This window comes from Neomonachus schauinslandi, chromosome 15 (genome assembly GCF_002201575.2).
Source record: "Neomonachus schauinslandi chromosome 15, ASM220157v2, whole genome shotgun sequence".
Classification (NCBI taxonomy): domain Eukaryota; kingdom Metazoa; phylum Chordata; class Mammalia; order Carnivora; family Phocidae; genus Neomonachus; species Neomonachus schauinslandi.
Window position 1 is genome coordinate 18,340,634 of NC_058417.1, and position 141,321 is coordinate 18,481,954.

The 141,321-nt window shown below is 51.7% G+C and overlaps 3 protein-coding genes across 8 annotated transcripts in view; 1 reads left to right on the forward strand and 2 right to left on the reverse strand.

Annotated features, from left to right (window-relative positions):
* The first annotated feature begins 29,713 nt into the window (after positions 1-29,713).
* Positions 29,714-66,040, forward strand: NOS2 (nitric oxide synthase 2). The gene is given in 27 exon segments (XM_021703959.2): positions 29,714-29,823; positions 37,051-37,135; positions 37,888-38,010; positions 39,281-39,429; positions 42,764-42,887; positions 42,889-42,927; positions 43,690-43,781; positions 44,738-44,879; positions 44,973-45,112; positions 46,671-46,845; positions 46,939-47,040; positions 50,452-50,646; positions 51,654-51,736; positions 52,122-52,266; positions 53,148-53,252; positions 54,178-54,227; positions 54,631-54,805; positions 55,835-55,967; positions 56,958-57,036; positions 57,821-58,002; positions 60,105-60,268; positions 61,193-61,400; positions 63,167-63,254; positions 63,684-63,805; positions 64,072-64,220; positions 65,132-65,326; positions 65,921-66,040. Coding segments are annotated over 27 exon segments (3,474 nt in total).
* Positions 66,041-70,094: 4,054 nt separating this feature from the next.
* LGALS9 (galectin 9) lies at positions 70,095-87,043 on the reverse strand. Of its 5 annotated transcripts, XM_044921570.1 has the most exons (13): positions 86,943-87,043; positions 82,277-82,368; positions 79,600-79,801; positions 78,434-78,544; positions 77,147-77,242; positions 76,719-76,725; positions 75,326-75,354; positions 73,927-73,977; positions 73,709-73,711; positions 73,298-73,339; positions 72,532-72,620; positions 72,250-72,412; positions 70,095-70,811 (listed from the first exon to the last, which is right to left on the reverse strand). In XM_044921570.1, exons 1-13 carry the CDS (start codon positions 86,979-86,981, stop codon positions 70,665-70,667), a joined length of 1,071 nt encoding a protein of 356 aa, XP_044777505.1. In that variant the 5' UTR covers positions 86,982-87,043; the 3' UTR covers positions 70,095-70,664. The 5 variants fall into 5 exon arrangements, with proteins under 5 accessions (XP_044777505.1, XP_044777504.1, XP_021559791.1 ...); XM_044921569.1 differs by lacking the exon at positions 73,709-73,711; XM_021704116.1 differs by lacking the exons at positions 73,709-73,711; positions 76,719-76,725 and having other exon boundaries at positions 75,326-75,361.
* Positions 87,044-99,346: 12,303 nt separating this feature from the next.
* The window catches only part of KSR1 (kinase suppressor of ras 1), a 147,249-nt gene continuing 105,274 nt past the window's right edge, over positions 99,347-141,321 (reverse strand). Inside the window, exons 4-21 of one of the 2 annotated variants that reach the window (XM_044921606.1) lie at positions 137,025-137,484; positions 134,596-134,600; positions 131,998-132,058; positions 129,877-129,960; positions 128,288-128,349; positions 128,081-128,187; positions 124,857-125,025; positions 122,865-122,906; positions 121,016-121,070; positions 120,124-120,172; positions 118,918-119,297; positions 116,644-116,740; positions 114,549-114,682; positions 113,728-113,859; positions 112,440-112,575; positions 106,972-107,105; positions 104,236-104,316; positions 99,347-102,310 (exon numbers count right to left, since the gene is read on the reverse strand). In XM_044921606.1, the coding sequence (XP_044777541.1) occupies positions 102,232-102,310; positions 104,236-104,316; positions 106,972-107,105; positions 112,440-112,575; positions 113,728-113,859; positions 114,549-114,682; positions 116,644-116,740; positions 118,918-119,297; positions 120,124-120,172; positions 121,016-121,070; positions 122,865-122,906; positions 124,857-125,025; positions 128,081-128,187; positions 128,288-128,349; positions 129,877-129,960; positions 131,998-132,058; positions 134,596-134,600; positions 137,025-137,484 (2,267 nt within the window). In that variant the 3' untranslated portion in view covers positions 99,347-102,231. The remainder of the gene's footprint in view (positions 102,311-104,235; positions 104,317-106,971; positions 107,106-112,439; positions 112,576-113,727; positions 113,860-114,548; positions 114,683-116,643; positions 116,741-118,917; positions 119,298-120,123; positions 120,173-121,015; positions 121,071-122,864; positions 122,907-124,856; positions 125,026-128,080; positions 128,188-128,287; positions 128,350-129,876; positions 129,961-131,997; positions 132,059-134,595; positions 134,601-137,024; positions 137,485-141,321) is intronic. The other variant, XM_021704229.2, reaches the window with a different exon arrangement.

Genomic DNA, 141,321 nt, shown 5'->3' on the forward strand with positions numbered 1-141,321 from the left:
CAATCCAGGTGTCCCTCAATGAGTTAAGGACCAAACAAACTGTGGTATATCCACACCGAGGAACACTACTCAGCAATAAAAAGGAATGAACTATGGATACACCCAACAACTGGAATATATCTCCAGAGAATAATTCTGAGTGAAAAAAGCCGATCCTAAAGGGTTAAATACAGTGTGATTCCATTCATACAGTCTCTTGACATGACAAAATTATAGAAATGGAGAACAGATGAATGGTTGTCAGGGGTTAAGGACAGGGGAATGGGGGTAGGAGGGAACATGAACATGGCTGATAAAAGGGTAACATGAAGATCGCTGTGGTGATTTAAATGTTCTATCTGATGTTGACTGTGTCAATGTCACTATCCTAGTTGTGGTATTGTACTATGGTTTTGTAAGATTTTTACCATGGGGTGAAACTGGTAGAGGGTACCTGGGATCTTTCTGTATTATTTCTGCCCGTGAATCTACAATGATCTCAAAATTAAAAATTCAATTAAAAATTGATGTACCTCCGGGCGCCTGGGTGGCTCAGTCGTTAAGCGTCTGCCTTCGGCTCAGGTCATGATCCCAGGGTCCTGGGATCGAGCCCCGCATCGGGCTCCCTGCTCAGCGGGAAGCCTGCTTCTCCCTCTCCCACTCCCCCTGCTTGTGTTCCTGCTCTCACTATCTCTCTCTCTGTGAAATAAATAAAATCTTAAAAAAAAAATTGATGTACCTCCTAATTTTTCCTGACCAATGAAATGTCCTTAAAAGTAGATATCCTCAAAGGAAGATATTTTATTAAATACAATATTCTTGGGAACCATAAAGCCCTTTCTTGTTTACTTCAGTGGTAATATCATCTATGGAGCAAAATCCATCTTCTTGTTGCTTTAGAAATACACAGATTTTTTTTTAACGATTTTATTTATTTATTTGACAGAGAGAGACACAGCGAGAGAGGGAACACAAGCAGGGGCAGAAGGAGAGGGGGAAGCAGGCTTCCTGCAGAGCAGGGAGCCCGATGTGGGGCGTGATCCCAGGACCCTGGGATCCTGACCTGAGCCGAAGGCAGACGCTTAATGACTGAGCCACACAGGGCCCCTAGAAATACACAGATTTATACAATTTTATTATGATGCTGGGTTTCTACTTCTAGACAAGATGAAGTAGACACACTTTTCCCTATTCCTCCCACTTTAAGTACACCTAAATATCCTGGACTTGATATATAAAATAAACATAACAAGACTCATAGAGGTAGAGAGAAGAAGGCTGACCAGCTAAGGACCTTGGGACTCTAGGATTTTCTTTTTGCCTACTATATCCCAGACTGTGTCCTGGGTTCAGCTGCCTAGAAACACCCACTGAGCATGGGGGGAAAAAAGGCCTAAGAAAAGTCTGCTCTCTCCAGCCAAAGTACAAGGAAAGGTACAACTTAGCAAAACAGAGAACTTTTAGAGAATAACTGCTCTACTCCAGGCAATACCACAGAAAGAACTGTGGCTCTACTTCTACCTCCATCTTCAAAGGCTGAATGGGGAGTCTAGAGCCCCACATTTGCTGTCTGTAGGGAGGATCCCTCCCCCCCTCTCCACTGAGGTAGTGTCAGAGGAAGCCTAGGGGAGAGTCAAAGCTTTCACTCCCACCTGGTGATAACAACACTTCCCCACCATGATGTCAGTGGAAACCACACAGTGAGCAGTAAAAGGCACTTTTATCTCTACCTCCCAGAGTGTCAGCGGAAGCTAAGTGAGGAAACTGGATTTTTACCCTCACCTGGAAGCAATGAGGCAGTGTCCTCTTTTTCCTGCTTGATGCTATCTCAGAGAAGACCTGCTAAAACAGATTTAAATAAAATTCAGAATTTCATAATATCCAAAATTCTGGAATTCAACGGTAACTCACTTATCACACCATGAACCAGGAATATCTCAACTTGAATGAGAAAAGATGGTTAACAGAGAGGTGCTTGGGTGGCTCAGTTGGTTAGGTGTCTGACTCTTGATTTCGGCTCAGGTCATGGCCTCAGAGTCATAAGGTTGAGCCCCATGTTGGGGCACCATGCTCAGCAGGGAGTCTCTTGAGATTCTCTACCCCCAGTTTGCATGCTCTCTTTCCCTCTCTAAAAAAAAAAAAAAAGACAGTTAACAGACACCAATCCAAGGTGACATGGATATTAGAATTACCTGACAAGGACTTTGGGGCAGCCATTATGAAAGTGCTTGAACAAGCAATGACAAACATGCTTGAAATAAATGAAAAAATATAAAATCTCGGCCAAGAAACAGAAGATCAAAGAAGAATAAAACACATTTTAGAACAGAAAAATACAATAACCAAAAATTTAAAACTCAGTTGATGGCCTTAACAGAAGAATAGAGGTTATGGAAGAAAGAATCAGTGAACTGGAAGTTAGAACAATAGAAATTCCCAAATCTGAGCAACAGAGAGAAATAGACTGAAGGAAAAACAAAACAAAACAACAGAGCCATAGGGACCTAGGAAACTATAACAAAAGACACATTTGTGTCATTGGACTCCCAGGAGAGGAGAGAGTGAAGCTTAAAATGAATTTGAAGAAATGACGGATAAAAATGTCCTAAATTTGGCAAAAGACATAGATTCAAGAAGCTGAAAAAAAAAAATCAAACAAGATAATCCTAAAGAAATCCATGCCAAGATACATTATAGTCACACTTCTAAAAAGTTAAGCCAGAGGAAAAAAATCTTGAAAGTAGCAAGAGAGAAATGACACCTTACCTATAGGAAGAAAGCACTTCGAATGACAGTGTATTTCTCAGCAACAGCCATGAAGGCCAAAAGAAAAGAATTGTCAACCCGGATTTCTATACCAGTGACATAGAAAATATCTCTCAGGAACGAACAATAAATCAAGACATTTGCAGAGGAAGAAAAACTAAGAGAATTTGCCTCCAGAATCTGTCTACCCTAAAAACCGGCTAAAGGAAGTTCTAGGGAAAAAAAAGGGAAATGGTAAAAGAAAGAATCTCAGAACATCAGAAGGGAAGAAAGAACAAGGGAAGGAATAAAACTATGGGTAAATACAATAGTTTCCTTCTCCTTTTGAGTTTTCCAAATTATGTTTGATGGTTGAATACAAAATTACTAAGTATGATGTGGTTCTCAATGTACATAGAGGAAATATTTAAGACAATTATAAATGGGAGAGAGTAAGAGACACTGAGAACACAGCAGCATGGCTGTGCTATTCTTGCCCAAAATAGCATGACCTCAATCTAATCATGAGAAAACATCAGACAAACTAAAATTGAAGAACTGACCAGTCTTCTTCCAAAGTATCAAGGTCATGAAAGACAGAAAAACTGTTTTGGATTGGAAGAGTCTCAAAGAGATATCACAACCGAATGTACCATGGGATCCTAAATTTCTAAAATGTCTCCTCCTTTTAAAAAATGCTGTTTTAAAAAAATTCATAATAATAGAGTGCATAAAGTACACTAATTTTAAGTGTACAGCATGATGATTTTTTTTATATAGACACAGCTATGTAGCCAACACCCAGATTAAGACATGGAATATTTCCACAAGGAATGACAAGACTTACCCATAGATTCCTTTGTGCCCTTTCCCTGTCTGTTCCCTCCTCCAGAGGTAACCACTATTCTGAGTTCTAACGTCACCAGTGAGTTTTGCCTGTTCTTGAGCTTCATATAAATGGAATCATATAGTATGTACTCTATTTCTTTCATCCAACATATCTGTGAGATTCATTTATGTTGTTTCGCAAACCCAAGCACCATGGGGCTCAAGCACCCATGGACATTTTTAAGGCATTTGATACATACTACCAAATTGCTCTCCAGGAAAGTTGTATGGTTTTACCTACCCACAAGTGGCATGTGAGAATGGCGCTTTTCTGCTGTCACTTACAATGGGTTCTGTAATATATTTTAAATAAATATCTGCCAATATAATAGATTAAAAATAGTATCACATTAAAAATTCTTATTGTGGGGTGCCCGGGTGGCTCAGTCAGTTAAGTGTCTGACGCTTGGTTTTGGCTCAGGTCATGATCTCAGGGTTGTGAGATCAAGCCCAGTGTGAGGCTCCATGCTGGTTGTGGAGCCTGCTTAGGATTCTCTCTCTCCCTCTCCCTCTGTCCCTCCCCTCTCCACTCATGCACACTGCCCCTCCTCTGAAAAAAATTTTTTTTTAATTTTTTAATTTAAATTAAATTTAATTAACACATACTGTATTATTAGTTTCAGAGGTAGAATTCAGTAATTCATCAGTTGCCTAAAAACTTTTTTATTGGGAGTTCAGTGATTCATCAGTTGCCTAAAAACTTTTTTATTGGGATAAAATGTACACAACATAAAATTTACCATTTTAGCCATTTTTAAGTATACAATTCAGTGGCATGAAGTATATTTTACTGTTGTGTAACCATCACCACTAACCCTCTCTAGAATTTTTTTCATCATCTCGGGGGTACCTGGGTGGCTCAGTCGTTAAGCGCCTGCCTTCTGCTCAGGTCATGATCCCAGGGTCCTGGGATTGAGCCCCCACATCAGGCTCCCTGCTCTGTGGGAAGCCTGCTTCTCCCTCTCCCACTCCCCCTGCTTGTGTTCCTGCTCTCGCTATCTCTCTGTGAAATAAATAAATAAAATCTTTAAAAATAAAAAAAAAATTTTTCACCATCTCAAACTGAAGCTCTGTACCCACTAAATAATAACTGCCCATCCCTCTCTTCTCCTTGCTTCTGATAATCACTATTCTACTATCTGTCTCTATGATTTTTTTTAATTTAAATTTTGTTTTTGAAATTATGGTAACCTATACATAACAAATTTACCATTTTAAAAACCATGACTAAGTGTACATTTCAGTGGCATTAAGTACATACACATTGCTGTGCAATCATCACCAACATACATCTTCAGAACTTTTCATTTTCCCAAACTGAAACTCTGTGCCCATTAAACAGCATCCTGATTCCTCCTCCCCCTTGCCCCAGCAACCACTACTCTACTATCTGTCTCTATGAATTTGACTACTCTAAGTACCCCATATAAGTGAAATCACACAATATTTGTCCCTTTGCTACTGGCTTATTGCAGTTAGCCTAATGTCTTCGAGGTTCATCCATGTTGTAAGCACGAGTCAGAATTTCCTTCCTTTTATTTTTTTTTTAAAGATTTTATTTATTTATTTGACAGAGAGAGACACAGCGAGAGAGGGAACACAAGCAGGGGGAGTGGGAGAGGTAGAAGCAGGCTTCCCACTGAGCAGGGAGCCCGATGTGGGGCTTGATCCCAGGACCCTGGGATCATGACTGGAGCCGAAGGCAGACGCTTAACGACTGAGCCACCCAGGCACCCCAGAATTTCCTTCCTTTTAAAGATTGAATAATAGTCCATTATAAGTATATGCCACATTTTATCTCTTCTTCGGTCCATATGTACTTGTAAATAAGTTCAACTCTGCTTTCAATGTTTTTGGGTATATACCCAGAAGTAGACTTGCTAGATCATCTGGGAATTCTTTTTTTTTTTTTTAAAGATTTATTTATTTATTTATTTATTTGACAGAGAGAGAGACAGCGAGAGAGGGAACACAAGCAGGGGGAGTGGGAGAGGGAGAAGTAGGCTTCCCGCTGAGCCGGGAGCCCAAATCGGGGATCGATCCCAGGACCCTGAGATCATGACCTGAGCCGAAGGCAGACGCTTAATGACTGAGCCACCCAGGTGCCCCATCTGGGAATTCTACGTTTAACTTTTTGAGACACTGTCATGTTCTTTTCCACAGTGGCTGCACTGTTCTACATTCCCACCAGCAATATGCAAAGGTTCTCATTTCTCCACATCCTCACCAACACTTACTATTTTCTGTTCGTTTGTTTGTAATACCCACCATCCTAACGGGTGTGTAATGGTATTTCTTTGTGGTTTTGATGTGCATTTCTCTAATGATTCATGATATTGAGCATATTTTCATGTGCTTATTGGCCATTGTATATCTTCTTTGGAGAAATGTAAATTCAAGTCCTTTGCTTTACAAGTGGGTTGTGTGGGGGCGCCTGGGCAGCTCAGTCGGTTGAGCTTCCAACTCTTGGTTTCAGCTCAGGTCATGATCTCAGGGCCGTGAGATTGAGTCCCGCCTTGGGCCCTGTGTTGGGCTCTGCGCTCAGCGGGGAGTCTGCTTGAGGATTCTCTCCCTCTCCCCCTGCTCCTGCTCTCTCTTTCTCTCTTTCTTCAAAATAAAATAAATAAATAAAGTCTTTAAAATTGGGTTGTGTGGGGGCGCCTAGGTGGCTCAGTTGGTTAAACATCTGCCTTCAGTTCAGGTCATGATCCCAAGGTCTGGGATCAAGCCCTGCATCAGGGTCCCTGCTCTGAGGGAGACCTGCTTCTCCCTCTCCCACTCCCCCTGCTTGTGTTCCTGCTCATGCTCTCTCTCTGTCTGTGTCAAATAAATAAATAAAATCTTTAAAAAAAACCCAAAAAACAAAACAAAAATTATTGTCAAAGGCAATGTCATGGAGCTATCCCCCTATCTTTTCTTCTAAGAATTTTATAGTTTCAGTTCTTTGGTCCATTTTTAGTCAATTTTTAAATATGGTGTAAAGTAAGAGCCCAACTTCAATTTTTTGCATAGGAATATTCAGTTTTACCAATACCATGTGTTGAAGAGACTATCCTTTCCCCATTGAATGGTCTTGGCATCCTTGTAGAAAATCATTTGACTATTTATGTCTTCCTGGGATGTCTTGATATCTCCGGGTACCTTTTCTACACAACAGGTCTTTAAATATTGTACATAGCCATCATGGTCCCCATAAGTATCCTTAGATTCATCAACCATCTTTTGATACAACTCTTCCATTTCACCCACAGTGCCTAGGAGGTTGAATTGATGAACTTATAAGTGAATAAATATGCATGGTATAAATCTTCCTCATGACCTTGGTCATTCTTCTTGCGACATGCCCAAGTGTCCCAATGTTCTTAAAAAAGGTGGTTTCCTGACCTGGACACAGGCTCCATATGAGGATGAGCCATCTGCAGACCGAAAGTTGTCACCTCTTATTTACAAGACACTCTGCTCTCTTCACGTAGCTGAGAGTTGTGTTAGTTTTTTTGGCAGACGTGTCTGTCTCACTGTTGACTCATCCTGGGCTTATGAGCCGCAAAAATATCCAAAGATCTGTTAAAAGAGTGTTTATTGCCATTTCCCCAACTTGATTATAAAAGAGAGAGATTTGGGGAAATGTAGAAAGGTAAAAAGAAAACAAATCAACCATTAAAATGTTTAGTGTTCAGTCTACCTTCTTTTTTTTATTATTTTATTTATTTATTTGAGAGAGAGAGAATGAGAGACAGAAAGCACGAGAGGGAAGAGGGTCAGAGGGAGAAGCAGACCCCCTGCTGAGCAGGGAGCCCGATGCGGGACTCGATCCCGGGACTCCAGGACCATGACCTGAGCCGAAGGCAGTCGCCTAACCAACTGAGCCACCCAGGCGCCCTTCAGTCTACCTTGTTGTCTATTTGTATATTTTAACTTTTTATTTTAGATTTTTATTTATTTGTTTATTTGACAGAGAGAGTGATAGAGAGAGAGGGAACACAAGCAGGGGGAGTGGGAGAGGGAGACGCAGGCTTCCCGAGGAGCAGGAAGCTCGATGAGGGGTTCAATCCCAGGACCCTGGGATCACGACCCGAGCCAAAGGCAGATGCTTAATGACGAAGCCACCCAGGTGCCCCTCTTTTGACCTTTTTAAAACAAAATTCAGTTTGGGGCACCTGGGTGACTCAATCAGTTAAGCAGCTGTCTTCAGCTTAGGTCATGATCCCAGCATCCTGGGATCGAGCCCCAAGTCGGGCTCCCTTTGGGACTCTGCTTCTCCCTCTCCGTCTGCTGCTTCTCCTGCTTGTGCTCTCTCTCTGTCAAATAAAGGAAATCTTTAAAAAACAAAACAAAACAAAATTCAGATGAAAAAATATATATATATATATTTTCTTTTAAGTAGGCTCCATGCCCAGCATAGAGCCCAATGTGGGGCTTAAATTCATGACTCTAAGATCAAGACCTGAGCTGAGATCAAGAGTCAGACACTTAGCCAGCTGAGCCACCCAGGTGTCCCCAGATCATATATTTTCTGACATTACATATTCTTCAAACCCTCACTTCATAAAGAGACTATATAGGATCATAATGGCTATATAAAATTCCTTCATTTAGAGTTTATTGTACCTTAATATTCCATTTTATGATTTATTGAACCATTTTGCTATTGTTGGACATTTCAGTTGTCTTCACTATCTGTTATAAATAATAGCATTAAGCACACTTTGGTGTATAACTCTCTTTTAATCTCTCTGAATCAAAGTTGGGCTTCACAATTTATCCACCAGATTGTACTTTTTCCAACATTCAACTTGTTTTTGGTTGGTTTTACTTGATTCTTTCATCCTTATCAAAGTCTCTATGAACCTCAATTTTCTTTCCTAACATATTAGACATTCTTCTCAGGTTTGGGTCAATATAAGCAGGTGTTATGTCTTTACTGGAGTCTTTACTAAAAATGTTGAAGAGGGCAAGGTCATACACAGAGCTGGGTAGTTTCCCATTAGAGAGAACTTTCTGTCTGTTGATGTTAACCACTTAGGGGGAAGAGAGGTTACATTTTATTACTATTATATTCTTGACACTTTAGAAACTGAAATTAAGAGAGATTATATCACACAAACTGGGTCTGACTGGAGCCAAAGTCCACTTTAGTCATACGCCACATTTAGCTTTATGGTTAGTAAGTTTTGATATCTGGTAAAGTCAGGTTCCAACTTTCTTTTCTTCTTCTTCATGATTGTCTTGGCCAGAGGTCAGCAAACTATGACTCACAGGACAAATTTGGCCCACTGCCTGTTTTTGTAAATAAATCTTTTTTTTTTTTTTTTAAGATTTTATTTATTTGACAGAGAGAGACACAGTGAGAGAGGAAACACAGGCAGGGGGAGTGGGAGAGGAGAAGCAAGCTTCCCCGCAGAACAGGGAGCCCAATGTGGGGCTCGATCCCAGGACTCTGGGATCATGAATGAGCCAAAGGCAGACGCTTAACGACTGAGCCACCCAGGCGCCCCTTTGTAAATAAATCTTTATTGGAACACAGCCATACCCATTTGTCTGTGTATTGTCTATGGTTGCTTTTGTGTTACAAACATAAAAATGAGTAGTTGTGACAAAGATTGAATGGTCTATAAGTCTGAAATATTTACTATCTGGCCCTTTACAGAGTTTCCCAACCCCCAGTCTTAGCTATTCTAAGTTCTTTGTATATCTGTATTTTAAAAATGATTTTAACTGATATTGTATTGAATTTTTAGGTCAATGCTATCTTGTAGTATTGAGTTTTCCAATGCATGAATATGGTATCTCTCTCCAGTTACTTATGTCTTCTTTAATTTCTCTCAGCAATGTTTTATGGTGTTAGTGTAGCTCTTGTGTGTCTTTTAATAGATTTATTCCTAGGTATCTGATGTTTTTGATACTATTGTAAATGCATTTTGAGACTTTTTATTTTAAAATCATTTCAGACCTAAAGAAATTTTGCAAAGTTAGCATAAAGAATCCTATGTACTCTTTTTCCAGCGTCCCTAAATGGTAACATTTTTATTACATTTGCTTTATCATTCCCCCTCCTCTCTCATATACACACACAGATATATGTATAGACACACACACACACATATTGTTGGTAAGTGATATTTTTAAAATCTTATTTTTCAATGCTGCTAATATACAGAAATAAAATTGATGTTTTATATTTACCTTGTAGCTGGCAACTTTGCTAAATTCACTTGTTAATTCCACTAATGGATTTTTTGGCTTGTCATACCTACTCATGCAATCTGCAAAAAATGAGAGCTTTACAGCTCTTTTTCCAATCTTCTTTTGTTTCTTTTTCTTGACTTATTGCATTGGCTAGCACTTCTGGTAAAGTGTTGAATATAAGTGGGGATAGCGGACATTTTTGTCTTGTTCTCAAGCTCAGAAGAAAAGTGTTCAATATTTTACCATTGAACTGGATATTAACAGTAAGTACTTTTGTTGATATTATAACAAAGAGTATCAACAAAATACCCACAAAACCCAAAATTCCATCAAATAAATTCACATAGCAATGAAAAAGAATGAATTATTGCTACATTCAACAATACAGTGAATCTCATAGATACAACAATGAACTAAGAAAGTCAGAAATGAAAGAATTCATTCCATATCATTCCACTTACATGAAGCTCAAGAACAGCAAAACTAATCAGAATAGTGGTTTCTGAAGCAGGAGATTGAAAAGAAAGGGGCATGAAGAAGCCTTGTGGGGAGCTGGAAGTATTATATCTTGATCTGAGCGATGGGCGCATAGGTTGGTATCAGTGACTCCACTGTCTAACCCTTATGAAATCTATTTGTCTAAATTTTGGTGTATCAGTGTTAACTAGGCCAATAATCTCTTCCTGCCTTATAGAGTACTATTAGAATTCAAATAAGATACAAGAGCCATAATAGCTAACATCTGCTGGGTGTTTGTTCTGTGCCAAGCATCACTTAAATACTATATACATCAATTCATTTAATTCTCACTATACCCTAGATGGTAGGTTCTGTCTTGTACATGTGAGAAATGATGCTTTGGAGAGTCTCAAAGTCTCTAAGTGGAAAAGCCAGGATTTGATCCCGGATAGCCTGGGTCTCCAGCTGTAAACACTGCTCCATCCTGCCTCTGGGCTCTTCCTCTCTGACAGTGACCAGGAGGCCCTTTTACAGCCCTTAGTGTGTTTGCCGAGCTTCTGTTCCTTCTGCTCTCCAGCCTTCCTGCTTCTGCCTTCGAGTCCCCTGAGCTGCTACACTGTGCTGGAGGAGCTGCTGGAAATTCCATGTTGGCACAGCACGGTGTTTCCACCCAGGGTGTGGGCACGACCTCAAGACAACTCGTTCTTACCACAGCCTGTGAGTGAAGCAGTGGAGGAGGCAGCCCCAAGGATGATGAACAGACTTGGCTTGTTGCCTGCGGGCATCATGGTGTAGCCAGCAGGAACCCTCTAGGGCCTGTGCTTGCTTCTTGCTCTGGGATAACTCTGAACTCTGGCTTTTCGAGAACCAATGTCTGCCTAGTAAAACACTGTTCTTTCCTCCCTTCCCTCCCTCTGTCTTTCTTCCTTCTTTCCTTTCTTAATTTCAAAATTTTTAATGAATAAAATTTATCCCGGGTTAAAAAAAAAAATCAAACTGTACCGAAGAGTCTAGAATAAAAATGGTCTCCCTCTCAACCTTGCTTGTCTCCCACACCAGGTAACCCTCCCAGGAGCAACTATTGTGCCAGTTTCCTGTAGTTCTTCCTGAGATATTTCATGCATAAAAGCATATACAGATGTATCACTCCCCAATTGGCTTCTCACAAGTCATGTGATACTATTACATCTTGCTTCTTACCCTTAAAAATCTACCTTGGAGGTTATTACATGTCAGTATATGAAGACCTGTTTAGTTCTCTGTAACAGCTACAGAGGACTTCCATCAGTTCATGTCATGTCCTCTATTTAATGCTGACTCTTCTGGCCATAGCATCTGGTCTTGCCCGTGACAGTCAGGTCGACTATCATACACGCCTGTGCAGACACCTACCTGATGTGGGGAGAAGCAGCTTTAATCCTGGACTTTATGAAGGAAACCAGAGAGTCTAACGAGAATGACTGACCCTAGTGCTGGAAGGAGGGTGATAAACATTTTCCTGTATGGTTATCAAACCTGATATGACTGACTCTCTGTGGACAGCCTCTTTTCTCATCCTGGAAAGGTGAGCTCAACACTTGAACACACATCACAGCATATTTATTACTAAGAAAGGGGCACTTTACACCACATTGGTGGAGAGATGGGGAAGAGGCTTTCCATTACACACCGCCATAGCCTAACTTCACAAAAACCCCCAGGCCTCCTTTCCCATGCTCACCGCCTCATCTCCCTGCTCCCTCAACCTCATTCACTGCCTCTTTGGCTACATCCTCCTTTCAGGCTCTCCTTCCCTGTCTCGGCCGGAGCCATTTAGCTCTCTTGCCTTCCCTTTCGCACCCTCTCATCCATCTCTTAGAGTGTGGTCTCTAGGTCTTCTGCATCGGATTCGCCAGCAGGGCTTGTTGACAATGCCTTGCAGGACCCAGAAGAACTAGAAATTGGGAGAGGAGCGGTCAGGAATCGGCATCACTAGCAAGCTCCCAGGTGATTCGTAGGTGTACTGAAATTTGAGGCCAGGTGTGGAGGCTGCCTTTGGGACCATCAGTTGGATCCAGGTATTTGGAGCCAGGTTGATGGGAGCAAGTTGTACTAAGCATGGCGGCCTGTGGGGAAAAATGCTCTCTTCTTGGCATGCCCCATTCAGAAAGGGGCCATGGTGTGGCCGCTCCATGGCCAACTCCTATCTCTGGGATGAAAGAAGAAATACCCCCACTGTGCTTTGCCCGTGGCAGATCCTATTTGGAGGCCAGCATTTCTTCCCTTTTAAAAATTGAGGTAGAGGGGCGCCTGGGTGGCTCAGTTGGTTGAGCCTCCGACTCATGATTTCAGCTCAGGTCATGATTTTGGGGTCCTAGAATAGAGCCAGCAGGGAGTCCGTTTCTCTCTCTCCCCCTACCCCTCCCCACTTCTTGTGTGCTCTCTCACGCTCTCTCTCTCTCTCAAATAAATAAATAAAATCTTAAAAAAAATCTCTCTCCCTCTGCCCCTCCCCCACCCCTACTCAAACACGTGCACTCTCTCTCTAAAAAAATAAAATAAAAATAAAAATTGAGGTAGAAGGTATACACAGTAAAGTGCACAAAATCTAATTGAGCAGCTCGATGGGTTTTTGCATAATTACACACCTGTGGAACACCACCCCCATCAAGAGATAGAGCATGGGCTCCCTCGTGCCCCCTTTCTCTTACCTCCCTGCCCAGAAGTAACCACTATTTTGACTTCCATCACCATAAATGAATTTTGCCTGTTTTTGAACTTTGCCTAAAATTGAATCATACAGGGTGTACTCTGTGTTTGGTTTCTTTTGCTCAGCATTTTGTCTGTGAGATTTCTCCATGTTTTTGTGTGTAGTAGAGATTCAGTCTTTTTCAGTGCTGTGTGCAAGGAGTCAGTAAACCGTTTCTGTAAAGGGCCAGATAAAAGATTTTCAGCTATGCAGACCATATGTTCTCTGCTGTAACTACTCAGCTCCGCCATTGTAGCTCAAACGCAGCCATGGGGGATACACATGCGCAAAATAGGGGGACAACGTGTGTTGACCCCAGCTGTGTAAAATTTCGTTATGTGAATATATCACAATATATTTAGTTATCCATCCTCCTGTTATGGGCACTTGGGTGATCCACTCTTGGATACAATGATTCGTGCAGCCACGTGTTTTGGTGAACACAGGGACTCATTCTGTGGCTTGGAAGGAGTGAATTGTTAGATCATAAGATCGGCATACGTATAGCTTTAGGAGATACTGCCAAACAGTATTCCAATGTGGTTGTACCAATTTGCACTCACCAGTAAAGTTTCTTCCCATCCTTGATAACACTTGGTATTGCCAGTTTTTTTAGTTACAGCCATTCGCATAGGTGTGTTGTGGATTTTAACTCGCATTTCCTTGATGACTCATGATGTTGAGCACCTTCTCAAATGCTTGTTGGCCACTTGGATATTTTCTTTTGTGAAGTAAAAATTGTCTACGATTCCTATAAATTGGATTGTTTGTCTTTTTCTTGTTGGTTTGTGGAAGTTCATTATATATTTTGAAGACAAGTCCTTTGTTAGATAGAAGCATGGGAGAAATCTTCTTTCAGTTTATGGCTTGCCCTTTTACTTTCTTAACAATGTCTTTTGATGAACAGAAGGTCTTAATTTTAATGAGGTCTAACTTATCAACTTTTTTTCTTTTCTGGTTAGTGCTTTTTTGTGTTATGTTTAAGCAATCTCTGCCTGCCCCAAGGTCATGAAGATATGCTCTTACCTTTTCTTCTAGAAACTTTGTTGCTTTTACCTTTCCCAGCTAGGTCTGTGATCCATTTTGGATTAATTTTTTTTGAGTTTGATGTGAGGCAGAGGTCAACATTCATAATATTCCATAAGGAAATCCACTTTTCCAGCACCATTTAGTGAAGACCATAGCAGGCCTCCTTTTAAGGTTGGGCTCTAGTCTTTAAAAGGGTTCTGGACACCTGTAGTGTGTTCAGAGCTGAGGAGGGGCTCTAGACTACACCCCAGGAGGAAGAGATGAAAGAGCGGGGGGGTTAGATGCTCTGGGCAACTCTAAGGTGGGTAAGGCATAAAGGCAAAGGAGGTTGCTTCTCTCTATGTGTGAAATTCCTTGTCTCCACAGTGCTTAGAAGGATGCCACACTAGGCCAATTTTCAGCTATTGCTGGAAAAGTGAGATTTCCAAGAAACTACCCTTGGAAAAAAAAGAACCCGGTTTTGCATGTTTAAATGTTTTCACTACTGTTCATATTGCCCGGGCCAAATTATTGCTTCTGGGAGAAAACAGGCTTCAAACTATGAACAACTAAGTAAGTTAGTACCGACAGCAGCAGTAATCAGGGAAATTCCTGAATATTTTGAGACCTCAAACTAATTATTTCTGTAAGTGAAAGAGAAAGAGTGTCCCAGGCTCAGGTTCTGCAGACATCAGACTGTGGACTCATACGTTCCGGACAGATGACTGCTGTCCAGATCTTTCCTGACCACTCCCCAGGACCTGCTCTTTGGCTTCGTGAACCCGGGCAGCAGTAAGGGACAAGAAAGCCACTTTTATTTGCTTATTTATTTAATTTTTAAAAAGATTTTATTTATTTGTTTACTTATTTGAGAGAAAGAGAGAGCACTAAGTGGGGCATGAGGAGGGGCAGAGAGCAAGGGAGAAGCAGGCTCCCTGCTGAACAGGGAGCCCCATGCGGGGCTCGATCCCAGGACTCCGAGATCACGACCTGAGCTGAACGCAGGTGCTTAACTGATTGAGCCACCCAGGCATCGCAAGAAAACCACTGTTATATACATTGCTTTGATACTCTAAGGATGGGGGAGAAGGGTGCTTGTTATTTCTCACCATTTCTGGAGTATGTGGCGTTTGGACTTGGCTGGTAGGCACGGAGCCGGGGAGTGGACACAGGGATGAGGGTCTGGCTTTTGAACTGATGCTAGAAGAGTATTTCATTCCCTGACTTGTGGTTTATTTCTGAGTACCGGGAGTCTGCAGGGGCAGCTGTGCCTGGGGATAAAGCACCTTCAGGTGCTCACTCACCCAGGACCATCCTTGAGGTCCATTCCTTGGAAAGTGGTAGTGGAAAGTGATAACAATTGCAATTAACAAATAATTTATTCTCTGCGTATTAATCAAAACATTCACTCAACAAATTTTTATTGAGGCAGGCCCTATGCTAGACAGTGGGTGTACATCCATGAACAAAAGAGACAATAATTCCTGCAGGATAAGAGGGATCAGGAGGGCCAGGGGAAGGAAGGGCTGTAATTTTAAGTAAGGGTGATAGGGTTGGCCTCAAAGACTTCAAGGAGGAGAAGAAATGAGTCATGGGGTTCTCTGGAGGAAAAGTTGTCCATGCAAGGCTTTAGCTTGCCCCTGGGTTAGGCAAATTCTAAATTCAAAGCTTCCTCCTTCCCTACCTCTTTTCCTCCATCGTTCCTCCCTTCCTTCCTTCTTCCCCAACTCCTATAGGTCTCCTCTCACTGAGAAACAAAGGATAGATGTGTTCAGCTTCTGAGAGCCCTCCAGATCTCTCAAAACAGGACTTGGGCATCTTCAGAAATGCCCCCAATATCACAGGACAGATGGGAATTTAGTGATGGATTGTCTCTCTAATAGAACCTTATAGATGCCCCCAGAATGAAATTAAATTTTAATATGTTCACTCCAACTATTTTTATTTCATCCCAACTAATCCCTATCTCCTGAAGCCTTTGATGGGCATTTTAATTAAATCATGAAGAGCCCTTTGTCTCCTGAGAAGGAGGGTTGAAACCTCCCCGTTTCTCCCCGTCCCTCCCCATCCCTCCGTCTCCCTCAACCTGCCCCCTGCCCTTAATGCTGAGTAATGCGCCCCATTCCCAGCAGGGTTCTGGGATAGCAGGACCCTGTTCTGGACGTGATATGGAAAAGAATAATGATATGGGAAGAGTGTTCATTCACATGTATTATTGTGAAGCAAAAACAAAAAGCATGTTACAAAACAGTATGTTTGCCATGATCTCATTTTTGTAAACAAATTATGTGTGTGGGTATGTGTTACCAAATATTAATAGTATAACTACCCTCTAGGTGGTAGGATTACAGAGGATTTTCATTGTGTTTTTGTTGCTCTATATTTTTCTACAGTAAATTCTATATAATTCTTACAGTAAAAGAAAAAGTTAACCAAAATCACAGTAAGTATTATCATATCATTTGGTCGTTCCTTTATAACTACATGATGAGGGGTTCACATTCCTCAGCAGAGCACCCAAGAGCCTTGTGATCTGGTTCCTTGCAAGGTCTAGTCACTCCTCCCCACCCCCTGCCCACCAAGCTCCTCTTCAGCAATACTGAACTTCTTAGAATTCCAGCCCCAGCCTGACTTTTCAGGCCTCTATATCTTTGCACATGCTATGCCCTTTGCCTTGAACTTCCTTTCTCCCCCTGTCAGCTCAATGAATATATTCTTCAAAACCCAGCTAAATGATCCATAAAAAACAAAACTGATTAAGTTAATCAAAACTGAGGGGCGCCTGGGTGGCTCAGTTGTTAAGTGTCTGCCTTCGGCTCAGGTCATGATCCCAGGGTCCTGGGATCGAGCCCTGCGTCGGGTTTCCTGCTCAGTGGGGAGTCTGCTTCTCCCTTTTCTCCTGCTCCTCCTCCCACTCATGGTCTCTTTCTCTCTCTTCTCTCAAATAAATAAATCAAAACTTAAAAAAAAAAATCTAACACTAAACAGTGTTAGTTAGCAGTAACATTAAAATCTGACACTTTGCAAGAGGCACTTTTAAAAGGCTGAAAAGACTGAGAGAACATACTTGCAAATCACATATCAGACAAAGGATTCATACCCAGGGCGTATAAAGAATCCACAAACTCAACAGTAAGAAAACAAATGACAAATTTAAAAAATGAGTCAAAGACTTGAACAGACACTTCACCAAAGATGTACAGATGGCAAATCAATGCATGGAAAGATACTCAGCATCATGAGTCAATAGGCGATATGCAAAACCACGATGAGATACCTCCACGCAGCTGTTAGAATGGCTAAACAAACAAAAACCTGACAATACCGAGTGCTAGCCAGTATGTGGAGTAACCACAGTGCTCACACGTTGTTGGTGGAAATGTGATATACTACACCCATTCTGGAAAACAGTTTAGAGGTTTCTCATATATTTATCATGTGACCTAGCAATTTTACTCCTAGCTATTCAACCCAGAGAAATTAAACTTATGTTCACCCAAAAACCTGCACACAAATGTTTAAAGCAGCCCTTCTCATAATTGTCAAAGACTGGAACCCACTCAAATGTCTTTCGGTGGGTGAATAGACTGTGATTCATCCACATAATGGATTACTCTTTAGCAACAAAACAGAACAAACTATCTATACCTAACAACACGGATGGTTCTCAAAGGCATTTTCCTGGGTGAAAGAAATCAGTCCCAAAATGTTACACAGAGCACGATTCCATTTATATGACAGTTTAGAAAAAGCAAAACTATAGGGACAGAGAACATATCATTGGTTACAGGGGGGTTATGGTGGTGATGCTTATGGGGATCTACACAAGCTTTAAAACTCATAGACCTGTACCCGCAAAGAAAAAGAAGGCAATGCTAATCTAAAAAGTAAAACAAAATCCAACCATTGTGGGGAATTACCTGCCTTGGGAATCCTGTCCCACCCTTCTGACACCCAGACTCATCACTCCGAGGGACCACAGACAGGAAGAGAGTTTTCACACAGCCTACCGTGCAGAAAATGGAGTGGAAGTGGAGAAAGTTGCTGACGCTTCCAGCAGGTCAGGTGCTAAATGCCCTGTAATTTCAAGGACATGTGACCTTTCCAACTGCAGGGGTGAGAAAGCTCGAGTCTCTGAGTTCCCCATGGGACAGATGGGTGCACCAGAAAACAGGCCGTTTGCTCCAGTCCCTGAGAGGCTGTGAAAGGTGGATTGCCTTTTCTTTTTCTTTCTTTTTTTTTTTTAATAAGCAAATGCTCACCTTAATCCTAATTCTAAATTACTTATTTTCACAGTAGCATAGATGTTTCTATAAACCAAGAAAAACTGAATAATATTATACGTTTTATTTGTTTATCTTTTCACATTTTTATTTAAATTCTAGGTAGTTAATGTATAGTGCAATTTTTTAAAAAAGATTCTTATTTATTCATTTGAGAGAGAGAGAGAGAAAGACCACAAGTTGGGGGGGGGGTGGCGCAGAGGGAGAGGCAGGCTCCCCGCCGAGCAAGGAGCCCGATGCGGGGCTCGATTCCAGGACCTGGAGATCATGACCTGAGCCGAAGGCAGACGCTTAACCGACTGAGCCACCCAGGCGTCCCCGTCCAGAGCAATATCGGTTTCAGGAGTACAATTCAGTGATTCATCACTTACATCCAACACCCAGTGCTCACGGCGGAGACAAGTGTCATCCTTAATCCCCATCCTTCAACAGGAATTTCCGCCGAGTTCTACTTCCTTGGCGCCCGGGGAAAATGCAGTGGCAGGGTACTTTCCACTGGGACACCTTATTGTAAGTCCAGCTCTCCTTCTTCCTTATTTGCAGGTGAAAGGGTTACCCTCGTTTTTACCACGGAGCAGGAGACTTCTTCAATAAAACAGCAGCAGTATCCCAGCGGGCTCTGTTGGGGACCCCGAAGAGGGCGAGCCCCTCCACAGGTTCCGGGAATAAGAGCTTACTGTAGAATGCTCTGGGCAATAAGGAAGCTGGGCAGCGGGACTGCACGGCCTGGTGACATGCAGCCTGGGGAGAATGCCACACCCCAAGCTTGGTCTGCCCCAGGCCTGGGCTCTCTCCGCACTGCCCGGCTGGGGCAATGCGCCCCCCACTCCCGCATACGGAGTGCTGCTCACTGTGGCTTTGGCCCTTGGCCCCCCTGCACTCTCTTCTCTCTTTGGGGTCTTTAGATAGTCCACCCTACTATCAACCACTGCTCCTCAGTCTCCTGTTCAAACCCTCTGAGGCGGAGGGCCCAGCACACTGCCTCCAGGGCCACCGGCTGCCCCAGGGAGAGGGGCCCACCGTGTCCAGCCAACTGGGCCGGGTCACATGATACCCAGCAGGGAGAACCAGGCCCAGAAAACCTCGCAGAAGTGGCCGTGCCAGGGCAGATATCCTGATGCTTCTAGAAGGGGTCTCTCCAGCTAGGAGTTAAGCACTCACGACAAAACAATTAATATGGAATTGTAGACAACACAAGGGCCCAGAACAAAGTGACAATCACAAAGTTGCCCATGTTTCTCTTCATTTTCTCCACCTCTCTCAATCCACCGCACGCTCCCATTTCCCTTCTGGTAAAACAGAGAGTGCGTGATCTCCCTCCACCCATTCCCACACCTTTCCCTTCATGAGGAGTGTCCCTGAGATCATCTGGCCACTTACACAGCAGCCTCTGCGGGGCCCTCCATAATTCTAGAGCTCCCAGGGGGCAGACAGAGCCATGGCTGCTACTCCGCCCAGAGTCGTTTCAACAATTTATTTTATCCTTCTCTTTCTCTCCTGACCTTTTAATTGCCCCAACCAACAAGTTACTTAGGTGACCCAGAAACCGTCCACAGAGAGTTGGCCTTAGAGTGGGCTACAACAGTAAATATAGGTCATTGCTCTTATAACGCCCCACTCCTGAGCCCCGAGGGGCTGCAGCTACGTTTTCCTTAAAATCCTCCACACTGCGGGGCTCTGAGTAGCCATTACTTGTCTATTAAGGTTGGGCCTGGAATCTGGAAAACTCTTCTGTGAGGTTTGCCCGTGGAGCCTCGGTTGAGTTCGATCCAGCATTTCTCAGGTGTTCCCCCCACCCCAGCCCATCTCCCCACTCCCCCCCGGGGAGGCCCTAAACAGGAGGCTCAGGGATCCGGCAAACAGGAGTGCTTGAGGTTACAAGTGGCTGGGAAGAAATCCCCTCCTGAGGCCAGTGCTAATCCTCCCAGAAATGTCTGCCCCTCCCACCCCCTCAGTGACCGGCTGGCCCCTGCTGCAGCTTCCGGCCCGAGGTGACCCTCTCAGCTGGCTTTCTCCCTCCCCCGCTTCCACTGCCCCCTCTTCTCCAGCTCTTTTCCAGTAGTTACTGAATGAAGCAACATCGATGCACATGTTGGACTGAACTCTGCAAAAACAGCCTGGAAAGAGGAAACACCCATCATGTGCTGCACCCTGTGCGGGCCATTTATGCGCATCCCCACCAGCCGGGCTCATTATTTCCACTTCACAGAAGAGGAAACTGAGGCCTAGAGGTGTGCCAGAGTTTGCCCCATCCAGAGCCAGTCCCTGGGCCTCAGGGAGTCCAAGCCCCCTGCATGCTTGGAACCACCCAGAACTGAGGTAGAGTGGATGTCTGGAACCACAGTGTAGGGCAGGCTGCGGATTGCTGTGTCTCTACTCAGTGCAGGCCCCAGTGACTGGGGAGCAGCCTCTCTTACCAGAACCAGAGCTCATGGCTCAGAGAATGGCATTCACTTCTACCTGTCCATCCATCCATCCATCCATCTGTCCATTTGTCCATCCAAAGGCCATTGGAAGCTATAATAAAAAAGACTGCACACCCACTTGGAAGCTGTAATAAAAAAGACAGGCAAAAACAAATGTTGGTGAGGATGTGGAGAAATCAGAACCCTCACACACTGCTGGTGGGAATATACAACGGAGGAGCTGCTTTGGAAAACAGTCTGGCAGGTCCTCAAAAAGTTAACTATTAAAAAAAAAAAAAAGCTAAACATAAACTTACCCTAGGACCCAGCAATCCCACTCCCAGGTATATGCCCAAGAGGATTGAAAACATCTGTTCCCACAAAAACCTGTATGCAAATGTTCATAGCAGCATTACTCATAATATCCACACGGTAGAAGTAACCCAAATGGCCATCAACTGATGAATGGATAAAAAAATTGGTATGTCCATACAATGGAATATACATCCTATAAAATGAATAAACCTTGACAACGTTAGGCTTAGTGAAATAAGCCGGACACAAAAGGCTGCATATTGCATGATTCCATTTATATGCAATGTCCAGAATAAGTGAATCCATTGAGACAAAAGGCAGATTAGTGGTTGCCTAGGGCTGGGGACAGGAGAAAATAGGCAGTGACTGCTAATGGCTTATGGGGTTTCTTTTTGGGGTGATGGAAATGTTCTGGAATGGGATAGTGGTGATGGTTGTACAACCCTGTGAATATACTAAAAACCACTGAATTGTACAATTTTAAAAGGTGACTTTTATGGCCTGTGAATTACATCTTAATAAAAGAATTTTATTGTGTACCTACTATATGCCAGGCACAGTGTATCAGTGTATTTTTTTCTCACAGTTTTTTTCCCCCGGTGCTTTTATTTGATGTGGTGATCATTGTGCACTATCATCTGATGTTTTTCTATCAATACCATAAGCATCATTCCTTGTCATAAAAAATTCTTAATATGCTTCATTTCTTTGACTATATTATTGTCCACCCTAAAGCTGGATGCTAAAGCTGGACCAGCATGCCTTTCTTCAATGATGACCATCTTATATGCAGTGATGCTCTGAACATGTTTGTGGCCAGAGTGTGGAGTGGGAGGTTATTGTCCTGCTTTTTGGTGGGCGCTGTGGTCAGGAAGGGGACTCTCCCAAGAGCACCAGAGACAAGAACTCCATGAAGTGGGGGAGACTCCAAAAGCCCAGCTATCAGAGCTGTAAAGGCTCCCAAGAATCACCACTGAAAAAAACAGAGGCCCAGAGGGCCCGCATGGCCCAACCAAAAAATGGACAGCTTTTCAGGGAAGGATCCAAGAAGGCTGTGTTTAGCTGGTTGGGAGGCATTTAGAATTTCTTCTTGGATAAGCATGCGACATCCTCAGAGGCTGAAGTTGGGGAGAAAGTGACCAGACACTTCTCTTCCTCCCCCATTTGGCCTAACCCTCCCCCACCTGCAGCACACAGCCTATGGTCTGCCCCGCATCTCTCATTCCAGGACACCCTGTGAATTCCAGCTGTCAGCATCTGCATCTCTGGGCCTAAGGGCTTTTCCAGAACCGAGGAAGGCTACTCTGCCCACAGCAGGCCTTGGGGAGTTAAATCCCCCCTGGGAGCAGGGATCCCTCCCTCAGGCAGTGATGCTCTGGAATTGCTGGGCAAAGAGCTAGCGGCCTGGCCCCTCAGGTGGGACTGCTCTGGGCTCTACGTTGCATCCTCTGTTTCCCTGTGGGGTTAAACTCCAGTTGCCCATGGTGGTAACTGGCATAATAGTGCGCGCTTGATGGCTGCCTGCCCTTCCCCATTTTTTTTTTTTAAGATTTTTATTTATTTATTTGACAGAGATAGAGAGCACAAGTAGGCAGAGAGGCAGGCAGAGGAAGAGGGAGAAGCAGGCTCCCTACCTAGCAGGGAGCCCGATGTGGAACTCGATCCCAGGACTCTGGGATCATGACCTGAGCCGAAGGCAGCCGCTTAACCGACTGAGCCACCCAGGCGCCCTGCCCTTCCCCATTTGACTACTGATGTCCCTTGCACCTTCCAAATATACTACTTTGCAACCAAATCCTTGCCTCTCAAAGTACCATACCTCAGAGGCTGCCTGGATGTCACTGTATGTATTAATCCTCAACCCAGGAAGCAGCATGGAAGGGCAGAGAAGAATGAATGTTTTGGGGAGCGTCAGCAAGGAATCTCTTAAAGAAAATTCCTGGCTGGAACACCCCTGCAAGCTGGTCAGGTCCTGACCCACTGTGCCAGCCCAGCCAGCCAGTATGAGTCACACTCCAGGGACTCAGCGAGCAAAGTCCTCCATCATCTGGGCCACGTTAGATCTGTCCACCCCAGGTGACCACCTGGGCATTCCCAACAAAAATCCCTCTGCTCTGTCACCTCCAAGTCAAGGTGGTGGTGGTACACAGCCACGGAGCCCTGGTCTACCCAGTGGCTGGAATTTGTGTGACTCACGCCCTCCAGTGGTCAGTCGACAAATGGCATGGGGCTCTGGGGCTGAGGGTCTGTTTGAGACTTGATGCCTTAGTGTATCAAGGTGAGGGGAGGGAAGCCTTGCTAGGACACGTGACTTGCCATGAGTCTATCCCGCTTGCGCACGCATGCGTGCAACACACACACACACACACACACAATTGCTGAGAAGTCAAACTTGCATGCCTTCTTGTGTATTTTCCTTGTAGTTGTATTCCACCTTCATCATTCTTGTCATACCTGCATACCACCTACACTATTCTTTGCTTAAATATTTTTTCTTAAAACAACTCCCTTTTTAACCTAAAAAAATATATTTCTAAAATAAATTTTTATCATATTCCACAAGTGAAAAACCAGTCAATGGTCGCAGACAGTAATCACATCAATAAAAACTGTTAACAGAAAAAAAGCGTTATTCCAGGTACCACCCCAAACATCCTCTGGATTGCCTTAGGTACCTTGACCACACTTTGGGACACCTGTCATTTGACCCTGGTTTACCCAGACGTGGACCTTGCCTTTAGCATCATCAGTAAGGACAGCTACTGAGCTCCTACTGTGTACAGAGTGCTGAAGGTTAAGACACTCAAGGGAGCCACGTCACCATCTGAAAGGAGCGTGGTACCAGCGAACCTGGGGAGGAGGAGGATGAGGAGGAGGGCCCAGAGGAGCACAAGGGAGGTTGGGGGCCTTCTGGACTGGAAGAAGGGGCGAGCCAGGACGAATAGCTGTGAGACTCGGGCATGAGATACTCATGGCCTCAGCTTCCCCATCTGCTAGGAAGGGAACTCCAAGTGTCTCTTGGGTGCCTGGCACTTTGAAGACAGGATCTCATTTAATCCTCAGGAAAACCACACAAAGAAGCTCTCGCTGCAGCCAAAGAACCTGAGGCTGGGGGCTTGGCCAAGTTCACCTGGCTGAGCTGGGAGTAGAACAGAGTCCAGTCTGGCCTCACAGCCACATGCGCACAGCACGGGGACCGGAAGCCTGGTTGTCGCAGGGCCCTGCAGAAAGGCCATCACCCGGCCATCAGCCACGACAGCACTTGCCTGAGACCGCCTGGCCCCGCTGAATCGTCCTGGCCACCGGGACAGCAGGCGACACGACCTCCCTTTCAAGCACTCTGCTCACCATGACAACCACATGCTGACACCCTGCTACTTGCTTTATTCCTACTGGTGTCCCAGTGACCTGGAGCTTCCTGGACATGGTGGGAATCCCATGGGTTCAGAGAGGTACAGCATCTCCACTGGGAGAACGGACATCATCGCTCTCACTTAGAAGCAATGGAAGTTGAGGCTTCTCCTCTGGCCTGGGACGCCCTCCTCTGTCCCCTCACCCCATCTCAGTCTTTCTGTCCTTCCAGGGCTCTCCTGCCTGAAGGATCACAGCCCTGTTGAGTCCCCACTGCTCCTGGAGGCCCCGTGCCCTCAGCATCTGAGCAGCACTGGGGTCAGCACAGTGTCCCCCAGGGGACGGCTCCCTGGCTTCAGCACAGGGAGGACCCAGGACTGCATTTCTGGCTATCCAGTTTGGTGGGGAGTCCCCTAGAGCACTGTCTGTCCTGGTTCTGCCCTTCACAGGGGCTGACAGTTGGAGGAGGTGCAGAGGTGCAGAGGGGGACCTCGGCCTGCGAGCTGGAACTCCAGGGTTTTAACCTCACCACTTGCCTAACTGTGTGATCACTCAACTTTGCTGAGCCTCAATTTGCCCATCTGTAAAATGGGGCAAGTCATAACAGCCACCTCACCGGCTGTGCTGTGGATTAAACGGTTGATGCATGTAAGTGCCTTGCTTAGGAAGTGTGCTCTCTGAACGTTATTTTTGTAGAAAGAGCTTCAAGGTGTCTGTCTCCCAAGGCCCAGCTGAAGCTGAGCCATCTCCATAACCTGGCGCAGGACCAGATTGACTTTAGTTGATGGGAACTCAGTCCCAAGATGATGAGGCTGAGACATTCCAGTGCTGCCTGCCGTCAGCTCGGTGCCCGAGATGTGCTGGTAATGAGGGGAGGCGGGAGTTTCTCCAGAGAGGCCTCAGGACTCCACCCCCACACTCCTCGGGGCCCACCTGGCCCCACCTGCCCTTCAGGTGCTCTTTGATTTCTCCTAGGCAGCGTTCACCTGCATCGTCCATCATCAGAAGAGGCCCAGGAATGCGGCCTGTTGGGTGAGTGGGGCCAAGTTCAGGCCCAGAAAGCCACCGGATATCAGAGAGGGAAATCCATGACACCTCCAGGATAGGGCCAGCCCTGGAACCCGCGTGCAGACGGGAGCTCTGGGGAGGGCATCCAGGGCCCACCCGGTGTTCTAGCTCAGAGGCTCCCCGCTGTGTGACCCTGGTGAATCTCTCAACCTCTCTGTGTGTCACCAACCTTACTGCTATTTTGACTCCCCTCCTCGCTGTTGGACTAAGAGAGTATGGGGATAGTGGTGATTGTGAATATACGAAGCATTATGAATATACTACACACCGCTGACATGTACACTTGAAAATAGTGGAAATGGTGATTTTTTCCCCCCCAGGGTGAGTTTTATCCCAATAAAAAAATAAATGAACGCAATGTTACAGAGAGAGAAAGAGTTGGGGATTTATGTGGGGGGTGGGTGCTGACCCTCCGAGGAAGGGCACTCCAGAGGAGAGCTCAGGTCACCGCTTGCTCTTTGTCAACAGGCAAATTGTTACTCTTCTGACCCACAGATTCTCGCTTGGCTGCCTTTTTTGCTCCATAGCACGAAACATTTTCTTGGTTCTCATCCCCTCACTTTAATCTTGGCCACCACTGGTGGCGTGAGAAGTCAGGCCTGGAGAGGGGAGGTGGCTTTTCTGGGGTCACACAGCCACTCAGTCGTGGCAGCCTCGACACTCAGGCTGGTAACGGGAGCAGAATGCAAAGGAACAGGGGGACAAATGGCTCCCACTCTCCCCCTGCCCCAGGCCCCTCCAGAGGCCCTTTGCTCAGCATCACTCAGGGCTCAGCTAGCGCTTCCTGAGTGCCCACTCCGCGCCGATCAGTAGGTGTTTGGGATAGTGGGTGATGAGGACAGCCTGGGCCCTACCCCCAAGGGCTCATGACTTCGTGGGGAGACAGGGGATCTGGGTTCCGTCCTGAATCTGCCACAGATGCCCCTGAGACTCCAGGTGCCTCAGTTTCCCTGCCTGTCCAGAGGGGAGGAATGGCAGGCAGCAACAGACACACATGGGTGGCTGGGCAGTTATAAGCACCACGCACTTCAGGGGGTCCCGTAAAGGGGGGCCTCTTGCATAGGCCAGCTGACAGCAAGACAATGAGGACACAGAGACACTCCCAGGAGCTGCATTTGGGAGGGGTCCTCTTCATCTGGGAATGAGAGCATCTGAGATGGAGCCAGGTCACCCCCCTCAAGTGAAGGGCAATGCACACACGTCCTGGGGGTTCTCGGCCCATGCATGCAAAGCCCAACTGTCAGATGCTTGACACATCGAATAGCTGAATAACTGCATTTCCTAACCAAAACCAACCAGCTGCTCTGATGCCAGCTCGATGGGATTCTAGAGGATTCCATGAATGGCAAATAATAGTACCCATCTCAAAAGATTGCTGGAGGAGTTAAAGGAATTGATATATGTATTTGCTGCAAGAATAGCCAGAATATGTGGAAATAGTTAGAGGGAATAGGAGTTAGAGTGAGGCAAACTCCTAATCATCCCTCAAAACCCTGCCCTGGTGTCCTCTCCCCTGCGAACCTTCTCTGAACAGTGTAGATTCAGCTACTTCAACCACGGCATCCCTCTATCACTGCAAGCATCACACTGTACCAGAATTTTCCATCATTCTTTTCTCTAAGCTTTGCACTCCTTGAGCCCAAGGACTCAGGGCTTTCCTCAAGTAGATTGGTTTCCCTGAACTGAACTGGCTAAAGCCTGAAAGAAGGATGGCTTTGATATGCTGAAACTCATTGCAGTCTACCCCTATTTTTCATTCATTCATTCATTCAACAAAGATCTCTGAGCTTCTCTTCATGTCTTTTTTGTGACTCAGTTTATCTTACACAAATTCAATCCATTATAATGCTGCATTTAATTTGGGATGGGCAGGAAGGAGATGGATGGATGGCGACAGTGATATGTTAGGATGGTGAGATCATGGTGAGCAATTCATACCACGCAGGAATACTGTATTTGAAGTACTATAATAAATGGAATCATAAGAAATGATAATTTTCCATAGAATAAGTTATAAAAGAATTTCTGTTATAAGACAGGAATTTTTTCCCCTGTAGAAAATAATTCTACCTGCCGTCCTACCCTAGCTTACTTAGAGCTGAAGGGTAAGACATCAGCGTCACCCACATCTGAGCGGTCTCCCTGTGCCCGCGGCTCTCCTTCCCCTCCCCAAACCGCAAGCTGAATATTTCAGTGACCCGTTTGGAACACTGGCATCATCTAACATCACCGGACTTCTGTAACCTGGGCATTTTCCAGCATGTTCCATGCTGTCAATACTCCCCAGCTTCCTGGACTCCCGCCACAGACTGGAAAACTAAGAGGCCGGACAGGAATTAACCAGAGAGCTCCCTGCTGAGGGAAAAAAGGACCCAGATGCTGAAAGCCAGACGAATGTGGCTTAGCTAAATAAAACCCAGCTCCACGATGACTCCTTTATCAGACCACACCCCCACCCCCCCCACCCCACCCCCACTGACAAGCTGCTGCCATGGACCTGGGACCAGGAAGCAGTGGGTTTACTGAGGATGCTCTGCACAGAGTGATGTAACAGCAGGGTCAGGTCACCCACAGGCCAGGAGCCCCAGTCATAAATTAGCTAACTATACACCCAGCCGGGGACACTCCCTTTGGAAACAACAAAAAAGACCTTTATGCAAAAAAGGCTCTCTGGATAACACAGGGTGGGTATAAATATATCTTAGCTGCCGGTGCGCTTATAACTTTGTGCAGTCAGTTGAACCTGAGACTCTCTGGCCCCAGAGAACTTGACGTCGCTGTTCTGGAACTCTCAGCCACCGTTGGCAAGAGCACTGGGTTAGAGGTGGTTCTGAAGGCGACAAGGTGCAAGTCTCCCTGTGTGTTTGTCCATCCTCTGCAGACGCAGGGCAACCAGCTGCGAGGTGAGTTGTCTTCATTTCTGGGGAAGCAACTGTTTCAAGAGGGTTTTGCTTCTTCCTGTCTGGGAAGGCCCTGAAAACTGTGGGAATTTTCTGCCTACAGAGATAAACTGGTGGAAAATCTAAGAAATGCCCACAGGAGGTTGGGCCATTTGAAAAGGGCATCTCGCTCAGATATTTTTCCTGCAAAATTTGCTACATTTCAAGGGAAACCATTTTTGGAAAATTCAGATTGGAGAGCGGGGAGGAATCCACTAAGAATTTTTACCCAGATTATCCTGTCCAGTCCTTATAAGGGGCACCTCTCTCCTGGAAGATGAATATTATTAAATCCATTTTACGGATGAAGAAATGAGTCTCGGGTAAATAAATTGATCCAGGTTATGTAACTAGTAGAGCCAGGACTTGAACCCAGGTTTGGGGGCCTCTAAGATTCTTCCATGGGCCACATCACACACTGCCTCCCAGGGCGGAGGGTTTTGCCATTGAGAAGGCATGCTGGGGGCAAGCCCAGACCCGACCTGGGCCTCTACTTTGCTGTCCCTTTTTTTTTTTTTTTTTGATAGAGACACAGTGAGAGAGGAAACACAAGCAGGGGGAGTGGGAGAGGGAGAAGCAGGCTTCCCGCCGAGCAGGGAGCCCGATGTGGGGCTTGATCCCAGGACCCTGGGATCATGACCTGAGCCGAAGGCAGACGCTTAACCAACTGAGCCACCCAGGTGCCCCAACTTTGCTGTCCCTTTTTCACCTTTTTTAAAGAAGGTGGTCTCAAATGTTGAGGGTTGAGTACATTTTTTCACAAACAATTCCACAAACAGTCTCACACAAATATCACTCCCTGCCCCCCATAAAAAAGGAGCAGACGGTAAGGTTGACAACAGTTGCAAAATCTTAAAGGCAGCTACAACTTGAGTGCGCTCTCCAATGACAGGTGTAACATGACAGTTGCTAATTAGACTGCTGGGAATGACCTTGCAGAACCAGGCATCCACGTTTCAACGAAAGTGGGCTCCTCCCCACCTTGCCCGAGGTTAGGGGGGCCAGCAGATCCCATTAAGGAGGTTCAAAGGGTACGTGCTTTGTCCTCGTTGAGCTATGCGGTTCAGTGTCTTTCCTTTAGATTGTTATGTGGCTTTGTCAAATTAAAACCCATGTCCATGGATTCCTAAATCCAATCTCAAAATAGGAACAGAGGTTGCAAGCAGGGATGAAGTGCGTGTTTAAGACTGTTTATGTCAGCTCTTGTACTGATTCTGTAATAAACTAACCATATCGAGGAGGCTCGGTTCTGCAAACTCTTCCTAACCTGACACCATCTCCTTCCCCTTCGTCAGCCCCACAGTGAAGAACCTTGGAGTTTAAATCCAGACAAGTGACCAGCTCTGCAAAGCCGTAGAGATGGCCTGTCCCTGGCAGTTCTTGTTCAAGGCCAGAGCCTACCGGTTCGACTTGACCAAGGAAACAGACATCAACAACAATGTGGGGAAAGCCAGCCAGGTCCCCTCCAGGTAAGCTTTGGCCTGCCGCCACCAACCGCTCGTCTCCCCCGGGCTCCCCTTCCCTGCTCTGCGCCGCCAGCTCAGAATTCCTCTCCCTGACTCTCGCTTCTCACTGGAGATCTGTTCTCGCCGGTAGCTTCTTGGATGTCCCTGTTGGAATTTAGCGCAGCCACTGTTTCGTGGACACCTCGTTGCGCCTGATACTATGTGAAGAAGGAAGGGACATGGCGGAGTCCTGCCCCTCGAGGATTCTGGAGTCTCTGGGGGAAGAAGACAGGAAGGGAATATGGAATATCTGACCTGAGAATGGGAGGCAGTGGGGGTCAGTGGTTAGAACCAGGGCAGCCTCCTGGCTGACGTTAGTTCGGATTCACTGGTGTGTATGCCTCATGAATAGTTTGATATTTTGAGTATCAACCTGGCGTAGAGTACCAGGATGTTAGGCAAGCCTTGTGCCAGGCTGCACGAGCTGGCCCTGGGCTGTCTCTCACCAGCTGTGTGACCTAGGGCAACTTAACCTCCCTGATGCTCAGACATAGTATGAGGACACCCAAGGGACCCGCCCCATAGTATGTTGAGGATGAAACGAGACTGTGCATAGAGAGGACTTGGCAGAGTTGCCCATACATAGCATAACTCAATTAATGTTAGGGTCATTATCATTGACCGGGCGCCCCGAGTTACTGAGTAACTCCGTGCCAAGATTATATGGGGCACTTCACCTGCATTGCCTCTCACCTGATCCCCACAGCGGCTCTGTGAAGTGTGAGTTATCGTCTCATTTTACAGATGAGGAAATAGAAGCCCTAAGAGGCGAGTGACTTCCCCCAGGTCACATGACTGGTCATTGATTTCCTCACGCACGCCCCCACCCGCCCCCAGTCAATCTGCAATAACATGATCCTATAAATCAGAACAAAGCCCCAGTCTGCACAGGACTGCCCTCGAGCCCCACAGCCCCAGAAAGCTTTCCCGTGGACTCCGGTGGGCAGCAGGGCCACCCTGACCGCACCTGCCAGAGGCTGCAGAAAAGCAGCAAGTTTAAGAGCAGGGGCTTGGAGATAAGCAGGTGGCTTTGCCACTTATTAGTCCTGTGGCCTTTGGCAAGTCCCCTAGCCGCCGAGCCTCGGTTTCCTCATCTGCAAGAAGGCGGCAGGAAGGCCTATTTCCTGGGGTCATGGTAAGAATTCAATGAGTTTTCATATGTAAACAACTTCACCCCGTGCCTGGCAGAGAGGAAATGCTCCATAAATGGCATCGGCAGCAGCTGTCACTGCTCTTGCTGAGGTCAGCGAGGACGAGGCTGAGCAATGTTAAACAGGTTCCCCTCTCAGGGCTTCCCAGAAGTGAGGTGGGCTCCGTGGGCCTGAAGAGAGGGTAGAATGTGGGGCAGAGGGATGAAGACAAGTAGCCAAGACATTCCAGGAAGGGGGCGGGGGGGGTGGCAAACCCTCAGAGACAGAAGCAAGCATGACTGTGCTTGGGGGGCCACCATAGGAGAGGCGAGGCAGGGAGCCACTGCAGATTCTTGAGCAAGGCAGTCCCCGTGTGGGTGTGGCTGGACCTGGAGGAGGGCGTTCTGGAAACCAGGCAGTCTGAGCTGTGGCGGCCACGAGACCGAGAGGTGAGAGCGCAGGGCTGGAGAGCCTCTAGGTGTCCTCCTGGTGCTTCAGGCGAATGGGGCAGACTTCCTTACTCCTCCCACGGTCTCAGGAGGTCACCAAATCATGCGTCCTTTCCTTCTCTTCACTTCCCAGCTGCAGCCCCTCACACTGGCTCTGACCTCTCTTACTCCACCTTGACTTCTAGCAAGCCATGCTCCTGCTCTAGAGTATGCAGTGGCTCCCCATGGCCTGTCACCACATTGAGACTTGACTGTGGCATTCTGTATGATCACCCCTCCCAGATGGGAAGGGGGGCATCCCACCTGCCCATTTCCCCAGAGCCCATACATAGCACGCGCCTCCCTCCACTCATCCAGAACCACTCGGCCCACCCCACCCCCCATCTTTTGAGATCACCCCGAATCCGCCTGGCCTACAGCCTTGAGCCCTGAGTCCCACACCTTCCACCAGCACTGACAGTTATTCCTGACCTGTGGTTTGGGACCATTCAGGAAACCTGAACTGTAGGTTGACTTGAGGCAAACTAGCTGACTCATCTTCTTAAGCTGGGGTGAGCTGGTGGGAGGACTCACACAGGTATTAGAGGCGCTGGAGAGAAAACATCGTGCCTTAATTCATTTATCCTCCTAACAATTCGTGAGGAAGGAGTTTTTGTTATTCTCTCACCATAGCATGAGGACACTGGAGCCTAGAAGATTTAAGTAATTTTTTTTTTTTTTTTGAAGATTTTATTTATTTTTATTTTGAGAGAGAGAGAGCACAAGAGGGGGGAGCGGGAGAGGGAGAAGCAGACTCCCCGCCGAGCAGGGAGCCCGATGCGGGACTCGATCCCGGGACTCCAGGATCACGACCTGAGCCGAAGGCAGCCGCTTAACCAACTGAGCCACCCAGGCGCCCCAGATTTAAGTAATTTTTAAGATCTCGCAGTTGGCAAAGTGACAGAGCCAGGAGCCAAACCCAGCAGTCTGGCTTATAACCACTACATCAAGCTGCCACTTCACGGTCCTGGGCATGTCCCGGCCCATGAACAATTATTCGCCGAGGGCTACTTACCTGGCATGGTGCTGGGGGTTTCAGAGATGGCCGTGAAGCCCTTCTGTCTAGCAATTAAACAAACAATAAGTTGAGTCATTTACTAGCTGCATACACAGCAGCTAAAAATAACAAGGCTTATAAAGTCCTTATTATGGTGTCAGTGTTGAGGCAGAGGAACTATTACTTCCCTTACTTTACAAGGTTGAGGGACTTACTTACTCAAGCTCGGCGCCTGGGAAGTGGTAGAGTTGAGGTTTGAACCAAGTCCAAAATAGTAACCTCTACACTCAGCGGGCTCTCCCTGAGGGCCTACTATGGGCTGAGAAAGGGACCAAGAAAAGAGACAGAATTCCTGCTGTCAGGGAGGGAATGGATGGGGGAAACGGTGCCTTCCTCTGCTTCGGTAGGCGTACAGGCAGAATGGGATGTTAAAAGAGCTTTCTATATGGCTGCAGAGGTGGGGCAGGCAGAGAGATAGACATGAGGTTAGAAGACAACGCGGGTGCACCAGAATCTCTTCTGCCGAGACCGCAGGGGGCCTGGCCTGGTGGTAGTGTGGGGAGCAGTGGAACGGGAGAAGGCCTTGGGGAGGAGGGAGGCCCAGCTGGACTGCTATCATACAGTGAGGAGGGTGGGGTGGGGAGGATGTTCCTGGAAAAGGAAGTAGCAGTACAAAGGGGATTTTAGCCTGAAGGCAATGGAGCCAATTAATATATTTTGATTTTAAAAAGGAATTTTCAAATCTGTTCAGATGTAATGAGACCAAGAACCTATTATATGTGACTCATGGTTCTCTATTTTATGTAAACAAATGATTAGAAAGTGAGCATGGGGTGTGTGCGTGTGTGCGTGCATGCGTGTGTGTGCGTGTGTGTTTTAGAGCAAAGGTAACTGTGGGAACACCCAGGTGAAGATACATGGCATTCTGAACAAGGTTGAGCTGCGTGTTGCTAGCCAGGCTGCAGTCGGCTCAGAATAAATAGGTACCCTCTTTCATTCCACTTTAATTCGGCTTTGGGATTAAATATAGTGGAGTACATGCAGGAGGGCCGCCTGTACTCTGAGGTTGAGGGCTACTGTTCTGTCCCTGCCTGGACCCTAGAGGTTATCCTGCTTCCAGTGTTGGGAGCAACTCAGATGGAGCAAAGTCGGGAGGCACCGTGCCTTTCAAGTAGCAAGGGCCAGGACCCCGGATCCCACCATGTCTCCCGCTAAACCTTACTCCAGCCCTGCGCTTCCTTTGGCTTCCTACCTGGCACCACACAGAAGATGCAGAAGAGAAATAGCACGCCTCGGGGCAGCCCTGTGAGATAAGAGAGCTTGAGATGTGGCCTGGGGGCTGCCGTGTGGTCTGGGGCAAGATCCTTAACTTCTCTGGGCCCCCAGCTGCCTTCTCAGTCACGAGGAAACAATACAGAACCGCCTTTTGGACTGGGTTTAGCAAGGGGTGGATGAAATAACAGGAAAGTTGGCTTTCTAAACTCGAAGTATAGTGGGAATCCTTATAAACCTTGCTGTTATTTCACAAGGATAAACAAAGCCGAGGCCGGCCGCGGAGGCCGGTGATCTTGGCCCGGAGATGGTCCAGGGGCGCGCCAAAGGCCGACATCCCTGCGGACGCCGAGGGGTGTAGAGGGCCAGGGGACGCAGCCCGGAAAGCGGAGGCGCGGGGCGACCGTCAGGCCCCGGGGCCAGGCGCAGGGTGAAGCCCGGGGTGGGGCCGCTCCCCCGGCTCGCTCCGCCCCGGGGCGGGGGCTGCGGGGTCCCGCGGCGATAAAGGGGCCGGGGCGGCCCGGGGAGGGGCGCCCTGGGAGCTGTGCCCGCGCCGGCGCCATGCGCGAGGGGCTGGGCGCTGCGTGCGAGGCCGTCCGGCCCCGGCTCTGCCGGCTCCTGCGCAGGATCCTGCGGCCGCAGCCCGTCTGCGGCCCCCGCCGAGCCAGGTACTCCCGCCGGGCCGGGTCCGCCTTGGGAGGGTGGCGGGCGGCTCGGCGCCGGGACCGGGCTCGAACCCCCGGGCGCGCGGCACTGACCCGCTGCGAGTCTCGGGTTTCCGTCAAAGTATGAGGGATGGAAGGATTCCGATGCGGATTTACTTAAATCAAGTGTTTTCCTCGTTTAGAACGCATCAGAGGTCTCAGTTCAGTAGGCACAAACGACCCAGGGAAAGCCCGCGTGCTCCCAGGAGAGGCGTCTATGCGGGCAGGAGTAGGAATCAGGGATGTTTCAGCATTTGGGAACTTTCTGGATGTTTCAGCACTGGGGCTGCTGCACCCTTTAGGACAGATAGGATTAAGAGAGCAGAGAGGTTCTTGTTTTACGAATTAGACCCATTTCCCAGAGCGCCCCCCTCCCCGTGTACGCAGTGGCGGTGGTCAGGAGTGGGAACTGCAAGGGAAGTCAGGACCCCCGTTACCACAAACAAGCCGCAGACCGCAGCTCCGACCTCAGCCATCCTCAGTCATCCGAGGCTTGTGGATAGTTCCTGGGTCTAAGCACCACACTCCAGCACTCTTTCTGATGGAAGGTTTTTAAGGGTCCACTGCTCCCACGAAGGACCACACAGGGCTGAGCATAGCTGTGGATTTAGCCAAATGGCAGTAATTGGGCGACAAGTATCCAGATCCTTAGTATGCTCACCTGGCTTCCAGCTCTCCCGTCTCTCAGCAGCTTGCCCAAAGAAATTAGCTACCTGGGGGAGAAGGGGACTGTGCATAGCTTTGTTTATTCGCTTTTCAAATTAAAAAAAAAAAAAAAGATTCCTGATTATGAAGGAATGCATGGTCATAGTTAAAGTTGGAAAATGCAGAAACCTATAAAGGAGAATTCAGATCGCCCATGCTGTCATCATTTAATGCTGGTCACTGTTAATATTTACTGGCATCTCCCCCAGGTGTTTTTCTATGCTTGCACATGCACGTGCACGCACACACACGGCATCAGACCATGTACACAGTTTGAGGCATTATTTATAATAGTGGAGAAACTGGACACAACCTAAATATGCAGCCATAGGCAATGGGTTCAGGCGGACTGTGGACCCTCTGTAGAGTGGATTTTCAGGTAGCTTTTTAATATTTGCGGGCAGTAGTTATGTGAAGTGTGCAGACAGTGTTTCTCCATCTAAACGTTACTGTGTACCAGTACGCTTCTCAAATTCTCCAGTCCTGTGGCCACAAGTAAGAAAAAGGAAGCAAGAACAAGCATTGTGGACGTGGGGGTGAGGGGTGAAGGCAAAAGATCAAGAGCAGCGAGGCATTGCCTCACTGAGGACCCCAGCCTCAAAGCATCTTCCGATTTAAGGAGCCCCGTGATGATCGCTCAGCTATGATGTACCTGTTCTGACTGTACAGATGACCCTATTTTGGCTTTTTTCTGGCGGGGCCCCCAGTTCGGACCAGCGGGGTGATGGCAGATGGTCACATGGAAGGTCCTTCACAAGGCTGTTGAATCACTCCATTCAGATAGACGTTGCTTTCTGATGCATACTTAGGTTCTCTTCAAGAGACACTATCTCTTTATAGTTATAAATCATGTAGTGCTATTAAAGTATGTAGTTAATTATATAATGTTAATTTAAATATGTAGTCATTACTTTTCCCAATAATTAAAGTAATACATGCTCATTCTTCACATTCTAACACATTACAAATATGTATAAAGTGGAAAATGAGAGGGTGCCCGGGTGGCTCAGTCAGTTAAGCATCTGCCTTCAGCTCAGGTCATGATCCCAGGGTCCTGGGATTGAGCCCTGCATCGGGCTCCCTGCTCGGCAGGGGGCCTGCTTCTCCCGCTCCCACTCCCCCCCCCCCCGCTCGTTCTCTCTCTCTGTCAAATAAATAAATAAAATATTTTTAAAATAAAATAAATATAAGCAACATATTTTTTAAAAGAGTCCTTGACTTCCAGATATCCTTACTGAGATATTTTTGAATGACATGATGTTTCAGATTTGCTTTGAAATGATAGCAGACGCTGGGAGAGTAGAGTTCAAATGAGATTGGCAATTGGGTGGGGTTGAATCTGAGTGAAGGGCCCATGGGGATTTATTACAGCATTCTTTCTACTTGTGTATGCTTAACATTTACTGTAAATAATAACAATTTAGAATAAATAAATAAACCAAGATAAATCAGGGGCTTTACATAAAAAGCCCAAGTCCCCCCAGACAAGTGGGTAGTGGGCAGTGCTGCTGGCCTGGGAGGGCAGGGTTGAAGGATCCATTCTCTGTGCACCTAGTCTCTTCCCACATTTGTACTTGGCTTTTGAGGGGGGCATCTTCCCAGAGCTTCTGTGGATCACCGTTTGGGCAGCTAGCTCTGGCTTAGCTCCCCGCTTTGTAGGGGGAAGGCAAGAGAAGAGGAGGAGGAAGGAGGGTGATGATGGTGGGGAGATTGGGTCTGACTGGCTGCGTCCCCCACCACATACACACATCCTCCTGACTAGCAGCTGAGAAATTCACTCCCACCCTCTGAGCCTCAGTTCCCCCACCCATCATATGGGGGCTTGGCAGGCGGGGCTCCAAGATCCCTCTCTGCCCTTAGATACTCTAACTCATGCTGGTTGTTTCCTTTTACAGTCTAGTGACACAGGATGACCCCAAGTATCATGGCCTCGGCAAGCACCGGAATGAGTCCCCCCAGTCCCTCACAGGGACGGTCAAGGTCAGTGAGTCACACGGGTGTGGGAAGCCCCTTCCTCCCTCGCCCAGGCAGATGTAGGCTGAGCAGCCTGGTGGGGACCCCCAGGGGCACAGGTAGGGGTGAGGAAGGGCCTTGGGAGAGTGGGATGATCCATGGTGAGCAGGAATAGTGGCCCCCGTGGTGCTATGGCCCCTGGATCGCTTGCCAGGGTGGGCCGGCCATTCATGGAGCCAGGGGTGGGACACCCCAACGTAATCCTGGACTCAGCAGCTAAGCCCCAGTCCCAGCCCCCAGCCTCTAGCCCCCAGGTTCCATCTTTCCTAAGAGCTTTGGACCTTAGCGTTCCAGAGAAGTGGACAGAGAAATGGGTGGGAGGTGGGATAGAAGATGGTTTCCATATTCTTCAATAACTCCAGGGAAAGCAGTGGTATCTTCTTCCTTGTCCTGATTTCTGTTCTCTGTAGTACTGGCTGTGACGATAGTCCGCCTTGAATCTAACCTCAGTCCCTCCTGTTGCAATTCTACTGAGGGAGCATTTGGCAGGGTCTTGGGTGAGGAGAGAAGCCTGGCCCGTGGCCCAGGCACCTGGAGCTCTTAGCAGGCACAGGCCCAGGTGTCCAGGCTGCCGGGAAAGGAGGAGGGACACAGAGCCACATCCTGACCTGGGTCCCTGCCCATAGCCCCCCACCCCAAGCCAAAATAGGGCCCAGGGGAGACCTGTGGGGCCCCAGGGTGGAGGCATTTGTAAATCCTTGGTGTTTTCCCCCTCTTAGACGTCTCCAGAATCCCTGATCAAACTGGATGCGCCCCCATCGGTCTGCCCGCGACATGTGAGGATCAAAAACTGGGGCAGTGGGATGACCTTCCAAGACACACTTCACCACAAGGCCAAAGGGGTGAGAAGTCTGTGGCTCAGGGAGAACCACCTTTGTCCCAAGCTGGGGAAGCCACTCAGGCCTTTAGTAGATCAAATGATGTCGCCCTGGGCAAACCAGACAGTAATCTGCTTGGGCACAGGGTGCTGGGAACAGAGGCCAGTGGTCCGCACAAATAACAGAAGGATGTAGATGATGTCAGCCCCCTAGTAGTCCCCTGATGGCTGCTGGATAGTCCAGGAGATGGGATAAAGGATCACAGGAAGAAATTCAGTCTTTTTTAGAGAGACCGCATAGTAACAGGGAGAATTTGTTTTTCTTTTTCTTTCTTTCTTCTTTTTTTTTTTTAAGATTTTATATATTTATTAGAGAGAGAGAGCATGCATGCACAAGCAGGGGGAGCAGCAGAGGGAGAGAGAGAAGTAGGCTCCCCACTGAGCAGGGAGCCCGATGCGGAGCTTGATCCCAGGACCCTGGGGTCATGACCTGAGCCGAAGGCAGATGCTTAACCGACTGAGCCACCCAGGCGCCCCCAGGGAGAATTTTCTAACAGAACTGCCCAAAGCTGGACTGAGCTACATCAGGAGATAGCGAACTCCCTGTCACTAGAAGGATTCAAGTGCTATTTGATAGGGAAATTGGAGAGGAGTTCAAGCAGCTAGTGAGTAGTTGGAGTTAGTGTCCTTCAAGGCTCCTTCTCCTAAGTGTCTTATTCTAACTATAGAAAGCGTTCTGATTGTAAAGTAGAAAGGAATTGAAAATTTCAAGACCTTGAAAGCGGAAGGATTTCCCATACTTTCTAAAAATTACCACAGTTAACATTTGGGTGTACTTCCTTCCAGCATTTTTTCTGTGCCATCCTCTGACTTTAGGATTTGTATCCTCTCCTTTCGGTTCATTTTGGCTGAATACCAAAAGTGTGTTCCCAGGAGCCACATCAGCCTCTTTAAATGAGAAGGTAGTTGAGATATTCCCAGAGATCAAGCTGTTGACTTGGCCCTGTGTCTGAGTCTGGTCGGGGAGCAGAGTCAGAGACTGAGCCCAAGGTGGTGGGAATAACCCTGGCTCATACCCACTTGGGTCAGCCAGTAGAGGAAAGGAGATGTGCATGGTGAGAAAGCTTGGTGGACCCCAAGGAGGAGGTGCCACAGGGGTGGAGAGGGGCAGCAGGGAGCTGGAACAGCTGGAGTGGAAGGAGGTGGCTAGGAGAGTTGGCCCAGAAGGAGGACCCCCATCAACACCTTCCTGAGGGGTCCAGCAGCCCCCTCACCTCCTGTCTCTCTCTTCCCAGTATCTTGCTTGCAAGTCCAAGTCTTGTCTGGGAGCCATCATGAACCCCAAAAGTTTGACCAGAGGACCCAGGGACAAGCCTACCCCCCCAGACGAGCTCCTACCTCAAGCTATTGAATTTGTCAACCACTATTACAGCTCCTTCAAAGAGTAAGTCTCACTTGGGCTGGATCGCTACGGCCCCCTTTCCCCAAGCTCTTCGGTGTCCCATCATTTCCCTCTGACCCCAGGCCCTTTCCCTTCCCAGATTCACAATGGAGCCAGGGCTCAAGTACAGTTTTCCGAGGGGAAAGACCAGAGTCAGTTCTCATAATCGTAAGAAAAAGAGGCATAGCAATAGTGGTTAAAAGTGTGGGCCAGGAGTGTAGCTGTTTGACTTTGAATCCTGGCTGCACCAGTAACCAGCTTTGTATCCTTGGGGAATCTGCTCACCCTCTCTGCACCTCAACTTCCTCATCTGTAAAAATGGAGTGAGAATAGAACCTGGCTTAGAACAGCATCTTAGCACTGAGTAACCTTGACAATGAGCTGATATGTACCCTTTCATTATGAAATGTTTGAAAGAGAAAGGACTTCGGGGACCACCTGGTCAAACCCTTCTCCATCAAGGGTGAACAGGGAAGCCCAGTCCCAGCTAGAATCCATGCCGTCTGACTTGGAGAGGGCAGGTCATGCTCTTTGCACTGAACTCTGTGGGGTTCTGTATTCCTGGGTTTCATAAAATATATGACTATTAACGGCATGGATGCCACTGATGTCAACCCTGGCTGTGCATAGAGTCACTTGAGGACTTTGCAAAATGCTGATGCCAGGGTACCCTGGACCAAGGGCATCAGGATCTCAAGAAGTGTGGAGGGGGCAGGGCTCTGTGTTCCCTAAAATCTCCTCTGGCGACTCTAATATAGAGCTGGGTTGAGTAACCTGTTGGGACTTGGCTGCCCTATTTGCTATGTAACCACAACCTCTATAGGAGTGCTTTGTGGCTAGGAGGTTCAAGATTCTTGGGCTGTCAGCTCTGTCAATGACTAATGAGCCTTTCAGGGTCTGGGAATTCTCCGGATGGGCCTCACTGGGCCACGGTATCAATACTGACATTCACTGGGCACTAAGTATGTTCCGGGCCCTGCATAAGTGCTTTGTGAGCAATGCTCACCACAACTCTATGAAAGGAGTATCATTAGGATCCTCCCCATTTTACAGACACCTGTAGGAACTCCCCCATTTTACAGGAACTGAAGCCCACGGATGAAGTAATTTGCTTGAAGTCAGAAGTTTGGGAGTCCCACAGCTGGGATTTGAACCCAGGCAGTTTGGCACCAGAGCCCCTGCTTTTAACCTGTGTTCTAGCATCCAGCTTTTTGACCTTGAAGGTTCCAACTTCAAGCTGGACCTGGGAGGTCCTGCTGGCATTTGGAAGGCACTGGGTGGGTGTTAGCCCGGGGAAGTCACCGGCTTGCTCTTGGTGGTGTTCAAACCCACTTGTTTCTCACAGATGGAAGGCCCGTTTCTCAGTCCCAAGTCCAAACCTTGAACCCATCAAGAGGTCCTGGGGGGTGTGAGTGACAAATGGCTGTCCATCCCCACGATCACACAGAGTTGCAGACGGCTCGCAGGTTCGGTCTTTAGCGAAAGAAGGAGTGTGTAGTTAGAAACTGTAACTTGCTGAATCTGTTCAGATCCGTTCACTGATGCCAAAAGCTACACTCTTTCTCCAGAACTCATAGGCATTATAGCATCTGTAGTGCCTCGGAAGTGCGACTCTATGAAAACAGTGGTAAAATATAAAACTCTAAAGGAAAATCGGGGGGGAAATGTGAAGAAGAACCTTTTCCTACATAGTCACATATTAACACCAGGGAGTGGGCTCAAGGTATCCGTGTTCTGGTGATTACTACGGTGTCCGTGCTTGGACTCAGACTGGGGAGTCTTGCTAGAAGTTTGTGGGGTGGGGGGAGGGCTCCCAGTGTGGCAACAGCAACCTCACCCAGCAGGTCCTTATGCCAGGAGTGTCCTTGCAGATAAAGAGCCCCAAATGTTTGGTCTCTGAGCTTTTTTCTTTTCTTTTCTTTTTTTTTTAAAGATTATCTATTTATTTATTTGACAGAGAGAGACAGCGAGAGAGGGAACACAAGCAGGGGGAGTGGGAGAGGGAGAAGCAGTCTTCCCGCGGAGCAGGTAGCCCGATGCGGGGCTCGATCCCAGGACCCCGGGATCATGATCTGAGCCAAAGGCAGACGCTTAACGACTGAGTCACCCACGCGCCCCTGAGCTTTTTTCTTTAATGAAGGAAGAGCCGTCAAGACACTCTTCGTCCATAGAAAGGCCATTCTGTTCGGAGTTGTCCACTCTCCTTAATCAGGAATTCAAACATAGTGTTGTTTGTTGCCATTTCAAATTGTCTTTGATGTTGATTGGAAATTTCAAGGTTGCTCTGTGTGTGTGTGTGTGTGTGTGTGTGTGTGTGTGTGTTTCAAAGCCTCTCTGACTGAATCCCTCCCTGGGGGATATTTTTGCAGCCTGGGAGGGGTGAGGAGGAAGAGTTTAGAAATCTCCCCTGGGAGTGCTGGCTGAGCAGGGCAGAGGTTGAGAAAAGGCACGCTCAAGAGGGGTCTGTGAGGTTGGACCATGCTGTGGAGGGCTCCTTCCTGAATAGGCCCTGGGGCCCTGCAGGCTGGGTCCTGAACGCCCATCCCAGTTCAGAGAGGCGTGGGCAGGCCCTCAACATCTCTGCGCTTGCAATCCCCCCTAGGGTGGAGGGTGGAAGGTTAAGAGCTGGGCTTGGCATCGGGGCACTGTGAATCTGAGTCCTACCTGCTCTTTATCACACTTATGTTCCTGGGCCGGTACTTAACCTACCAGAGCCTTCATACCCCAGACTATAAAATGGACACAAAAGCGCCGCCCTCACAGACTCAGTGAGACCCTGACTGTGAGTGGCGTCGCCCAGTACCTGGCTCAGAATGGGTACTCAGTACACGGGAGCTGGCATGGGAGGGACCGCTCATCTCTGGACCATGGGATGGTGGCCAGAAGGCAGCACGTGGCTGTGACTTGACTTGATGGGTCTTTCTCTAGTCTTTCAAGTGTCTGAGGATTGCACTCCTTGCAGATGCTTGCCAAGCTGAGATGAAAAGGATTGGAGAAAAAGCACCTGGAAACAAGGGTGCCAACACGATCAGGACCTGCTAGGTAACTGGCAGGAGTCAGTGGAGAGATGAAAATGTGGGCTCCCTGTTCAAAAATGATGAAGAATTTCAAGAATTTCAAGACAGGGACAAGAGAGCATTAAGCCAAGCCTGGAGCCCTTCTGAGCTTGGGGCTGGGGTACCACACCTGTGAAGCCGGCCCCAGAGGGGGATGGTTCTCTATCAGGGACATCTTGCCCTCCTGGTAGCGGAGCTCAGTTCCTGCTTCTGTGCATTGAATGAATCCCCATCTAAGGCCATCTCATTGTTGATCTTCCTGCTGTCTTCCTGTCCCCCAGGGCAAAAATAGAGGAACATCTGGCCAGGGTGGAAGCGGTAACAAAGGAGATAGAAACAACAGGAACCTATCTGCTGACGGCGGATGAGCTCATCTTTGCTACCAAGCAGGCCTGGCGCAACGCCCCCCCGCTGCATCGGGAGGATCCAGTGGTCCAACCTGCAGGTGGCCTTCCTTAGACCCGGGCAGGGAAGGAAACGGGGGGGCGGGCAGGCCCTGAGCAGGTGGCTCTGAGCAGTCGGGAGGGACTCCCCGGTTTTCTCTTCACGTTCGTGACCATGAGATGGGGATTCGTAGGGCTCCCCCGGGAAGTTTAGAATCTGATTTCAGCACAGGATTTCTAACAGGTCTTTTGTCTCACATTAAACACAGACATAAAACCGAACCTGTTGAGACCCTGGTGCCTCAAGAGAGGACTGTTTGAATCCTTGGCTCCTAGGAAACACTGTCTTTATCCTAGCCTTCTAGGCGGCTTTACCTTGGGGGATCATTCATTGCTGGATAATATGGAAATCGCTGGGACAGGGAAGTTGATGAGAAATGCCAGTGAAACCAACATGGGCTGAAAGAAAACGTGCCGGGAGCCTGGTGTAAAATGGGCTGATGTTGTAGAGACACTAGGTTAGGGCTGTGGGAATCCCCACTCACATGCTCGAAAGTCAGGTTTTCTTGGGATTTGGGTTTTGATAGGGCTTTCCAAGAGGGGTTGCCTGGGCTCCCGCAGGACAGCAGGAGAAAGGCTGGACGGGGGAGACCTGAGACGGGAGGTGTTGATGCAGAGAAGAGAACGCTCTCCTCTGCTCGGAGTTTGGGTGGTGGGCGACGTTCAGGCCACTCCCCCGGTCCCTCATAACGTAGCTTCTGATCAACCCTGGGACCTCTGTCCTCACGGTCCTTGATGGTCTGGGCTGGGTGGGCTGTGTGCAGGTCTTTGATGCCCGGAGCTGTTCCACTGCCAAGGAAATGTTCGAGCACATCTGCAGACACCTGCGTTATGCCACCAACAACGGCAACATCAGGTGAGTGCACCTTTCCCGGGGCTGCCGCTGGGGCCCACCCTGCCCCGGAGTCTGAGCCAAAGGATGCAGATGGGTTTAGGGGAGGCTTCCCCAGGAGAAGCCAGGGAGAAAGAGAAAGGAGAAAGAAACAAGCTTCTTCGGCAAGCCTCCATGAGCTTAGCCCCTCTTCCTAGCCCATGTCCTTGGTTTCCTTCTGACTTGGAACCATTTGGACGGGATGGGGGATCTTTAAGAAGCAACATCTTCATTGCTCAAGGTCAGGCTCCCCGCTTTTTAGAAGGGATGAGAGGTTAGTTTTGCAGCTCAAGGCTCCAATGTGTCATTTTTCTTAGAACTGGAGAGTCACTGCTCATCAGTACCCACCCCCGCCCCAAACCTTACCTTCTTCTACCCCCAACCAAAGAGGTCAAGGCTGATAGGACTGAACAACCCATTCTGTCATTCATTCATTTTTCTGTTCAGCAAACAGCGCCCATATAATGGGGACCCAACCCATGACTAGGCATGGCAGTGGGGTGGGGCCAATACAGAGGTGACTAAGACTTAGGACCCTGCTCCAGCCCACTGTGAACCTATGCCTGGCTCTAGACAAGCATCCCGCTAACTGGACTGCATGAGAGAAAGGTGCAGCAAGGGAAAAGGCTGGGACAGCTAACCCCGCCCAAGGGATGGGGAATGTTCCTGGAAGGGGTGGTCCCTGTATTGGTCTCAAAGGAAGAGGAGGCGCCAGAAGGAGAAGAAGGAGAGAGAGAGGGTATGTCAGGAAGGGAGGCAAGGTTACACTGAGGCCAGTGAGAGCCTGGCATGTTGTGTTGCTGTAGGAGTTTGGTTCAGTTAGGTCAGGTGCAGGGGGATGGGGAGCGGGAAGACAGGGGGCAGAGGGGGACCTGGGGAGGCTGGCTGGGAGCCCCTACTGAAGCCGAGGAGTAAATGGCACTGTCCTTGTCTTGGGGAAGGTCGGCCATCACTGTGTTCCCCCAGCGGAGCGATGGGAAGCATGACTTCCGGGTCTGGAATGCTCAGCTCATCCGGTATGCCGGCTACCAGATGCCGGACGGCACCATCCTGGGGGACCCCGCCAGCGTGGAGTTCACTCAGGTTCGGGATCCAGCCTTGGCGGCTGACAGAGTGGAGCCAGAGGGGTCAAGGGGCCTGGGTCAGTGGACTCATTTGGGCCCGTCTTGCCCGCAGCTGTGCATCGACCTGGGCTGGAAGCCCAAGTACGGCCGCTTCGATGTGGTGCCCCTGGTGCTACAGGCGGATGGCCAGGACCCTGAGTTCTTTGAAATTCCGCCTGACCTTGTGCTCGAGGTGCCCATGGAACATCCCAAGTAAGCAGGCGGGGGTGCTGGGCTGTGTGTCAACGTGCATGCTCCATCCCTTCCTTGGGGAGATCTCAGTCCTCAGGCCCCTCCTTGCCCGCAAAGCCCAGCCAGCAGCAGGCGGTGTGCAAAAGGGCTGGCTCTCAAGGCTTGCCTTGTCGACGCTTGCACAGCAACCCCGGACTTGGGTCTTGGGCCTCAGACTTAGGAGGATATGTTGATGATGAGGGGGAAGCAGAGGCTTAGACAGATGGGGCCCTAGGAACTTGGAAAGCAGTGACCTTGGGAGAGGAACCCTCAAAAGGCTCTATCATTCTCACACTGAGCAGCCCAGGCCTCTTGTCTTCCTGCCAGCTCTCTCAACTACCCCTCTTCGTACTGTGGTGAAACTATAGGGCCATAGTGACTTCTGGGGCTCATCTGGTTCAGCCTCTGCTCTGGGCAGCAATCATCATCACAAAAACTCCTTATATTCCTTATATTGAGACTCACTGTGTAGCAGGCACTGAGCTGGACTCTTCTTTTTGTCCCTTGCATACGCTGAACTCAATCCCACCTCAGGGCCTTTGCATTCGCTATTCCCTCTGCCTGACATGCCTTTTCCTCGGAAATTTAAAGGATTCATTTCTTCTTGACAATGAAGTATTTCCTGAATGTCACCCCCTCTGAGAAGCCTATCCTGAACACTCAATCTAGAGCAGATACTCTCACCTTCTGTCTACCACATCACCTTGCTATTATTTTTCTATTCATCTGTTCACTTGTTTATAGTCTAGACTCTAGTCTGTAAGCTCCTTGAGAATAGGGATCCTGCCTTTCTTTTTTTTTTTTTTTTTTAAAGATTTTATTTATTTATTTGAGACAGAGAGAATGAGATACAGAGAGCATGAGAGGGAGGAGGGTCAGAGGGAGAAGCAGACTCCCTGCCGAGCAGGGAGCCCGATGCGGGACTCGATCCAGGGACTCCAGGATCATGACCTGAGCCGAAGGCAGTCGCTTAACCAACTGAGCCACCCAGGCGCCCGGATCCTGCCTTTCTTGTTCAGTTATATATCCCTAACACCTGAAGGGTACCTGGCACATAGTAGGTGCTCGATTACAAATATTTCTGGAATAAATGAATTTACAAATGAGTGATACCATTATCTTTATAGTAAACCCATGAGTTTGGTGCTAGTATCTCTATTTTACTGGTGGGGTTACTGAGGCTCAGAGAGGCTAACTCACATCCCAAGGTCACACAGCTGATAAGCAGTAAAGAAGAACTTGAACCTGGGCTTTCTGACACTAGAGTCCTTAACCGCTGAGTTATGTTGGGTTCTCTGCATTTAGCATGGTGCCTGTCACATGCTTGTTGCTTAACATATCTTTGCATGAACGAGCGGGTAAATGAATGCATAATTAATGAATGATACCTACTGTGCCCTGTTCCCCTCTCCAGGTTGGAGTTGGGAAGGAGTTTTCTTGCTTGACTCTTTTTCTGAAGCCTTTTTTGTCGGTGGGGGTGGAGGGAGAGGGTGGGCAATAACGCAGGCCCCAGTGACCACTGGCTCTGCCTCCCTGCCAGGTATGAGTGGTTCCGTGAGCTGCAGCTGAAGTGGTACGCCCTGCCTGCAGTGGCCAACATGCTGCTCGAGGTGGGTGGCCTCGAGTTCCCAGGGTGCCCCTTCAACGGCTGGTACATGGGCACGGAGATCGGGGTCCGGGACTTCTGTGACGTTCAGCGCTACAACATTCTGGAGGTAACGGGGCCCGGTGGGCGGGGCCAGCTGCAGATGTGGGTCCGTCCAGGGGGTTCGTGAGGACCAACTCACCCCATCACTCTGCCTCTGCAGGAAGTGGGCAGAAGGATGGGCCTGGAAACGCACAAGCTGGCCTCACTCTGGAAGGACCGGGCTGTCATTGAGATCAATGTTGCTGTGCTCCACAGCTTCCAGGTACGTCGTGTTCTGTGAGTCTAGAGACTTTCTGGTCAGAAGGTTATCTGGTCCAACCGCTCATCTCATGCTTGGTTCTCCCCTGACAGCATTGTCCATTTTTTATATGCATCACACTAGTATTGAGCACCTAGTTTGTGCTAGGCGCTGGGGATGCAGACAGATAAGCCCTCCTACTCACACTGGGTCTTCTAGTGTAAACTTGAATGCTTCTAGCAACAGGCAACTCCTTACCTTTCAAGACTTGTCCATCCCCGAGCTTGAGCACTGAATCCTATTCCCTCTCCATTTCTCAAGGACTTTACTCCTAAAAATTCTGCCCCCCTTCTTCTGTCTCATCAGTGTCTTCCTCTCTGCTGGATCATTTTCAGCAGTGACCAATAGGCTGTAACAGGTCCCATCTCCAAGAAAGAAATGACCAGCTAACCAAATAAGTCCCCCAGCTACTACCTTGTTTTCCTGCTTCCTTTTACTGCTAACCCGCTGAAAGATCTCACTCCACATCCTCGTCCTCCAGCCACTCCAGTCAGACTTCTGTCCTCTACCGCTCTTCTGGTCACTCTGGAATTCTTGCTGTTTTCCAAACTCACCAAGATGGTTCCCACCTCAGGGCCTTTGCACTTGCTTTTCCCTCTGCCTAGAACACCCTTCCCACAGATCATCCCATGACCCCCTCCTTCCCTTCATCCAGGTCTCTATGGTCGCCTCCTTAGAGTTGCTCTTCCTGACCACACCATGGAAGACGGCACCCTTACCCCAGCTCCATCTCATCCCTCTCTCTTCTTCGACTCTGTCTTTATTTTTCTTCATAATTCTTAACTAGCTCCTGACATCACATAGTACATCTACTTCATGCCTTTCTTAGGGCTGGGCCTTGTCACTTTTATCCACTATTCTATCTCTAGAGCGTAGAAGAATGTCTGGCCATTGTAGATACGGGAAGAAATATGTATTGAATGAATGAGAGCCCGTGTCCACATGAGCAGGGGCTGCCCTTGTTCTGCTGAGCGACTGTACGCACCCCATGGGCCCACACACGGGTTAGTACTTGTGTGGGACTGAGCCTTCTGGTCTGTCTGCTGCTCTTACTCATATGAACGTTCCCCTTCCTTTTGGGAAGGAGGCAGAGGATGTGTGAAGATAGTACCGTAGAGGCTGAAACCATCTCCCCAAAGCTGGCAGATGCCCTGAAAGCCAGACCACTAGGAAGACAGTCCTTTATTCATTCTGCAAAACGTATTGAACATTTTGCATGTGCCGGGCACTAGGCTTGGCCAAGGATGTGAGTGGTGAACAAAATAGACAAAAACCCTTTCCTTGTGGAGTGGAGTAGGGAGTTGACATTAAACAAACATTGGTGAATATTTACAATTGCACAGCTTCCCAGGGCTGGTCACCCCATAGGCAGGTGAAGCTTGTGATTGATTGTTACGGGGGGCCTGAGGCAGAACAGGAAGAGCCCCCTGGGGATGGCCCAGCTCAGAAGGACCCTGCTGCCCGTGGACCACACATCCTGACTCCTGGGGGCTCTGTGCACCAGCCCTGTCACTGCAGGATGCAGATATGTCCCAGAAAATCTGCTGATCCTCAACTGTCTCCTGATCATTGCTGACCACATCCCTCCACTGCTAGAGAGTCTCCAGGACTTCCTCATCACCCTCTTTTAGGATAAGCTTCCTCATCTGTAAAAATGGAAATAAATAGTAGGACCTTCCTCACTAGGTTATTGTAAGAATTAAATGAAAATGTATGCACAACACTGAGCTGTGCTGCCTGGTCCCTAGCGAACACTCAGTAGGCCTTAGTCTTTTTTTTTTTTTTAAAGATTTTATTTATTTATTTATTTGAGAGAGAGAGAAACAGCATGAGAGGGGATAGGGTCAGAGGGAGAAGTAGGCTCCCCGCCGAGCCGGGAGCCCAATGCGGGACTCGATCCTAGGACTCCGGGATCATGACCTGAGCCGAAGGCAGTCGCTTAACCAACTGAGCCACCCAGGCGCCCAGTAGGCCTTAGTCTTATTGTTCTTATTATTTATTATTACTGTCATCAGCTTCTGAGCTTACAATTGGTCTGGCACCTGCTTGTAGATGTGTAAGATCGCGAAAGACCCGATGAGCCCTCCATCAGCAGGCTGCTCTTGGGCCTCCGCCTTGACTGGGGCAGTGTCCACCTCCAGGAATGCCCATGCCCTGCCTAACTCTGCCCATCTCTTAGGACTTACTTCTGCTTATGGGACGCCTGGGTGGCTCAGTCAGTTAAGCATCTGCCTTGGGCTCAGGTCATGATCTCGGGGTCCTGCGATCGAGCTCCATGTTGGGCTCCCTGCTCAGCGGGAGCCTGCTTCTTCCTCTCCCTCTGCCACTCCCCCTGCTTGTGTTCTCTCTCTCTCTCTCTGTGTCAAATAAATAAATAAAATCTTAAAAAAAAAAAAAAGACTTGCCTCCACTTAGAAGTAGCTTCTGGAATCCCCTCCTTCTCCCCCAGGCCTGTGTCTGAGCTCAACCCCCTCCATCCCCCAGCAGCACCTGCACTCTCCTCCGTTATATCTCATAGCAGACCACAGGGACAGCCAACTTCCACTGCCTCCCCTCCTTAGAATATAATCTAATGCGGAAAAGGGGCCTTGCGTTCACCTCTGTAATACCTGTGCCTGACGCACTGCCCTAGCAGACAGAAGTAAGGATGGCAGCTAACGCTTACTGCGCATGTCCTGTGCTTTCAAGGCTTAATGAGGTTCAGCAGCTAATAGCCAAGGTCATACGGCCAATAAGAGGCCACGGTTTGAATCATGACATTAAACAAATGTCTCTTGACTCGATGAGTTGCCCCAGACAGTGAGGGGTGTGGCTGCCTCTGTTAGATCATTCCAGGAAGGCTTAGACCCCTTGGCTTTTAATTTTAGGATGTGGGACATGGTGGTGATTTGTCTTCCGTACACACTATGGTTCCCCCCAACACTCAGTCCTCTCCAGAGATGTCTAGTTCCTTCTTGGCTGGGAGAGCCACATTCTCAGAGAAGTGACTCCTGCAACTCTCTACTAACAAGTGGCAAGAAGACTTCGTGGTTGTATTTATCAGCATCCAGAGGGAGCCATTTGTTGGGAGTTGGGGGAGACTTATAGGTGTGGCCTGAGAACTGACACTGTCCCTAGAGGGCCGGGGGGGGGCCACCATGTGACGTGTGGGCCCACCATGGCTATGGTGATTTCTGGGGCTCCTTAGGAGGCTCCGAAAGTGTCTTCCACTTGGGTATTTATTTTTAGCAGCAAGGAGGTAGCCAGGGGCAATGGCTGTCCCATTTTACTGAGTGCCCGGCCTTTCCATCTTGGGAACCCTGCAGCCGACCGACCGTGCTCCTGACTCCCCCATCCCTTGCCTCAACCCCCCCTCTTTGCCTCCTTCTAATTCAGAAGCAGAATGTGACCATCATGGACCACCACTCAGCTGCAGAGTCCTTCATGAAGTACATGCAGAACGAGTACCGCTCCCGAGGGGGCTGCCCGGCTGACTGGATTTGGCTGGTCCCCCCGATTTCTGGGAGCATCACTCCTGTGTTCCACCAGGAGATGTTAAACTATGTCCTGTCCCCTTTCTACTACTACCAGGTAAGGCAGGGCTTTCCTCTCCTGTCTGTCTTGGGAGCTAAGGGGTAGAGAGAGTGTGTCTGTAGGTGTGTGCGCGTGCATGAGCGTGCGTGTGCACAAATGCACGCATGTGTATGCTCACTCGTGCAGGACCCACGGGGAAGGGTCGGGGACACAGAGCCCTCTGCTTTTCAGGCTGTAGTCACGGATGCTGAGCAGCGTTTGTTCCCACAGAGAGTGGGACTTCAGGAAAGACCTTTTATTCTACCTTCAGGGGCCCATTGCTTTGCTGGGGCTTACACTTCTGAGGCTGACCACCATTACCCCCACCTGTAGAGAGTCAGAGCCCATCATGGTGAAGAGCTTGGCTCCCGGGTCAGAGACGCCTGTAGGCGACTCTGCCACTTCCTAGCTGTAGGATCTTGGGTGGGTCTTTTCACCCACGTGAGCCCTGCTGTTCTCATCTCTAAAAGCGATGAGCATTATTAGCTCCACGATAGGAGGATCCCACAAACTGGTGGATGCCCAACCTAGAACGTACTCTATCACCGTTACCTGTTGAAACCAGTTCATTTTTTGTCAAAAAAGGACTTTGGTTTGATTTGGGGAAGAGCTTCCTTACTTTAAGATGCTAAGTAGCAGATCAGGGTGACTGTTCGCTGGGGACAGTTTGTAGCTGCTGTGGTAGCACCTCCTTTTCCTCTCAAAGGAGGAACCCAGTTTGGACTCTACATCATATGACCTGCCTAGTAATTAGACACTAAAACTGGAAGCGAAGTGGGGACTCTTCCTTCTGGGGAGACACTAATGGAGAATAAGCCAGCAGACCCCCCGGTGTGGGCAGGCTCTAAGCTGGCCACTGGGGCTGTAGCTCCGAGGGAGACAGAGCCCCAGTCCTCCCCAGTGGGGCACTCAGGGAGCCCCGCCTCACAGAGGGCACGAAGGGTCCTCTATCTTCCTCGCATCCCCACACCAGAGCCGAGCCAGGGCCCACCTGCCCTCATATACGTGTGCCTTCCTGTCTGAAGGTGGAGGCCTGGAAAACCCACACCTGGCAGGACGAGAAGCGGAGACCCCGGAGAAGAAAGATTCCGTTCAAAGTCTTGGTTAAGTAAGTGGGAGCGGCTGGTGCTGAGGCCTGAACGTCAGCCCTTCCTTCCAGGCGCTGCCCTTCTCGGTCTCGACGGGCCGGGAACCAAGAGACATGGAGATCTTTATGGAGGATGGTTCACAGGGGTCCAGATGCCAAGGGGGATCACCTGCCGCCGTTGGCCCAACCTTCCCTGTCCTCCATTCTCCCCAGGGGCTGAGTGGTGGGTTGAGCGGGTGAAGGGAGGCGAAGGGCCACGGGTCAGGGTCAGTAGCTGGTAAGAAACGTGCATTCCTTTCCCTCATCCTGCCACACTTTAAACACTGTCCCTCTCCTGTTCTCCTGGGGCCCCCATGTTCCTCTGGAAGGCTGAGTCAGCACAGTGTCTGTCTGTCTGTCCACACAGAGCTGTGCTCTTCACCTCCATGCTGATGCGCAGGACCATGGCGTCCCGAGTCAGGGCCACAATCCTCTTTGCGACGGAGACAGGAAAGTCTGAAATGCTGGCCCGGGACCTGGGGGCCTTGTTCAGCTGTGCCTTCAACCCCAAGGTAGCCGGCTTAGCTGGACATGGGCCTTTTTTCTCTGCCTGCGTACAGACAAGTTGGCAAAAGTTAAAATGGTTGCTCTGCTCCTGAATGTCCCAGAGCCTTGGATGTGCTGATCGTACATTGTAAATTTGTGACAGAAGGATAGGTGTGTGTCCAGGGATTCCCAAATTTACATAGCACACAACTTTTCCATGGTGTTCCAGGGAACACAGTTTGAGAAATGCTCTCCTAACCCAAGTCGCAACATCCGTGAGCTCCTGTAGATGGATTTTATTCCTATTTACTCAACACCTTCCCTACAGGGCACAGTGCTAAACGTGAAGGGGGCAAAGGATGAATAGGAAATAAAACAGAACCCCAGAGGGTGACTCATTCATTCTGTCAGTGTTGGATTTTATCCTTCTTGGAGACCTCCCACGTCACGTGGGCGTGCGTCAAACAGGGAAGCGGTGACACGTGTCACCTGAGATTAGCTTCAGGCGAAGCATTCGGATCCCCGAGGCATTAAAGGATCGTCATTTTTGTAACGCGCTCATCTCATTTTTGTGGAAAACACGTCCACACACTTCAGAATTCAAAATAGCAGTGGGAGCGTTTTGACTGGGGGCCTGCAGGGTTTTGGAGGCGAGCCCTCCCCGGCTTGTGGATGTGCTGGTGGTGGGGCTTGTGTGGGGCCGGAGGATGGGGAGCGAGGTGTTCACGTGGGTTTATTTGACAGGGATTCGTGGAGCACCCACCTCTGTGCCACGCTTGTGCTGGGCGTGGGCAGGGCCTGGGGGAAACAGATGATGAGGGGGGCTTCTGGCCTGGGTGGGGAAAGGGAAGCACAGGGTGTCTGGGGACGGCATGGAGGGCTGATGTCCTCCTTTGGGGCCCTGCAGGTCCTCTGCATGGACGAGTACAAGCTGAGTCATCTGGAGGAGGAGCAGCTGCTTCTGGTGGTGACCAGCACGTTTGGGAATGGAGACTCGCCCGGCAATGGAGAGGTGGGTGGCCTGGGTCCCAGTGGTCGGGGGTGCCAGGGCCCGAGGGGGCCAAGGAAAGGATCTGGGTGATTCAGCATGTCCTACGGAGGACATTTGGAAGTGAGTGCTCAGATCACTCTGGGCTGCCCCAGCCCCAGCATTTGGCTGCCTTCTTTGTAATTATCACCATATGTATGTGACCCCTTTCCTAGGACATACTTTATATTTTTAAGTAAGTTGACCCACCTTTTTTAAACTCAAAAATTAATGTGTAAGGGAAACTTTGTATCATCCCCACAGATGGAAAGCCGACAAAAAATAAATCCAATGAAAGCCACAGTTCTTGAATTTTCGCTAGACACTGTTGCCTGAGCATGGCTTGCTTTGTTTTTTTAAAATGAGCAATGGCCGAGTATTAGAGGTCTTTGGGCTCCAGTAGCTCCAAGCTGAGACTCTCCCTAGTTTTCGTAAAGACGATAATAATGATAGAAACAGGAATAACTAAAAAAAAAATTACAAAAAAGAGAATACTGTCTTACCATATGATTTGACACTATTTCATATTTCACCTAAAATTATCTTGAGTTCCTTGGAAATCAGGGTTATCTTAGAGAGTACGGGACCAGTTGTCATTCTTACCAGGTTCCAAACAGGAAAAGAGGCTTATGCTCCATTAGGAGACCCCCTGGAGATGCCGGGCCCTCTCTCTACCAGAGCTGGATGGGGCTGGGCTATTCGGGGCTACAGGCCCATATGAGTTACTAAGGCTGAACTGGTCCTTGAGCCCCAGCCAGTTGGCCCCACACATAAACTGACTTCCGTTTGTGGATCCTGAACCTTCTTCTGACAGATGTGGCCAGTTTTGAAGTGGGCCACCAGAAGAAAAGTAAAAGCAGTGCTTTTATGAATCTTATCCTGAGAACTCAGTGGTTCTCTCTCTTTCTAGAAACTGAAAAAATCTCTCTTCATGCTGAAAGAGCTTACCAACAAGTTCAGGTAAGGCTTTTCCCCACTCGCACTTGTCCAAGCCCTGCCTTATGGACCTAAGGGTTCTGGGACCTGGGTTCCAGGGAGGGTACTGGTTGTGTGTAAGGGGGGGGGGGGTCTCGTCCAAGATGTCCAGGCACAATGAGAGCCTGTCCTCAGAGTGTGTCAAGGGTCAAACCGGGGAAACTAAGTCCCTCTCATAGGTCTGCAAGCTGAGCATGGGATTGGTCACGGGAGTTGGTGACAATTGTGGCTTGGGAGCTGGAGAGGACCTGAAGATGGCGTGCACTGACCGGTCCTGTGCCCAGCTGGAGTGGGGGTGTCTGAGGCTGGTTTACAGGCCGGTCGTGCTATGTGATGCTTGCAGGGGTGAGCTCACTCCAGTCTCCATGTGTGTGTCCTCCTCGGGCAGGTATGCTGTGTTCGGCCTCGGCTCCAGCATGTACCCTCAGTTCTGTGCCTTTGCTCATGACATCGACCAGAAGCTGTCCCATCTGGGGGCCTCTCAGCTCGCCCCAACAGGGGAGGGGGACGAGCTCAGTGGACAGGAGGAAGCCTTCCGCAGCTGGGCCGTGCAGACCTTCAAGGTCAGTTCTTAGCTGGAGCTGCCCCCTCAGCAGGGACAGGGAGGCCACAGCCCATCCCTGTCCAGGACTTCTGTGCCGGGCATCCTGGGTAGCCTGACCCCCGCCTGGTCCTACAGGCACAGTCCTAGGTGTAGCCTGAGGGCTCAGGTCACTGCTGCTCTCCCTCAGCTCCCCCAGAACTCCACTTGAAGCATGCATCCCTGGGTAGGAGAAGAGGGCTGAGACACCTCCCATCCTCCAGGAACTTTGGTTTAAGATCTTTCCCCCTCTGATTACTCAGGTCACCCCTCGATGACTTTGCCTTGTTTCAGTCTCCCAGCCACAGAGAGCCTGGGGACAGGGACCATGCAGTGGAGTCTCTGGACCTGTGTCAGAATCTCAGTAGGGCTTCGCTGCCTATAGCCTGACGCCCCTGATTTAAAGAACTCCTTATTGGGGCACCTGGGTCGCTCAGTCAGTTAAGTGTCCAACTCTGGATTTCAGCTCAGGTCATGATCTCGGGGTCATGGGATTGAGCCCCATTTCGGGCTCTGTGCTCAGCAGGGCATCTGCTTGGGATTCTTTCTCTCCCTCTGCCCCTCCCTGCACTCGCTCTCTCTCTCTCTCAAATAAATAAAATCTTAAAGAAAAACAAACAAACTCCTCGTGTAAGCAGAGTATTTCACCCAGCAGCGGTACTTAAAGCACCAGCTTGAGTCGGGGCAGACCTGGTTGCCAGGCCCACACCGCCTGCATGTGACTCCACACCAGGAGCATGGGAGTTATCCAACCTCAGGGGGTGGGCATGTGGGTAAAGTGAGATACTGTCAATATTAACATCCATGTGAATAGTAGTAGCAACCGTGTGCCGAGCCCGGCCACCTCTTTGAGTCCTCACAGTGGCCCAGTCTGACCCACGTGCTTAGTAATTATAGGAAGCACTTCACCTATTTGTAAGGACCTACAAAATGGTGGCCCCATTGATGGGGATGACATCGTTGAGGATGACAGTGACCGTGGTTAACACCGGTCTGCTCCCTCTTCTTCCAGGCAGCCTGTGAGATGTTCAATGTGCGAGGCAAACACAGCGTTCAGATCCCCAAGCTCTACACCTGCAATGTGACCTGGGACCCACAGCACTACAGGCTCGTGCAGGACTCGCGGCCTCTGGACCTCAACAAAGGTACCTTATGCGTCGCACTGCATGGGCCCTTCCTGCCGGGGTGGAGGTCTCTGCGCCCTGAGTCTGTGGTCGAGGAGACCACTAGGACCCTCTGAACAGAGGCAGCTGGCCTTGGGCTGCCAGGCTCTCTCTCTTGTTGGATCCGAGAGCCTGCTGGGGTGCGAGGCAGGAGAGCTTGCTTCATCTCTGAGGGAGGCTGTTTCAGGAGGAAGCCCCGGGCGGGTGGTAGAAGAAAGGGGAGCCAGCACCAACTGACGGCCTCCTGTGTGCCAGGCACTGGGCTGCGCTCCTCGCCCGCCCACTCTAAGCGAGCCCTGACATTCATCTTACAAGAAGGGCCCAAGGACCTGGGCGCCTGGCTGGCTCAGCTGGTGGGGGCATCCTACTCTTGATCTCCGGGTCGTGAGTTTGAGTCCCATGTTGGGTGCAAAGAATACTTAAAAAAAGGGGGGCACAAAGAAACGAAAGCTTGGGGAGGTGAAGCAGGTTGCTAGCAGGTGGCCAGGCTGGGATTTGAGCCCCAGCCGTCCAGCTCTGACAGCAGCCAAGTATTGTAAAAAACATCTTGTGGAGGCAATCCCAGGCTGCTCGACGGTGGCTTCTGGACGCTGGGCCTCCACGATTCCTCTTTTCTTGTACCATGAGTACAGGAGTTGTGTAGCTTTCTGCGTGTTTAGGGTACCCCCAAGTTCAACTATGCTCTCCCACAGATGCCAGGCCATGGGGATGGCCTAGAAATGCCCCTCTTTGGGCACCTAATGCATTCCCCCTCCCCACCTAGCAGCAGCACAAACACCCCTGTTAGACCAAGTGTCTTTATTTGTGATTTAGAAACATGGCAGGGAAACAGCAAAAGAAAACTCTATCCCACCATCACAGCGGGACACCCCAGGGGTAGTGTCCAGGCATAACTGACTCAGACTCGGGGAGGCTGACCCCCACCAATGCTTAAGAGCCACTCTGCCACTTCATCCTCTCTGTCCCCCACAGCCCTCAGCAGTATGCACGCCAAGAACGTGTTCACCCTGAGGCTCAAATCACAACGGAATCTACAGAGTCCCCAATCCAGGTAGGGGTGATGTCCCACAGGTTTGATATAATGAAGGGAAGACCAGAGCAAGTCAGTCTTTGAAAGGAGAGAAGTGTGCACTGGCATTAGCCATGATGTCATGGGTAGCACCGACTTGGCCGGTAACCCCTGTGACCTCTGGTGCCTTTAGGTCTGGTCTCCATTAACCGTGGGCCAGTTTTCCAGCTTAAGAACTAGGCACCTGCTTTACTACCCGTCCTTTGTCACTAAACCCTTTCACCAAAGGTGGAGGGCGGGCAAAGAGAAACTCAAACCATTTGGCTCTTTCTTAAGAACTTCCAAGAAAATTTTTGGCAGGGAAGGACATTTCCCCGTCAGGAGAAACAAGTGTTAGGAATTCCCTGTTGGTTTTGTTTGTCTGTGCTGTCCTCCCCCATTCATTAGGAAAACTGGGCTTTGTTCTAATAAGAGCCAGATTTGTGCTGGGGACAAGGAAGTGTTTGTTCTAATGCCCACAGATCTCCAAGGGGGATGCTCTCTTTAGGTGGAGGGTGTGGTCAAGCCCAGGTGGGCTCGGGAGTACTGCCCAGGGAGGGGGCTGCCCACCCTCTCCCCACAGAGAAACCTCAGGCCCAGTGGGCACCAGGCCCTCTTGAGCACCCTAGCTCCAGGGGATGCCAGCAACCCGACCCGACCCGTGCTCACCGAACTGAGAAGGAAAATGAAAAGAGGGCACATTTCCTGGGGAAGTCGGCCCGCCCATCAGGGAGCTCGGGAGGAAATCCTGGTGGCGTCACCAGAGGCTTCTTTTTCCCTTCTCCAGCCGCACCACCCTCCTGGTGGAGCTTTCCTGTGAGGACAGCTGCGGGCTGAGCTACATGCCCGGAGAGCACCTCGGGGTTTGCCCGGGCAACCAGCCAGCCCTGGTGCGAGGCATCTTGGAGCGAGTGGTAGATGGCCCTGCACCCCACCAGCCTGTGCACCTGGAGACGCTCAGTGAGAGTGGTAAGACCTCTGCACGGTGGCCCTAGCATCCCACCCCCCTCTCCCCACCCCGGCAGCCCCCCAACTCCGCTGATGGGCTGGTCCCATCCCTGTGCTGTGGGCTCCTAACCCTATCCTTCCTGCTGAGTGGGGGGACCACCCAAGCCCCCGCTGATGCGATTTGGCCAACAGAAGGGATGCTTCTTTGGGGCTCTCCCCAACCCCAGAGGCTGGGGAGTCTCTTTCCCTTCATTCTTTTGCTCACTCAGCCACTTTTTTGTTAAGGGATGGATTCATTTATTTTTGCATCAAAATTTTAACCAGTTGGTCGCATCTATATACTAGGCAGGCCCTGGGCTACAAAAATGAATGAGACTCAGTGTCCACACTCAGAAAGCTCACTACCTAGTACAGGAGGCAGATAGGCAAGAGTATTCTTCTTCTTCTTCATCATCATCATCATCATCATCATCATCATCACAGTAGCAGCTGGTATTCATTGGGTAATTACTAGATGCCAGCATTTTATAGGCTTTGTCTCTTCAGGCCCCACAATAAACATGTGTGTGCACTTTGCCTGATGACATAATGGAGAGATGTGGGAACAGTGTAAAAACGCTGAGCTTTGAAGGTTAGAGTCCCTGAGCCATCAGGGACTAGCATTACTAGCTGCGTGACCTTGGGCCTATAAGTCAGCCTCTCGAAGCTTTATTTCTTTGTCTCTAAAATGGAGATAAGAGAGCCTTCCTCATAAGGTTGTAGTAAAGACCAAATGAGTAGATGCACATGCAACCTTCACCACAATTCCTGGCACCAAATAAATGCAGGAATGGAGGAATGTCCATTTCCTACAGGCTAATGAACATTTGTCCAGAAGCTCAGAGAAGGGGGAGTCTCCTTGGATTCCAAAGTGCATGACCCCTTTGCATGTTCAAGGTATTCTAACCTCACCCACTGAGGGTCTTATTTATCCCCACCTCACTTGGCCTGTGGGCAGGGGCACACTGTGGGTGACCAGGAGAGTGAGACTCCTCCTGGCCATCCTCACCTGGGAAATACGCTGTCCTGGGGGGGCCTGGAGCACCCCCTTTCCGTGCTATGGTGAGGCCCAATCTATGTGGGGAGCACAGCACAGCGGCAATAGGTACTAGGAGAGACAAGCTAACGAAATCAACCATCATGAGCCTCCCAGCCCATAGGAATAGCTCTCTAGCCTTAGTGATAATCTTGCCTCCGAAGAATGTGTACCCCTAAAGAGAGTGGCCACATTAGGAAAGTGGGGGTCAGAGAAGCAGAGTGCAGCATTGTCTCCCACTGTCCAGGAGAAATGTGAGCGAGGAGACAGATGGCCTTGTGACTATAGGAAGACAGATGCGGCTCATTCAGGCCTTGGATCTGGATGAAATAACGTAACAGTAATATTTTTACCTAATGTTTATTGAGCATGTGTGTACCAGACACTGTACTATTATATATACACCATTCTGTTCAATGCTCATACAGACCCAGGGAGACAGGTTTTGTTATCACATCCGTTTTATAGAGATAGAACCCAAGGCTCAGAGGGTTTAATCACCTAGCTATTAAGTGAGGAACCAGAGTTCAAACCCTTGTCTGCTGGCTCCAGGGTCCACACTGTGACCACCCTGCATACTGACTCTTGGGACTCCCTGGGACTTGACATTTCGGGCTGATCTGCTGCTCACCCAGTACCTGTTGGTATAGCCCCAGGGGACTGTAGTCATGGGCTTTTCTCTAAATGAATAACTGGCCTCTGGGGTGTGTATCAGTCTTTGGTGAATTTAGTCACTGTGAGTCTGTAGTTCACCTATGGGTGTTTTGCTATAGTTCAGGTCTGAACCAGAGGGGGACTGAACTCTTGTGCATAGTTGATTTTCCAGGATCATGTCAACTTGGGTGCCCTTTGGAGGGCTGTTGATCGGCCCTCCCTGGCAGCCCTACCTCTGGGCACATGAACACTTCCACAGTTCCTGGAGCTAGAAAGTCAATGTCCTCCCCTGCAGCTGTAGGGTGGAGGGTGTCTTCCCCAGAGGCCTCATTACCCTTCAGGAAACTGAAATAGGGCCTTTTTGTCATTCTGACTCCTTTTTTTCCCTGTCCAGGAAGCTATTGGGTCAGAGACAAGCGGCTGCCCCCGTGCTCACTCAGCCAGGCCCTCACCTACTTCCTGGACATCACCACCCCCCCTACCCAGGTGCTGCTCCGAAGGCTGGCACACCTGGCCACGGAAGAGGCCGAGAGGCAGAGGCTGAAGACCCTGTGCCAGGTGAAGGTTGGGCCAGTGGGTGAAGGAAGGGCAAGGTCCCAGAGTCAGGGGGAGCCAGAACCCAGAGCTGGTCTTTAACCTCCAAGGGGGAATCCGACCCAGCTTCTCAAAGCGAGACTTGTCAAAGCTGGTGGGCAGTCAGTGTCCTCTCCCATACCATCTCTAGGACACAGTTGTGTTGAGTGAACTGAACTTTTCTGAGTGTCTGCAGGATGCTACCAAAGCATACTTTGTTAGAAATTACCTAGAAAAGGAGAGCCACTGTGTCTTGTCTTTCTGTATTCCCCAGACCTGGCATAAGCATGGAACTTAGGAAGTGCTGGAGGATGGATGGTGAGGATGAATGGAGACGTGGACACGAGAGGATGCATTAACGCACTGGCAACTTTCTAGGCCCATGCTTTTGCAAAAGGCACTGGATGGCATCATTGCCATCATCTTTCTCACTAATTAACTTGATTCCAGCCGTTATCCTGTGGCTGCAGTGTACTAACTCTGCACACATGCTCTCATTTCGTTCTCATGACGTTCCCATGAGGGAGGTGACGCTATCCTCACGTCACAAATTTTAAGGGATTGGGACAAGATCCCACAGCTAGTAAGGGCACCCAGTCAAGATTCGAACCCAGGTCTGTATAATTCCAAAGCCCTGTCCAAAATTAGATTATAATAAAGATTTGACTCCTGCCCACCAGTGGCTGACGGTGGAGTTCTGAGCACACGAATTAGATAAATGCTACTCACGGGCCTGAGTGCTTCCAGGAAAGGCACCCTTTTCTCTCCAGCACCCTGGACAGCACCTGGCTCTAGGACGTGTTGGTTGGAACCATCGTGTGAATGAATGAATGAATGCTGGATTGTGACAGCCTCCTGCCTCCGTGTGAGCACGTGCCTTGAGTCACTCACACTGCTCTTGGCTTTCAGCCCTCAGAATACAACAAGTGGAAGTTCACCAACAGCCCCACATTCCTGGAGGTGCTAGAGGAGTTCCCATCCCTGCGGGTGTCTGCTGGCTTCCTACTCTCCCAGCTCCCTATTCTGAAACCCCGGTACTACTCCATCAGCTCCTCCAGGGACCGCACACCCACGGAGGTCCACCTCACGGTGGCTGTGCTCACCTACCGCACCCGAGGTAAGGCTTGGCAGAGACTTTGGAGCAGAGTCCAACTCTGCTACTTACTGGGCAGCAGTTCAACATCTCTGAGCTGTGGTCTCCTTGTCAGTCAAAAACCCACCTCCCAGGGGCGCCCGGGTGGCTCAGTCATTAAGCGTCTGCCTTCCGCTCAGGTCATGATCCCAGGGTCCTGGGATCGAGCCCCTCGTCGGGCTCCCTGCTCCGCGGGAAGCCTGCTTCTCCCTCTCCCACTCCCCCTGCTTGCGCTCCCTCTCTCGCTGTGTCTCTCTCTGTCAAATAAATAAATAAATAAAGTCTTAAAAAAAAAAAAAAAAACCCCACCTCCCAGAGTGTTAATAGCAGTAGCAGGTGTGTGGCAGAGATTACTATGAACCAGGTTCCAAGCAAACCCTCTGTATATATGTATTAGCGGCAACCCCATGAGATGGGTACTGTTTGCATTTTACAGGTGAGGAAGCTAAGACACAAAGAGGTTAAGCCCCAGAGTTGCACCATGAGCAAGTAGAGACCTGGGATTCCAACCCACGCAGTCTGACTGCTGGGTCCATCCTGCTTCACTCTGTGGTCCTACTACCGCTGGGACAATGTAATGAGATCACATGGAGAAAGCACCTAATACTTAGTGGGAGCCCAGTGATTCTTAGTATACCTGATAGTCTAGCCTGGGTGCAGGGTTGATGAGGCCTTGATTGCTCACTCACTCAGCGATGGGTTTTTTCATATCTCTCTATGCTTGCCATGATGGTGGGCGTGGAAACACGGCACATGTAGCTTCTGACCTCGTGGAGCTTCCCGTTTAGAGGGGGTAGCGAAGAGAGACTCATCGAAATAGACAGTTGTCATGATGTGGGTGCTAAGAAGCACAGGGTGCTATGAGGGCAGAGGTTAGGGGATGGGCTAACACAGACTGGGAGGTCCAAAACCTTGTCTACTTGGACTTGGCTACTGCACTGAATGAACCGTGCCCTTGTCCTGCCCTCTGTAACTGAGCATTGCCTGGGTTGGCAAAGCTGGATGCACAGCATGGTCATGCAGTTTTTAGACGATGGGCAGACTCTGCCTGCTCTGCTGGAGAACATCTTCCCAGGTCAAGTCTCAGTGCTCAGACAGCGAGAGGGGAGGTGGGTACATCTTGTGAGAGCCAGATCCCATTCAGAGGGAAAAAGGGACTTCTCAGGTTGGTTGGGATAGCTTTAAATGCTGGGCTTTGGGAAGGGAATGTAACCTGGAGCAAGTTGGGGTTTCCACAGGCCCAGGAGGGGCCCCCAGGGAGGAAGGGTGTCAGAGCAGACCAGAGTGCTCAGGAGGCTGTCCATCACTCAGAGTTCCTACCAGCAAGGGCTTTACCTCATGAAGACGGTGGCGCACTGACTGCCATCGGAGCTGAGTGGTGGGCTGGGAGGGTCCCTGGGGAAACTCTTGGAAGGAGCATTAGAGTAGGAGTCAGGGAAGCTGAGCTGTCATCTGATTTTACTGCTACCTGAGTGACCTTGTACACATTCCTTCTCTGAGACTGTTTTTGGAGTGGCAGAAGGAGAAGCTGGCCCACTCTCGACGCACCTTGCAGCTTTCCCCAGCTCTGGCTGCATAGAGGGTGGACCGCAGAACAGGGAGAAGAATTGTGCCCTCCCTAAAGCCCACAGGGAGCCTGAGTGGACACTCCCAGGAGTCTCATTGGTCTGGGGGGAGCCTCTGGGACAATTCACCCTCTGGGATGGGGAGGGTGGGGGATGATGTTGGTCAAGTCTGTGTTGTCCTTGCAGATGGCCAAGGTCCCTTGCACCATGGTGTCTGTAGCACATGGCTCAGCAGCCTGAAGCCCCAAGACCCAGTACCCTGCTTCCTGAGAAGGTAAGCACCCTCTCCACTCTGTCCATTGTGGCACCACTGGCCCCTGGGAGTTCTGGTTTGAAAGGGAGGAATCTGGGCCCTTGAAGAAGGTGCTGGGATCACACTGGGCCTCTCCATTCTATCCCCTGGCAATAGAGCATGGCCAGGTCTCCAGTAAGGACAGAGAGGACAGCGGTGGGGGGGGCCCCAGAGTATAATGAGGTTCAGCCTTTTTCCAAAAGGAGCCCACGACGAGGTGAGGGTGTGCCTGGACAGGGGAAATGAAGCAGCCTCCAGGACTTGGGAAATCAAATTTGAGCTCGTTGTCTTCTCCACCCCCACCACACTACCCCCCCACCCCACTGCACCCCCAGCTCCCCAGCCCCTGTCCAGCGTGTGCATCCATCTCAGGGTGTCTGAGGCCTGAGCCTCTCCATCTGTCCCCTTCAGTGCCGGCAACTTCCAGCTCCCTGAGGACCCCTCCCATCCTTGCATCCTCATCGGACCTGGCACAGGCATTGCCCCCTTCCGTGGTTTCTGGCAGCAGCGGCTCCATGACACCAAGCACAAAGGTACAGTTAGGAGGTTCCCTGGCATCTCCCTGGGGCCTTCCTGGGGTTGTGCCACTGCCCACTCTCTCATTTGCCTCAGCCTGTGTGGACAAATGATCTGAATGCCCTGGGCCTCAGTTTCCTCATCTGTAAAGGGGAGGACAATACTAGATTTGCGGGCAGGAAATGAGAATTCAAGTCGGCTGTCTGTCGGGCAGGGCAGGCCTTGACCCATACCTTGCCCTCTGGTGGCCACCCTGGTAACTGCAGCCCGCTGGGTCTTGCAGGGCTCCAGGCCGGCCGCATGACCCTGGTGTTCGGGTGCCGCCGCCCAGATGAGGACCACCTGTATCAGGAGGAGATGTTGGAGATGGCCCAGAATGGAGTGCTGCATGAGGTGCACACAGCCTATTCTCGCCTGCCTGGCCAGCCCAAGGTAAATACGGCAGCTGCCTGTGCAGTGGGTGGAGCATTATAAGCCCAGACTGGTGGGCGCTCCCGCTCCCCACAAGCCCCTTGCTCTCCGAGCCTGCATCTGAGCTCTAAAACAGTTCCACACCCGTCACAGGAATGCATTCACTCTGCCAGGAGAAGAGACGGGCCCTGAGACATTGAGGACTAAACAGGGTCACACGGTGGGTTAGTCCCAGCGCCCAGCTGGCTGAAAGCCCTCGCCTGGGATACACACCTGCCTGGGACGACGTGGTCTGGGCATCACCACGCCCCGCTGATGCTCCCTGCTGCCCTCGGGGGCACTTAGCCCCATGAATGTGGGGAGTCAGGATAGACGCTCGCCTCAGGCCTTGGGAATTTGTTCTATCTGGGCTCCTCCCAGACCCAGTGTTTTGTGTCCAGTGCTGGGGTTGCTGGGCATCTTGTGGGGAACAAGAGCAGAGGCTCCTAGACTTCTGTGTAATTGGGGAGCCCAGCGCTCTGTGCCCTGCTCTGAATTACCCTGGGGGTTCCACGAACGGTCTGCACGGAGAGGCTCCAGTTCTGGGGTGTACGCAGGTGGGCCTCAGAGCCTGGGCAGGGGAAGTGAGTTGACAGATGCCTCTTTGAAGCATGATGAATTCGAAGTCAATGCAGGAGCCTCACTGAATGGTCAGCTTCCTGAGGGCGGGGCGGTGGCCAACGTTCATCTCTCGAGCCCCAGCCCGGCCCTGAGCTGGGCAGGATGCCAGCGCCCCTCATCCTGAGCCTGATCCCGGGAGAAGGTTCTGGCTGGGAGGTTCCTCGCCGGGCAGCCCATCGTGCCCCTCGCTGCCTCCTCCTGGCCAGCAGACCTGACTGCAGGCTTCACCCCCGGCAGCTGGGGCCTGGACCCACCATCTCCTCTGGTTTCAGGTCTATGTTCAAGACATCCTGCAGCAGCAGCTGGCCAGTGAGGTGCTCCGCGTGCTCCATGAGGAGCATGGCCACCTTTATGTCTGTGGGGATGTGCGTATGGCCCGGGATGTGGCCCATACCCTGAAGCTCCTGGTGGCTGCCAAGCTGAGCCTGAGTGAGGAGCAGGTGGAGGACTATTTTTTCCAGCTTAAGGTATGGCAGCTGGTGTGCGGGCTAGGGATGCGGCTCAAGGCCACGGGAGAGGGGGGGAGCCAGGACCAGGAAAGTCAGGCCTAGGGGAGTCAGGCTCAGGATAGGCCTGAACCTCAAGGGAAGCCTAGAGGTGGCCGGAGGTCCGAGCTAGATGGGCTCTTAGAAGGCCTGCCCATCTCTCCTGGTCTGGTTGTTCAGTTAAACAAAGGCAACACGTTGCTTGGTGACAAGACTCCTCAGAGCCTCTAACATGCTACCATGCATCGTGACTCCTCAAGACTAGGAGAAAGTATGCAGCATTTTCCAAACGTATTTATCTCAGAGCCCCCATTTCCTGGAGCATCTTGGGGGAAAGGTACGAGGCAGGCTTGGGGAGCTGTTCAGGCAGTTCACGGCAGCACAGGCGCTGATGGGAGTTAGTCTAGTGGGATTCAATTAAACTCTAAGCATGACAGTTGTGAAGGCAGATGGCTCATGAGTGTAGGTGGGATAAGGAAGCTGGGGGAGCCCCAGGGCTCGTCCTGGCCTGGACCTGATGAATGAGAGGTGGCTGGATCAGCAGAGCTGACACCCTGGTTCTGTTTTCCCTTAAAGAGCCAGAAGCGCTATCATGAGGATATCTTTGGCTCTGTGTTTCCCTATGTGGTGAAAAAAGATGGGGCAGCAAGGCAGCCCAGCGATCCCAGAGTTCCAGCAGCCCACGGGAGTAGTTAAAGTTGCTGCCACAGAACTTACTGATGGAGCCAACTCTCGATTATCTGAGGTCACAGGGCCTGGGGAGCTGGAAGGAAATTATATCCCCGAGCCTCATGTCTCCTTCCCCACCAAACCCGATACTTGACCTGCTACGAGTAGCAGCCTGGACTGAGTGGAACCTCTTGTCTCCCGTGAGCCCACCCTTCCCGGATAATGGAAAGTTGGGCCTTTCCAGGTCCCTTGAAGACTTAATCGGCAGTGCCAGGCCCAGCTGGTGGGTGAAAAGGATGGAACATTCTTCTGACTGCACCACTCTGAGTGACCAGGAGGAGGCGCTGTCGTGCTACCCTGTATTTAGCCGCCTTGTGTACAGTTATTTATAATAACTCTGTATTTAAAAAACAAACAAACCCCGGTCTTCTCTCAAGGGCCAATTGGGCCTTCCCCGTATGACTGCTTGATGGAGATATTTATATGAAATGCATTTTATTTTAACCACATTGTATGTGTGCAGGGATGTTTGTAGGGAAAGCAACTCCGTTCTACAGAGTTGGGGACTGGTGGGTGGTGCAACCTGGACCCAAATCCCCCACAGAGGGATATACTAGCTTGGCCACACGGGGATCATCTCACCCAGGGCGCTCCTCACACGGGCCTCACATCACAGGGGGCACACCTCACACTGAACGGACCACACAGGGGTTCACCTCACACGGGGCTCACCTCCGGAGGTGCACCTCACACGGGACTCACAGGGGTCTCACCTCAGCTAGGACTCACCTCACCTGGGGCACACCTCACAGGGGTTGCACCTCACACGGAGAGCACCTCACACGAGGCTCACCTCACACGGGACTCACCTCACAGGGGTCTCACCTCAGCCAGGGCTCACCTCACATGGGGCCCACCTCACCGGGGGCACACGTCACACAGGGCTCAGCTCACAGAGGGTGCACCTCACACAGGGCTCACTTAACAGGGGGCTCACCTCACGCGGGGCTCACCTCACCTGGGGGCACCTCACCCGGGGCTCACATCACATGGGGCTCACCTCATAGGGGCGCACCTCACACGGAGCTCACCTCACCTGGGGCACACCTCACACGGGGAGCACCTCACACGGGGTGGACCTCCGCTCAGGGCTCACATCACAGGGGGCTCACCTCGGACGGGGCACACCTCAGCCGGGGCGCACCTCACACAGGGCTCACCTCACAGGGGGCTCACCTCACAGGGGGCTCACCTCACATGGAACTCACCTCACTCAGGGCCCCCCTCACTGGGGGTACACCTCACAGGGGGGTCGCCTCACACAGGGCTCACCTCACCTGGGGCTCACCTAACGTGGGGCACACCTCACACAAGGCACACCTCACACGGGGCTCACCTCACGTGGGACTCATCTCACAGGGGGTACACCCCACGGGGGGCACACCTCACCTGGGGCTCACCAAACAGGGTGTGCACCTCACACTGAAAGGACCACACAGGCGTTGACCTCACACGGAGCTCACCTCACACGGGACCCACCTCACCGGGGGTACACCTCACGGGGGGCGCACCTCACACGGGGCTCAAATCACATGGAACTCACCTCACCCGGGGCGCACCTCACAGAAGGCTCACATCACAGGCGGTACACCTCATGGGGGCGCACCTCACAGGGGCCTCACCTCAAAGGGAGCTCACCTCACCTGGGGAGCACCTCACCCGGGGCTCACCTCACATGGGGCTCACCTCAAAGGGAGCTCACCTCACTGGGGGCACACCTCACATGGGGAGCACCTCACAAGATGCGCACCTCACACTGAACGGACCTAATAAGGGTTGACCTCACACGGGGCTCACCTAACACGGGGCTCACCTCACAGGGGGTGCACCTCCACACGGGGCTCATCTCACAGGGGGCTCACCTCGGACGGGGCACATTTCACATGGAGCGCACCTCACACAGGGCTCACCTCATATGGGGCTCACATCACAGGGGGCGCACCTCACACTGAGCACCTCTCAGGGGGTTCACCTCACACGGGGCTCACTTCACAGGGGGTGGACCTCACCCTGGGCTCACCTCACCTGGGGCGTTCCTCACATGGCGCTGACCTCACACGGGGCTCACCTCACACGGGGCTTACCTCACAGGGGGTACACCTCATGGGGGCGCACCTCACCTGGGGCGCACGTCACACAGGGCTCACTTCACAGAGGGCGCACCTCACACAGGGCTCACCTCACCTGGGGTACTCCTCACATGGGGCGCACCTCACCTGGGGCTCACCTCACACGGGGCTCACCTCATGGGGGCGCACCTCACACGGAGCTCACATCACTCAGGGCTCACTTCAAACGGAGCTCACCTCACCGGGGGTGGACCTCACATGGGGTGCACCTCACACAGGGCTCACCTCACAGGAGGCGCACCCCACACTAAGCGGACCTCACATGGGGCTCACTTCACAAGGGGCTCACCTCTGGGGGTGCACCTCACACGGGGCACACTTCACATGGGGCGCACCTCACAGGGGATTCACCTCACACGGGGCTCACCTCCGGGGATGCACCTCACACGGGGCTCACCTCACACGGGGCTCACTTCTCGGGGGGCACAGCTCACACGGGGCACACCTCACCCGGGGCTCATCTCATACAGGGCGCACCTCAAATGGGGCTCACCTCACAGGGGGCACACCTCACAAGGGGACACCCACAGGGGGCTCACCTCACAGGGGGCGCACCTCTCACGGGGCTCACCTCACACGGGGTGCACCTAACACAGCGGCACACCTCACTCGGGTCTCACCTCACACGAGGCTCACCTCACACGGGGCTCACTTCACCAGGGGCGCACCTCAAAGGGGGCACACCTCACACTGGGCTCGCCTCACACGGGGCGCAATTCATACTGCCTGGTATGCCAGCTCCTCAGGGAAGGCCTTGACCAACAATCCCCTTGTAGAAAGTTGCCATGTTTGGCTCTGGGACTGCCTGTTTCATGAGAGTTGGGCCAATAATAATTTGGCACCTGGGTGACAAAGCAGGTGGGGTTGGACTGTGTCCAAGACGTGGCAGTGAGTGAAGGACACATATCTTCCATGGGGAAGACTTTTAAGGGGCTGAGCCATGTTTCCTTCTCTTAGAGTAAGGAAGGAACGCAGCCAGGGGCTAAGTGGGGGTCTGAGAAAATCAGCCTCCCAGCTTGGGTTTGGCCTCTGTTTCATTGGCTCCCTGGCCCACTTCTCCCCTACGCAGATGGGGTAAGGGGGGCGAAAGAGGCATGCCGGTCGCCAGTGCCCGGCAATGCATCTGAACAATGTGCTCAAGAACACGGTCACCCAGGCCAGTGTCTCTCCCCTCTGAGATGCACACAAACCACCTGGGATCTTGTTACCAGGCAGACTGATTCTGGAGGCCTGCGGCAGGGCCCGGGATTCTGCCTTCCTGACAGGCTCCCAGGTGCTGCTGGTCCCAGGACGATGCTCGGATGTTCCGGAGGCACTGGATTCTTGGTGGAGGTAGCAGGACGGGTTGGCATCATGAGGACAGAACCGGCCTCCCTGCACTGCCCCAGTGGCTGGTAGAAGCCCACACGCTGAGTCACTCTCCTCACCACACCCTAACCCCAAACACCAGGACCCGCAGTGGAACAACACAGACAGGTGTCAGCTTGGAGTCAGCTTCTCCTGACACCACGCCTGCCACCTCCTCCTACTGGGACACAGGGTTCTGACAAGCCAGCCCTGCCATTTGGCCTTCTGGCCCAGCCCTCGGCCCGTCTCAGAAGTGTGAGGCTATTTGCTGGGTTCACCTGTTACCAAGCTTCGTGCATCACAGATGCCCGCCCAGGAGGCCCAAGCCCAACCTGCTTTCTCCCACCCATGTGGGGTTTGTGGGGAATCCCCTGGGAGCAGGTGTGGATGTCAGGACCCCCCCCCATCAAAGTGAGTCCATGCTCTCTGCCCCCCTGCCTTCACCCAGAACCTCCCCAGTTCCAGAGACTCCAAAATGTTCCAAACCCATTTGATAACCACAATGACCCCATACGTATGTGCCAACAAGCATTTGACTTTCTTTGAAAGAGCAAAGAGAAGAGCCACCTGTTGAGAAAGGTGCTGTTAGTTGGTGGAGACCAGTGGAGTATCAGGCTATCTTTCCTGGAGTGGGGAGGGTGGGACCCGGGTGTAAGGAAAGGTTGAAGGTAGGGCCCAGGAGGCTGCCTCCAGGGGCTGAGATGGAGAGGATTGGCAGGGGTGGGAATGTGGCTGAGAGGCAGACAGGGTGTAGGCCTGGTCTGGGAGCTTGGGAAGGCCCAGGACCCTCCCTTTCTGCCAAGGGGACTGGACATGGGGCTTAGCCCGCAGGGACCACCGGCCTCCCCTCAGATGGTAGGATTTGGGCAGCCGCAGCCCCGGGCACCACCCTGACTGAGGAAGGCAGCCTCCGCCAGGTGCCTCCTTGACGCCAGCCTGGCCGTAGCCCGAAGCAGAGGCAGACAAACACACTTTCTCTCCAGAAAAGCCCCAGCTCCTCAGCAGGCTGGGAAAGCCTGGGGCAGGGACAGGGAGAGGGACAGGGAAGAGTGAGGTGAGGAGCAGAGGCAGTAGGCAACAGGGCCCACCCTCATCCCCAGGGCCAGGGAGCCCAGCTAGGTCTGCACGTGGGTCAGTTGGACGTCGCCCCCCACTTCCAGGTTGTTGATGGCGGGCAGGTTCTTCAGGCGGTGGCAGTATTCCAGCAGGTGCTGACCATCCACGGCTACCTTGAAGCCGTAGCCTTCACACGTGATCCACACCTGAACAGAGACCACATCGTTTGTACTCCCCTCAGGAAGTCCTCCGACCTAAATGCAGGCTCGTGTCTCCCTCCACCTACCTGTCTTCCTCAAGCATGATTTAAGCAAGCCTCACGCCAACCTCTCCCTGACCAGCAAGCCTCCCCTGCCTTCCCCCCGCCCACCCTGAGCCCTCCTCGTCAGGTGCCCCCCACCCGATCCTCAGTCTCCCACCATGTCCCGAGCTTCTAGGGGCAGGAACACTGGCCTAGGCCATCCATGTCCCCAGTGGCCGGCACACAGCAGAGCTCCACGCCTGCATTCCCACAGGGCAGCCTCCTGACTTGAACTTCCCGCACCACACGCTCTCCGTGAGGCAAGGGGACCACGTCTGCTAAGACATCATCACTTACTGTGCCCCGGGCCCTGTCCTCAGCCTGTCACAGACATTATTTCATTTCATCCTTACACCTCGATGAGATGGAGATTCTTATTAGCCCCATTTTTCAGATGAGAAAACTGAGGCACAGAGCCATTAAGTCACTTGCTTAAAGTCACACAGCTCTCTGTGAATCAAAGTCTACTCCTCTCCGGCTTGAAACACACCAGCACACAGCACTGAAACCCAAACTTCTTTCCGTGGCTCTCAAGCCCTCCATCAGTCAGTGCTGGGTGAGGAGTATTAAGGCATATGTGAAAATACGGACGTTCGGGCACGGGTGGGGCCAGATATCGCCTTTTCTTTTTGAAGCTCCTCAGGTGATTTGCACGGGCAGTCAGGGTTGAGAAACCTGCTCTGTCGGGTCGGGCCTCCAGCCACACCACCCACACCTCTCTGTCCTACTCGGAAGCCCGGCCTCCCTGTCCCTAGACAGGCCCTGCCCGTGACTCTCTGCTTTCTCAATGATAGCTGCCCTCCCCGCTGCCCCCCAGGAATGCCCCCCTCAGGTCTTTGCGAGGCGGGCTGCTTCTGTCCGTTAGGTCTTGGCTGACGTTGTGGCCTCCTCTGACTGATGTCCCCATCTAAGGCAGCGTGGCCCCTGCCCCAGAGCTCACTCGATCCCATGATTCTGTTTTGCTTTCTGCACAGACCTGCTGTTATTTCCAGGGATCTGTCCACGATTGTTGAATGAATGAGTGAGTGAATAAATGAATGACAGCTCATGCTTGGGGCCCACCTGGCACTTATGGGCGGTGTGACCTCAGGCCGGTGACCTGCACTGGTGAGTTTGTCCCCTCATGTGCGAGCAGCGGGTGCCACCACCCACCTTATGTGGGACAGCGGGAGGACAAGGAGAGCAGCAATCTGGGGGGTACTTTCTCTTCTGAGCCCAGCCCTCGCCCCAGAGGCGTCAGCTCCTGTATGGTTCGAGGGGCCCCTGACGCCCTCCACCATCCCCGCCCACCCTGTTCTGTTTGCCCCTTGAACCCCTCTGAGCTCCAGGCCGAGGCCCCTTACCGAGAAGCTCTGGCCTCGGGCAAAAGGCATTTTTCGGGACAGGCTTCGCTCCTCAGATCCCCAAGAGCTGTTGATCTGTGTGTTGCGGACCACGACGTTCTCATCAAAACGGGGGTTCAGGTGGAAGGCAATGTCACTCCCGGAGCGCAGGTTGATGTGGAACCTGGGGGTGGGCAGTTCACATGGACCTCCTCTGCCCCCTGAGCTCTGAGTCCCTACTGTTCCCAGCCTGCCCAGAGCCAGGGGGTGACCAGAAGGACCTTCTTGAGAGCCGTGGCTTACCTCTGGGCAGTGGGCAGGATGGTGCCCGACACGAAGATGCTCTTGGAGGGGTACAGCCCACCCAGGATGGAGGTGAAGAAAGGCATCGGCTGTCGGTGGCGGCGGGGGGAGGTGGGGGAGGAGAGGGGCAGGTCAGCTGTGTGGGGTGGAGCTTTGTGCCAATTTCCATGAATTTGGACTGTCAACTGAGTTTGACAGCCATGCCTGTGAGTAATATATTTTCAAGAAACAGGGGTGCCCGGGTGACTCAGTGGGTTGAGCATCTGCCTTTGGCTCAGGTCAATCTCAGGATCCTGGGATCGAGCCCCATGTCAGGCTCTCTGCTCAGCGGGGAGCCTGCTTCTCCCGCTCCCTCTGCCTGCCGTTTTGCCTACTTGTGCACTGGCGCTCTCTCTCTCTATCAAATAAATAAATAAAATCTTAAAAGAAAAGAAAAGAAAGAACTCCATGATATCATTATTTGGCTCAGTAAATGCCAAAGGAAAACTTTCCAGCATTTCTCAAAGTAACAGGCTTCTGCTGTCATGAAAAGAACTTGGGCCGGATACAAAAGGATAATTGGGCTGAGAAGGAAGGCCCTCTAATAGGCTCATGGTGAAGGGACAATTTTAAAGGTGACAGCTTCCTTTAACAGCCTTTTGATTCCCTTGGATGTTTCCAGAACTTCGGCTTACTAAAGGACTGCCCTGATGTTGTAAGCTGCCCACCACCTCCCACTCGGCCCGACACAGACAAGCCCTCTGCCCCTCCCAGAGAAACCACTTACATAGGTTGTGGTGGGGTACACCATAGGTGGGGTGATAGGATTCTGTTGAAAGAGACCAGGAAGTTTAGTTTGGGAGTGCATACCCATGCGGACCCCTCCACATCCTAGAGGGGATGCCCCACTATGAGGCCCTTGGCTTCACCCCTTCACCTTCCTTCCCAAGTCAGCCTTGGTGGAACTTCTTGCCATGCTCCCTGACCTCATCATGGCCACCTGCCTGCCTTTCAACCCTTCCACAGGCAGCCTCCCTAACTCCAGTGCTCCCGTCTGATTCACAGTGGAAGCCTGTGACCAGCAGTGACATCCCAGGGCTTGTCCTCAGGACACAGGGCCTCATACCCAGATGCTGGAACCACTGCACTCCCCTTTCAGTAACAGAGAACCCATTTTCTTGCTGGTCCCTAAGGGGACCTGCTTCTTAAGCCACTGGGTAAATCCACCCTGACCTAGAATCTCTGTTGGCCCAAGAGGAATTTTACTCACATGTCTTTTGAGCAGAGGGCCCAACCCCAAACACCCCCATCCTCCTTGCTACACTGCTTTCTTCCTGTCTCTGGGACTACTGAGTTCAGTCCTTGGGGAACGGGGACGTGGTGAGGCTGTGACCCAACCAGAGCTTTCAGACTTACAGGGAACAGCTGTCCAGGGGTGCTCTGAACGGTGTGGATGACAGTTTGAGTCTGCAAGAAAGAAAACCCAGATTTGAACTGGTTCTCACCAGCGTGAAGACCACCACCTGCCACCAGAGGGCACCACTTAACACACACTTTGTGAGATGCAGCCATCTTTTTTTTTTTTTTTATTCTTATGTTAATCCCCATACATTACATCATTAGTTTTAGATGAAGTGTTCCATGATTCATTGTTTGTGCATAACACCCAGTGCTCCATGCAGAATGTGCCCTCCTCAATACCCACCACCAGGCTAACCCATCCTCCCACCCCCCTCCCCTCTAGAACCCTGTTTGTTTTTCAGAGTCCATAGTCTCTCATGGTTCGTCTACCCCTCCGATTTCCCCCGCTTCATTCTTCCCCTCCCGCTACCTTCTTCTTCTTCTTTTTTTTTTTCCTTAACATATATTGCATTATTTGTTTCAGAGGTACCGATCTGAGATTCAACAGTCTTGCACAATTCACAGCGCTTACCAGAGCACATACCCTCCCCAGTGTCTATCACCCAGTCACCCCATCCTTCCCACCCCACCCCCCACTCCAGCAACCCTCAGTTTGTTTCCTGAGATTAAGAATTCCTCATATCAGTGAGGTCATATGATACATGTCTTTCTCTGTTTGACTTATTTCACTCAACATAATATCCTCCAGTTCCATCCACGTCGTTGCAAATGGCAAGATCTCATTCCTTTTGATGGCTGCATAATATTCCATTGTATATATATACCACATCTTCTTTATCCATTCATCTGTCGATGGACATCTTGGCTCTTTCCACAGTTTGGCTATTGTGGACACTGCTGCTATAAACATCGGGGTGCACGTACCCCTTCGGATCCCTACTTTTGTATCTTTGGGGTAAATACCCAGTAGGAGATGCAGCCATCTTGAGCATGTAACAAGCCCAACCACTCCCCACCCACCAAGCCCCCCAAAACTGGCGGGTAGAGGTGTTTCTTCCCTCAAGGGGATGAGGTAGGGGCAAAGGTTTCTTCTACTTGGAGAAGAAATAGGGCTGCCCTTGTGGCCTGTGGCCCATCTATCTTCTCAGGGGATTTTGTCTAGCACAGCCTCATTTTCCAGGAGGAAGGAGTGAGTGTGGGGGCCTCCGTCTCCTGTAGCTGCTCACAGAAGGGCAGGGGGCTTGAGCAGAGAGCGGCAGTTCAGGCTGTTTCCCAATCCATGAGGGCCAGCCAACCTTCCAGCCCCACTTCCTCCCACCACCAGGCAGATGGCCAGGGTTGGCCTTGGCCTCATCCCCCATGGGAGAGGCCCGGTGCCCAGCCCTGCCTCCTCCTTCTAACCCACAGGAAGAAGCAAAATGAAGAAGATCCCAGGAGAACTCAAGAGACTTACAATGGGAGCCGAGTTGACTGGCCAAATGCCTGTAGACTGAAGGGGATGAGAAGATCAAAACAGCAGTTAACGTTAGTGTTACATGCAGGGGAGACACTGACAGAGGCTGTTGTAAGAAAGGCCTCCCCAGGGGCGCCTGGGTGGCTCAGTCGTTAAGTGTCTGCCTTCGGCTCAGGTCATGATCCCAGGGTCCTGGGATCAAGCCCCACATCGGGCTCCCTGCTCTGCAGGAAGCCTGCTTCTCCCTCTCCCACTCCCCCTGCTTGTGTTCCCTCTCGCTGTGTCTCTGTCAAATAAATAAAATCTAAAAAAAAAAAAAAAAAAGGCCTCCCCAGACTCATGCTTCCCTCCTTCCTGCCCCAAGCCTGTGGTGCCCAGATTATCGGCCCCACCCCCGTCCCAGGGACACACCAGGCTTGGGGGCAGGGTCACTGTCAGGGTTGGAGGAGCGGGGACTTCCTCATTGGCTCCTCCAGAGGGAGAGGCCATATAGCGCCCCTTAGCTCCCAGAGGCAAAACCATTACTTCGGTGCCATATTTCATTCGTAAGGTGAAGCATTCAGTGAAGGCCTACTGTGTGCCAGGCTCTGGCTTCCGAACATTTACAAGGGACGCATCCTCAGCTCCGGTTTCACTAGCGAGGCAACGAGGCTCAGAAAGGCTAATCAGCTTGCCCAAGCCCCTCCGGGTAGCAAGGGATAAAATCCAAAATGCTACCCGGTTCTGGCTGATTCTATCTACCATACCCTGTCCTCCCCAGGCCAGAGCCAAAGTCCGGCTGCCCTGCAAAGACTCCCTGGAGCTTGCCCGGTCCTGAAGTCAGCATGGCAGGAGGCACAGGCCCTGTCAGGGCCTCGAGAGACCACTGAAAGCCTGGGTAGAGAGGCACCACTTCCTTTAGCCCCCACTGCTCCAGTGGCCAAAGGGAGGGCCAGACCTGCTTCCCTTCCTGTCCTAGACCCTGTCCTCACGCCGCAGATTGCTCTTGCCCTGGCCGGTCTCCCATTCTGTTGGCTGTGCAAGCCACACTCCACATTCCTGGGGCCCCTACTGCTTGCTCAGGCACTGTGCAAAGTGCTGGGGATCCGCAAACAAACAAGCCACAATCCCTGTCCACGAGGGGCTTGTGGGTATAGGGCGGGGGGTGGGAGGGTGGAGTGACAAGGATAAACATGTAAGTACAGGAAGATGCTCCCAAAGAGTGACATTTAAGCAGAGCATTGAAGGGCTGGTAAAGGTCGGCTGTAGGGGGCGGGGGTGGCGCAGGGTGCTGTCAGCACTGGGCCTGCAGGTGCAAAAAGCATGGTGGCCCCAGAAAGCCTCAAGTGAGCAGTGGAGGCTGCCTGAGCATCCTGGATAGGGGGTGTGGCCAGGAGGTGGGCTGGGGCAAGACTGGGGGGCTGGGCAGGGTCCTACACCTCCTGCTGGGGAATCGGGGCTTTATTTAGAAGGACTTGGAACCTTCGGGATGTTTAAGCAGGGAGAGGATGCGATCAGATTTGGGTAAAGGAGGGTCACCCTCCTGTGGGTGGGGTAAGCGGGGAACTAGACCAGGTTTGTTGTAGTCAGGGGTCAGATGGCTTGGCCCAAAGAAGGCTGTGGCTTCGGGAGGAAGGAGTGTGGGAGCACTACAGGGAGACTAAGGAGGGGAAGGAAGAACCAAGGCAGACTCCCAGGTTCCCAGCTCGGGCCAGGTGGTGTGGTGGAGATAGGGAAGTTTTGGGTGGGCATGATGAGGCCTGCCTGCTGGAACCAGCCTCTTGGACCCTCTGTCCTTTCTGCTGAGATGCTCAACCTCCAAGACCTCCACATTGAACTCACTTTTGGCTTTCGCTCTTTGGGCTTGGGTGGGAAACAGGCAGTCTGGGAGAACTGCACCGTGGAGAAGGCAGGCTGGGTAAGGTTTACTCGAGTGTTCTGTTAAAACAAAAGGCACCAGGGCATGAAGAGAAGGGTTAATGAAGCCAAGGAAGCGCGGAAAGGCAGGGGCCTGAGCCAGAGGGAGGAAGCCAGTCAGGGAGGGGAGGGGAGGGTGTTCAGGATCACGTGGAGGGACAGAGGGGAGGATTATGCTCCAGTGAGGGACAGCAGGCCAGCGAGTTCTCTCCCCACCCACCCCCCCCACTCCCCTCCATCTCTGTCCCCTTCCCCACCCTCTCCTCTCCCCTGCCCCGCTCTCTCCCCCAGGCCCATAGGGGAGAAAGTTGGTCGGGAGGGAATATGAGAGATTAGGAGAAAAAAGAGAGGAGTATCAGTTGTGGGCCTACTGTGTGCTTTTCTCACCTCCGGGAGCACAAAGCCCGGAAGTGGTAACAGCAGCTCCAACCCAACCTCCTGGGGCCCTGTGGGAACGTGGGCCCTGCATACCCCTATCCTCCCAGTTTTCAAAAAAGCCAGAAATCCAGATTTCCATGTGATACCACCTGACCTTTTTTTTTTTAATTGTGGTAAAATACACCTAAGATTTACTATCTCAACCAATTTTCAGTGGACGGCTCAGATGCATGAGGTACATACACAACTGTTGCACAGTCAGCACCACCATCCATCTCCAGAATGCAAAACTTCTTCTCCTGACCTTTTAGATGCTGGCAACACATTCGAAAATGTTAAAACACAGAGAGGGCCAAATAGAGCCTAGCATGGGCCCGTGCAGGCCGTGTCGTGACCTCTGACATGTATTACCTCCTTGAATTCACACTATAACTCATGGGGCAGCAGTGACTATGCCCCTTTCTCAGATGGGGAAACTGAGGCCAGGGGAAGCAAAGTTGCTTGCCTAAGATCCCATAGCTGATGACAATGCACAGAGCTGAGCTAGATTCAGTTTGATTCCCAAGTTCTTTCTGGAGCCACATGGCTTCCTAAGCATGGTGGAAGTAGAGAGTGACAGAGAGGAGTGGCCTGGGAGTCCGGGAGACTGAGACAAGTGTTCTGGACAAAGACAGGAACACAGAAGGACAGGACAGGGGAGTTGGAGGGGTGTCGTCAGAGTCACCTGGGGAGGAGATTGGCTGCTACCATCGGGCCCACCCAATGGGGCCCAGGTGCAGCTAGACAGGGCCCTGCACTCAGCCCCTGAGACAGGTGCCAGGTGGACAATCTGACCTGGAAGCCGATGTAGGACAGCTGCACAGCCCCGGTGATGGAGAGGGTGTCCACGCGGTGGAAGGGCACGCGGTGTGAGTACTGCATAAAATGGTTCCCGTTCACCATCACCTGCCAAGACGAGTGCACATTCCAGGAGAGGGGGGGCACGTGAGCCCCTGGTCCCCAGAATTAAGCCCTGTGTCTGGTTTTCACATCTGTCCCCTGGGGGGTAGGGGCACCAGCCTTCAGAGCTGTGCCAGTTGTAAGCATGGCCTATGATCCAAGTGCATCTGATCCCAGTCTCTACTTGCTTTTTGGTTCTTAGGGTTGTTTGTTTATTGCAGTCAGTTGATCTTTCTAATCTTAGCTCCCTGGAGGTGTTCTTTAAATATGCATAAACATGTTCGGGGGGGCAGAGGAGAGGCAACCCTGGGTTGTACATTGAGGGGCTGGGCACATCCATGCTCACACAGAAAAGGACAGACACGGGGATACTCACCCCCATCTGTCTCCCAAGCCCAGGGACACTATTCTGCTTACTAACGCAATTTGCAACACCATGTAACACTAAGCCATTAGTAGAACCTGGATAAAGACTGCAACAATATTACCAAAAAACCAATCTTATCAGGGACCTGCGGTGGAGGAATGGTTACAGCAGAGGAATGGAATTAACTAGAATTTTAAAGACCTGCAGGGCCAAAAAGCACCATGGTGATGTATCTAGTTCTTACTTCCTGAGTAAAAGAAGCAGCAGGTGAGCCCATAGATGCAGGGGAAGGAGTGTGAGGAGACTGCAGCCACCAGAGCGCCCCTGCAAGGGAAAGTTCCTGCTCTCTGTCTAATGGCATTGCACATGTGATTACTTAAAGGCTCATGTGCTTTATGGAGGCGCCTGGGTGGCTCAGTCGGTTAAGCGTCTAACTCTTGATTTCAGCTCAGGTCATGATCTCAGCGTCATGAGATCAAGCCCCGCATCAGGCTCTGTGATCCCCATGGAGTCAGCTGGAGATTCTCTCTCTCCCTCTGCCCCTCCTTGCACTCTCTCAATACATACATACATACAATCTTAAAGAAAAAAAAAAAAAAAACGCTCATGTGATTTATAAAGGCTAGTCACCACCACACCCGATGGGGCTGGGAGGTAGGCAGCGGGAAGAGGGCTGCAGAGAGTTGCTGCTCACCTTGAAATCCCAGCTGTCCACCAGGAAGCAGAGCTCAAATGGATTCCCCATCTGGAAGGGCATATGCATCTTCCTCTCCTCTGGCCCCCAGCATCCGTTCTGCTTCGTGTTGCAGACCACATAGCCACCCTCCTCAAACCGAGGGTTGAAGTGGAAGGCAATGTCACTGTCACTGTAGCCACTGTGAAAGTTCACGGCAAACCTAGGCAGAGGGCAATCAGATGGTAGGTAATTCTGCAGCCTGGTTGACTGCCGGCCGAGCTGAAGAGGGAGCCTCGTGCCTTTGACTGTTTCTGTCTGTGAACTTGCACGGCAGGTCTGGACCCATCCTTAGCTTGTGGCTATCCTTTCTATTCACCTAATTTGCACTTCGTGTGTTCTTGTGCAATGATTGCATTTTACCCTTACAGTGTGGTTTTCTAAAAACACGTAGAAAACGGGTAAAGAAAAATGTTGACGCTAGCAACAAGAAGCACGAGGCTTGAACATGGATTCAAATTTGTATCAGAGGTAAGTCAAGAAATGTGCCTGGAAGTGAGAGCCAGTCCCCATCGGCTTAACTGGGAAAGAAGCAAATAAATTTAAAGAACATCTGGAATTGATGGAATATGCCTACAGAACTAGGTACTAACAGAGAAGCATCGAATAAATGGTAGCTCCCCGGGTGCGAGAGCTTTCAGTATGTACATCTGTCTCTCACTGGTGATTGGTGTGTGTCCCACACACGACGTGCGGAGTGGTGGCCCTGAAGTCAGCAGGCCTGGACCCGGACCCCAGCTCTACACTGCTTGTCATTTGCAATGATCCTGAACCACACACCATAGCCTGGGAGCTGAGTGACTTCCTTCCATTGCAGATGCTTCGTGAAGGGGTGCTCAGGAAGCCCCCACCCGAGTAAATGTCCGTTCCTGTCTCTGTCCTCGGAGGAAGCCCCTCACCATTGAAACCGCCTTTGGGTACAGCTATGGTTCTAAGGTGAGGAATTAAAACAAAAAACCTTCCAAAAGGCCTGGCTCACAAAAGGGGCACAATAAACATTTGTTCTGCCTTTTCCCAGACAGAGCTCCCTCAGGTCCTAAAACCAAGTTCCAGTCTGAGGTTCTCCTCCGAGGTACCTCTGTCTACCCCAGGCTTCCCTGAACTCAGCGCCCTTGAGCCTGGTTTGCCACCTGCTTCTCGGGCTCGCTTGGCTCTCCCCAGCTGACCACAGTGCTCTCCTGTCATCCACAGCCCCCACAGGGCCAGGCCCTGCACCAAGCCCAGAGGCAGCCCTTGAGACACATTCTGTTCAATTCCTGCAGAGCCCACTTGATTTCTTGCTGGAGGAGCGTGAGTTCTGGATGTCGTCCTCAACACCAGGTTGTTCCGAGAACCCTCAGCCAGCAAGACCCATAGGAAACTGCCGCGGCCCTGAGCCCAGCCAGCCCTCCCTCTGGGAAAGGAGGCTCCCAGGGACTCTGGAAGCAGCAAATCTAAGACTGTATTCCTCTTAAAATGGAGAATATTTTTCTGAAATGTCTCTGGGTGCATTTTCCCCTCTGTGGTCCTCCAGCTTAATTCCTAGAGTCCTTAGAAAAATCCTGCCCTGGGGAAGGATAAGTGCAGAAGCTTTGCAGGAAGGGGTGGGTGGGGGGACAGGATGGGAGTAGAAAGCCATCCTGGTGCTGGAGGAGGGGCAGGCAGAGGGAGAAGGAGAAAGGAGGGAAGTTCAGAGGGGAGATCCCAGAGTCCCCTGCTGGCAGGGTTCAGGGGGATCCTGGTGCCTTGCTTCCCTTGGGGTCTCCTGGGGGCACTCAGGGCTCTCGGAGAAGTCCCACAGTCAGTGTGGCCACCTGGCAGGGAAAGCCGTGATGGAGAAGTGCTGAACTGAGGTAGGGCTGGGCCTGGGAGCGGTGTGAAAGGACCCAGGAGGTCCCAGGGCCCTGCGAGGTGATGAGAGAGAGGACCACCGGGGGCAAGAGACATCTGGGATTGAAGCAGAAAGGCTTCTGAGAGAGGACCACGTGTCCAGAGGGGCTTTCGTGGGCACCGTGGACTTCAGCAGGCAGCCCCTATGGACGCAGACCCCCCACAAACTGGGCGACACCCCCGCTCCCCCGCGCCACCTGCACAGCTGCAGAAGTCAGCCAAGGCTGCACGAGCTTCCGAAGGGCCTCCAGCCTCTGAGGAGATTGCAAGCTCTTCCCTGTTCCCAGAAACTCCCCCCTGGGAAGGAGGCGTGGGGGGGTGGGCAGGTAGGAAAAGGGTGTTTGTATTTTGAATGGACTTAGTATTTCCCAGAAAAGACCTCAAAACTGAAAGAGACCAAAATGCATTTGATGACAAGTTTGAAATAGTTCTAGATCAACGCAGTGAGGGCTCTGCAGTTATGAGAAATGAAGGAAGTAGTAAGACTTTTGCAACTCTGGGTTACAGTGTAGAAAGCTCAATCCCAGAGCGTAATTATCTGCCTCTGGGCTGGCCCCCGCCACTCCTTAGACGGTGAGCACCTGCTCTCCCTAAGTCTGTGGGGCGTCTCTGTTTATGCCAGACGCTCCCGGCAGATGGCAGTGGGGTCGTGCAGACCACCTGGGATCCCCTGGGCCAGGCACGGATGGCTCAGAGGGCATTGGGTGAGCTGACGGGCGCCATGGTTGGCTAAGGGCTGAGTCTGGAGAGAAGAAACAGTTCCCGGTACCTGGTTCCATTGCAGTAGAGAACGGTCCCATTGACAGTGATCTTAAGTCCGTCCTGGAGACCCCCCTGGATTTTCCCGGAGAAGGGGACGACCTGCAGGGAGAAAATGCTGGTCAGTCAGTGGGCCTGCCCCCTTTTGCATGTTACCCTCAGCACTTGGTAGCAGCACCTGGATGTGGGCCCCGTGCTGGGGCGCCTCGGCCTCACGGATCTTCCGGGCCTGTGAGGAAGCAGACCTGAGTCCAGGTGGTTCCACACACTTGGGGGGCTCTGAGAGAATGGGGTGGGGCAGCCCTTGAGCGTCTGAGATGAAGGGACAGCTTCTAAGAGGAGATAGTAGCATGTACATGACCACTCGGAACCCAAGGAAGCCCATCCTTGCTCAGGGGAGTGACGGGCACCGGGACCTCATTCAGCCTGACTGCGACAGGGTCATCTGGGAGAGGCGACTTCTGTTGCTCCACAGGTCAGGCCATTAAATACCTCGGTGACCTTGAGCAAATCACAACGTCTCTGCTTCTCTGAGTTCCCTCTGTTGTTTCGGTCCATGTCTGTGGTTTTGGAGAAGTGGAGTCAGCCTGACACAGCTTCTGGCCCAGCGTGGCATACTTCTCTGAAAACATACTCCCCTCATTTATCTGTCGAGGCCTAAAAATCTCTTAAGAGCCTTTCATCCTGTCACAAGACATAATGCTTCAAAGGCGAATGAATACTCCTGGCAAGCATGCCGCCCTCCCTTCTGAAGCCTATCCACGCTGAGCTGTAAAGATCTACAATCAGAGTGTGGTGAGGGGTGTTGTAAGTGCACAGCAAGACGGCTGGGACGGTGGCGGAAAGTGTACGGATCGTGGGGACCAGGCAATACAGGTTAATCCCAAGCAACAATTTCCCCAGAAAGGTTTTGAGATTTCGGTATGTCTTAAATGGTGGGTGTCCCCAAATTCTGAAAAACAAGATTATTTTAAATTGAGTATAATCTGGACAGTCTGGGTGGCTCAGTCAGTTAAGCGTCTGCCTTCAGCTCAGGTCATGATCTCAGGGTCCTGGGATCGAGCCCTATGTCGGGCTCCCCACTCAGTGGGGAGTCTGCTTCTCCCTCTGCCCCTTCCCCCTGCCTGTGCTCCCTCTCTCAAATAAATAAAATCTTTAAAAAAATAATAAATTGAGTAGAATCCTGCAGACAAGGTTATTCACTGCAGCATTGTAACAGCAAAGGATTGGAAAGAGTCTAAAAGTTCACCAAGAGGAAAATGGTGAAATAAATCATGGTATTTCCATACAATGGATTCCCTGTAGCCTCCATAAAAAAAGAAGAAGAGGAAGAAGGGGATTCTTTGAGAACTGATATGTAATGACACCATTTGTATAACAAAATGGGTGGGGGAGGCCACATACATGCATTTCCTTATTATGGATGAAATATGCGTGGATGAGTTCAAAGACACTGACAACCCTGCTTGACTCCAAGGAGGTATGGTGGGCTGAAGAATTAGCACCCTGTAGGGACGCCTGGGTGGCTCAGTCGGTTAAGCGGCTGCCTTCGGCCCAGGTCATGATCCCAGGGTCCTGGGATCGAGTCCCACATCGGGCTCCTTGCTCAGCAGGGAACCTGCTTCTCCCTCTCTCTCCCTCTGCTTGTGCTCTCTCTGTCAAATAAATAAAATCTTTAAAAAAAAAAAAAAAAGAATTAGCACCCCGTCTCCACCGCCCCAGATGCCCACATTCTAATGCCTGGAATTTGTGGATACTGTATGTCACCTTACAAGGCAAAAGGGACTTTACAGGCGTGATTAAGTTAAGGATCTTGAGATGGAAGGTTATGCTGGATTATCTGGGTGGGCCTCAGAGTCCTCAAAGAGGGAGCCAGGAGAGGAGAGGCAAGAAGCCACTGGGTTTAAAGATGGAGGGCGGGACTTCCGGCCTCGGGAGGCGCGTGGCCTCTGGATGCTGGAAAAGGCAAGGAAAGATTCTCCCCTGAAGCCTTATAGATACTTTTAGATTTCTGACCTCCAGAACTGTAAGAAAACAAATTTATGTTGTTTTAAGCCTGGCGGGCCAAGGCTGCTGTGGAATTTGGACTTTGTGTGTGTGTGTGTGTGTGTGTGTGTGTGTGTGTGTGTGTGTGAGAGAGAGAGAGAGAGAGAGAGAGAGAGAGAGAGAGAGAACTTTTGGATTTATGGTCCCACAGACGAGGGTTTGCCTCCCAGCTCCTTGTGCTAACAGCTCTCCTACTGGGCAAGTCCCTTGACCTGTCTGCACCCCAGGTCCGTTCTCGGAACAGTAGGACAAGAGCACTGGCCTGACAGTGTTCTTGAGAGGGTTCGATGAGATGCCACACGGAAAGCCCTGGGTTTCCAGGTCTTTGACGATGGCAACTGTTCGCATCAGGATGAATTAATTCCCCTGCTGGGTCAGAACTTGCTCTCAGCTCCTGCCTGTGCCTGGAGGCTGAGGACTTTTTCCTCCTCTTCCTGTCCGGAGGAGCCAGGCCCTACAGGCAGGAGGGTAGGCAGCCCCCTTCTGGAAGCCCGGTGTCACGAAGGTGGCCCAGCTGGCCGGAGGAGGAGGCTGCGGCAGACTTTTAGCCAAAGGGTGCCGCTGCCACAGAGGTTCTGAGGCCCTTCTGGTGGCTAACCTGCCCTGTCACCTCATTAAGCAGCATTAGTGTCACTTTTACTGAGGAAACAGAGGCATAAAAGATTTGGTAGTTTACCCAAAGCCACTTAGCTGGTCAGTGATAGTGTGGGGTTTGAACCCCCGCGCCCATGCTTTTAATTGTCATACAGGCTGCTTCTCATGACGAAGCACAGAAATCCTCACTCCTGGCTCACCAAGCGCTTCCCCAGACCAAACATCGAGCCTTGTTCTGACTGTGCTTCCAGATTCCGTCCCGGACCTCTGATAAGGCTGATGGGGTGGCGCGTGGGCAAGGAATGGAGGCCAGACTCCCAAGGCAGCCCGGCTGCATGACCTTCCCACCACACTTTGGAGGAAGCAAGGTTCCCACGGCTGGATATCAGTGCGCTGCCTGCGAGAGGGCACCCACGTGGGTGGGCAGGTGTTCCCGGTGCCTGGGGGGCTGCACCCATCATCCTCTCTCTTGTCTGGACTCCAAGGCCCTGTTTTAATTCACTGTTGCCCATAGGAGAATTTTCCTTCTGATTTGAACATTTTGAATGCAAGGATTGGAAAGAAAAAACTAGCCAGAATAATGAAATGTCAGAGCCTGGAAGGATCTCTGGGATTGTCCATCTGATGGAGAATGAGCCTAAGGTGACATGTTTTGACCCTGAGAGCCCCATGGAGGGCCAACCAACAGGGCCTTGTTCAGCTTCCTCCAGCGACCCTCCCCCCGACCTTGCTGGCAGTGAGCAGGAAACAGGCCAAGCCGGGGCCCCTCCTGAGTGTGGAGCTAGCAGCTTCCCTGCTTCAGCAGCTGCTGCCCACCCTGTGCCCCCCCCCCCCCCCCCCGCCCCCCGAAGGGCTCTGTCAGCCCTTCGGCCCAGGCTCCTTGGGAAGCTCTTTGCCAAGACCCAGAGGGGTTCCTACTACAGGGCAGGGCCCAGGACACAAGCCTCCCGGGCCTGGGGTTGCTGCTTGCCTACCTTCTGTTATCAGAGGTGCTCTTTCTGTAAGCACCTCCCTCTCCTGGGGGTAAGGCAAGGCATCTCCCTTATCTGCCACTTACCATCCGGGCACACTGGGCAAGTGACCTCAATTTCTGAGTCTCAGTTTTCAATGTATGATGTGGGAATAATAAGGCTCACGGGGTTTAGACAAGGCCATCTGCAGACAGAACCTATGCGTCTGTGGTCAAAGGTACAAAAGGCAGCCCTTTCAGCCCCATGCTGCAGGGACAACCCACTTCCTTCTCACTCCTGAGATGGCCCCTCTGCAGACACCCTTGGCCTGCCTCTGTCTTGTCTACTCACCCTTCAGGGAGCAGACACCGCCTCAGGAGGCCTTCCCTGCCGCCTCCAGACTCTGAATAATACAAAACACTTCCAAAGGACCCCCAGCGTGCCAGGCACTGTTCAAACACTCCAGACATGCTGCCTCGCGCATCCTTATCTAACCCTGGGAGGTAAGCTCAAGGATAAGCCCCATTTTACAGATGTGGAAATTGAGGCCCAGAGAGGTAAAAGTAACTTGCCTGAGGCCGCCCAGCTAGTAAATGGCTGGAGCCAGGGAGGCCATCTCCAAAGTAAGTGCCCTTAAGTGCGGTGCTGGGCTGTGAAGGGTCGCCCAGGCATGCCATGCTGGCCTCCCCCAGAAACCCTGTCTACGTCCCCGTTCATACAAACAAGCCGTCACGCTTCTATTTATTACTTATGCCCTTCTCCCCTCTCCCCTGCCGCCCTTCCCCTCCCCCCGCCACTTCCCACACCTAGGACAGGCTCCCAGAGGAGCTCAGTGAACACTAGTCAAAGGCACAAATGCTGGTGACGATCAGCTCGCCAGCCCTGAGAAGCAGGGGACAGAGTTGTGTCAGGATTCCCCCACTTGGCTTTCTGCCCTTCCTCCTGTGTCCTGTTTGGGACAACTGCCCTCTTCCCTTGCTGCCACCCAAGGGTCATCTCCCAGAGACCCAGGGCTTCTTCCTCCTGGCTGAGGCCGCCAGCGCAGCCCGGGGCCAGCACACCCCTGCCCACCACCCCGGAACTCACTGGGCTCAGGTAGGGAGGCTGGGAGCTGCTGAAGGCCATCTCTCCACCACCTGTGTGGCCACCGCGGCTCGTCACTCCAGCCAGGCAGTTGTTTGCACTGGGAGGAGCCAACCAGGAAATTGAAACTAAAGCAAACTGGTAATTACTTGATGGGGATGGGGAGGAGCCAGGAGCAAGAGGAAGTAGGTCTAAAGAAAGAGAAAGTAGGGTGTTGAGGGAGGGCTGGGGGTATGACCCAGGGAGAGGGAAGTAGACACTCCCCAGCCCAGTGACCTTTTCCCCTCCTGTCTCCTTCTGGGCTCTACCCCTGAGATGGAATTGTGTTTGGTTCATATAGATTCAAAGAGCCTGACCCCACTGACCCAGCAAGTTTCTAGATGACACTCTCCATAAGTGTGTGGCTTTGTCCCCTGAGTGTTCTTGCTCTCAGGGCCCAGAAAACAGCGGGGCTGTGTGATGGGCATCGCCTGTGTGCAGGGCCGTGGCGGAAGGCTGGCTTGTACCCGTTTACACACAGAGAAACTGAGGCTCTGCGTCTAAAGGACATGCCCAGGTTCACCCAGGTCACCAGTGGCAACCTAAGCTGTAGGACACTTAGGTTCTCAGAAAAAGCATTTCTCCCTTTCAAAATTCTATGTATCATATGAAGACCCAATCGTGTGGAAAGAAGTGTTTTCCAACCAGAAAACACGGGAATGGGAATTGTTCTCCTAGAGGATAGTGGTGCCCCGGGAGCTTTGGGTCCCCTCTCCATGGATGTATCTCTTTCTTCTCGTCTCGCCTCTTCCTTTTTACCCCAGGCTTTAGAATGAGGAGAGAAGTCTCAGACATGATGAAACAAGTCAAGTGACATGGGGTTGGGGGGACATATGAAAAAACCTGCGTCTAAGTGGCTTCAGCACCTAGTGACAGGATGGGCTGTGTCAGGGGAGCGGCAACAAGCAACTTACCTGAAGTCAAGCGGGTCCCCGCAATGTGCTGGGGAGAGAGCCCACGACCAAGCTAGAGAAGTGAAGGGTCGTGCAGGCACCGAATGGAGAGAAGCTGTGGGGCCATGCACGGCACTGCACCTGTCTTCCGCCCCGCGCCTTGCCGAGATGCACCAGAATTTGCAAAGACTAACGTCTTTGAGAGGCCCCCATAGACTGAGACCACCGTGTCCCCTCTGCCCACCCTCCACCCCCACTATATTCCTGGACAAACCAGAATTGGACTGAATTTAAGGGGCAGGCAGCAGCTGGGGCAAAAAGGAGAGAAAAGAAAGGAAGGGAAGGTGTTTGGAGTCCTCACAAGGACACCAGGGACACTGGGACGATTTCATGAGGGATCAATATGGAACAACTGGAACTCTCGTCTGCTGCAGATTGGAATATAAAATAAGACGACTTTGGGCAACTTCTTGGTGGACGATCATAAAGTCAAATATCTGCCTCTCCTCTGTCCTGGTTAGTCTCCTAGATATTTACTGGAAAGAAGTGGAAAACACACGACAACTTTACTCATCCTCCCCCCAAACTGGAAACAACACAAATATGCACCAGCGGGAAAAAAGAAAAAAAACACATTGTGGACCAGCCCTCAGCCACAAAAGAGAGCCACGGATCCAGGAAAGAACCTCAGTGAAGCTCGTGGCCGAGTGGATGAAACCAGGCGTGCTGGGACCGTTCCATTTACATTAAGTTCAGTGACAGGTCAGAAAAGCGATGACCCAGGGACAGCACCGACTGGGAGGGACACAGAGGAGTCTCCTGAGCGCTGGAAGCATTCTGGAACTTGCTATGAATGGTTTACAGACGTGAAAACTCAGCCCCCAAACTAGGATCTGTGCCTTTTACTCCGCAGAAACACTTTATCTTGATAAAGTCCTGTTCATAAAACCGAAAATGCTCCCCAAGCCCGGGGAGATGCAGGGACAGCTAGAGGTCCAGCAGACAAGCCCTTTGGTATCACCTTGCACCTTGGAGGTGAGTCACAGCCCTGGAACAAGGGTCCTAGGGTCGCCCGTTCCCACCCTGCTGGGTGGGGGACGGCAACAACCAAACCCAAAGGCCAGTGCATTTTCAGACATACTAGGACAGAAGGGAGGCATTTCAAGACAGCTTGACACCACCCTATGGTCACCACCATCCATTCCCAGGGCCTAGTTCTGGTCTTAAGGGGGTGAGAGGCAGTCCTCCGGAAAGTTCCTTCCGAGCTTTTTTATTCCAAGTCCCAAACGCTTGTCTGGAGCTCTCTGATCTCTGCAGCGTAGATCGAAGGATCTATTCAAAATTTGAGTCTGCCACCTCACACCCATGAGGATGGCCACTACCGAACAGCAGGAAATGACAAGTGTTGAGGAGGATGAAGGAGCTTGGCGTACTGCTGGTGGGCTTGGAAAATGGTGAGGCCGCTAAGGAAACTAACATGTGTGGTGAGGCATCCCTCATAGACAGCTTTCTCGAATAAATGCATCACCAGCTTCCAGCCCCCAGGCGGCCCCCATCCATGAAGGGCCCCCCCCCCTTTTTTTTTAAGATTTTTAAAAATTTATTAATTTGACAGCGAGAGAGAGAAAGAGAGAGAGAACAAGCAGGGGGAGTGAGAGAGGGAGAAGCAGACTCCCCACTGAGCAGGGAGCCCGACCTGGGACTCCATCCCAGGACTCTGGGATCAGGGAGAGGGCAAAGGCAGATGCTTAACTGACTAGGACCCATTTCAGGTGCCCCTGAAATGCCCCTTTTAGAAAGCTTTGGAGAGCCTAGATAACTGGCCCATGAGTGAGCCTGCTTTTCCCTTCCTGCACCCTAATTCCCTCCTAGCCGCCCCCTGAGGACCTCAATAAAGGCAGAACTCCAGGTCTGTGCTCTCTCTCTCTCTCCCTCTCTCCCTACAGCATCCCTGGGTGGTCCCCGTGTGCTGTGCACCTTCCCGGACTTGTGACTGAGAAACCTCATGTTCTCAAACTGCCCCGATGGTTGTTGCCGAGGAGTGTCTCACAGTCATAACAGGAACGACCAGGGCTGGCTCCACCACAAGGGCTGGTCTGGCCACAACATTGGCTCCAATGGGGGAAATATCGGAGGGGGGTGTGGGGGGGTTCCCCCCAAGTGGTATGAGGTCGGTGAGTGCCCCAGGCATTTCTAGCCCACAGCATCACTGTATTGGCTGAGACCAATGCAACACTGCAGTTTGGTGGTTCCTTAAAAAACTAAACATAGGGGCGCCTGGGTGGCTCAGTCGTTAAGCGTCTGCCTTGGGCTCAGGTCATGATCCCAGGGTCCTGGGATCGAGCCCCGCATCGGGCTCCCTGCTCAGCGGGGAGCCTGCTTCTCCTTCTTCCACCCCCCCTGCTTGTGTTCCCTCTCTTGCTGTCTGTCAAATAAATAAATAAAAATCTTAAAAAAAAAACAACTAAACATAGACCTCCCCCCGTGATGCAGCATTACCATTTCACATGCTGCCATCAAGGATTGAAAGAAGGGATTTGAAGAGATATTTAAATGCCCGTATTTGTAGCAGCATTATTTATCATAGCCAAGCGATGGGAGGGAGCTACCCAAGTGTCCATCGATGAATAAAGGGATTAAAAATGTGTGTGTCTCTCTCTTTATAGAATGGAATATAACCCAGTCTCAAAAAGGAGGGCAATTCTGACATCAGCTACAACATGGATGAATCTTGAGGACATTATGCTGAATGAGAGAAGCCAGTCACAAAGAGACAAATACTGTACGTTTCCACTTACATGAGGTACCTAGAGCTGTTGCATTGATGGAAAAGAAAGTAGAATTGTGGTTGCTAGGGGGGGGGGGGTCAGGGGGGATGGGGATTTGTTCAACGGATACAGAGTTCCAGTTTTGCAAGATGAAGAATGTTCTGTGGGTGGATGGTAGCACGACAGTGCGGATGTACTGAACGGCGTTGAACTATACCCTTTAAAATGGCGAACATAGTAGTTTTACATTGTGTGTATTTTACCATAATTAGGATTGTTTTTAGCATGTGGCTCTGATCGTCTCTACCGTTAGGCCAAGAATCCATCACTGCCAGGTCCCCGTTCCTTTTGGTGGCACAGGGAGGAATCCAAAGCATTTCCTGCTGGGCTGATGAGGGCAGGCCGGCCTGCTGGGAGTTCCGGGAGAGCGTAGGGGAGGAGCCAGGAGGGAGAGGGAGCAATGCAGCCCCTGCCCAGAAGGCCCCCGGGAACCCAGTCTCCCCACTACTTTAGAAGTTGTTGATTTTTTAATTGAGGTAGAAACTACAAATAGGAAAAAGCGCAAATCCTTCGTGTACCGGGTAAAACACGCTGTCAATGTATACACATATGTAACCCCACTGACCTCGAGAGGTAGGACATCTCCCGCCCCCAGAGGCTCCCTCGTGACTCCTCCCGGCCAGTACCCCCGAGAGTAACTACTATTCGGACTTCTCTGACTAGACACTAGTTTGGCATACTTTTGAACTTCATGTCAATGAAATCATACGGCATGTGCCCTTTGGAGTCTGGCTTCTTCCACTTAACGGTGTGTCATGTAAGATTTGTCTCTGTGGCCTGGTGGCCCTTTGTAAGGCTCTTGCATCATTTATCCATTCGTTCTTCTGCTGATGGAGATTTGTGTTGTTTTCAGCTTTCCCGCTACGACTCAAGCCTCTGTGAACTACAGTCGCGGACGTATCTCTTGGTGTGCAGACGCATGGTGTCTGTGGGTCTCCCTGGGATGTGGGGTATACGGGTTTCGTTTGGACGGCCTAGAAGCTTTGCAGCAGGGAACGAACACAATCAGATGTGTAGTTTTGGAGGATCACACTAACTTCCGTGTGAAGACTAGAGAAGCTTCAGCAATGGTGGGAGTCAGGGACTCACCTTACAGTCTTGCACTAAGGAAGGTGTCTTGCGCAAAACAGAAACTTAAAAAAACATTAGCCTGCATTCTGCCTCTTCCTCCTTTCTTGTACAACCAGACAAAGGTTGGGGTGACCCTGTACTTTATGAAGTAATGATAAGATTGTCTCAAACCACATTCCCCAGGGACGCCTGGGTGGCTCAGTCGGTTAAGAGTCTGCCTTTGGCTCAGGTCATGATCCTGGGGTCCTGGGATCGAGCCCCGCATCGGGCTCCCTGCTCAGTGGGGAATCTCCCTCTCCCTCTGCCTGCTGCTCCAGCCCCCCCCCCCCCCCCGGCTTGTGTTGCTCTCTCTCTGACAAATAAATAAATAAAATCTTAAAAAACAACAACACATTCCAAACCTTGAAAAAGTCCAAGACTTCCGCCCGATTTTGGCGTGTGATGAAATTATCGGGTTCTCGTGGGTGAAAAAATTTTGGGGCGCCTGGGTGGCTCAGTCGTTAAGCGTCTGCCTTCAGCTCAGGTCATAATCCCAGGGTCCTGGGATCGAGCCCTGCATCGGGCTCCCTGCTCTGCGGGAAGCCTGCTTCTCCCTCTCCCCCTGCTTGTGTTCCCTCTCTCGCTGTGTCTCTCTCTGTCAAATAAATAAATAAAATCTTAAAAAAAAAAAAATTTTTTTTTTTTAAAGCAAAAACAGGCCGGGTTCTGTGTCAGCGAGAAAGACATCATATAGAGTGTTCCCCACCTTTCCGCCAGGGGATACGTCCCAGGACCCCCAAGGGATGCCTCAAACCCTGAATACACCACCTCCTGTATATATATACTATGCTGTTTTCTATACATACGTACATATGATAAAGCTTAATTTATACATTAAGCACAGTGGAAGATTACTATGATAATAGAACAATTACAACAATACTGTAATAAAAGTCATGTGACTGTGGTTTCTCTCTCTCTCTCTCTCTCAATACCACACCGCACCTTCCATTCTTCTGCTTGTGCCATGAACTGGTAAAGCGCGTGCGTGCAGAGAAGTGAGGGGAGGGATGCAGCATTAGGCTCCTACTGACCTCCTGACACTACATCAGAAGGAGGATCCTCTGCTTCCAGACCCGAGTGGTCCACCAGTAGCGGAAACCGCGGCTAATGGGGCCGAGAAGAGACCATGCAGTGTGAGGTCCCCTCCAGTGACCGTCCAGCCTGGGTGGGACCCCTTGCAAGCCTGGCTGCCTCTCGCATTCCCCGGGCATTTTGAGGGGAAGGATGTGCTGTGTCCATCAGCAGTCTTCCCACGGCCGCACGGAAGTCCCTCCTCCAGCTACTGCTTTTCTAGTCTCTTCTCAGTGAAGGCTTGAGCTCGAATGGGCTCTCCCGCCAGGGTTACACACAGGGCAAATGAAAGGCCGCCAGGCTTCCTTGGAGTGACTCTGGGACACCCAGTGGTGAGCTCCACCTGCACCCCAGGCCTGACCTTCCTCCACAGGGACTTCTGACTGAGTCACTCCTTCCCAGAGCAGTTGTTAATTAACCAGACACACCGCTGTCTCTGCCTCTAGTCCTTGCGTGCCTAGCCTGGGACTAGTCTTACTTCCCAATTTCCTTATATGCATTTATTTTGAAAGCAAACTTCAGGGGTTCCTGGGTGGCTCAGTCAGTTAAGTGTCTGCCTTTGGCTCAGGCCATGATGCCAGGGTCCTGGGATCGAGTCCCGTATCGGGCTCCCTGCTGAGTGGGGAGTCTGCTTCTCCCTTGCCGCCTGCCCCCATGCTCTCTCTCTCCCCCAAATAAATAAAATCTTTTTAAAAATTAATTAATTTAAAAAAATAAATAAAAGCAAACTTCATGTCATCACCATAAATGAAAACCACCACCACTTCCATAAATAAAAACTCCTGATGGGCAAAATGGATGAAGGTGGTCATGCAAATTTTGGGGGGACACAAACATTCAAACCATTGCAGTTAACAAATACCCCAAACATCATAAAATCCAGAAAAATAATATTTTTTATTAATTTCCTGGCACTATAATACTTTCCTACTTTTTTGACTGCACACTCTTTGCCTCTTTGTGTTATGAGGATTTGACGTATTTTCCATAAAGGAAGTAGAAAGGTCATCCTGTCTTTCCAATGGCCTGCTTCTTGAACTCCACTGCGTGTGTGCTCTGGGGACCAGGCAACGTGGCACACATTCCTTTGGGATGTATTTCTGGCCCCGAATCTTTGTATCTGGACCCAGGTGAGTTGGCACAATGGGCAGGAGGAGGGTTTCTGAAGCCATTCCTAAACTGGGACGGGTGGGAATAACTGAATTATTCACGGAAGTGGCTGTGAACCACATGAATATATCCCACTAAACCTAGAAGAAACATATGCCCAACTCAACAACTCTCTTAGTCTGATCCCCAAAATGCAAATGGGCCTCTCCAATACTACCTGACTCAAGAGGCCATATGATAGAGGGGAAGTCAGAAGGGAAGGAGACAGTAGTGTTAATCAGTTCATTCAAGGGGTGCCTGGGTGGCTCAGTCGGTTGGGTGTCTGTGTTTGGCTCAGGTCATGATCCCGGGGTCCTGGGATTGAGCCCCCCGTTGGGCTCCCTGCTCAGTGGGAAGCCTGCTTCTCCCTTTCTCTCTCTCTCTGCCCTCTCCTCCTCCTCCCCCACCTTGCTCGTACTCTCTTGCTCTCTCAAATAAATAAATAAAATCTTAAAAAAAAAATCAGTTCATTCAATACATCTTAGCTCTTGCAAATATTACGAACACCTGTGGCCATTCAAACCCATTGCCTATGCAGTGAAGAGCCCTGAAGTTCAAACTTCTCGGTGACCCCACCTCTGGGTTCTGTTCCTAAACCTGCTGGGAAGACAGATGATGGTCGGGCTGGCAGCCAGGGGTGCTTGCCACTGGAAGATGAAACCTGGTTTGGCTATAGCTCCTGGCCCCAGCCCGGGCCCTGCCCCTTCCCAGCTCCCTCTACCTCCTTCCTTCCCTAAGCTGCTTTCAGGAGCTAACTCCCTCTTCATGTACCAGGAACACTCCCCAGAAAAGGAAGCAGTGTTTATGGACACCAGAGTGCTGTCTGCCTGGCAGGAGGCCAAGGACTTCACATCTGTCACCTCTGGTCCACCTGGCAGGCCTGGCCGTGCTGAATCATTGATGAATCTATGAATCAGAGAAGTGCCCCACCCGACACATGCAATGAGCAGCCAAACCAGGATAAAAATCAGGTCAGCTGGCTCGTAGGTCTGGGTGCTCCCCCAGCTGCCCCCAGCAGCCCCTTCCTCCATTTTGGTGTCAGTGGAAAAGATGGCCTGAGCAACCAGGCTCCAGCTGCTGACCTACTGAGCCGATGCCCCTGGGGCTGCTTCATCTAGTCTGTGTGCGGTCACAGGGCCACCCTCACCAATCTCCTCCCATTCTAGGCAGCTTTGGGGAGCAACAGAGAGGGCCTGGACTTTCCTTCCCAGAATTAATCCACATAGGAGACCTTGTTCCTTCTGAGAGCTTACATTCTAGGGGCTAGAGCACGAAGAATCTTCAAAGATACTCTTCTTCTGATGGCGTGTGACAATAACGTCCCCCAAAGAGTCATGTTTCCCTGTGTCCACACTGCTCACAATGTGACTTTCTCTTCCTCCCAACAAGAGATGGAGTCAAGGGGCACCTGGTGGCTCAGTCGGTTAAGCGTCTGCCTTCAGCTCAGGTCATAATCCCAGGGTCCTGGGATCAAGCCCCGCATCAGGCTCCCTGCTCCTCGGGGAGCCTGCTTCTCCCTCCCCCTCTGCGCCTCCCCCTTGCTCGTGCTCTCTCTCAAAATAAATAAATAAAATGTTAAAAATAAATAAATAAATAAAAGCGATGGAGTCTCCTTTCCTGCCTCCGAATCGGGTTTGGCTCATGACTTGCCGCGGCCAACAGAATTCAGAAGTGACATTGTGCAATTTCTGGGGTTGGGCCTTAAGATACCGTACCGTGACATGGTTAAAATGATAATTACATATATTTTATGACATTTAAGAGGTGGGACTTGTGGGGAGAAGGCTATGAAGCTCCAGCTGGAAAATGTTGTTCACCTGAAGTTCTGAGTCTATCACGGGCCCAGTCTGTGTTAAAGGGAAGATGGGCGCTGGTGGGTGGTGATATTACTAGAGACTAGTAGTACTATCTACTTCTAGATGCTACGAGCCTTTCTTCTTGAGATCCCCAGACGGATTGAAAGATACTTGGAAAGACAATCACTTCCTCACTGTGGGACTCTACATCATTTGTGTCTCAGTTCTGCCTGAAGACATCTTAAGGAACCACCAGTAAGCAGGGGCCTCTCACTGGGCAGCTCTCAGCTGGGAGGACAGTGGTGATGTGTTCTGGGACAGGGGAACAGAGGGTCAGACCCTCCTTGGGCAGCCCTGTCGAGGACAGCGGGATCTGCAGGAGGGCTGGGGACTGCCAAAGTGAAGAGCTATTAATGCGGGGGGCTGGACTCCTGAGCTCTGGTAGGTAAGTCACCCCCCCACATCTCCCTGACTCCTGCACCGTCAGAGGACACCCCCTTGCCCTGAAGTCCAATGATGTGTCAGGCTCCCACCATCGACCCCGGGCCTTGGGGAGGCGGGCTGTGGTTTAGGGTGAGTCAGAGCACGCCTCCAGAGCACGCAGTGAGGAGGGTGAGCGTGCAGCATCCCCCCGATGCCTCCGGCCGGCAGCCAGAGCTGGGCCAGAACGTGCAGCCGTGCGTCTGCAGACTGCTTTCGTTTGTCCTACACACAGAATAAAAAAAATGCAAGCCAACTTTTGGAAATTGGGAGATTTCACGTAAAAATCCAGACTCCTAGCTCCTCTTAAAGATAAACACACGAGAAGAATGACAAACAAAAAGGAAGGTCCCATAGCAGGGGGCTCGTGTTCCCAGGAGGCAACAAGGCAGCAGGGCTGGGACGCGGCTGTGGCGGAGAGCCCACTGTCCAGTTCCCCACAGCCCTCACCCCTCCCCAGAACAAACGTTAGAACAAGCATGAGTTCTCCCTGAGTGTCAGCCGCATCCTCAGTCAGGCATGTTGCTTTCGCACCTCGGGATCGGCTGCCTGGCGCTCCCTTCTCCTGCAAACCGGTCGGTATTTGGCCCTTAGAGCATGTTTGAGCTACTTCCCTCAACCACTCCTTTCTACTGGCCCCTTGGGGCTTCTGGCACAGGACGGGGGCCCATTTCGGGGTCCCACACACTTTGAGGGTCTCGCTTCTGAAGACACAAAGCTCCTGTGGACGTTTTGAGATATGCACTCTTACAGGCTGGATTATATTTGCGTCTTTTCCGCCTAGCACTAGGGCATGGGAAAGAGAACTCATTCTTCCAGTTACAAAGCTCTCCTCCAAGTATACAACTTAAAACTTAATTCCCAAGGACCCAGCTGCACTGGCATCTCCCGTCACTTTGGCAGCTGGTGGTACCCCTTTTCCCTCCTCCATACACCAGCCTCTAGCGCCTGCCAGCCCTGCCCCTAGCCCCCCTATATCCCAGGGAAGTCCTCTCTCTCCTGTGCCCAAATCTGGAACCATCTACTCCTGCAGAGGCCTGCTCAAGCGGAATAGCATACAAAAATCGGATTTCAGGGTACAGAGGTAATCAGGGAATGTTAAATATTAAACCATGTGCCAAAGAGCCCCTGTGTGCAAATGCTCCCTCCCCCTTTCTGAGTCTACCAGGGATCTTAAAGGGTCTACCACAAGAGCCTCACTGCCCTTGCTAACTTCTAACCTAACCCCTCTCAGGCCCTGGGGAAACAGACTTCCATTGCTTTTATTTAGCACCTCCTGAAAAGATAAAAATGGCCTATCAAGAAAGAAAAAGAAACCTAGCAGCTAGATGTCTTATCAAAAATCACCAGGGAAAACATGCTGGATATGGCAGTTATAAAAAAGCACCCCTCCAAGTCTCTGTACCTGGGGACCCTCAGCTTTACCACTGGGTCCTCAAGAATGAGGTCACATTTTTATTTTTATTTTTTATTTTTAAAGATTTTATTTATTTATTTGACAGAGAGAGACACAGAGAGAGAGGGAACACAAGCAGGGGGAGTGGGAGAGGGAGAAGCAGGCTCCCCACTGAGCAGGGAGCCCGATGTGGGACTTGATCCCAGGATCCTGGGATCATGACCTGAGCCGAAGGCAGCTGCTTAACGACTGAGCCACCCAGGCGCCCAGAGGTCACATTTTTAATTTTCCTAGTCCCCGCCCTTATTCATTTCTACAGCAAGGTGTGCTGTTGGGCAATGTCCCTCTGCCCATGCAGCCCTCACCTGGATGCCCCTGAGCATGACCCTCCCACCCCTGCTCCTCATCCACAGACTCACCTTCTCCGCGACAGACTCTATCAGCAGCAGGGCAGACATCTGCGGAGTTACCCTGGACGCCCACCTCTTCCCCACATCCAATCAAAGCTCAGGTCATCAGCCCCACTCCAGTCCCTCCTATGTATCTAAGACACAAATGTAATTATGACCCTCCCCTGCTCAAAAATCTTCCATGGCTCCCCAGGGCTGCCACGTTAAAGTCTAAACTCCTTGGCTTGGCACTTGCAGGATCCTCTCTGGCTCCAATCTACTCCCCCAGTTTCATTGTACAACAGCTTGAATACTCATGATTTCCCAAGCATACCATGTCTTCCTGGACTTCTGAGCCTTTGCATATGCCATTCCCACAGGGTAGAATGCCCTGCTCTTGTTTATTTGCACCAGGCACATTACTCACTGTAAAAGTCAGGTCCAAGGCCACTTCCTCCACGAAACCTGCCAGGCAGACTGAGGGACCCCTTCAGGGCTCACAGCTGAAGGCAAGGGTACCACCACCTTTTTATCTGTTTCAGCACTTAGCGCCACCTTCAGAGCACAGGCGTTCAGTAAATGTCTGACTGGCCCGTCCCTCGACTTCTGCAGAGAGGAAGTTCTGGAGTCAAAGCCATGGGCTGCATCCTGGACTAGCCACCTTCCAGCTGTGTCATCTTGGGTATCTTAACCTCTAGTGCCCCGGTTTCCTTGGCTGAAACATCACAATTCCTGCTTCATGGCGTGGTTGGGAGGATTACGTTGTGTGTGTGTGTGGGGGGGGGTGATGGATAGAAAGCACCTCCCTGGCTCAGGAGGGCCTTGCAAATGCCAGCTCCCCCTCTCCTCCAACTGTCCTGCCTCCTCCAACCTCCAAAGCACCTCTCTACATGACTGGCAAGGAGAGGCTCCTAGAAATAAGAGTCAGATAAATGAGCACTCCACTCCCCACCCCCTACAGCTTCCACGAGGTGAAGACACCTTCAGCCCAGGAGACACTGGGTCTGGGTCTGCTCATGAGCTGTTAGTGTTGGAGGCTGGATGACCATCCTCTGTGCATAATGGGCTCTGATGCCGTTCTGTCTCCACTCCTCCGTCTGCCTTCCAGGTCCACGGATACCTTTTTTCTCTGGAAAGAGCTCCTAGAGAGGGTCCAACCCCCAACCCCCATTCCTGTTCCCTCATGCCATCCATCCGACTAACGCCACACAGTGATCTGGAGCCGACCCAAGTAGACACAAGCCCGACACCTTGGTACAATTTTATTCACAAACTCCAGACACCCAGGCTTGGCCTGGCACAAAGGATGTGTTCTTGCCAGTGACAAAAAAACGGATACAGCACGTTCATTAATACTAACCATTTTAATTTAAATTAATAGCATTTCTGGAAGACAAATGCAGTTGATAGAAAATATAAAAACTTTTACTGTACAAATTTTACATCACATTCAAAAAAAGCAAGTGTGCGCCCGTGGCCACGGAGGACACTGGCTTTACACACACTAATGAAATCCGGGCTAACGTTGTAGCATCACACGAGCTCCCTAACGGCTTCACATTTATGTCTCTGCCAGGCCCCCTAATCAACACGGAACAGCGATGCAGGCATACAGGGCACACGGCTGCCCCCTGGGATCACAAAGAGAATGCCACGAGAGGACAGAGGGATTCCGGCGCCCTGCACTGACTTGGTGACACGGAGAGGTCAACATTGCTACACCGCCCGCTACCAACGGGGAGCTTGATTGAAGACCTCAAGCTGATGGAGAGCCAGGGGCTGCGGCTCTGGGGGTTAAAGGCAGCGGGGACACGGGCCCTAGGGTTTTGGAGGGGATGCTGGGGACTGGGGCTGTGCTGCGAAGGACCAAAGCTTGGGCTCCACTCTCAGACCCTGGTGGGGACCTCTGCAGCCCCCACAGGTCTCGCCAAGGAGGCGGTCCCAGCTTCTCCATCCCCTTCACAGTTGGCCGTGAGCGCTGAATTCACAGTATCTGGCCGTCCTTCATGTGTTTCCATGGCAGACAGGGAGAGCACACAGAAGGGCAGGCACGTCTTCCCAACCTCAATTCACAGTCACTTTGACAGGGAGAAGGGGACCACGTTTCTCTTAAAGGACAGGCAGCACAGAGGCCAGGCCAAGAGCTGGGCGGCTGTCCGGGGTCCTGAAGATGAAGGGCCTGTCCTCCAGGCCTTCAGCAACCCCTCAGGGTTCCTGGCTGAGCGTCAGTTCCTTAAGGGCAGGGACTGTGACTGCTCCCATCGCGGGGTCCCCTACACTTGCTCAAGACACTGTCAGTGCTCGATGAAAGCTTCTTGAACTGACCCGTAGGCGTGACACCCATCGGGGAGGCCAAGGGATGAGGGGGTGAAGCCAGCAGTCCCACAGAAGAGGAAAGACCCCCCCCCCCACCGGAGCTGAATCCAGCTGGCTTACATCTCTGGTCTTCCCCATACACACAGACCGGGAGGGGCTAAGGAGCTCAGGTCTGGGGCGTGGATGGGCAGCGGGAGCCTGGATACCTCACACTACTGCACAGCTGTGCTCTCCAGGCGAAGGTGGCCCGCCTGAGGGGCGCTTGACTCAGGAAGGCAGCCCTACCACTTCTAGGCAGTAGCCTGCTTCGTCTGACATTTTGGCCAGACTCCAGGGAAGGCTCTGAAGATTGGGAGCTTTGCTAGGTGGGTCTAAATGAAAGGGATGGGAGGGCCACATGCCCCCATCTTGGCTCAGAGCACGGACACAGGTTCTGGGTCTGAATCCAACCACATCTCCACCCTCATCACCCTTGGTCAGTCCTGGTTTGAAGACTAACATGGCGTAACACCCACTAAAGGCTTCTTTGCCATTTGGAACTGTTCTCCTTAGGTGACAGCTTCTAATGAAGATAGGCAGGATGTGCTCACATCACGATGGACATCCCCCAGTCAAGCCCCTCCTTCTGGTGCAAATATACATGCACAGATGGTCCTGACTCGGTTCAGGGGAGGCTCTGAGGCCTGGTGGACTGGGTGGTCTAGATCAATAGTGTGGAGGGGCACAGGCCTCCCGCCTTAGCTAAGAGCTCAGAACAAGGACAGTGGAAGAGTCAGGCGTGGCTATGGGCTTCCAACAGGATTGGAGGAGAAGGGGTGGGCAATTCCAGAACCCTGGCATGACTGATGGGGCTTCTGAAGAGCCAGGTCACCCCGTGGCTGGGAGGGTGGGCTCAGGAACCTGCTGCCTGCCACTTCTCCCTCCCCTCTCTGTTCTTCCTGAGCAAGCCTTCATGGTACACGCAGCTGCCAGGCTGGGCCTTAGCTCTGGGGTCAAATGTCAGCCAGGATTGGGATGTGTCTAAAAAGCTGACGCCCTGAGTGCCATCTCCTTGGTGTCTTCCTGGAAGCTGTGTGAAAGAGACCTCTCTATAGGTGCTGGAAACCCTGGCCACCAACCCCTGGATCAATCCAGACATTACTTGGATTTAATCTGTTTCAACTTTTCCAGCAGGTATGGGCTGGATTATTGGGGTCAAAAGGGAATCCAAGCCCTCTGGGAACTCCTGACCCTCATAATCCAGCTTGGTTCCTAGCCAGGGTTTCCTTTGCCAGAGGAAAAAAGGACAGTGTCCCTTTGTTAGGATAGGAGGAAAACCCTACAGGGACATTCCCCACGGATGGGGTTTAGGGCCAAAGCAGAGTCCAGGTCAAACTTTGTGGTCCCTATCCCACCCCGAGAACAGCCACAGTCATGATGCTTTTCTTCCTTTTCCGCACCGCCGCCAGGATCCTCCAGAGGGGAAGGCCAGTTCCGCCATCCCGGCCAGTGGTGGCAGAGTGCCTCTGTGGACCACTTTGTATTATTATCTGTTGTAAAGCATTGAGTTCACGCCCCAGAAACATACATGTAAACATTCGCTGCCTGTCGGGCAGGTCCGGTTGTTGGTGAAATCACTTTAAGAAACAGCAGGTGCAGCTCTATCTCCTGGTATTTTTGTGGATGAACATCTGAGTGGAGGACTCACACTCCTGGTCTGCAGCACTTAGGAGGGTGGACCGATGTTTCAAAGAGTGTTTTCATTTGTGTCATGGTGGTTATTTGGATGCTTTAGAAACACATTTAAGAAAGAAAGAAATCGGCAGAGAAACTGCATGGCTGGCTACATCTTTGGATTACTGGACTCCAGGACACCCAAGCCAAACCTTTCAAACCGGGGTACAACTTTGCTGCTGTTAATGCTGCAAAGAGGAACAAAAACATGGGTTACAGCCACGCTGGTCTTGATCGGAAGTAGGATAATGTTAGCTAAGGAGCGGGCCGGTTTCAGAAGCTCCACAGAGGACCCGCCCTAGCAAGAAGCAAGAACGGCTGCAAGCTGACAGCCTTGGCAGAGCTGCTCCTGGTCAGACTTGGCCGGGGTGCAAACACTTGGCACATCCCTCCTGGGGGACATGAGCTGGTTAGTGACAGAGTCCCCGGCACCTGGCAGGCTGTCATTGCCGTGGGCTCGACTGAGCTACTTTCTCACTTGCGGCCCAGGAGGGCTCTGCTCCGAGTGCAACTGGGAGAAAAGAGAAACTGGACCCCAAGTGCTGAGAGTGGCCTCACACAATCCTTCTGGAAATGGTCCCCAAACATTGCGGGGAGGGGGGCATCAGGACCCTCTAGGAGGCAAGTAGAAATGCAGACTCTCAGAACATGCCTCCAAAGACCTGGACTCCTTTGGGGGGACCCTGGAGACCTGCATTTGGGAAGCAGCACAGTGATTGTGTGTAGCCTCTCAGCCACACTCTTGAACACTGACTTGGGGTCTGGTACTTTCTGTCTGTAAAGGGAGTAACATTGTGGGGACTGGCAGCAGAAGCTTTGCTCTCGTCAGTGAAATTGTTTGGCGACAGGCCCCCTTTGTTTTAGGACCGCTTTCCTGAGGGCACCGCTGTGGACAGAGCCCTTCCCAGCTAGTGTCTTTCACAGCAACGGGACTTTGGCGTCCACGCCCTCCAGCGCCCCCCCAGAGAGGGCTGGCCTTGGGCAGCTCTGAAATCATCCCACTCCTTGTTGGACAAAACCTTGCAGGTTAACAGCCAAGCAAAAGCCCTGCCTCGCACTGTGGACCCAGCCAGTGGGAGGCCGATGTGCTTGTGGGGGCAGGGGGTGCGCGTCGGTCTCACGGGGGTGTTAGTGGGGAGACAGGGACACCTGGGCGCTGCCCCCAGAGGAAGAGTTAGAGAATGAAGTCCCGTCTGGGGGAGGCACCTCTGCTGGGCGGGGTGGGGGGGTCTGTTAGGAGGTCCTCGTGGACAGTAGTTATTCAAGCACACGCAGGCCATGGAGAGGGGAGGGGGCCAGTTTGAAAAACAACAAAGCGAAAGAAGTCTCGGGAGACGCCTGGAGCGGCAGAGATCGCATCCCCTGGGTTAGTGCCCGCACATCAGTTTGCGTTTGAGCGGAAGTCACGGTGCTGAGTGTCGATTAGGAGGAAGAAAGCCCCCGGTGCATGCAAGGCAGCCAGGCCTACAACCTATGGGCAGAAAGAGAAGAGAGGAGAACATAGTCAGAACCCAAGCCCATGGAGGGGCAGGGGGAGCGACAGAGGCCTGGCCAGGGCAGAGGGTAGGGGACCCACTTTCCCTGCAGAGAGGGAAAAAGGCGTCCGCACTCCATTCCAGGCTTGGCAGCACAGTGAGCTCAGGAGGGACCCGGCACAAAGCACCTGTCCCAAGCTCCGTCCCAAGCTCCCCCGGGACAGTCACAGAATGTTTAGACAGAGGTTGGCCGACGGACCCATGGCCCCTCAGCCCTTGACTATCAAAACAGACTTCCTGAAAGTTCACTCTTTCTGCTTACTGCATTCCCTTCTTTAGGCTCTGGTCAAAGGGCACCCTGGAGTTGGACCAAGGCTCCGAGTTCTCTCCCACCCCGGGACGAGCCGTCACCTGCCACAGTGGGTGGACAGGGGTGCTGCCAGGTGCTATGGGCCTCCGCTCGGCCCGGCCAGAACCCACAAGCCCACAGGACCCTTGCCGGTGGCCATTTCGCCTACAAGAATATCATTTTGGCTTAGGGGAACAAAACAGATAAAAACGGGGGAGCCGGATGCAGAGAGAGAACAGGAAGCAGGGTGCAAACAGGCAGAGAATGAGGGGAATAATGGAAGACACACTATTCCTCCAGAGCCGGACAGGAGTTCTGGAAGTCCAGGTGGCCGTCACGCGCTTTCCCGTAGTGGCGGCTCCGCCAGCGACTGGGGGTTGGCCCGCGACCATTGGGCCAAGTGTGGGAGGAGCGCAGTCCCCAGGTGATGGCACGGGAAGCAGACGGGTGGGGGAGGAAGCAGGATGCCAGGGCGTGGAGGGACGGCAGCACCGGCCAGAACGTCCGCCACCCCCCGGAAATAAAAAAGCAACAAGACAGATGGAAAAAAAAGAGAAAATGAGAATTAGAGGCAGAATGTGTTGAAGGAGAAATCATGAACTGGCCGGAAGCGCTGACTGAGAGGCTCATTCAGGTCGGCTGGCATGTTTCTCCCCAGTTGCTAACACGGATGGCTCTGGGCAGGGAGCAACACCCATTTGTGGTTCTGTCTCCCACCTGTGAAGTGAGAAGGTGGGGCTATATAGTCCTTAGGGAATCTGGAATCACCGTCTCCTGAATACCGGACCCACCTAGTGCAGCCTTCTCTTCTGTGGAGGACAAAACCAGGGCCCAGGATATTAAACACGTTGCCCCGAGTCCAGGGGAACCCCAGTCTCCTGGCCTCTGCCAGGGTAGCTCCTGCTGGAAACCCAGTTCCAATGAGCCCTCTTCTGGAGACCCTTTCTCAAGCTCTGGGTGGGCAGACAGGGCCCTGTGCATGCTCCCACAAAGGCTGTTCTTTGTCACGGCACTTAGCATGTTAGCGTCATTCCCTCATCCCTTCACCAATTACACTGCAACCTCCCGGCTGGCCTTGGCCTTCTGTCTCCCCAGCTGTGTACCAGGTACTCAGCAATGGCTGGGTAGAACCCACACCTCCAATGGCAACATTCTGTTGCACCCTATTTGCACTAGACTCTGACCCATCTTAATATGGACACTAAGGTGGCATTCTAAAAGACAGTATTCCCAACCCCAAACTGTCATTCCTCTAGGCCGTCCCTGCACATGGCCTAACTCAGCAGTTTATCACATTTCTTCAGTGAGTTCTCCCACCTGCATCCTCTGGTTGGGTGACCCATGCTGGGTCCCCCCTCACCTGTAGCTTGAAACCCAGTTTGGTTTGTTTTTAAGATGGGCCAGCCAACTATATCTAAGCCAAATCCAGCCACAGAAAGATTGATCATTTTAAAGGTTACAAAAAAATCAAAAACCAAAAAAACAAAGAACATATGATAGAGATCATAGGACCCACAAGCCTAAAATATTTGCCAACTGGCCCTTTCTAGACTAGGATGGATGCTGCCACACACCTGGGCAGTAGGTAGGAGATCCAGGTGCACCTTCTCCAGGGGCTCAGTGATGGGACGGCAGGTGCCCCAGGAGCCACCTTGGGTGTGTGGACAGGCTCCTGCCCCCTCAACTACCAAGAGCAGCTCCATTTTATCTGGCTTATATAATGGGACTCTGGGGGAGATCACACTTTTAGAAAGTGCCCTTTGCCTTAAAAAAGCTTAAAACCATTCCTATTATTCAGGGGTCTTTTCACGAATGCACTGCTCAACCCGCTTCCACACCATCCACAAACTAAGAATGGTTTCTGCCTTTCTAAATGGGTTGGGGGAAAAAAATCAAAATATTTCATGGTATATGAAAGTTGCACGAGGGGCACCTGGGTGGCTCAGTCGATAAGCGTCTGCCTTGGGCTCAGGTCATGGTCCCAGGGTCCTGGGATCGAGTCCCCCATTAGGCTCCCTGCTCAGTAGGGAGCCTGCTTCCCCCTCTGCCTGTGCTCTCTCTCTCAAATACATAAAATAAACATCTTAAAAAAAAAAAAAAAAAGAAAGCGGCATGAAATTCCAGTTGGCACATCCATAAAGCTTATTAGAGCCCCGCCAGCTTCCCGGTTTGCACGCCATCCCTGGCTACTCCTGCACCAAACGGCAGAGCTGAGTCCTTGCGACACAGGCCATACTTGGTACTATCACAGCTCTGCGCTGCTGCTGGGACCGCCACAAATCCCAGGCCGGCGCTGTGACTCCAACTTCCCTCCTCGCCTGCAAAGCCTAACGCAGTCTCCATGCTAGAAGCCCACTCCCTGATCTGGCCCCAGCCCCACTTTATAAAGCTGCCGAACTAGGCCTAGAACGAAGGACTTCCTCAGATTCCCACAAGGGGTTCGCAGCAGGGCAGAGGTCTGCTTTTGAGTGTTCAAGGAGAGAGAGAACCAGAGGGACAGAGCAAAAGGGGAATGAGACCGAATGTATAGGAGGCGCGAAGGTTGCCTGGTACCAAGGGGCACAAAGGACTGTGTGTTAAACAGAAGGCAGATGGACTTCCAGCATCAGAGTAGCACAGAAACTCAGGCCACGTGGTCCCCATCCCAGGTGGCTGATTTGGGGGCTAGCAAGCCGTCTCGAGTCTGCACCCTTTTAAGTCAGAGCTGCTCTGGCTTCCAACTGGCCCTATCTGGCCCCTTCCAAGGCAGACTCCTCTTGTCCAGGCCTAGCCTGGGACCAGCGTCAGCACTGCTCTGGTAACAGGGATATATAGGTTTTCACAGAAGAGGACTGGAGACGCTCGTGTCTCAGGAGTCTCTGAAATAAACAAGATCCTAGTATCTCTTGGGCAAGGGGACGAGTCTAGTCCACTCCGGCAAATCTGCTTTGTGTATTCCCCAGATCAAAGTCTTATGCAGACAGGGTGGACGGTGCCCTTTAAGACACCGGGTGAGGCTGCAAAGGCCCACTGAGGGGCTACTTACTCAGCAGACTTCCAGAAGTGGCCAGGGTGGGAGAGCCGCCGGTTCAACTTGGGCAGCTTCTCCAGCATGTCCATCAGCAGGGTGAAGCTGGGCCTCTCCTGCAGGTCGAAAGCCCAGCAGGCAGACAGGATCTCCTGCAAACAGAGCCAGCAAGAGTGGGGGTGAGAGCTGGCTGGAGGGAGGAGGGCACAGCTCGGGTACTCTGCACAGGGACCCTTTGATGCTCTTGAGCTGGGACCACCTCCATCTGGTGGTCCCCTGAAGAGCCTACCCATATTAAGAAGATCGGTCAGGCCAGGAGTAGGGCTGAGAAAGAATCTCAGAAAAGCTCTCATGCTTTCAGTGGAAAACAAAGCTCCTGAGCTTTCTCCCCTTTCCTTCTTAGACTGCCCTGGAATAACAGGAACAAAGCTGAACAAACAGCTAATAGGAAAGAGATCAGAAAACGGATTGTAGGGGCGCCTGGGTGGCTCAGTCGGTTCAGCATCTGCCTTCAGCTCAGGTCATGATCTCGGGGTCCTGGGATCAAGTCCCACATCGGGCTCCCTGATCAGCGGGGAGCCTGCTGCTCCCTCTGCTTGTGCTCTCTCTCAAATAAATAAAATCGTAAAAAAGGAAAGACAAGAAAAGAAATGGGGTTGTAGATTTTTCGAAATGGAAAGCAGAAGAGATGTCAGATGCTCAGAATATATGTGGGGCGGGGCTGCAACAGAGATGGGAGCCTCAGTGTTACAAGAATGGAGGCTGGGAGTGACCAGAAGGATGAAAAAGAGTACAGCACTTGAGAGTCAGCAGAACACCTGTCCCGACTGCCCCCCAAGGGGCATCAGGGTGGCTCAGGCGGTTAAGCGTTCAATTCTTTTTTTTTTTTTTTAAAGATTTTATTTATTTATTTGAGAGAGAGAATGAGAGAGAGAGAGCACGAGAGGGGGTAAGGTCAGAGGGAGAAGCAGACTCCCCACCGAGCAGGGAGCCCGATGTGGGACTCAATCCAGGGACTCCAGGATCATGACCTGAGCCGAAGGCAGTCGCTTAACCAACTGAGCCACCCAGGCGCCCAAGCGTTCAATTCTTGATCTCAGCTCAGGTCTTGATCTCAGAGTCGTGAGTTCAAGGCCTACCCTGGCATGGAGCCTACTTAGGGAAAAAAAAAAAGGGAGAGAGAGGGAGAGGGTAAAGCTCCTCTCACTTTGGTAGCTTGCTGCCTACTGTCTGGATCTGCACATTTACTGCATACCTTTCAGCCTTTCATTCAGGAGAGCTCCCATGAGAAAACAGGCCTGCCTACATAACCAAGCAGAGAGTGCTCACCCACTTAGGCTCAGCAACTCAGGTTTTTGTTCTTAAGTACAACTAGACCTGTGGGGTTGCCCACCAGGTCAGGAAAACAAGAGACCCTGAAGATAAACTGACCAGAACACTGACTCTGGAGAAAATTGTGTGTGTGTGTGGAAATGTGTGTGTGTGTGTGTAAAATTGTGTGTGTGTGGAAATATGTGTGTGTATAGAAGCTTCTCTATCCATAAAACAAGATTAGGGTGCAATAAAAAACATACCAACAAATAAGGAAGAGATTGAAATTAATAATATAACTTCTGAAACAAAACATTAGTTAGGAATACTGGCAGATAAAATCCTGGAAGTTCCCCAGACTGTGCACTCAATTTTAGGTACGGAAGAGAAAACATTAAAGAAGGTAAAAGACACAGAAGCTCACTAAGGACCAAATTCTGTCCAATGGGAGTTCCCACAAGAGAAAACAAAGGAACTATAGAGAAGGAAACTATATAATAAAGACATAATAAAAGAAAATTTCCCAGAAACTTTTGAGAGAAACTAGAATCATCATCTGAAAAGGCCCAGTGAAGGGACCTCACTGAAAAAAGAATATCAAACCAGGAAAAATAAACTTATTGTAAGGCATATTTTAATGAAATGTCAATGTAACAAGGATAAAGAGAAGATCCTAGATGTTCCCAGAGAGAATAAAATAGGGCATCTACAAAAGATTGAGAATTAAGATTAATATCAGATTTTTCAGCAATGCACTGGACACTTAGTAGACAGCAGAGCAAAAATTTCATCTTCTTAGGGAAGATTATTGTGAACCTCTTGGTGTGAAAACAAAATGAGGACTTGTTTAGGCATGTAAGGATTCAAAGATGATCTCCTATGCATCCACTGGGAGGGAGTTCCTTTAGGGTTCATTCTCATTTTGCTGGAATGCAAATAAAGAAATGGGAAGACATGAGATAACATGAAATTCTAGTACTGAACCAGGGATGAATGAAAAGAAATGGAAGGATGACAGCACTACAGTAGGCCTAAAATTCCAGTATCCATATTACAAGAAATCAGTGGGTCCTGAAAAGAATGGAACAAATTCCATTCCATAAGCAGTATGTAGGAGCTGCAAGACCTCAGGAATATGGTAAAGGTGGTGCTTGTGACCATTCTCGGCAAGAAAAAAAGAAAGGCAATCAGAAACTACAGGAAAGGGCGCCTGGGTGGCTCAGATGGTTAAGCGTCTGCCTTCGGCTCAGGTCATGATCCCAGGGTCCTAGGATCAGGTCCCGCATCAGGCTCCCTGCTAGGCGGGGAGGCTGCTTCTCCCTCTGCCTCTGCCTCTCTCTCTCTCTGACTCTCATGAATAAATAAATAAAACATTTAAAAAAAAAAAACTACAGGAAAAACCTGAAGCTGCACAAGAAAACCACGGTCCACATGTGAAGCCAACAAAATTGTGAGCCTTTGAGTAACTGACAGAATGAAAGAAAACAGATGGACCCACAAAGAAGAAAATGTAGTGAACTGCTTAGTCAGCAGCTAATGACAACTACCATCTATGATAACACACACACATATTTGTTGTCTTTTCACTTTTAGCCTCAATCTATAGACACAGCATGGATGATTTAATCATGTCAACACAAAATCAATCCTTAATAAAAAGATAAAGGGAAAGCTGATGGAAGTTGAGCAGAGGAGGGGCAGAGGGACAGGGAGTGAAAAGCTGCTGGAACAAGAAGCTGGTCTTTTGGAGAGTGACCTAAGGTAGGAGACCGCTGGTTTTCATTAAGAAGCATTCTGGCCTCTTTATGTCATCCTGTGCACACTACTCACTGTGGCTGCCATGGCATAGAAACTTGGTGGTGAACTTAGGGCAGTGTGGCTGGAGAGGCAGAGAAAGGTGCCCCCCAGAGGGCACTCCCTGCTTTTGACTATGATTCAAAATCACTTTTTTTTTTTTTTGAAATCACTTTTTATTGCCATTGACCCACACCCTCCCTACCCTCCAATGGCAATGTGTTTAAAAAAAAAAAAAAAAAAAAAAGACCAGAGAGGAAAGTCAACTTTCATGAACCAGAAGCTGACTGCTGGAACATTTTCTCTATGTCCCCGCTTCTCTGCTCCCTGGCCCTAATCTATTAAGAGGCTTCAAAGGACCCGTAACCCCACACTATAAGAAATCCTTCCAGAACAGAACATGAAAGATTAAAAAAGTTAATTAGATCTTAGCCCCAAGCCAAGCCAATTAAATCTTTCTCTCTGGTGGAGGCCCTGGTCCTGATATTTTTAAAAGCTCCCAGATGATTCTGATTTGTAGCCAGCACTGCACTCTGACTCCCTTGCCTCTGATGGGCTCTATACTCTGCTCCGGGCCTTCCCCCTCTTGAAGACTGCATCTACCGCTCTGTGTGCTAAGATTCTAAGTGTGCAGAGATAGAACAGACTGCTGCCAGGAAAGCAACTCGGTATTTTTTTCTTCAGATAAAACAAACATTTAGGCACACTCTGGTTTATAAAAAGGTGTCCCTCAAGACTTTACTGTAATGGGTAAAAACTGGAAATAACCTAAATGTCCAACAACAGAGAAGTAGTTACATTAGGGTGTAAGCCAGAGGACACAAGGGTAGACAGGCTTAAAAACAAGGACTTGCCAATGATTTGAGATAATAAGCATAACAAAAGACCACGTGGAAAAAAGGTCATGATTTAAAAAATCAGCTACATGTTAAGATCCTGATTTTGTTAAAAGATATGTATTTAAAAAAACTAAGGGGCGCCTGGGTGGCTCAGCCAGTTAAGTGTCTGGCTCTTGATTTTGGCTCAGGTCATGATCCCGGGGTCGTGGGATTCAGCCCCGTGTTGGGCTCTGCGCTGAGCGTGGAATCTGTTTGGGATTCTCTCTCCCTCTGGATCATCCCCCACCCCCTAGCCCCCTGCCCCACTCACGCCTCTCCCTTCTCTCAAATAAATCTTAAAAAAAAAAAAAAAAAGACTGGAAGGTAGTAGCTGCTTTAGCTGCTATTTGAACGACTCAATAGCCAGGAGCCCAAACCTCTCCTACCACTAGCCTCCTAAGGGGTCCAGGGCTGTGCCAGGGGAAAGATGGAGGCCAAGAGCACCGGGGTGGCACTCATCACCCACTTGCCTTGCTCAACAGCCCAGATGAGATGCTATTAATTGGCCAAAGAAGAGCCTGGTGTTGGTGCTACCTATCAGCATTCTGGTGTCATTCTTGGAGGAGCAAACTGTAAGGCAGTTTGCACTTCAACCAGATGGCAGGTCCTACTGAGGAATAAAGCACCCTGGGCATGATGTCATAAATGAGCATTCCAAAGATGCCCTAAAGGCTTGCTACCAGTCAAAGGAGGAAAATATGCGAATCTGTCAGGTCCCGAAGGAAGATCAGGTGCCCTTCTCACCGCGCCTGTCCCCATTTGCAGACGGTCACCCTACCAGCACCATCCCCTGGCTTCAGCAAGAAGCTCACAGCCCAGTTAGAGCTCAACTGGACCTGCACTGGGTGGTCCCTCCAGGCCCTCCCAGTGCTAGGCCACCCAGATGCTGCCTGGAGCGGATTCACAGCCGGTCTGGTGCCTGTTCGGTCCACTACTGTCTGATTAACATGGGATGGTTGACTGCACTGAAAACATGGAGCCCTGCGTTCCTCATACCACTGTGCTGGGGCCAGCAGACTTGTAAACGGCAATGCAGAGAAACCACCGACAGTATTTGGAAGCAGGAGGTCCGCACCTGTACTACCATCTGGCATTTTGACAAATACGCTGTGGAAACTTCGATCCGTTCCCGAACAGTTGAGAAGAACACTTTGGAGAGAGATTCATTTGATGCCATCGTGAAACCCCGTTTGTGTTTGGTGCAGGAGGATTTTATTACATTCTTTCATGTAAGTAACATACAGGGCTCTACTATCTTTTTCAGCTCATAACTCAATTAAAACCATGACCTTTATTTCTTTCCAGTCTTTTTTTATTTTTTAAGACAATGGTTTTTCCAAAGAAAAATAGTTGGGTAATAAAGGACACAGCAAAGAGGCCCTCCTGGCATACTTCTGCCTCCAGGCCCCATTTCTCAGGTGAGTGAATGAAGAAGGGCATACCTGCCGTGTGCCCGCCCCCCAACCCCCAGCCCTTCTTCCCCAAGAACAGGTAGCTACTCACAGTGACTTCCTTCCCCAGGCTGATGGAGGCCAGGACACGCTTCATACCCTCTCCGCTTCCAATCTGCCAGATCAAGGCCTCTGCAGCTTGGTTCTTAAAGGGCCAGTCTCTTGCTTGCAGTTCATACCAAACAGTCCTGTGGGGACAGCCCGTGCGGTGTGAGCTGCTGAACCACCCGGCCCAGCTCACGCACCCAGGGGGGCTCCTGCTGCCACCGTGCCAGGAACCCAGCCAGAGCAGCCAGCATCCTGCTCCAGCTTTCCCCACCCCCCGGGCTTCCCGAAATACTGTGATGGCATCCTGGTGGCTCCTCCCAGGCACAAGCAGACCCATGGCCCAAAGCACCTATTGTGGTGGGAAGTCTGAGGCTGCAAACTCTGAACAGAGATCCTGTCGAACCTCAGCGGGGCTCAGGCCTACATCCAAGGTTGTTTGAGGAGTAACAAACACCAAGCCCAGTGCAAGCACCCACGTCAGGAGAAGAAGAGACCACGCCAAGGGAAGGTACCCTGAGATTACAGGGTGAGGCCCTCACTCAGCCTCTCCAAGCTCCCTCGCCTTTCTCGACTCATCTTGGCCTTCTCCCTTGGCCCCCCACCGCCCAGTGCTGGGGCCACTAGCCACGTGCGGCTACTGAGCGACGGACACGTGGGAAGAGGACCCGTGGGGCGCTGCAGCTGTAACATGCTCACCAGATGCTGGAAGCTTTGTGGGAGTAAAAGAACTCCTTAAGTTTTTGTTTTGATGACATGTTGCAAAGCTCACATTTGGGATCTACTGCATTAGACACATTATTACAACAGATTTCATCTGTTTTTCTTCTTTTAGTGTGGCTGGGAGCAAACTTTAAATTCTGTATCTGGCTCACATTTTATTTCTATTCTATTTTTCTTTGGTCAGCTTCGTGGGGCACTAGAGGCCGGCTGGCAGGAACCCTGGCTCTCCCAGAGGGACAGGGCTGAGCTCTGGTCACCGTCCGCATGGGGCACTGGGTGGGACTGACAGCTTAGTCACCTTAGTGAAGGTGTGACTGTCAGTGACTGACACCTAAGTCACCTTAGTCCTCGTGAAGCAACCTTATAGGAGGTACTGTAATTCTCTGCATTTTACAGTGGGGGAAGAGTAAGTCAAGGATGTGGTCCCTTAGCCAACAAGCGGCAGAGCCAGGCCTCCGAGCACAACAACACCCCCCCTGCCCTCCCTACCCCCCCTCTGCCAGCAGGATCCCTTCTTTTGGCCACATTTGGCCTCAAAGCTGCAGGAAGGGGGACGTCAGGGGCCGCCTCACCCAAATGCATAGATGTCAGCAGCTTTGGAGAACGGCAGCTGGTCCTCGTCCTTCCCGGGGGTCATCTCGCGGACGATCTCTGGGGCCAGGTAGCAGAGCCAGTCATGGGACAGCTTCAGCTGGTTCTCACGCCTGGAGGCCAAGACGCCAGGGCAAGGGCACGGGGCCTTTCAGCCAGCAGCCAAGAGGCTGCCTAGCACACCTATGCCCCAGGACCAGGATGCCACCCATGCGTGGCCCAGAAAACAGCTCGCTTATCTGCACTTGCAGAGGCACCGGAGGGAAGAGGGATAACCAGCTTCTTTCAGGAAAACGGATCAGTAACGAGTATTAGCAGGGAGCGGATTCTCCATCCCAGGTAATCAGTCTGCCTGTGTATCCTACAACCTGGCCTGGGGCTCCAGACAGACTGCCACTCTCTCTCCAGGAGGTCCCCCCCAGATTCTTGGAGAGAGGCCTTTCTCCCTACCCCGACCCTTCAGGATCTGGGGAAATAAAACCTGATGCTCTTCCTCATCACCTCTTCCTCACGGGGCTTGTGAACCCTAGGTCACTCCTAGAATATCTGCCCATTTCCCAAACCAATGGGGACCCAGCCTCTTATGCGGGTCAGCCTGAAAATGAAGTGCTATGTGCGAGGAACCCCAACATCACCCAAACCTGATTCTGGACCAGAACCACAGGACAGGACCTCAGTGAACCTGACCTTTCCTGCAGGAAGGGCTGCCCCTCAGCAACGGACAGTAAGAGCTATATCTCCAGGCCTGGCTGGCACTGCCCAGCCCCTCCCTGTTCTGTGCAGACACCCAAAGCCAACTTACCGGCCCTCTCGGACCACACCCGAGATGCCAAACAGCCCGAAGTCTGTGATGACCACTTTGCCATTGTCATAGAAGACGTTCTTGGATTTGAGATCTTTGTGCACAATGCCCTTGGCATGTAGATAGCCCATGCCCTGGAAAACAGCAAGCCTCATGTCAGTGGGGCGGGAAGATGAGGGACAATGATTCAGCTTCCACCCGGGCTGGGCCATGAGCTGGATGCCCTACCCAAGTCAGCTCAAGTAATCTTCAAAATCCTATGCAGTAGGATGATCTCCATTGTACAGACGAGGAAACCAAGCCTCAGAGAGGGGAATTCACTCGCCCCAGGCCACACAGCAGTCAAGCAGCATTGCTGAGGTTTGATTCCAGGCTAGTCCATGTCACCAGGCTGTCCACAGGCACCGTGTACTTGGCTCAAGTGTGAAGTGTGGGGAGGGGGGCGGGGGGGGGGGGGGGGGGGGGGGGGGGGCAGGAAGTATAGAAAGAGCGATGATACCCTCCCCCGTGTTAAGTCATACAGGAACTGAGCGATCTACAGGGTCTCTATCAGGCTTTGTACAACAAGCCTCTACGCTCAGGCTAGGCAAGGGCTCAGGGTGGGGAGCTGTTCCCTCTCTCACTGTGTCTCTGTCAAATAAATAAATAAAATCTTTAAAAAAAAAAAAAGATGTCAAGTGCCCAGGTCTGGAGCACAGACTCCCCGCCCTTCCCACAATTTCACAGTGTTTCCAGAATGGCCCCCAAATCACAAACCTAGATCAAGTTCAGGACCCTGTTATTGTATTTTGAACCTCAAAACACCAAAGATGAGTACAAAAGGAAGTGGCTTAGAAGGTTCCAGCGGAAGGGGAACAGCTTTTCGGCAAGACCAGACAGATTGCTCAGGAGGATTGCTTTTCGGCAAGAGGAAAACCAAACAAGCCAGCAGAGAGGGAGCTTCTGGCTCTGCAGTTCTAATATCTCTGAGTAGCTTTCCTTGTCTGCCCCTAGAATCTTCCAGATAGCTCATCCATCTGACCTCAGCCGGTCAACAAGCAGACACGGACTCCCCAGTGTTCTGACCATAAGGAGAGAAAACTAAATTAGGGGAGGAGGGCAGAGCAGGGGAGACAGAGGGGAGCAGGGCTCAATGAGTTTGGGGGACACTATGAAGCAGGTGTGACACCCAGCAGCTCCCCCCAACTCCTCTGAAATGAGACTTAGCGCAGATGAAGGCATAAATGTGCTATTTTAATTTTGAGGCTTTAAAAGTTTAATTCATTAATTCAGCCACACGGTGACATGTGGAAATCTTGGTTTGCTCATGAAAGTCACTGTGATTTTTGTGTTTTCCTTGCTACACACACACACACACGATGGACGGAAGGAGGGAGGGAGAAAAAGGAAAGGTAGGGGAGGAGGCAGGGGAGGAGGCTGGGGACAGGGAGTTGGGGGGAGCTGATAAGAGGAAGCTTTTCAACAAAAACAAGAAAAGAGGAACCCCGACCCAACAGCAGTCTGGCTTCTACCCAAGCCTGCTTGGTGCTAAAGAAAGCAACTTATAAAGAAGCTTTTCTTTCATTTGTGTTTCATTACTTTAAAAAAAAGATGAAAGAAAGAAAAAAGGCTGCCTGAGGGCCAGTCCTCATGCGACCTGGATTTGGATTCTTGAAGGCAGAATGCATGGGTGCCTTCACCCCGCCCTTAATCAGTTCTAGCAGACTCTCCCTGTGTGCCAGGCCCTGGGCCCAACGTGCTCTCAGCAGATTACCCCACTCTACTCTTGTGCCAATCCAATGGGGGAGGCTACGTTGGAATTCCCATCTTACGGGGAAGCAAGCCAAGGCTGAGAGAGACTGAATGACCTGCCCAAAGTCACACAGCTGGTGTGACCAAGATTCGAACTCAGGCCATGTGTCTTTAAAGCCTCCTGCATTCCTCCCCGACCAACTCATCCGTCATCCCAGACGGGGCGTCAGGCTCCTGGTTCCAAGCAGGTGAGGCGCAGACAGAGGGAAGGAGATGGGGTCCCACCCTTGAGGTGCCCCAGCTCAGAGACGACACGAAGCAGGGGATGGCCAGGAACCCTGGAACCAAGTGGGTAACCCTTTACCTTGATGATCTCCTGAGCAATCTGTCTGGTCTTGTTGATGTCCAGAGATGTCTTGGGGTCCCTCACAAATGAGTGCAACGTCCGCCCCTTGCAGAAGCTGTCGAGAGCGGTGGGGTCCTGCTGAGGGGTGGGGCCAGTGCAGCCGAACCCCAGCCCTCAGAAGCCTGAGAGGAGCTGTGGAGAGAGCTGTGCCCCTGGCCTCCGGAGGACTCTCTCTGTCCCCTGGACCGTGGGCACCACGATCCTCGTTCTCCACCAAGCCTGACACCCATTCCTTCTTGGGCCTGGCCTGAGTGTGCAAAATCACACACACACACACACACACACACACACACCCCGTTCCCTGTGGCTCCGGGCCTGCCCACCCCAGAACAGGAAACCCAGTTCACCAAGGTTCCTGGCAACCCAGAGCAGCCCAGCCTTGGAGGATTCGAGGAAGAAACATGCCCCCTCAAACTCAGCGAAGAACCTGGTCTTTTAGGACTGTAAGCAGGCAAAATTTGGGGCTTTCCATAATGATTCTCATGATCATTTTTACTGTTCTCTGATCACAGAGATTTCATTACAGTAAAGGCGTGTGTAGGAGGGGGTGGCATCACGGGGTGTCAGTGATTACTGGACAACAGGTTCAAGTTTTCGGGCCTCCCCCTGCAAGGACTCCTAAAACCCGGGTGAGCAAGGACCCAGAGAGAATGTATGGCTCATTCCCTGTTCCCGGGAGAAGTTCAGGAAGGCATCTCATGAAGGGCCTGGTTTTAGGAAACCTCTCCAAGGAGATAGGATTCTTGGAGCCTCAGACACTTTGAGAACCGGCTGAGGGGTCTGGGATATTGGCTGATGGCTCCTTGTCTGTTTTCGAATCCTCTCAACATATCCTAAAACGTGAATTTTTTTGGTAACGAACGTTTTGCTATTTTGTCCTATGTATTCCCTTGAAGCAGACTCAGGTTCTCAGAGCCCTGGGTGGGTGAAGAGATGAATGGACGGACAGCGCTGGGGGCTGGGACCCTGCCAGTTGCTGAGCTGGTGTAACCTAAAGCATCATGTTGTCAGGCTTTGGGCTGGCATTTTGTCCCCTTGGTGTGGCGACCTGGGCGGTATCACACTGCTCAGGAATTCTGGTGGTTCTGCTTTACGTCTCTGATAAACAGGCAAAAGGGAAATTAATTTTTACTTAGTAAATACAGTTTGTTTGAGGGGGGAAAAGATTCTTCCAAAGTACAGGGTCTGGCTACAGGGAATGTCATCAGAATATTAATGAGGGGGCTCTTGGGGGATGGGATTCAAGTGATCTCTAGTTTCTTCTTGAAACCTCCATGTATATTCCAAAATATCTTCACTAACCTCTTATTGCTGTTCCTGACTGTAAAAGTAAACACCCACCAACTTTTTGAATGCCATGGGCCAAAATGTTTCAGCCTCACACCCCTGGTGCTGGGGGGGATGGGCAGTCACACACCAAAGTGGGGGTGGGGGGACACCGGTGAGCACTTTCTGGAGTAGAAACAGACAGTGTATGTCAGAGCATCACATGCTATACTCTCGCCGAGCACGTACCCTCCCAGAAGGTCACCTACACAGAGAAACAAACATGTTCATTACGGCAAAGTGCCCAACAAAAGAGGACCGGCTAAATAAACTGGGGGCGACCAGTGATCAGCCAGAGAGAGAACCCAGAGCCCGGGCCACTTTCAGTGATTCATGCTGGTTGGTAGCTTGAAATCAGCTGTGGGAAGAGTATTTACACCACAGGAATGAAGAGATGCCACAAACTAGGGCTTCCCTCCTCACCACCCAGAAACTGGTGGTTCCACATTTACGAGCACACTGCTGGGGTCGACGACGTGCCAGGAACGCTGGGTGAGCATTAAAGACTGTGGTTGGCCTCAGACCTGCACTCAACCTGGGGAAAGCAGGTGCGAACCAGGAGGACCTGTGCTAATTCTTACAAAGGAATAGTTTAAAAAACATGAGTATACACAAACTTCTGTATTTAAACAGAAGGCACGATAAGGATCTGTTCACAGTATCCACCTTGAGGGAGAAGAAGCACCCAGTTGGGATGGGAGGAGACTGGTTTTCACTCTGTACCTTTCTGGAACCTTTGACTCTATCCTTAGGCATCATTTTGTTTATTTGTTCATGACAATGGGTTACCTGATGGGGAAATTATACCCCATTTTGGTTCTCTTCTTTGCACCTTGTCCTCCAGAGCGTTCTGGCAAACAATGGGGCCCCTGGGGAAAGGGTGGGGGCGGGCAGGAGCTTGGTTACCTGGTAATGATGGCCAGGTGGGGCGGGTTCATGCAGGCCCCCATGAAGAGCACCACGTTCTCGTGTCTCGTCTGCCGGTAGTTCATCACCTCCTTCTTAAACAGCTTCAGGTGGTCCTGGTTGTGGCCGTCCATCTCCAGCAGGCGGATGGCCACCTCGCCGTGCCAGCGGCCACGGTGCACCCGGCCCCAGCGGCCCTGCCCGATGGGCTCGCCCAGCTCCACCTGCTCGAAAGGGATGTCCCACTCCTGCAGGTACACACTGGTCTGGCTGGCCTTGCGAGAGATGGGGCCCCGCCAGGGCCGGCGGGAGCTGGGAAGATCATCCACCTCGTCCTCATCATCCTCTGCGTCTGACTTGCCGGCCTCTGGCTCCTCGGCCTGGAAGGAGGGGGAAGGCATAGAGAGGGGCAGCGGATCTGGGGTCAGCCAACTCGCCCTCCCCAGAGCCCCAGGAGAGAGGCATGGGGTCAGGAGGCCCGGGTTCTCGTTGCAGCTCTGCACTGGCTTGCTGTGGACAGTGGGCGGGTCACTTAGCACCATGGGGCCTCGATGTCCTCACCAACAAAACATGGCGCGTCGCCCAGGTGGGCCCTGAGGCCCTTCTTCCCAAGAATGCTCTAAGATCTACTGATGAATAACTAATCGCTAGGAAAAAGCATTAACATGCCCTGGCATAGACGAATTTGACCCCACTTATCCTTTCTGGGCATTCCCTTGTTTAAACTGGGTTTCTGACTGTCCTCCAGGCAGGAGTGAAGCAGTCAGTTAACATTCTAAGCCACACTGCATGGCCAGGGAGCAGGTTCAGCTGATACTTTGGTTCAAGGATTAACACAGAGGTTCTTGGGCCTGGCTACGATCAGAATCATTTGGGGGCCTCTGACATCATACAGATGCCTGGCCGCACCCCAGACGGACTGAACTAGAGTCTCCCACGCTGGGCCTGGGGGGCCTTGGGCTAGGGTGGGAACCATGAGAGTTGAGAGCTTACTTTAGCTTCAAAAATAAAAAACCAAAAAGAAGCCTGCTCTGTTGCATTCCTCATCATTGCTCCTTGCTACACACCTGCCCGCAATGGGCTCCTAAGATGGCCCTTGCCAGGGCCTGGCACCCACACGCTCCCCACACCCCTGTGTGTGTGCTGAGACGAGGAGGAGAGGAGAGAGAAGGCAGGGTCTCCGGGCTGCGCGTCATCCTCACTCACCTCCACATCGTGATCCTCCAACACGTCTGCTTTTGGCTGGTTGTCGAGCCTAAGAATCAAACAGTTTGTCAGGGAGACCCTGAGTGCAGGCCACTCTGTTCTCAGCTAGGCAGGGCACTCCCAGGTGAGGTCTGAGAGAGGGCTACTGGGCCCTCATCCTTACTGTGACCCACCTGCCTGTGGGAAAGGCAGTATGGATGCCAAAGAACCAGACAGGAGGCTAAAGACCAAACCCCGTTTCCCTTCTTTGGCCTCGGCCTTCTTCAGACTAACCTGAGGGTGGTGGGGAATGAGGGGTGGGCAGGAACCACCAAGGCCCTTTCAAATCTGAAGCCTGGTACACGGGGTTCTGAATGAACACACACACACACACACACGGGACTTGAACTTCTACTTGAGAACCAGCTCTGTCACCTCCTAGCTGTGTGACTTCATGTAATTTCTTAACCTCTCTGTGGGGGCTTTCGCCTCCGTACATTAAGGATGACACCTACTGCGATACCTACCTTCACCAGGCTGAGGACTATGTGAGGAAACGGGAGTCAAGGGCTCAGCAGAGCCAGACATGGGGAAGGGGCTCCGGAAACAGGAGCTATTTTTAGTAGGTGTCTCTAACTCCGAGTGGCCTTTGCCCACCTCTCCTGGGTCATAAGACTGCCCCAGGTTCACACATATCCCTCCCCATGCAGACTGCACCCACAGGAGGCTAATAAAACCCTCTGGCCGAGTTCAATTAGCCCAAGAAATATCCCACCCGGCTGGCCCAGGTACACGGCAGCGTCCAGAGCGGGAGGTCAGACACACAAGGCGGGGTGGGAGGTGGCCAGGGGTGCAGGTCAACCTTTAACAAGTCCCCACGGAAAAGAAAGAGAACACAGAATAGGAGGCCTACCGGGTGCTGTCTGCCGCATCAGGGGATGGGACTGCCTGTGGAAATGCTGAAATGTCTAGAGGAAACAAAAAGCAAACACAAGGCCTGAGACCCCCTTCCCCCACCCCCTCCCCCAAAGGACACAGTGCTTGTGAAGCTGGCCCACCCCGTGGAGTGGCTCCTCCCTGAGTGGCCAGCCCCTCACAGGGCCGCGTCCCTATTCACCCGGCCACTGCCACTCCTCAAACGGCACATGGATGCAACCTTCACAGCACTTGGTTTTGCCCACACAGCTGGGTGCTGGAAAGGGCCTCCAGGTGAGGGAGGAGGTTGAGATTCTCCAGTGAACCCCATTCCCCTGCGGCCAAACTGCCCCCTAGGAGCAAGTGGTAAAAGCAAACTGGGTATTACTGACTGGACGTGGGGGGGTCTGCTCAGAGGCAGCAGCTGGTTACAACAGCCCTTGAGAGCAGTAAGACTCATGGGGGGCTCAGGCCAGCAGAGGCCCAGGGCAGGGCTCGCAGGGGGCTCAGTAGCGACACCTGGTGCCTGGCTCAGCAGCTGGCATTTCTGGTGGGAGCCAGAGGCCCCGCCCCCTTGGCTTCCAGGTTTGGGAGGCTGGCGGAGCAGTTCTCAGCAGAGAGGAAGAAATGCACAGTCCACACCTACAGGGGCCTGGATATTGGGCAGGTGGGGCTGACCCCGAGCCCGGGGCTTTCCCAGTTTTAGCACTGAAGTCCCTGACCCCTCCTAGCCTGCGCACACCTGGCCAAAGCCATACGGATAGTCCTGTAAGAACTTACAAATGCCCCAAATTGCTCCCCTAATGGAGCTGGGTTGGAGAACAGAAAAGCCCGGACTAACCAAAATATCATGACTTCAAGACAGGTCTGTTTAACCCAGGAGAAAAACAATTAGCTACAGTCTTTGTCTAAACACACTGAGACTTCATATGGCTAAATTAAGAATTAAGGTTGCCGATTATGTATACGAATGCTTGTCATCCTCAGCTGGAGAAATAAGTACTAACCACATAAACTCCTTGGGGGCAGGAATATGGCCAAATGCAAAGGTTGGCATGTAGTGGGTGGGCAAAACAATTTTTGTGGAAGGGAATCAATGAGATTGAAAGTTGTCTCCTTGAAACTTTCTAAAATAAAGCTGCATTTTATCTTATCACCAGCAGATGGCGTGAGGCAGCAAGGCTCAAGAAGGGGAAACTCGCAGACTTTTCCAAACTGGCTTCTCTTTCTAAGATAGCTTCTCTAAGTAGCTTCCTTGTCATGATGTAGGGGGAAGATATCCTAACAGATGCTCATAAGGCATTGGCATAAAGGTCTCTCCCTTCATTCTGCAAACAGGATTTCTGCCACCTCCCAGCCGTGTGACCCTGGGTAGGTTGCCTGTAGTCTCTGTTCAAGAGGCTGAACAGGGCAGATGCCAAGGGCCCTCCCAGCAGATCACTGCCCCTGTGAAGGACCCCCCTCAAGGCGACCCACCCTGCTCCCTTTCCCAGCCGTGATACACAGTCAGCTGTCAAAACAAGTGTATGTGAGGGGCGCCTGGGTGGCTCAGTTGGTTAAGCAACTGCCTTTGGCTCGGTCATGATCCTGGAGTCCCAGGATCGAGTCCCGCATCGGGCTCCCTGCTCGGCAGGGAGTCTGCTTCTCCCTCAGACCCTCCCCCCTCTCATGTGCTCTCTTTCTCATTCTCTCTCTCTCAAATAAATAAATAAAATCTTGAAGAAAAAAAAAAAAAACAAAAACAAGTGTATGTGAGACTCAGGCACCTGAGAGGAGAGGGTGCCCAGGGGGGCTGGACAGAGGGCTCACGGCAAGGGGCAGTTAGTGGAACCATGCAGAGGACTCACCTGGAAAGATAAACTGCTGTCTATGATGAATGAAGTAGGCAGCTTTAAACAGAAGAGGAGGTGAGTCACACACACAGAACAGCAAATGCAGGGGCTTGGCGAGGGGGGCTGGTTACAGGGTGGGGCAGAGCAGGGTGACCCATGCAGGAAGAAGAAAGGGAGCTGGAAGGAAATGGGTGCTAGCAGGAGCCCCCAGCAGGGAAGGGGCTGGCCCCGGAGGACTTGCCGCAGAGGCCTGGCCCATTCCATTCGCCTCCCAGGCTCACCTCTCTGTCAAGTGCATGTGAGCCCAGAAGGGTGAGACACAAGGGGGAGGAAATAGTGCCTGTGAAAGCCGGCTGGGCCGCGTGCAGAGGAGCGGCCTCCCTTGGCCCCACACTCACCCCCAGAGGAGCTGAGGCCTCAGCAACCCGACCTCACCATCCAAAACAGAACAAAAACCCACCTCTCTTAATCGGGACTAAAGGGGATGCGCTGGGGGTCTGGACTCTGAGAGCTGTCATATGGTAAAACAGGGGTACAGATAGCCTTTCCCCAGGTTTATTCTTCGACATAAATGGAAATGCCCCCCCAGAGTACAGAGTGGGTACATGGTAGGAGTCATTCCTTCCCCAGGTTAACCACAGGGCCAGGCCCCGGGCACGGCCATGACCAGCAAGATCATAGATCCTGGACAGAGTGAGGGCTCTGTGCAAAGGACAATGAGGGCCCAGCCCACAGACGTCAGGGAAAGCTGAGAGGCTCTGGCTGACATCACAAAATGGACTTTTTCTGTGGCTATTGTTTTTCAAACAGGGCCTTCCTTTTAGAAAAACCCAAGCTAGAAGTTTAGCAAAAGATCCAGTTTCAGAGCATAATGACAGAGCAGAGTGCAAAGAGACGGTCACTCCAATGGGCTGTGGCTCCATTGCGGGGGGGGGATGGGTGTGCTCGGGACGATGCAGGAGATCTCCAGCCAGGCGCACGGCAAAAGAGAAAAGATTCCTACAAAATCTCAGTCTCCCAGCACCCCTGAAAGAAGTCCCTAGGACCCTGGTAAAAATGGGTCTAGAGAGGCTGCCTGGCCTCCTGCTGGCTGCCCGTGGCCCCAGCTAAGGGTCGCCTGGCACAGAAAAAGCTGTGCCTCTGTCCTCCCGGGCCTGGAGCCCCAAGGGCCAGTGACAGGTGGGGCCTGACCTGACCAGGCCCAGAGCAAACTGGAGTGTCCCAGTGGCTGCTCCTTCCTCCTGGCTGCCAACCGAAATACCCAGAGGGTCAAGACCCAGCTGCAAGGAGCTGCCAGGGGGGGCCAAGGCCTGGGCTCATCCTGAAATAGGCGAGTGGGCCTTGCTCTGTACCTTGGAGAGGTGGGACACCCCAGGCCTGGCTGAGAGACGGGGCCCTACAGAGCATGCACTCCCCCTGAAACTCAGTGTCCGCATCTGCACAGTGGGAATAACCTAATCCCAACTTCACGGGGGTCTCCTGTTTTATGGGAACAAAGAGGGAACAAAAGCTCCCCCCTTAAGCAGCTTATTCAGATCACAGAGCAGGTAAGCAATCGAGCCCCAGTCCCTCTCCCAGGCCTTCTGGGCCTGCCCCAGCTCCCTGTGCTCCTGCCAGGCTTTCTGAGCGCTCAGAAGCTGAGTGAACAATGCCCATGAGATCCCATGTACAGGAGGGCAGTATGGGGATTGTGTCAAGAATCCAGGCTTTATGCCAGACAGACTTGGCTTTGATCCTGGCTCTGTCCCTTACGTGTTATAAAGCTCAGGGCGAGCCACTTCCTCTGAACCTCAGTGTCCCCATCTGTAAAATGGGTGTGGTAACAGCACCTACCACAGAGCTCTCATCAGGTGTAAATACGGTAACATACTTGAGCTTGGCATAGTGCTTGGCTCCTGGTAAAGGCTCTTAGTGGTGGCAGTGTTTGACCTTGAGCCTGTTGGTGTGTGCTGAGACGGGACACTGGACCCCATCCTGAAGGCACAGAAAAGCCCCGAGGTGTGGTACCTGGGAAGTTGAACCTGCTGTCCCGTTGGCCAGGAGAGGGGTTGGGGGGCGTGGTGGCACTGGATGGATTGGATGATGTTGGGAAGGGTGCCGGCGAGGAGGGCGTGGAGGATGTGGTGGAGGACGGGTTGCTGCTGGAGTCCAGGTGGTTCATGGCTGGAGGATGCTCCTGTGGGACCAGAGACACCAGAAGTGGGCAGGGACTGTCACGGCCCTGCCTGGCCTGCCCCTCCCATGCCCCATGCTGAAATCCTCCCCTCCTGCCTAAAAACGAGGTAGTCTGCCCAGGGCATCCTGACATTTTACTGGTCTAATATTCAAGACCCTCACCTTGATGCCCATCCCCTAAGGGACTCCTGCTCATCTTTCCTGAGCTCAAACATACTTTCCTCCCAGAAGCCCTTCTCAAGCCCAGTGGGGACCATGCTCCTCCTCCTTATCCTCCTATAGATAGCACTCTTCCTCAGGGCACTTGAACTTTGTCAAGTGCATCTATCTTAGGGGGTTTTCTGAAGAATTTCAGAAAATTCTGTGTGTCCTGTGAGGGCAGGGACCGCGCCTGCTCATCATACACCCAGTGCTTGGCTCTGAGCAGAGCACACAGCAGGGTTTTTTTTAATGAATACAGTCTCTGACAAGTGTTTAGTGTGTGGTACACAGTGGTGTCTAATAAATGCTCCCTCCACTCTTTTGCAGACCTACTGGCTAGGACTGCCCAGGGGTTTGGGACCTAGCAAGGTCAAAGGGCCAGCGGAGAGAGGGCTGTAGGTGGGACTCTGGCCCTGACCGATTTCCCAGACTCAAACTCCAATCTCTCAGGGGACAGGGTTGGAATTCCTTGGCCAAGAAAGTTGCAGGAGCTGCATGCTCTTCCGACTAAGCCAGCTCCTGATCTCGGGGTTGTGAGTTCAAGCCCCACATTGGGTGTAGAGATTACTTAAAAATAAAATCTTTAAAACAAAAAGTTGGGGCCAAATTAGGTTAAAGGCTGAGTTCTACAGGTTTCTCTTTTGCAGGCCCTAAAGGCTCTCGGGTGTCCAGGGGACCCCAGAACCCACCAAAGCTACAGTGGGTCTCACAGTCCAGGGACAGCCCCCACCACCTGGTGCCACAGGCCGGTGGAGGAGGGAGCTGGGTCCCCTGAGCCCTTCCTCTCCCCGCTCACCCTGCAGTGACCCCGCAGTGATCCCTGTTCCTCAGGGCTGGGCCAGCCCGGGGAGGGGGAGTAGCTACGAGGCAGGCTGAATCCCAGCTCCTCCACTCAGCACCCATGTGACCTGGTTCAAATCAGCACACCTTTCTGAGCCACAGTGGTTCTCGATAAAATGGGGGTATCTGCTGCTGCTTCATGGGCTCAGTGTTTCCTACCAACACGTCCACACTGCCTATTGTGTGCCGGACTCCGACGCAGGCACCAGGGACCAGGCGGGAGCAAGATGACGAGGCCCTGCCCTCCAGAGCAGCCACCTGCTGGGACACAGGTCCTCAGCAGGCAGACAGGGGACCACACCCTGCAGCCGGGCCACAAAACACTGGGAAGGGCGTGGTGCAGCCAGGGACCCTGGTCCTCAGCCCGCATCCCGGCAAGGCCTCCCCGAGGACTGAGTGTGTAAATGCTGAGAAGTGTGTTTCAGGCAGAGGGAATGGGGGGGTGGCAACCAAGGCCCCGAGGTAGGAGTGGGCAGAGCCACTCTGAGCAAGGGCAGCTAGAGAAGAGGCTGGAGAGACAGGCCGGCCTCTGAGATGACTGGGCCAAATGCACAGCCCTCAGCACAGTGCCTGGCGAGAACTCAGTGACCATTAGCTCGTGTTATGAGAATGACCATAAATCAGGGTGAGGGAAGGACGACAGCTGGTCAGTGCCCTCGGTGAGGTAAGAGAAGGCACCACCCAGAACTATGTCAGGTCAGGGCCGGGCAGGTGCGTGCAGGAGGGCCTCCTGGAGGAGGAGGGGCTCTGAGTGGGTTCTGAAGAACTGACAAGTGTGGGTGTGGGGGGACGGTGTAAATAGGGGGGTTCGTCTGGTGTTTGCCAGACAAGATTACAATGCTGGCAGGGTGGGAGGGGCAGACGGGGGTGCCTAGCGTCCCTCACGAGGAAGTGTGTATCTGTGACAGGCTGGACAACGCTGCTCCAGACAAGCAAGTTCGTGAATGTCTGTCCCCTCGTTACCCCTACAACACCCTGTCAACGAAGCATGATTATCCCCACTTTCCACACTAGGAAGCTGAGGCTCAGAGAGGTAAGGGAACTCACCCAAGGTCCCACAGACAAGAAAGGGGACTGACTAGTCGGGACTGGAGCTCAGCTGTGGTCCTGCACCTCTCCACTCCACCTCTCTATCCCTGGTGGGAACACCACCGTGGGGGGAAATGCAATGACAGGCGGAGGGAGGCTGAGAGAGGACACGAGCGGGCCCGTAAGCGCCATCAGCTCTGAGGCACTGGTCTCCCTTGTCGGGCAGTAAGATGTGGAGCAGCGACCCCCAAGCTGCACCTTCTGGGTCCCTGGTGTTAATGGGCCGTACCACCTGCTTCTCTTCTCCCCGCCCCAACCTCTACCCAGTCTGGCCCAAGCTGCGGAGAAGCCAGTCGCATGCCCCTCCGTACGGAGGCAAGGGCATGCTAAGCCCTGGTCTGGGGCTGGGGCACAACACACTTGAAAACCCACAGCCACACCAGCAGCAGCCCGGTGGGAGGCCACCAGCTGCACGGTCACCAGGGGGCTGCCATCCGAAGCCACCACGAGCACAGACGTCTTACAGACACCATGCACTCCTGTGTCTTGGGGCCATGAAAGGCCTGTTAGACTCTCCTTTCAAATCTGTGTATCGGCAGAGGAGCCCTGCTCCGGGCCTGCCCTCGCTCACAGGGGGGCCCTGTGCTAAGGGTCCTCATCTAAAATGGAGCTGATAGCAGCATGTGATTTTTAGAGCTATTGTGAAGATAAAAAGAAAGATCAATGAAAAAAGTTCCCGACTCACAGTAAGTGCCCAGGAAATGCTCCGTTCAACTGGGGAAGGAGGTCACGGGCAATTAACTACAATTTGGACATCAACATGAAGTCTATGAAATGGCTAACGACAGGATCCCTGAAGGCCACCCTCTGGCCTTGGGTTGCATGCCCCACTTCCCTGCCAGACCCCCACATTATAGGAGGAGCCCCGGGGCAGGGGGCGCTTCTCCCGGCAGAAGCAGCTGACCGGCGTGCCACCGCCCGTGTACCTTCTTTGTCAGTGCTTTGGGGAGGGTTCCGAAATGGGGCTCAGCTGCTCTGTCCACCGGGTTGTTGATATCTGAGGGGACAGATTCCGTCCTCCGAAGCCTAGGTTCTAGGTAAAAAGGAAAAGGGGGAACCATTAGCAGGGAGCAGATCAAGCTACAGAAAAGTCCACCCCAGCCCCCGAAAGCAGAGAAGAGTGGAACACTCACGTGGGAGGAAGGATATTCTACAGGCAGGGGCTTCCTTTGTACACTTGTTATGACATTTCAATCTGTGGAAAGAAGGCGGCAGGGTCAGTGCACGGAGGGCTACTCGGGGCTCCCAGGGCATGCACGGGGGCTCCGGGCAACACTCACTCTCGAATGCCTTGATCTCCACGCACTTCTCAACAACCATTAACCCAGACGTCTGGAATATTCCACGTTGATCGTCCTAGCAGCTACTGTCTGCCTAACCTCCCAGCAAAGCAGTTTTAATCATACCCATTTTAACCTGTTGTGGGTCACACATCTATTTCTCTTCTCTAAAGAAAAGGACACCCTCCACTCACATTCAGAAAACTGGAGACAAAAATCTGAACTTACAAAAAAGATGAATCAGAAGGAGAGAGTGTCTACATGACCAAGGGATCCCAGGGATGCAAGCGGCGGCCCCTCCCGCTGCATTCCAACACGGGTCACATGGTCTGAGGGTCAGCACAGGCCCAAATGGAAAGACTTAGGCCCTCAGTTTGGTCCTATCTGCTGGACCCTGTCTCGGGGTTCTCGACAATCAAATGGGTTGACAGTGGGGCCCTACCAACTTCACACCACGATCGTCGAAGAGCGTGGGGCTCAGAGGTCATTCTACGCTCTCCGTGTGAAAGGCATTTTGAAAGGGAGCGGGAGGTCCCCAGTATAAAGCCAGGAGCCACAGAAGACCTAGACTGGTGGAAAGTTCTGGTGGTGTCTCCTTGGTGGTCAGGGGAGTCATCAGGAAAACACCATTTATCCAACGGACATGCATGAGACCTGTCGCCTCTGGTCTGGCGGGAGCCTAAATGCTTTTCCTACACACACTAGCTCAGAATCTGGAAGCCATCCTGATAGATAAAGAACCTGGAATCATCTGCCCAGTTGTGAAAATGAGGCCCAGAAAGAGCAAGCATTTTGCCCCAGGTCACAAAGCAATGGAGGGGCAGTGATCTGGGAGCAGACTCCAGGTCCATCCTCTGCAAGCAACAAAGGACACTCTGCCCCCAGCGCTGTTCCCTCTCTTATCCTTCTGTCCCACCAGAAAGAACAATGGTACGAAACAAGAAAGCTGTGTTTGTATAGAAGCAACATTCTCCCTGAACTCTCCTCTTCTGTGAACACCACGAGCCATCTCTGTTTTCACCCCCGCCTGACCCTTCTCCCCATCTTGTGTGCTAACACATGAGGATAAACTTCAGAACTCTGCAGAGTTTCCAGAAAAGTCCTCCCACTCCTCTTGGACTTTGTACAGGGTACAATACCTGGAATGCTCTTTCTTCCTTGGTCTCCCTGGTAAACTTCTACTCAACCTTCAAAGCCCACCTCAAATTTCCCCTTCTTCTGGGAATGCCTGCTCGATGCTTCCTTCATCTCTTTAGAGAGGGCTGATTATACCACAGTGTGCCAAATGGGATTATAAATAGTAGCTTTAAGAACTCTCAAAGGGGTTTCCGTGAACTCTGACTTAACCTAAGGCCAAGATGAATCAAGTAGGAGGACTCGTACTAAACTAAATGTATGGAGTTCACTCGCCTCTCCCACCCCTTCCACCCTCCGCGCATCACCTGCAATGCTTGCATTTCACTCCAAACATCATGCTCTTCTGGCACACGTGGCAGACCTGGGACAGCCAAGACTTGGTGGAGAACCTGCAGGAGGTGGACACAGGAAAACGCTCAGTGGCTCAGAGACCAGAGCCTGGAAACCAGGAGACTGGGTTCCATCCCGGAGCGACCAGTGCCCTCTCCCAGGGCAGGAATGCCCAGGCCCACTGCCTGCTCCTGGGCATTCAGAGTTCCCAGCCACAATGTCATCCTTGCCAAAATCCCAGTCAGTGTGGTCACAGATGCCAGCTCTCCGGCAGCAGCCATCGAAATTACAAGTGCGCATACCGAGCGATTCCCGTCGTAGGAATTGATCCAACAGACACTCCCACGGGTGTCCAATGAGGTACAGACAAGGTTACTCCCCACCGCGGGTCTGCAGCAGTAAAAAACTGAGAACAGCCTGTGTGCTGTTGAGGTGACAGGCGGCTGATGATGCAAAGTACCATCCAACCGCACCATCGGACACCGTGGGGCCAGGAAACAAAATAAGAAAGCTCTTTTTGTGCAAATACGGAATGATCTCCAAATTACATTATCAGGGAAAAAAGTACAACATAACTCCATCTATATGAAGTTCAAATACAGGAAAAAGTAACCAATGAGGACAGAAGTGAACAGTAACCCCTGGGCGGTAGTGTGATGGACCCGGAGGGGCCAAAGATCAATTTTTTGGAGGGCTAGAATGCTCTGGAGCTTCACCTGGGTGGTACACATGGGTGTATCCATATGTAAAAATGCATTTGGGCTCTCAGCTTTACGTAAATGATGCCTCCATCTTTACAAGAAAAGAAGCAAAGAACAGAACAGTGTGTATAATACACATACGTATTTGCTTGTATAAAAATATCTCAAGAAACCACCAAGATCTGCCTACAGGGGGACCCAGAGGGCTGGGGGCAGCAGCAGGAGGGGAGCACGTGGATAACCCTCTTCACCTCTTGATTTTTGAACATCTTTCAATCCAAACTAAATCAAAAATTAAGAAGTTAAAAAAACACAAAAGATAGATTGGAAGGAAGGACAGGGGTTGAGTGGGTGCTGTCCGGCAGAGAAAAAGCAGAAAAAGTCTAAGGCAGTCCACAGGGTGGAGAGGCCGAAGGGCAGAAGGAACTCACATTGTTGGAGGAACAGATTTTTTTGAAAGCAGAGCCTATCATAGTAACAACCGAACACAGAACGGTTTGTAATGCATCCAGGGGTCCCCATCGTGGTGCCTCAGCCACAGCCTCTCTTCCGCAAGACTCCGGTGTACAGGGATCAGCCCTGACGAGTCCCCAGAGGGGCCTGGGCGCCGGCCAGAGGACTCAAGCACCATCTTAACCGGCAGCTTGACCTCAGGCAAATTACTCAGGCCCCAGAGCCCCAGCGGGTCTCCACCTCTGGGCAAGAATTCCAGGCCAGCCTCCCAGGCTCACTGCAGCTCAGCTCATGCTCCAGGGGGAAACAAAAGGCCGCTGCAAGTCACAAAGCTCTTGACAAGCGTGCCCTGCTGTGTTCCCGACAGCCTTTAGCAGGGACAGCCAGGGCACAGGCAACCCGAGGCGTCGTTTTGCAGGTTGTCCAGCATGACAGACCTGCTGTTTGTGACACACGCCAGCCTCACAGGTGCTGAGGCCAAGCCTTTGGGCCAGTCCATGTCATGGGCCCATATCAGCCCATGCCAACACGCACCGGCCACCAGAGTCCCTAGAAGTTGTTGGAAATCCAGACTGCCAAGCCGAGAACTTTAGGGATGGGCCACGGGAGTGGGCTCTGATGTGCGGCCAGCTGTAGGCCCCGCATGATCTCATGCTGGACCTGCAGGAAGCTCTCAGCTCCTCCTCCCTGAGACCAAGGCCTGTGTTTTCCCTCAGTGCAGGGGTGGGGTCGGGGAGGGTCCAGCAAGCCCATACAGCCACTGGTGATGGGTAGCGGCTCCAGGTGGGTGCAGGGCTGTGTTCACAGAGGTGATGGACAGACCAGAGGCAAAAAGCCCTGAGAAACAGGGATTAGGACAGATCCCCCCGCCCCATGAAGAGCGACCCCTCAGTGGGGGCCCCAGCCCATGCAGGCCCCCCATCCCAGCCTGGCTGGACCTACCTGTGAGTCACCGACAGCCCGATATCCCTTCGTACCATCTGTGGGGATCCATGTGGGAGATCTGCAGGGAAAGAGGCCAGGTCGGCTGAGGAGGCCGGTTTCCGTGGCCCTCTAGGTCACAGATCACAGGCTGGGTGGGTGAGAGGACTTAGTGAACAGTAGATAAAGGTGTCCCTGAACATTCAAAACAGGGACAGGCCAGGGAGACCAACGGGGCAGCGTAGCTCATGCTTGGCCCTGCTATTCCTGGGAATGTTACTGCCTGGTCTCTGCCCATGGTTCGGAAACCATCCCTGTGTGGCTCCTAGCTTCAGGGGAAGGCAGCCTTGAGAGGCAGAAGGCAAAGCAATGGTGAGGACAGAAGTCTCCACCGATGTCCACCGATGTCCACCTCTTGCACTCCCGCATGGACGCATCCATAGGTCACTGTTTGCAAGTGCTTAATGCTGGTCTCTTGTTTAGTGGGTAGGAGGTCTCTGGCCCTCGCCGGCAGACGGCTTGGGGCTGGTTAGCACACCCAGTACCTTTACAACCACAAGCACCTGGAGATTTTGCTCTCAGAGCCTCCAGTGCCAGACCCTGGCAGGCAGAGCAAGGACACGGTGAAGCTTCACCAGAGCCCCACATGGGCCAGTCCCACTGGCTTCCAGAGGAGTCTCACTCAGGCCATGAGCTTTGAGGCGAGCATTCCATCTGCCTTCCTGGAGGGCACCCTAGGCTCTCCCTGTCCTAATCCTGTGTTCCCCATTAGAACAGCATCCCCAGTGTTCACGCCTTACAGGTCAGGCAGTAGAGGGGCAGCTGGAGGCGACCCCTCCATGGCAGCCCACATGTCCCACTGCCTCCTGCCCTGTCTCTGCCTGGGCACCCCTGCTCCTCCCCCTCTTCCAGGTCCTGCTTCTGCCCCTACTCAGCACCGCCTAGCTCCCCCTGGAGGACGGGCTCTCAACTGTGTCCTGATGGGCTTCAGGGGTTCTGGGAAACACTCTGGACTGGTAAGCTTTGTGGGCTTTTCCCTGGAAGGAGGATCTAAACTGTTATCCAGTTATCAAAAGGAACCATAACCCAGATAAGTCAGGAACATGGTGCTTGAGGGATGTGCGGCTGTTTCCTGTCCTCGGAGTCGGCAACAACCCCCCCTCCAAAATGTGCTGGCCGGGCACACACCTGGTGCTCATTAAGTGCTGGTTCACCTAATGCCAAGTACCATATACCTGAGCACATAGAGAGGGCGAGCTGCAGGTGCTGACTCCTCCTTCCATACCAAGGGGAGTCTGATCAGGACCAAAGGGCCCTCTCTACCCCGTGGTCATTCAGGAACCCACCATCACACTAGCCCAGCTCTCTCTGGCACGTCTGCCCTGGGGCTGACTTGTCCCAACTCCCTCCTGGGACCCTCGTCACTGGGAGCAGCCAAAGCCAGCAAAGCACATGGGTCCAAAAGGGGTTAGGCTGCCAGCCTAAGAGAAAGGGACTCTAGAAAAACGAGATTTCAACCACATATACCTGCTATGATTGACTTGTAATGTCTGCTGAGGGCGTGGGACAGGAGGGAGGGGAGATGGCACGTGGGTCAGGCATCAGGTGCCCCAGATCTAGATGAAACACTCGCCCTGAAGTCTCACTGCTGCGGTCCCTGAGTTATTGCAGCAACCGGGAGGCTGACAGGACAGGCTGTCCCAGGGATGTGGGTGCTCGATTCTCCCCCAAGGTGCTGAAGTTTGCTCCCGTGTCCCAGGGAAGGGGCAGCGCAGCCTCCCTCCTTGCTCACCCTATGCCCCCATGGTGAGCCGGCAGCCAGCTTCATTTTGGCAGAGCTCTGGCCTGCCATCCTGCCCCCCCTCTGCTGTCACTGAGACCCTGCTGACAGCTCGGTCACTCCGCTTAGCCAGCTCAGGATAGGACAAAAATAAATGGCTATTTTGCTCAGGCCCAAACCAGACATCTCTGCATTTCCAGGGATAGAATTCAAAGCAGACCCCAGAGGCATGGTTGCTACCCTCTGCTCTGCCTCAGGAGAGAGAAGCCCTACAGCGCAGCCCAGTGCAAGACCCTGCTTCCAACCTGGAGGTGGACGGCTGGAAAAAGGGATCGGGGGCCGCTGGGGCTCCCTCCGCCCCTCCCAAAGGGGCCTTCCCATTCACATCCTCCCATCTCCTGGGGCCTCATGCAGAGTCAAGCCACATTCCTGCCTCCGGGTTGCCTCTCTCCTGAGAAGAGGGGTCCCAGGACATCAGCTGACATCCACCTACACCAGACCGATGGCGCGCCTCTGGGTGACTGCAGCAGCCCAGTACGCAAGGCTCCCTGCCAGAGGTCACCTGTGGGGATGGCCAGCTACAGACAGGGCCTGAGTGGGGACTGTCCATGGCCCAAGATGCTCTCCAGGCCTCTGCTTCACAGAGAGTGGCTCCTGGCTGGGCTGAGGCCACCTGTCCGAGGGCTATTTCCCAAGGCGTTTCCCAGCACCTCTGCTGCTGGACGGTGGAAAGGCCGAGTAGGCTGAGAGAGGGTCAAGGAAATCCATCCCTGACAAGGACAGCAACACAAACACGATTCTCCCAGGTGGCAGAGGGGATGAAAATGAATCACTCTTACCAAACCTGCAGGAGACAAAAAAGAGAGAGTGGGATGATGTCACCACGCTGACTCAGCATGCTCCCCAGAAACCCCTGCCCCGCCCGGGAGGGAGCGGGCAACATGCTCAGTTGAGGGCTTTGAGTCCCTGGTGCGTGGGGCCAAGCTGGCCGCCTGACTGTGGAGACGGTTCCTCAATGGAAAGGGCTAGAAGTTACCCCCCGTGGGCACTGGAGCTACCTCTGTGCTTCGCGCTCCCTACATTAGCTTGTCTAAGCCTCGCCAGACACGCAGCCTGGTAGGGTTCACTCCGTTTCACAACTGAGCAAACAGCCTCACAGTCTCCCCAGGTCACACACCCGCAAGCGGGGACAGCCCGCCCAGAGCCCTGCGGGGAGGGGTGCTCAGGGTCCAGGCAGGAGATGGGGAAGTGGCTGGGGCAGGAGGACGAGAACAGTTGTGAGCACAGAAAGGCGGCCCTCAAGGAGGGCCAGATGGGGACATGCCCTGCGCCAGCCTCCTCAAGGGGTGCCACTATCCCGGCAGCGAAGAAGACTGGGGGAGATCCAGGCCACCTAGTCCACCCTCTGGGCTCACTGAGAGCAACAAGGTGACCTGAGTGTCCGTGTCAGCACTAGTTCTAGTGGCTCTGTGTGGACTCAACTCAGAATCCCAGGGTGAGGCCCACCTCACCAGCTGTGGGATCTGAGGACATGGAGTCATCTGCCTGAGGCTCTGTTCTCCGCCCAGAGCCCAGAATGAGACCAGAGTCCTTCTGATGCTCTTCTCAGGGGAAGATGAGAAACAGACGCATTGGGTTTACCCACTGAGATGCCCTCTGATGACCCACATCCATGTGTCCCCATGGTAGTTATACTCTCTGGGAGAGGAGGATCCAGAAGGGGAGGAAGGCTGCAGTCTCTTCTGGGGGGTGTGGGGGAGGACCAGGCCCCAGCAGGACAGGCTGATGAGGAGTGGCAGGGTAGGTCACAGCATGGATTTCTCTCCTTGGGTGACATACTCAAAACCATCAGAGATGTCCAGGGCCCATCCCATAAGGGACCCAGGACAGCCTACACTGGGACACGGGGAGCAAGCCTACCTAAGACCAGAAAAGGAGAGCCCGTGTCAGGAGAAAAGCCAAGTCCTCAACCCTCAGAGGTACAAGAAGGTAGGAGGCACCCAAAGAAAACTCCTTCCTTCCCCTCTGCCCTGCCCACAAGAGTACACTGATGAGGGCAATTCTTACAGTAGCAGAACAGAGAATGACCTGAGAGAAGATAGTTAAAACAATACGATGCAATGATACGAAGTTAAAAAGATGAGGTAGTTTGAATAACTATAGGTATATGCAAACTTGATAACCTGGTTGGCTCTGCAAGGGGAACGGGGTGACTGAGGAAAAATGGTGGGGGAAACCGCACACCGTCGGCCCCTACAAACTACAGGAGCTATGAAGCTTGTGTGTCTTGGACTATATCACCATTAGTACCTATTTGAGTATATAGGTTAAGAACATTTTTTACATAAAAGAGTAACATATTTTAAGATATATGGACGTGAAGTTCTCAGATATCAAGGTAAGTGGAAAAAAACAGGTTAGGGGCACCTGGGTGGCTCAGCTGGTTAAGCATCCGACTCTTGGTTTCAGCTCAGGTCGTGATCTCAGGGTTGTGAGATCGAACCCCACGTCGGGCTCTGCGCTCAGTGGGAGTCTGCTGGAGATTCTCTCTCCCTCTCCCTCTGGCCCTCCCCCAGCTCGTGTTTGCGTGCTCTCTCTCTCTCAAATAAATGAATAAACCTTTGGAGGAAAAAAAAATAGGTTCTAGAATAGAGTACATGGTATTTGATAATCATTAGAGGTTTCAGCCAGATATTCCAGTTCTCCCTACCTGGGCACACGAGAGAATTACATTTCTTGGTTCCTTTGTTTGGGTGGGGCCATGAATGGTGAGTGGAACTTGCAGGAAAGAGCACGTAATTACTAGTGTGTAACAGCTAAAATTCTTTTTTCCTCTGCCCTAGTGGAATGTTCCAGACAGTGTTCCAGAAAGTGGCTGTTCTGTCAGCCTGGGACCTGGAATGAGGCCGACTCTCAATGGACAAGTGGCATGAGCAAAAAATAGATCTTTGTCATTTTAAGACCCAGAGAGCTAGGGGTTACTGCAGCAGAACCCAGTCTATCCTGACTGATGCATGGTACCATTCTGTGTGTGTGCGCGCGCACATGTCCAGAAAAGAACCTAGCAGGCAGGATTCAGTCCAAACTGCTAACAAAGCCTGGAGAGTGGACTGAGACTCAGAGGCACTTTTCACTTTGCACCCTTCTAGGTCGGTTGATTTTATTTGTCCTTTGAAAATAAAGCCCATATTCCCTTTATGATGAGAAAACCGTAGACAGAACTTTCAGTGGATGGCACACTGAGCACCAGCCTGGCGGGAACACTCACCTCATCGGGGAGACCTCGTCAATGCGGTTCCCCAGCTGAGACTCGTGGGACTTGCTCCGGGTGAGCGTGGGGAAGCTGGGCAGCAGCTGAAAAACCTTGCGGCTGGGTGGGGGCGGCGTCCGCGGCGGTTTCAGCTTGGTGTGCCTTCGCAGCTGGGGCGTGGTCGGGGGGGTGATGAAGCTGTGCAGGGCCCGAGGGGTCAGCCGGCCACTGGTGTGCAGGAGGACACAGGTGTCCGAGAGGCCCTCACAGGGGCCGGGGATCGGGGAGTCCGAGGTGGGCAGAGCGGACACAGATACGGAGCGTGGGCCCTGGGTGCTGCCGCCCATTCTGCCCAGCTGGGCGCCCCCTGGGGGCCAAGGCAGGCTGGCCGGCGAGAGGGCGTCCACGGAAGGCCCTGAGCCGCTTTCCCGCCGGGCATCCAATGAACTCCAGCCCGAGTCCTCTTTGTGCTCTCCTCCTGTGGGCCAAGAAGTCGAGTCACAGATGGTCAGAGCTAGAGGGACTTACTAGCTAGGTGAGGTGGCCAGGGCCCCGAGGTTAACACCTTGCCCAGGGCTGCACGGTCCCTTCTCGGCAGGCTTCGACTCGAAGCCTTTATCCAGGCCTCTCGAGCACACACATCACCACCCGTGTCGTCTGTGACTGTGAGGCCACCAGCTCAGATATTACTGTCCCCATTTTATAGAGGGGAAATGAGGACCAGAGACAGAATGGCTCGTCTAGGGTTCTTGCTGGCAGGTCTGCAGGGAGCAAGCTGGGAAACCCAACCCCAAAATGAGTGACCTCAGAGAGGGAAGTGGCAACTGATCTTTAAGAGTCAAGAAGGGGAAGCTGGGGTGCTCGAAGGGGATAACTCCATGTCAAGAAAATTCAAACACCAGGAAAGGGGCATATCAACCTTCAGTAGTAATCTGCCCTGGGAATTTGCTATAGGACAAAGATCTGGTTAGAAGAGGATCAATAGCCAATTCCTTCCGAGAGGCACCCATGACTTTTGGCTGCCCACACAGCGGACCCCCGAGATCTTGAGGCTCTGGGCAGTTCCAACTCAATGACCCAGTCTGTCCATTCATTCGAGCATATGCTGGATGCCGGGTGTCAGGCCATGAAAAAAGACATCCACTGTGCTCAGACAGTCCAAACAGCAGGACAGCAGTGTGCTGAGACAGAGACGCCCAGGCCCTGAGGGAGCATGGAGAAGGGGGACCCTAACTAGCCTGGAGGTCGGGGGCTTCCCAGAGGTGGCGGCGTTTGCGCTGAGCCACCTGGAGAAAGTGAAGCAGGTGCACCAGGCAGAGGAAACAGTACATGCAAAGGCAGGGAGCCCACAGCACATTCTGGTGACTACGAGGAGTTCCTCGTGCCTGGAGAGGTCAGGACGAGCCAGAGAGCTGCAAGAGGCCAGCTCAGGAGGGGTCTTGGAGGCCTCGCCAAGGACTTTAGGTTGGAGCTTATAAGGGATGGGGAGATACCAAAGGGTTGGGGGCAGGGAGAAAGGAGCCTGTCTACAGAGACCCCGATGTGGGGAAGGAAAAGATACCTCCCTCCTTATTTTACCAGTGAGGGGAAAGTATGGATAGGTCGATGTTGACTCAAGACAAAATGAACTTCCACACTGGAGTTATTCCACTTTGTGCTTTCTCCCCTGTATCGCTCAGTCTTCCCAGCACGTCAGGGAGGCCAGGAACACTGACGAGGTCAGGCGGCTAAGCGTGAGGTGGGACAGGAACAGCACCCTTGGTCCCGACCGCGGCACTAGGCCTCCTCCCACAAGGCTGTCCATCCTGAATGGCCTACAAATATAGCTCAGTCTGGCAAGCAAAAGAGCTCTCTGTCATCAGAGATGCTCCAGCCCAGCCCGGACGCCACTGATCAGGGATGGTGGAGAGAAACTGGCCTTTACAACGCTCAAGGGCTCTTTGTACATGTCCTCCCTCCTCAAGGACCCTTTCCCCTACTTCACTGCCTCAGGACTTTCTTCTCAGGAATCAACTCCATGGAGTGAGTGACTCAATCCGTGCGTTGCCTGCGTTTGCTCTTGTAGAACCTGCAGCCACAACTGTAACTTAGAGACTAGACTCCCGGAGGCTCTGGCCTATCTCTTCCTGAGGGGATGGAAGATCGAGTTCCATGATCCATGCACAAGTCCGCCACCCAAGGAAACGAGTCCCAAACGCTTCAGACTGCCCATTTAATCTCTGCTGCTTTGAGCCGCCCAGGGATGGCACATGGGTCTCGACACACACGCGAACACTAGTTATCCGGCAGTGGCTCTCGAGAATGATTCTGGAGTCACTCAGTGGGAAGAGCTGGGAGTGATTAGAGACGTGTGCTATGGATGAGGGACCGAAGCATCAGCAGAAATGATCTCCCTTGTTCACCGGACACTGGCACGGAGAACCATCCTTCACTCACCTTTAAGACCAGGGACCACAAGGCAAATGCGTTCAACATTTTCCATGACCCCGCAAACCTAATACTGAAAAGAGCACTAATATAAGCCAGGCTCTGGTCTAAGTACTTGACGGTCACTCATTTCATCCTTACAACAACACGATGAGAGAATGCTGTTATGACCTCCACCATACAGACGAGGAAACTGAGGCACGGTGGGGTTAAGTCACAGACCGAGGTCCCACAGATTCTAGGAGTGCTGGGCTGAGACAAATGGATTCCACGGTCCATCTTTACTGCAATTAGACTGCTCTCACCAAGCCCAGTTAGTTGTAATAAAGACTATGACCACATGATCTGAGAGGCAGGGCGATCACAGTCCCCATCCAGTCCCCAGCAGGTGCCCTAGGAGTATGGTCACCGCTGGGCAGACGCATTTGGATGAGGTGTGGCCAGGACCCTCTTGTGGACGTAGAGGTACCACAAGCTGAGACCAGATGAGAAGGATGTGGAAAAGACCCTGTCCTCCCCAGAGGCCTCCTCTGGGGCATAGTAGAAAAGCACCCTCTGAGGAAGAAACCCAGCTCTGGGGCGTGCCAAGTGTGGGACCCCAGATAACTCACCCAATGTCTCTGATGCTCTAGCTAGAAGAGGCTCTCCCCACCACCACTTAAAAAGGTGTTGCCACTTGGGGCGCCTGGGTGGCTCAGTTGGGTAAGCGATTGCCTTCAGCTTAGGTCATGATCCTAGAGTCCTGTGCTGGAGGCCCGCATCGGGCTCCCTGCAGGGAGTCTGCTTCTCCCTCTGACCCTCCTCCCTCTCATGCTCTCTCTCTCAAATAAATAAATAAAATCTTAAAAAAAAAGGTGTTGCCACACACATGTCAAGTGCCTGGCTTCATAAATTAGCGTTAATGAGTTGGTGATCCCCCTAGCTTGGCACCTAGGACGGGCAGTCACCTTCCCAACACAAATAGGTCACCACCCCTCCTCGACTGCTGGTTCCTCCACAATTCTTTACAATTCAGGCATAAGGAGGGAAGGCTGACAAGTTACCTACCCCAGTCCCAGCTTGGGTGGCAAATACTTCTAAATTCCCACAACATGGAAACAAGCTAGCCACCCACAAAGACTGAGGCTGGAATCCCAGCTCTGTCACCCAATGCTGGGTGTCCTCAGCGAAGCCCTTTCCCCTCTTTGGGCTCCATCTCCTCTGTAAAATGTGGGAATGAGAATGTGGACTATGTCTCTCTCACGTTTATTCTGTAGCCCCTGCTGGGAGGCCTGGCCTGTCGAGGTCTTTAGAACTGAGTGAGGCTCTCCACGCTGGGCTCTGTGTTCAGAGGAGGACTTGGGACAATGGGGTCCAGGAAGAAATCAAGCCCAATCCCCTCTGGGGGGTTGGGGGGAGGGGATCAAGCAGAATATAAACCCCAGTAGCTTCCTTAAGCCTCAGTCAGCCAGAAATAAGACAGGTGGTTCCGATCATTAAAAATGGGACTAATTCCATTCATTAGGCTTACTGTAAAGCCTTATCGGTATCGTATTGGGAACGTGAAATCACGGCATTTAAAGCCGTTTCCAAGGCAAGATTTAAAAAGCCTGTAAATAATTCCCAAGGAACTCCTCGTAATGCCAGGATGACACACTTTGCCTGGGGCGGCCATGTACACACTCACAACTGAAACACCACACAATTTCTCTCATGCTTTTGCCTTCTGAGCACACAGCCCAGCAGCCAATGGGGACAGGAGAAGGTAGGGAGCAGGCTGGGGGTGAGCCGGACTGGGGAGGGGGCTGGAATGCAGGGAGCCGAGGGAGGGTTCAGAGCCCAACAGATGTGCTCAAAACAGGGGAAATCACACAGGGCCCACCCAGTGGATAGGACTGGGGTCTCTGAT

Bases quoted from the DNA above. Each gene is read 5' to 3' on its own strand.
- LGALS9 (XM_044921570.1), bottom strand. From the start codon at position 86,981: ATGGCCTTCAGCAGCTCCCAGCCTCCCTACCTGAGCCCA. The intron at 78,545-79,599 runs GTGAGCAGCAAC...TCGTCTTGGCAG, and splicing joins TGGACAGCTGGGATTTCAAG to GTGATGGTGAACGGGAACCA. The intron at 77,243-78,433 runs GTCAGATTGTCC...TTGTTTTAACAG, and splicing joins TGTCCTACATCGGCTTCCAG to AACACTCGAGTAAACCTTAC.